The sequence below is a fragment of the Erythrolamprus reginae genome, chromosome 2 (assembly GCF_031021105.1).
Source record: "Erythrolamprus reginae isolate rEryReg1 chromosome 2, rEryReg1.hap1, whole genome shotgun sequence".
In the NCBI taxonomy this organism is placed as follows: domain Eukaryota; kingdom Metazoa; phylum Chordata; class Lepidosauria; order Squamata; family Dipsadidae; genus Erythrolamprus; species Erythrolamprus reginae.
The window spans coordinates 242,776,027-242,920,205 of NC_091951.1; the positions used below are offsets into that span (position 1 = coordinate 242,776,027).

General features: G+C 42.3%; 1 protein-coding gene and 1 long non-coding RNA gene across 3 annotated transcripts; one reads left to right on the forward strand and one right to left on the reverse strand.

Moving 5' to 3' along the window:
* Positions 1 to 15,675: 15,675 nt before the first annotated feature.
* LPL (lipoprotein lipase) lies at positions 15,676 to 61,334 on the reverse strand. 2 transcript variants are annotated; one of them, XM_070742359.1, is made up of 10 exons: positions 61,280 to 61,334; positions 45,641 to 45,816; positions 41,770 to 41,949; positions 37,107 to 37,218; positions 34,865 to 35,098; positions 32,558 to 32,800; positions 31,393 to 31,513; positions 22,358 to 22,537; positions 19,880 to 19,984; positions 15,676 to 17,692 (listed from the first exon to the last, which is right to left on the reverse strand). In XM_070742359.1, coding segments are annotated over exons 3-10 (1,167 nt in total). In that variant the 5' UTR covers positions 41,941 to 41,949; positions 45,641 to 45,816; positions 61,280 to 61,334; the 3' UTR covers positions 15,676 to 17,691. The 2 variants fall into 2 exon arrangements, with proteins under 2 accessions (XP_070598460.1, XP_070598459.1); XM_070742358.1 differs by lacking the exon at positions 61,280 to 61,334 and adding an exon at positions 60,156 to 60,931.
* On the forward strand, positions 60,586 to 66,670 carry LOC139162226 (uncharacterized). Its single transcript, XR_011558279.1, has 2 exons — positions 60,586 to 60,796; positions 65,241 to 66,670. It is a non-coding gene; the product is annotated as an uncharacterized lncRNA (long non-coding RNA).
* The last annotated feature ends 77,509 nt before the right edge of the window (positions 66,671 to 144,179 follow it).

Below are 144,179 nucleotides of genomic sequence, written 5' to 3' on the forward strand. Positions count from 1 at the left end.
CTGTCCTTAATAAAATGGTGTCAAATCTGACAAGGTAATTTTTTTACCTTAACCAAGGAGCTTACAGTCACATATGGCGAATGAGTAAAATCAGTATGGAAAGAAAGATGAACTCTCTCTTAACTGAAGTGGGCAGGATAAGGACAAAGCAACAAGCAACATTTCAGTTGATGGTTATCAATTTAACTTGCCCTACCTTTCTTCATACATTGCAACTTTTCACAGAAGGAACTCAGCTAGGGGGGAAATAACAATGGGAAAAAACCAGAAGAGATTCGTTTACGTATAAAAATCATTAACCTACCACCAATGTTGTCTATTTTGTCTATTTATTTATTTATTTATTTATTTATTTATTTATTTATTTATTAATCAGATTTGTATGCCACCCCTCTCCGCAGACTCGGGCGGCTCACAGCAGTAATAGTACAATGTAAACAAATCTAATATTTAAGTTTAAGTTAATTTAAAACCCCAATTTAAAAACCAATCATACATGCTAGCATACCATGCATACATTTTATAAGCCTAGGGGGAGGGAAAGTATCAATTCCCCCATGCCTGACGACAGAGGTGGGTTTTAAGGAGAAATAATCAGAAATAAGATAGCACCAACCCAAAACCACATTTAGGGCACATCTTTTTTAGCCATGGTAACACAGTAGTTAGAGTGCAGTACCCCAAGCTACTTCCGCTGACCACCAGCTGCCAACAGTTTGTCAGATCGAATCTCACCAGGTGGACTCAGCCTTCCATCCTTCTGAGGTAGGTAAAATGAGGACGCTCATCTCTAACCTTCACCACAGTGCCAGTCGATGATCTACTGACCACTGGCACTGCCCGTTCTCTTCCGCTGGCTTCTTGCTATACAATAGTAATACCAACTTCCCCTGCGAACATTCCCCAAGAGAGCTACGTGCCTTGTAACCTTACTCTCTGGATAACCCTCATAATTCTAACTTTCCTGTAAAGCTACATTAGCATAACTTTGCAAGTCTGAAGGAACAAATCTCCCACTGTCTCTTTTACAGGCTGATCCATTAGGCCTGGTCCTTCCCAAATGTCTTTATTCTGCCTCTGATTCAGTGGTGGGCTCCTTCTCAATCAGCATTCCTCCCTCTCAAGGTGTTTTTTTCCTTTCGTTTTTTGGGGGAAGATCCTTAAGAGTGGGGCGCAAAGCTGGCTCCCCCTCCCCAGCTCTTCTTTAAGACATAATTGGCAAACCAGTAGCTGTATTTGTTGGGGGCAGTATGCTGATACTGTAAACTGCTCAGAGAGGGCTGTAAAGCATGGTGAAGCAGTATATAAGCCTAAATGCTACTGCTATAGTCTTGTAGATAAAATGTAACACCTTTCTGCCCCCCATACAGTTGATGAGAATGAAGGAAAATCAGTGCCTTAAATATACCGTTGATCTATAGCTCTTCAAGGCTCCAATCATTTACCACTAGGACTATACAGAAAACAGAAGTTATTATTATTATACTTTGGTCTTTGCTTAACACAGTGGTTCTCAACCTGGGGCATGGGAACCCTTTGGTGGTCAAATGACCCTTGCACAGGTGTTGCCTAAGACAAATCTCCCATGGTGTTAGGAACTAAAGCTTCTTCTGGCACCTTGGAACATATTTTTACAATCTGACCAATCAGGCATGACACTGGGAACATCCCATTACAGTGGGGGTGTCCCTCTGACCTTCCTGCCAACCAGCTTAATGCTCTGTTGGGAGAATTGGCATTAGACTTATGGTTGGGGAGTCAACACAACATGAGGAACTGTATTAAGGGGTTGCGGCATTAGAAAGGTTGAGAACCACTGGCAGAACACAACCCAGGCCCATTCGGTGACATCAGAATGTTCCAAGTGCCATGCATTATGAAATAGCAAAACCTAGATTGCCTCAATTTTCATGCACCATTTTGAATACTCCATCATAAATGACAATGGAGACATGGTTTCCTTTGCTTGTTGGGCAATACCAACTGCTTACCAAGACATTTATAAAAAGATTGTTCGGTGTTATGAGTTTTATGCATGGTATGAAAATGTTAATAATTCTAACAGAAAGCAATGTAGATGAATTTAAAGATTTGGGGGTATGCAGCAGAAAAACCACAGTGCCTCTATAAAGAGATAGCCAACAGCAATTGGATTCACTTCGAAGCTACTTGAGAACAGCAGCAGCATAAAATACACTGATTATAAAATTGCAAAAGATTATTTTTAAATGTATAAAAAGTACTTGTATGTACAGTGGAACCCCGACTTACGAGTTTAATTGGTTCCGGAAGGAGGCTCGCACGTCGAACAGCTCGTATGTCGAAACATTGTTTCCCATAGGAAACAATGTAAAAGCGATTAATGCGTGCAAGCCCGAGGGCTGAGGGGAAAAGACGTCGGCTGAAGCGGGGAAGTTCGCCAGGAGGCAGCAGAAAAGCCGCGCGTGTCTTTTAAAACATCGGAGCCGGCATGGGGAGGCTCTCAATCAACCCCCGAGTCCGGGTTCGGGGCTCGGAGGCTGATTAAAAGCCTCCCCGTGCCGGCTCCGATGTTTTAAAACACACGCGCGGCTTTTCCGCTGCCTCCTAAAGCGGGGGCGTGTGTTTTAAAACATCGGAGCCGGCATGGGGAGGCTCTCAATCAACCCCCGAGTCCGGGTTCGGGGCTCGGAGGCTGATTAAAAGCCTCCCCGTGCCGGCTCTGATGTTTTAAAACACACGCGCGGCGTTTCCGCTGCCTCCTACAGCGGGGGCGTGTGTTTTAAAACATCGGAGCCGGCATGGGGAGGCTCTCAATCAACCCCCGAGTCCGGGTTTGGGGCTCGGAGGCTGATTAAAAGCCTCCCCGTGCCGGCTCTGATGTTTTAAAACACACGCGCGGCGTTTCCGCTGCCTCCTACAGCGGGGGCGTGTGTTTTAAAACATCGGAGCCGGCATGGGGAGGCTCTCAATCAACCCCCGAGTCCGGGTTTGGGGCTCGGAGGCTGATTAAAAGCCTCCCCGTGCCGGCTCTGATGTTTTAAAACACACGCGCGGCGTTTCCGCTGCCTCCTACAGCGGGGGCGTGTGTTTTAAAACATCGGAGCCGGCATGGGGAGGCTCTCAATCAACCCCCGAGTCCGGGTTCGGGGCTCGGAGGCTGATTAAAAGCCTCCCCGTGCCGGCTCTGATGTTTTAAAACACACGCCCCCGCTTTAGGAGGCAGCGGAAAAGCCGCGCGTGTGTTTTAAAACATCAGAGCCGGCACGGGGAGGCTTTTAATCAGCCTCCGAGCCCCAAACCCGGACTCGGGGGTTGATTGAGAGCCTCCCCATGCCGGCTCCGATGTTTTAAAAGACACGCGCGGCTTTTCTGCTGCCTCCTGGCGAACTTCCCCACTTTAGGAGACAGCGGAAAAGCCGCGCGTGTGTTTTAAAACATCGGAGCCGGCACGGGGAGGCTTTTAATCAGCCTCCGAGCCCCAAACCCGGACTCGGGGGTTGATTGAGAGCCTCCCCATGCCGGCTCCGATGTTTTAAAACACACGCCCCCGCTGTAGGAGGCAGCGGAAAAGCCGCGCGTGTGTTTTAAAACATCAGAGCCGGCACGGGGAGGCTTTTAATCAGCCTCCGAGCCCCGAACCCGGACTCGGGGGTTGATTGAGAGCCTCCCCATGCCGGCTCCGATGTTTTAAAAGACACGCGCGGCTTTTCTGCTGCCTCCTGGCGAACTTCCCCGCTTTAGGAGGCAGCGGAAAAGCCGCTTATTTTTTCTTGCTTATTTTTTCCCGCCACTCGCAGCGAAAGTGCCCCGGTTTTTTTGCCGCCCCCCCCCCCCGCCCGCCTCTCGCAGCAAGTTCTTGTCCGGGCGTTTTTTTTGCCCCCCCCCCCCCCGCCTCGCAGCAAGTGCTTGTCCGGGCGTTTTTTTTGCCGCCCCCCCCCCCCCGCCCGCTTCTGCACCCCCAGCAGAAGCCAAGGACTCACCAAGAGCTGGATATTGTACTGAGAAGAGCCGGCCTGGCTTGCTTTGCTTCGGAGAAATAAAGCGTCACGCCCCCCTGACGCTTTTGGCGGCAAAAGAGCCCAGCATCGCTTCGGAAGCCGCCGAAAGCGTCAGAGGGGCGTGACGCTTTATTCGGCTCTGCATCAGCTCGGAAGCAAAGCAAGCCAGGCCGGCTCTTCTCGGCTCGTATCCCGAATGGAAGCTCGTGAGTCGAACAAAAATTTCTCTACTCTCCCAGCTCGTATCTCGAGTAGCTCGTAAGTAGAGCTGCTCGTATGTCGGGGTTCCACTGTACTTGGCCTGAATCCAGCAAGAACAGCAATGATTAATTAAAACACTTTAGTGAAGTGTAATGGGGTGTGTGGGTGTATGTGTTTAGATGCACACACAGTCACATGAGAGAGATACAGTGGTACCTCTACTTACAAAATTAATTCGTTCCGTGACCAGGTTCTTAAGTAGAAAAGTTTGTAAGAAGAAATAATTTTCCCCATAGGAATCAATGTGAAAGCAAATAATGGGAGGGTGGAGGCCCTGTTTCCTCCCAGGAGATTCCTAGAGAGGGCCCATGGAGGCTTCTTCCTGCCTTTTCTGGCCCTGTTTCCTCCCAGGAGATTCCTAGAGAGGGCCCATGGAGGCTTCTCCCCGCCTTTTCCGGACCTGTTTCCTCCCAGGAGATTCCTAGAGAGGCCCCATGGAGGCTTCTCCCCGCCTTTTCCGGCCCTGTTTCCTCCCAGGAGATTCCTAGAGAGGACCCATGGAGGCTTCTCCCCGCCTTTTCCGGCCCTGTTTCCTCCCAGGAGATTCCTAGAGAGGGCCCATGGAGGCTTCTTCCTGCCTTTTCCGGCCCTGTTTCCTCCCAGGAGATTCCTAGAGAGGGCCCATGGAGGCTTCTCCCCGCCTTTTCCAGCCCTGTTTCCTCCCAGGAGATTCTTAGAGAGGCCCCATGGAGGCTTCTCCCCGCCTTTTCAGGCCCTGTTTCCTCCCAGGAGATTCCTAGAGAGGCCCCATGGAGGCTTCTCCCCGCCTTTTCCGGCCCTGTTTCCTCCCAGGAGATTCCTAGAGAGGCCCCATGGAGGCTTCTCCCCACCTTTTCCGGCCCTGTTTCCTCCCAGGAGATTCCTAGAGAGGCCCCATGGAGGCTTCTTCCTGCCTTTTCCAGTTTGTAGGAGGCTCAGGTTTGTAGGTAGAAAATGGTTCTTGAAAAGAGGCAAAAAAAATCTTGAACACCAGGTTCTTATCTAGAAAGGTTCATAAGTAGAGGCATTCTTAGGTAGAGGTAGTGTACACATTTTTCTGGCTAATTCCTAATGCATGCATACACTTTTTTGCATTATGAACCTGGCTTGACTGCAACACTACTCAGCAAACAATGAAACCCTGGTCTGGCTATGTACCGCTTCTGTTCAAAGAAAAACTGAATAGCAGGAACAACACGTTTTTGCATTTCAAAATGTCAATTTGCCAAGACCCAATGCAGAAAAGCAAGTACAGAAATTAACAATCAAAAACCTGAACCAGCGCCATTAACAACACTTGTAGTGCACATACTGCACAGATTTGTGTTTGGCTACCTGCAGGGCCGACTGTGTAGCACAACACTGATGTGGAATAAGAAAGGAACATTACATTTTCATTGCAATCTGAATATGTGAGGGTTTTTTTATTCTCTTCTGTTTTCTCTTTGCTTTATGGTTTCTGATTCATCTCATCTATCCTGACCCATAGCTGCACAGATAGAAATGGGGCTTGCTATTTTATTAGTGAGTACATCAAACTATGGAGGAATTTCAAAACAGCAGTACAATGTAGAAAATAACAAACCAGTCACAACAATGGGAGTCCTGGTGGACAACCACTTAAATAAGAGCCAGCAGTGTGCAACAGCTGCCAAAAAAGCCAACACAGTTCTAGGCTGCCCACAAGATCATATGCTGCAACGTTCTACCTGTCAATGACTACTTCAGCTTCAATCGCAACTACATAAGAGCACGCAACAGATTCAAACTTAATATTAACCGCTCCAAACTTGACTGTAAAAAATATGACTTCAGCAACCGAGTTGTCGAAGCGTGGAACTCATTACCTGACTCAGTAGTGTCAACCCCTAACCCCCAACATTTTTCCCTTAGACTATCCATGATTGACCTCTCCAGGTTCCTTAGAGGTCAGTAAGGGGCATGCATAAGTGCACCAGTGTGTCTTCCGTCCCCCGTCCAATTGTCTCTCCTTATCTCATTTATCTTTTCTTCCTTTCAAATATGTTCACCTATTCTTTTATATCTTTTCTTCTATTCTTTTCTTTATTTATATTATTACATATCTATTCTCTTCAATGTGTATTATGTATTGGACAAAATAAATAAATAAAATAAAATAAATTAACAGAGGGATAGAATCAAAATCATGTAAAATGTTAATATCACTTTATAAGGCCTTGGTAAGGTCACACTTGGAATATTGCATTCAGTTTTGGTCTCCACGATGTAAAAAGGATATTGAGACTCTAGAAAAAGTGCAGAGAAGAGCGACAAAGATGATCAGGGGACTGGAGGCTAAAACATATGAAGAACGATTGCAAGAACTGGGCATGGCTGGTTTAATGAAAAGAAGGAAGAAGGGAGACATGATAGCAGTGTTCCAATATCTCAGGGGTTGCCACAAAGAAGGAGTCAACCTATTTTCCAAAGCACCTGAGGGTAGAACAAGAAGCAATGCGTGGAAGCTGAACAAGGAAAGAAGCAACTTAGAATTAAGGACAAATGTCCTGATAGTCAGAACAGTTGATCAGTGGAACAGCTTGCCTCCAGAAGTTGTGAATACTCCAACACTGGAAATTTTTAAGAAGATGTTGTATAACCATCCGTCTGAAGTAGTGTAGGGTTTCCTGCCTAGGCAGGGGGCTGTACTAGAAGACCTCCAAGGTCCCTTCCAACTCTATTGTTATGGTTATTATCAATAATAATAATAATAATAATAATAATAATAATAATAATAATAATAATTTATTAGACTTGTATGCTGCCTCTCTCTGAAGACTGTTAATTGTTAATTGAAATACTTGGAACAATGCAATCTATGTTTTGTCCCATCCTCAATAAGAAGGCTAGCTAGCTCGTCAAAATTCACAACATAAACATTTGGTTTCACACATTCAGAATGTTTTGGGTATCTCTACTGGATGAATAACCTTGATGGAGCAGCTGCTAACAATCCCTAAAGAAGACAAAGGCCTTGCTCACATTGGCTTCTATTGCCAGCATTCAGTTTCTGTTTGAGGTATCAATTTTAATACGGTATCTTTTAAATATAGATATTAACTTGTATGCACACACACCCCAAGCCTCCCACTTCATATATAAACGTTGGGCAGAGTTCCAGATAAATTGTGCAGATCAAACGCAGCAGGCTAGCTGAAGGCTTATTTTTCAGCTCACACTAGCTAATGGATGTGTAGCCTCTAATCTCAACGTTTTCCAGAAAAATCCCCTACTCGTCCAAGGCAATTTAGGATTGGTATAGGGCAGTGATGGTGAACCTTTTTTGGTTCACATGCCAAAAGTGTGGGTGTGGGTGTGCTAGTATCTGTGCACATGGCCACACCTCTTCCTTCCCCCCCACACATGTGCACACCCCCGCACTGCACACAATCCCTCCCATCCACGTGCATGCTCATAGGCCTCACTGAAGCCTGCGATGTAAAAAAAATGGCCAAACAGGCAAATTAAAAGTTCAGAAAAATGCACTTCGAATTTGCCATTGTTCTGTTTTTTTGCATTCTGGAAGGTTCAGAGAAGCTTCCCGAAGCCCCGGAGTGCAAAAAACAACACAATGGGCAAACCGGAAGTATATTTTTCAAAGCATCCGGAGGGCAAAATGGCCTTTCCCAAGGCCAAAAATCAGCTGGCCAGTGTGCCATAGGTTATTCTATGTACTATGTACTATGTTTTCTTTTTTAATGTATTATTAGTTGGATTGCTTATTATTGTTTCTTGTATATGCTGTGGGCCACCCCAAGTCCTTGGAGGGGGGCGGCATACAAATCCAATTAAATAAATAAAAATAAATATTACAAAAGCATGTTAACTCATGCCCAATTATTTCAAAATGGCTGATGTTTCAAACCGGTTTTAGCCAAAGCCAGTTTGGCTATCTTTGGCTATCTCTATCTTTATCACTAAAGCATGATGCAGAACATTGTTCCTGAAGTGAATTGTGTGTCATTTGGATGGATTCCTCAGATTTTTGTTTAATAAAAGGATTTAAGGGGTTGCTCACCTTTGAACGGAAGTCTTAATTTTTATTTAGTTTCCCAGCAGAGGGGAGAAAACACCAGGTTCCAATCTTTGACTGTCGGCCTTTGGAGCTGAGGGGACTTAAACATTTTGATGATGATAAAGAAAAGTATTTCAGGCCAGTATCTCTTCAAAATTTCTCTACTAGTTCAATAATCCTATCTAATGAAGCCGGCTGGTGTTCAAAACTGATACTAAAACAGCTGCTGGCAATTCTTTTATGAAGTCTGCAAGAACAAGATAAAAGGGAGTGGATTCTTTGCTCAATCCATTTTTCCCTTTGCATTTAAGATCCTGTAGGAGCCTTGTTAAACACCAAGTTATTAGGCTTTGTGCAAAATGCATGGCATCATTGTCCTCTTTAATATGAAAATTCTCAGGCTGCTCAGATTTGTTTTTCTTTGAATTATTTATTCCCTGGCAGAAATGCATACATTTCCCTAAACATCGCAACTGCTTCCCAAACCTGGGTAAATTACCCAACTTAAAATATGGACAGCAGGAGAAGGAAGGGAAAAGATATCTGAGCGTTAACTGAAAATTGTCCTTCATTCCTTCTTCTCAAGGCCCAACCCACAAAATAATATGCAGGGATTTGCTGATTATGCCTGTTAAAATAAAAAAACAAAACAGGACAAATTTCTTGTTCATCAGCTTGTAAGAAAAAAAACATAATTTGAACTGAACCCAGTGACAACCAACTAATCATTAGTTCAATTCATTGATAATAGATATTGTTCTGTCGGGCTCTCTGGTAGAATCCTCCCAAAAATTCACAGGTACAAATTTCAGACACACACACATTTGAAAATTCAAAACAATGTTCTTTATAATGAAAATTCATTTAAACTAAGCCCTCTTTTTGTATAGCAAAGAGCATTCGTCTCCAAACAAACTGGTAATTTATACAAGTCCCTTATCAGTTCTGTGATACTTAGCTTGCAGCTGTGAGGCAATTCACAGTCCTTCTTTCACAAAGTGAAACACACTTTGCTCTGGTTTAGTTTCAAAGTGGGGAAAAATCAGCACACAAAAAGTCAAAGTCAGTAAAGCAGTCACGAAACACAACGATCAGATAATCCTCCACAATGGCCAAACCCACAGGCTGCTATTTATAGCAGCCTCACTAATTGCCACAGCCCCACCCAACCACAGGTGGCCTCATTTTCTTTGATAATAATTTCTCAGTTGTTGTTGCCTGTGCATCGCTCTCTGCATGCGTGGCTGTATAATTAACTCTTGTTCTGAATCCAAGGAGGAGCTAGATAATTGATCTCCTTCTGAGCTGTCTGCCACACTCTCCTCCTCCCTGTCACTCATGTCTTCTTGGTCAGAGGAGCCTTCATCATCAGATTCTACCGGGGGGGGGGCAAAACAGGCCTGCAGCATGTGGATGTCTCCCCCACATCCACAGTCCTTGGGGCAGGAGGTGGGCCAGAGCTAACCACAACAGATATTAGATATATTAGCTGCTCTGATTAGTAAATACACATCAGCCGGACTGCAACTTTCTGAATCATGTTGCACAGAGTGCATTGCACTAATCCAATGGAGACCCTCCACAATCATTGATACCATGGAAAAGAATTGGGATTTATTTTGATATAAGGAATGAGTCTTCAGTTAACTTGACATGTTTGGCTTTCGGGTCTGACAATCCAGCCAACTGCACTAGGTCTAATGTTCTCTTCTACATCTTTCTTCCAAAAATGTGTACGGAATGCATACATATTTGGAATCAGATTTTTTTTTTAATGCTAGTTCATTCCCAGGAGTCATATAATCAGATATTATATTGTGCCCAGGGCCATTGTCTGTTCTTTTTAAGTTTGCTATTTAACAAACCTGATCTTCAGACAGCTTCTTCTTCCCACTTGCCCTAGATATAATGGCATCCAACCAGAGTAAATGGTAAATTCCAAAACAGACCTTTATCTCAATTTATCACCAGGACAACTACAAGTGGTCATAAGGAACATAAGGCACTTCCTTTATTTGAAGTGTCTCACCTCATCTGCATTTCTTTTCAATACCAATAGGAATTTTGCAGCAAATTGTCAAATCATATACAGTTATTTATGCTGTAGTTTTAAAGAATGAAAATACACTTAATTTAAAGAAATCTTATTCACTTTTACTTCTGTTCCAAAGCAAGTAACAAAACAGACAGGTAGATAGAAGATGCATTTCGCATCATTCAGACTACCAGGCCCAATCCCAGAATCCTTGGAAGGACACAGCTGTATAAAATTACGTGTGTGTTTGTGTGTGTGTGTTGGTTACACAATCGGTGTGCCACAAGGGTCTGTTCTGGGTCCTATTCTTTTTAATATGTTTGTGAGTGACATAGGGTAAGGTTTGGTAGGGAAGGTTTGCCTATTTGCCGATGACTCTAAAGTGTGCAATAGGGTTGATATTCCTGGAGGGGTCTGTAATATGGTAAATGATTTAGCTTTACTAGATAAATGGTCAAAGCAATGGAAACTGCAGTTTAATGTTTCCAAAGGTAAAATAATGCACTTGGGGAAAAGGAATCCTCAATCTGAGTATTGCATTGGCAGTTCTGTGTTAGCAAAAACTTCAGAAGAGAAGGATTTAGGGGTAGTGATTTCTGACAGTGTCAAAATGGGTGAGCATTGTGGTCGGGCAGTAGGAAAAGCAAGTAGGATGCTTGGCTGCATAGCTAGAGGTATAACAAGCAGAAAGAGGGAGATTGTGATCCCCTTATATAGAGCGCTGCTGAGACCACATTTGGAATACTGTGTTCAGTTCTGGAGACCTCACCTACAAAAAGATATTGACAAAATTGAACGGGTCCAAAGACGGGCTACAAGAATGGTGGAAGGTCTTAAGCATAAAACGTATCAGGAAAGACTTAATGAACTCAATCTGTATAGTCTGGACTGGAGGACAGAAGGAAAAGGGGGGACATGATCAAAACATTTAAATATGTTAAAGGGTTAAATAAGGTTCAGGAGGGAAGTATTTTTAATAGGAAAGTGAACACAAGAACAAGGGGACACAATCTGAAGTTAGTTGGGGGAAAAATCAAAAGCAACGTGAGAAAATATTATTTCACTGAAAGAGTAGTAGATCCTTGGAACAAACTTCCAGCAGATGTGGTTGGTAAATCCACAGTAACTGAATTTAAACATGCCTGGGATAAGCATATATCCATTGTAAGATAAAATACAGGAAATAGTATAAGGGCAGACTAGATGGACCATGAGGTCTTTTTCTGCCGTCAGTCTTCTATGTTTCTATGTTTCTATCTCTTCTGCAAAGTTTACCTGGTTAGATAGTTAACAGCTCTCTCAAAGCCAGTCTTTCAGGTTGCTGGCCCTGAGGTTAGTTTGGATAGTTGATCGAAAGCTTTGGCCAAATATCTCAATGATACACCAAATCATAAACTAACCATAACATGCTAAGGTCTTCCAAACATTCCTAGGAATGGGAAGGAACCCATTAAAGGAGGATTTTATTGCTGAAGATGACCACAAACATAGTGGCAAATGGACCTATTCCAGGCACAGGGACAAAAAATATATCAGCAACAAACAAGAAACCCCAATAATTTATCACAGATTTTTTATTGGGGGAAAAATAGTTTTTTATTAGCCAGATTCCAGAAGGCCATTCCAGAAGGGGAAAGACTGTTCCTGAAATGAGGAGCTCCCACAGAAAATCATCATTTAATTTCCCAATACATGGAGCCCTTAGGAAACACCATCTGGTTGGGTAGGAAGAATATTCTAGGGGAAAGCAGTCTCTCCAAATGAATGGATTTGCAATATGAAGCTAAGCAATGTGAAGGGTGGAGAATGAGTGTTTCACAAACCATCATCGGATTAAGAGGGAAAGCTTGAAATGTATTTGTTTGTTTGTTTGTTTACCATCATAAGACATAAAAAAGCAATTTAAAAATCCCTTAATATGAGTGGTGTTTATACACTCATACGTATCTTTTTGGGGCCATATCTAGAAGATGTGTCATTCGATTAACAACCCCAAGCCTGCCAGCAGAGCCAGGTCTTGAAGGCTTTCCAGAAGGCCAGTAAGGTGGGGACAATACGCATCTCTGAAGGTAGCTGGTTCCAGAGAGCTGGTGCTACCACAGAGAAGGCCCTCCTTTGTGGCCCCGCCAGCTGGCACTGCTTAGCTGATGAGACCTGGAGAAACCAACCCTGTGGGCCTTTATTGCTCTATTCCAGGGTTATCCAGCCTTGGCAACTTTATGACTTGTGGACTTCAATGTCCAGAATTCGTCAGCCAGCGCATGGGAGTTGGGAGTCCACAAGTCATAAAGTTGCCAAGGTTGGAGATCCCTGCTCTATTCAATGTTATATTAATAGCATTTAGACTTATATACCACTTCAAAGTGCTTTACAGCCCTCTCTAAGTGATTTACAGAGAGTAAGCATATTACCCCAAACAATCCAGCTCCTCATTTTACACACCTTGGAAGGATCGAAGGCTGAGTAAACTTTGAGCCTACTGAGATTCGATCTGCCAAACAGTGATCAGCAGAAGTAATTTGCAGTACTGCACTCTAACCACTGCACCACCGAGGCTCATGTTTTCATCTCCTAGTAGATAATATTTTGACTTCTGCTCAGGTAGATGAAGCAAGCTCCTCTTCCTTTCCTACTCCCTATACAGAATTCTGCAAAAAGTCCCTTCCTCCCATTCAGCCCTTTAAAGAAAAACTAGTTTAAGTTCCCATTATACTTTGTTTCTAAGAAATTAAACTATAAGCCAGAACAGCCTCCTTGCTAGAACATTTCCCTAGGCTTGTAGGAAAACTTAGAAACGGAAGATGCTGTTCCCTGTTGCATTATTACATCACTGCAAAAGAAGAGAAGGTCTAAAACACTGAAGTGTCAAAAGAGATTATAAAGGAGGGATGTGTATAACAACATCTGGGAAACATCTGCGCACACAAAGGCCAGCCAATGAGGCTTCTCTCTCTCTCTTGCATGGATGGGAGAGGCAAGAAATAGGGAAATGACCAATGATCCCCTGTACTGGCACTAACTCAGCCCCTTTGCCAATTCATTACAATCCAGAGTGGAATCTCTGTTGTTGATTTGCAAGAAGAGTAGAATAATAACCAGACTCTTTGGGTTCCAATATGGAATTGCCCAAAGTCTAAATAACTGTAAACCCCCTTATAAAATTTAGATTCTTTTATCATATCACCCTCCCTAGTTTGTCCACCCCATTCAGTGAAGGGCTACCAAAATTTTTACTACCACACTGTGGGTGTGGCTTATGCAGGATGCCCTGCATTTTCCCCCCAATATCTTTCAGTGCAAATTGGGTGCTCTGGAGTGGAGCTCCATTTTCACTACCCCATTGCGTTCCCCCCCCCCCAAATCCGGGCAGTAGCTCACCCCTGACCCCATTCCACCTTAGGCTGGAAAAAGTTGTCTTCTTGATTTTTATTTAGTCTATCTTCCCTACAGTATCTGCAGAAGCTTATCTGAGCAGTCTAACGATTTTTAAATTTGTCCCTTCTTCCTTACCTCATGTCACTATATATTATATAACTTAATATAATCATGCTTACAACAACTAAGAGCCTTTCCTCACTGCTAAATTAAAATGCTATCCATTGATTCAATGGGTCAGTAGAAAACATTGCTGAGTTTATAGCTCCTATCTCTATTGTCTCTATTCTAAGTCACTGCCAAGTGGAGCTGTCTTGCTTATCCATGTGAAGAATTGGATAAATAAATTGGTTGATTCTTCCAACTTTGCTGCCATCTCTTCTACATCATCCCAGAAGGAAAGAGATCTGACAATCATGGCACTGTAGCAGAAGTGGACTGGCTGCAGAATTTGGCTTTCTGTGTTGCTTCCGCCTATAACCTAATTCTTTTTATTTTTGTTCAGTTCCAAAAGTAGCCAAATCACAAGCAATGCTTTTATTTTGAAACATCTACTGTATAGCAGGGGTGTCAAACTCAAGACCTGGAGGTCAGATCTGGTCCACTGGGTTGCCCTGGAAACAGCGGACTGGTCAGCGTTGCCCTCGCTAATAAAATGGAGCTTGGAGCTTGTTTTTGTTGGTAAAGGGTTACGGGAGGCCATCACAGCCAAAAACAGAGTTTAGGAGTGTATTCTCTGAAAGAAATCTCAAGCTACACAGGCACCCTCAACATGACGTCAAGTTGGCCACCCCCAGCCCAGCCCCCACAAGATCAAACACAACCCCAATACGGCCCTCAATGAAATCAAGTTTGACACGCCTGATCTATGTTCTTTATTTACACAGGTCAGAAAAGCAAGCTTCCAGATTCAATATTCCATTCAAGAGATAATTTGAAAGATTTGGTCCCATCGTTCTATTATAGTAGTCTTGATAGCCATTAGCAGCCAACCAAGCAGTCCACTGCAACTCTTCTCAAATTTTCTAAAGTTGTGGAACATTAGATTTAGAAAATGCAAAAGCCAACCAACTCCTTGTGTTTTCAGCTTAAAACAGCATACTCACAAACTCACCCAAGGCTCTTAAAACAAAATATTGAACCCCAAATTAATCAAAAATATCTATCACTTGAATCACTTTATATACTGCTATTCTTAACTGGCTGGTCATTAATGCTCTTCGGTAGAGATCTATTACTAAGGAAGATGGAAAATCTCTAGTTTAATAAAATCTGTGGCTATGGCAGACCACCATGGCAGATGTCTGAAGATCCTCAGCAGTCCATAGCCCAAAGCCCAGGGAATGACTACTACAGCGTTTGTAAAAAAACAACACCCAACTATCATGCTATACTGAATATTATAGGAACATCTCATTGGGAGGAAATAATTTACATGCAGCTAAGGCACAATCAGAAGACAAGAAGGTTGTCCTTTGTACTTAAAAAGTTGCTGAATTGCTTTTCTGAAAATCCAAAGGATCATTATTATAACACTGCTGAGGTCAGCTCTTCAAAATGTCAGCAACATAACAGCAAATAAGGCTGACTGGGGAAGCAGAGAAGTCATCTGCTCACCTGGGCTTGAAATGGCTAGTATGCATCTCTCAGATTCACCCCACTACAAAATATACCACAATTCTGTACAGCAATCCTAACGTATTCGACACACCCCACAGTTATAATTGGATGATGCCAGTTTAACAGGAAAACATTTCTCGAATATCCAGCAGAACTAAGGATGACTCAAATCTGGCACATTTTTGACCTGGGAGTCAGGTAAAAAGGATCATGGCCCCCAAAAAATGTTGCATTTTGTGCATGTGAGATGCCCAAAAGATAAAGGCCCAATGTGTGTGCACAGTTGGGATTTATGGAGATGCTAATTTCAAATAGATAATGGTTTATTCCCCTACGACCAACAACACACTCTCTTCTGGTTCGGCAAATATAGCAAATCATTCCAGAAATTATATTAACAATGGCTTCTTTCTTTTAATGTTTGCAAATGTCAGTATGTACAAAGTAGGGATGTCTTGAAACAACAAATGATCACTGCACCATTTTTTTTCATGTAACATATTCGTTTTGAGAAAACTGTGTCACCAGTCTATAAATGAATATAGCTTTAATCACTTCAGCAATATATACAAACTAACTTTTACATATGTACACAAATATATTTTACAAATAATAAATAGAAACAATTAAAGTCAAGATATATCTTCTCATATATAAAACTCCTTTTGGTGATCAAGTGCTGTTGGCGTTGTTTTTTTAATTTTGCATTAAAAATCTTCAACTTGTTAAGAAATAGTCTTTTAAATCTCATTCCTGAGAAATCGGCTTCATCCAGAAGAAATGATATACATCTTTAAGGGTATCATTCAATATTCACTTATTTTTCCTGCCTGGAGAGACCAATGTGCAGGGAAACCATCTCAATTAAAAAAAAACTTTTAAAAGTATTGCTTTTAATTTTTGCCACACTTTTGATAACCTTTTTCCTGTAGAAAGAGCTAATGTATTCGACATTCAGATGCTAAAGCGGCAGTATCCAAGGTCAGGCACATCTGTTTTTATGTATCTTCACAGAAGTAGAAATTATCTCTTTTTTTAGTGTACAACGTATTAAACCACTGTGACTATAATTGGTTCTAACTTTGAAAGTCAAAGCTTTTGATTAAAAAATTAAAATTGATGAATTATTTTGAACATGCCAATAAATATCTGCATCAAATGCCTTTTTGTGGGTCCATACTACTTCCTGAATCAACAAAATATATCTTTATCTATTCTCCAAAAGTGAAAGTGTAATACTCCATCTTCATATGCTTACATTACCTTAAGAAAAAAAATATTATTTTCCAAGTTAGAAACTGTGTCAAAAGAGGGGATTATTATTTGTTTGGAATATGGATTTATGAAAATCTTAGGTTTAGTTGTCATCACTGTCCACATTTAATAATGAAATTTTGTGTCTGGTAACAATATTGTTATATGAAGCAATATTCCTACAATGTTTATGGTAGTGCTGCTACTTTTTTAGGGATAATTTGATAAACAGGAGTATATTTACTATAAATGCACCTGATTCCTTTTTAAAGGAAAAGCATGAGACTCTACATTAGGTATTTTCTCTTGTGGTGAATGTATTGTCATATAAAGAGAATATGGATTGCTAAGTGTTTCCTAATTTTAATTATTTACCTACTGTGAAACAGCTTTCTCTGGAATCTTTCAGACTTACAAAACATCATTATTCATATATACTGTGGCTTGTAAGCATTTATTGAATAAAAAGTCTAAATATTGTTCTTAATTGCTTATAAAAGTAATTTATAGCCAGCCAAAGCTCCAAAACTGCAAATATCAGCTAAATGGACATTGCACAGCAAAATGCCCACTTGTAGAACTTAATAAAAAAACAACCAAACACCTTAATCCAAATGCATGTAAAAATAAGCAATTTTTCAATAAATAGGGTTTTTTTTTTACACAAGTGCATTATAAAACAAGAGAGTTGGTATAAGAATTATTGAAGTTTGTTCTGGATAATACAAAAATCACCATCTGTGAGAGATTTCTTCTTAATTATAAAAATAAAGTTCTTTATGTAGTTTTTGGTATATGCTGAGCTGATCCAGATAAGGAGATCTACCAGTAGAAGTAGGTTTTACATGCATGCCGCTCACTGAATCAGGAATCAAGTGTGCATTCTGATGTTGATCTGGATGAAGATACTGTCCATCTGCACTTCCGTGTTTCCAGTCGGATGTGAATTTGAATGTATGTTGCTAGTCAGGTTCAGGAGAAACTGAGTCAAGATTTCAGTCTGGGTAAATAATTCCTAGCGCAGGGTCAGATGACAGTATTATAGAAGACAGGTAATTATGTCAGTACAATCATTCCTGTTTGGTCAGTACTCTGGGGAATTTTCTTTCCAAAGTAGAATATCTTCAGTCATTCATTATCTTGGCCTGGTCTCTAAAACAAAAAATAATTTTTAAAATCTTAACACTATTTTCTAAATTAATTGTGTTGGTGACTTCAAACATCTATTTCGGTAATTTGATGGGGTAGCAACTGGCAATGTATTTAATTTAAGCTATCTGTCCAGATGTCAAAAGTGTAATTCTATCAGTATTCAACTTCCTTACTAAACTACATTTCTCAGTTTTCTTCTGGAAAAAACCTCTGAGCTTGTTTCTGAAGTGCTTAGGATGCAATTTAATGAATCATCCATATGTTCTATTCCAAGGAACACAGACCACCTTTCCTTGAGCAAGATGTAAGATTAAATATTTCTATGCATTTTATGTTTGCAAACCCTGCAGGAGTTCAACAAGTAAAGCAAAGCATATAGCAACAGTGAAATCAATTCTTAACTGCTCTGAGATATGAAGTGTAATGAATACTGATACAGAGAGACTTTTTTACCAAGGTTTTATAACCCCTTTCCACAAATCTAATGGCTGTATAAGCACAATATACAAAAACAGCAGAATTTTATACTCCTACATATGCACTCTCAAATAAATATGGTTACTAGGGAAGAGATGCAAATATCCAGTTGAGCGACTGAATGGCAGCAAAAATTTCAACTCTTTGCTGTGATCCAGAGGTCATTTGTAATTTTGCCACCCATAATATGATAGCTATACTGTACTAGCAAAAGACTTGTCACTTAGAAATAAAGCACTTGTGGGGATAAATATGAATAATGTGATTGATTTGATTGATTGATTGATTGATTGATTGATTAATAATACATTGAAAACTCTATCTCAATTCCTTCAAATCTCAAAGCTATCAAAATAATATGGAGACACAAAGTACAGAATTTTTTTTGAAAAAAAATTCATATGGTAAATGATGTACTTAAAGCCCTACTCTTTCTACCTATTCTCAACCACAAATATATCTACCACATTCCTGTACAGTGGTACCTCTACTTACGAACTTAATTCGTTCCGCGACCAGGTTCTTAAGTAGAAAAGTTTGTAAGAAAAAGCAATTTTTCCTAAGGGAATCAACGTAAAAGCAAATAATGCGTGCAATTGGGGAAACCACAGGGAGGGTAGAGGCCCTGTTTCCTCCCAGGAGATTCCTAGAGAGGCCCCACGGAGGCTTCTCCCCATCTTTTCTGGCCCTGTTTCCTTCTAGGAGATTCCTAGAGAAGTCCCACAGAAGCTTCTCCCCGCCTTTTCCGGCCCTGTTTCCTCCCAGGAGATTCCTAGAGAGGTCCCACGGAGGCTTCTTCCTGCCTTTTCCAGTTACAGTTTCGGAGGCTCGGGTTTGTAAGTGGAAAATGGCTTTTGGGAAGGGGCAAAAAAATCTTGAACACCCGGTTCTTATCTAGAAAAGTTCGTAAGTAGAGGTGTTTGTAGGTAGAGGTACCACTGTACTAGCATTATGAGAAAAAAATGTGGCTAGTTCTCTATAGAATTCTGCTTTCAGAAGCAGAAGGGCTTCATCTGCATCATCTTTGCATGAAGACTCTTTATGGCATGAACAGTGCGTTGAAGGCAAGACACAGAGATCTAGAGAAATCTATTTTCCCATCTCTCCCAATTTGCAGAAAATATCCAAGTCCTGTGTTACCTCCATAAAATATAGAACAAGAACAGACAGCATTCTGCTTAAGTTCATATGTAGCTTCAACCTGTCTATTTAGCTGCCTCTCTGTTTCTCAGGAAATTATTCAGGCTTTGCTAAGAGCAATATAGTCTGTGAAATTAGCACCTGTCAGAGACAGGGATGCCTTGTTTCTATTGCATTTTATGATTGACAATGGATTTTGTTCAAGTTTTAGAAGTACAGTTACCCATCTAACAGAACCATTCATCAGCTAAGCTTTTTCTTCCCAAATGCAGGTGGAAGACTGTCGTTTGAACAGGATATCTCCCTAAAGTTGAGAGAATATCTTTAACATAAAAAAACTAGCATGTTAGAGGAAATTGTTAATTTCCACTATAAGTATCTAATGTTCACATGGTTTATATACAGAATTCCCTTTTTCATTGCAACCCAACCTTCAGCAGAAAGAGATCAGAAACAGCAAGTATGTCACACAATTTTCTGTCCAAAGAGACTGCCTCTTACTATTTGAAAATGGCAACGATGGAATGCATTTTCAGGGGTCCACTGCATAGCAAATGAAAGAATTCTTACCATGAATCTATGTTGTTTTGTTTTTTCTTATTACATCTCATAAATTCTACAGCTTCACCCCCTTTTTGGAGAAAAGAGGATCCATTCTGTGAGCAGAACATCACCCTACACAATAAACAAAACTGTTGAATTAGCTATAAATTTATCATCTAAAAAGCCGTCTTTCATTATCTCAACTATATCTTAAATCTAAAATAGACGTTCTGATAAGGCATTGCTTAACTGATTGGTTAGTCCAAAACTTAAAAAAAACAATACCTACTATATGTTTTTATAATATTCATTTGTAATTTAGCAGATATGGATATCAGAATTGAACTGTGAAGGTGAGACATGACAAATAGGAAATCAGTGTTATCAAATCAATCATAGCCTACAAACAAAATAAGATCTAAATATGTGCAGAATCAATAACTCAATCTAATTCCATATATGAAATACAAAAAAATGCCACAAAATGCACAATGTACCACATATCTGAAAAAATTAAGCCTGTTTCAAAGGGTCTGCTCTACAACTTCTCCATCAGTTTTTGTAATTCTGGATCAATTTTACTATTCAAGAAAATTTCCCATCCTCCCATGTAGATCAAGGCAATTGCAAGGTTATTTGTGTTACCATAATATCTCTGCACCATGTCATTAATAAGGGTATCCTGTGCAAAAATATATTTCCAACATCACTTTTGTTTACTATGCACCTAGTACTCTAAGAGAACATAGCATTACTTGTGAGATACAGCTGAGAATTGGAAACTTGTCATACTGCGTCATAGTATTGAAAGGGGGAGTGAATTATTATTAGTAGCAGCAATAAATTAAAGGTCAGTGTTATTTATAGTGATTTGAAGATGCTGTGGGAGTGGAAACTAGAGCATTCTGGTTGTGGAAGACAGAATAGCCATGTCCTCTTCTTTGTTTTATCTCCTCCCATTTGCATAAGTTAGCTGTTAATGGAGAGAGGAGAAAGTGGAAAACATATTCTCCTGCATGGTGCCTGTATTTTCCTGACTATAAAACACATCAAGATTTCAAAGAGGTAAATAAGAAAAAAAAAATTATTGTACTCCTCGGCCCCCAGGAGCACTCTACAGCCCTCCCAAATATTCTGTAAGACCCATTTTTGCAAAACCAGATGCGCAGATGGTTTGGGAGGCCTGCAGAAAGCTCCTGGGAGCCAGGCAGAGCAAAAAGGGAATGCATGGCGGGGTTTGGGATGCAAAAATCGGACCCATTTTTTGCAAAAACGGGGCTTGATGAAGGTTTAGAAGGTTTAGAGTCTGCAGGCCTCCCAAACTCTCTGCACACCCAACGGACCTGTTTTGGTGAAAATGGGATGGGTGAATTTATGTATAAAATGCACCAACATTTCTATCCTCTTTTTTTGCGGGGGGTGGGTGGGTGGGTCATACTCCAAAAATTACAGTTAAGTGCCTTGGCTAAGGAAGAACACTCACTGTAATCCTCCAGTTCCAAATCACAAGCAGCTCTTCCTATGAAAATATACAGTGGTACCTCGGTACTCGAATGCTTTTGTTCTCGTACATTTCGGATAACGAACAAAATTTTTGGCAAAAATTTGCTTCGGTATCTGAACAAAAATTCGGATACCGAACAGCCACAGAAAATTTTGTTTATTATCCGAAATGTTACCGCCGGGGGCTGCTGCAATCCCAGCAGCTTCAGGGGGCTGAGGAGCTCTATAAGAGCTCCAAGCTGCAGGAAGGGTGGGGGCGGCTGCAATCCCAGCAGCTTTGGGGGGGCCCTTTCCTCATTGCTTCCTCTTATTACCTGTAAGCAGCTGCAAAAACTTTCTCCTTCCCGGCGGCGGCAACAGCGGCAGCTTCCCTTCAAGGAGCAACAGCTCCGGGAATGTCACGTGATGAAGGGAAGCTGCTGGAGCGGCGGTAACTGCTGAGATGGCTCTGGCGGCTTCCCTTCATCACGTGACGTTCCCGGCACTGTTGCTCCTCGAAGGGAAGCCACCGCCGGGAAGGAGAAAGTTTTTGCAGCTGCTTACAGGTAATAATACGGAGCATTGAGGAAAGGAGCCCCCCAAAGCTGCCGGAATTGCAGCCGCCCCCACCCTTCCTGCAGCTTGGAGTACCGAATTTATTTATCCCATAGGAAATAAAGAAAATAGATTTAATTGGTTCCCAGCGAGTTAACAGGGGCTGGGAACCAATTAAATCCATTTCCATTATTTCCTATGGGATAAATAAATTCGGTACTCGACCAAATCGGTTCTCGACCACACTTCTGGAATGAATTGTGGTCGAGAACTGAGGCACCACTGTACTAATAAATGTTCTTTTATCATTATATTAATATCAGATTATCTTTCATAAAACTCAGGATACAACTGAATCCAAGAGTGAACAGATAATCAGTAATCTTGGATGGTGACAAAATAATTGACCACAAAAAAAAAAAAGGAAAGGAAAGGAAAGGAAAAGGAAAAAAAAGGAAGTAAACTTACTTTTTCTGGGTTTCTCCAGCCTTGATTCTGACTACTCGTATGCTAAATTCAGGGGTGTCCCACCATCTCAAACTGAAAAAAGATTTTTGTTCCCACTGAAATTTTACTATAAGCAGTTCTCCAATATCAACTTCGGTACACACCAGGAAGGAACTTGTTTTGTTAGTGGAAATCTCAGGCCTGTTTTTAAAAAACAAAACAAACCCACATACAAGTTCAGTCCGTGCTTGTCTTCAACTCACCCCAGGGGCCTATTTCTTTATCAGAGAACATGAAAAAAGGTTTACAGTGTTCCCTCGATTTTCACGGGTTCGAACTTCGCGAAACGTCTACACCACGGTTTTTCAAAAATATTAATTAAAAAATACTTCGCGGTTTTTTCCCCTACACCACGGTATTTCCGGCCCGATGACGTCCTATGTCATCGCCAAACTTTCGTCTGACTTTAAAAAACATTTTTTTATAAACTTTAATAAATAAACATGGTGAGTAACAATCTAAATGATAGCTAAGGGAATGGGAAATTGTAATTTAGGGGTTTAAAGTGTTAAGGGAAGGTTTGGGATACTGTATATTTACTTGTGTATTTACTTCCACATCTCTACTTCGCGGAAATTTGACTTTCGCGGGCAGTCTCGGAATGCATCCCCCGCGAAAATCGAGGGAACACTCATAGGATCTAACAAAACCTTTAATTAGAAGAAAGAACTACATCCTTCCAACTTTCTTCCATCACCAGCTGAAAAACCCTCCAAGACTTCTCTTTTCCTCATCACTGCATGTTCTCCTTCTACTTCAAGAGGTTCCTTGCATAAGGATATGAATTATTTCATTAATTTAAATGTTAATTTGACCTGACCTTTGAATCTTTTTGACGCAAACTCACTCCTTTTCTGAGTGGTAGCCCTTGTCTGGAAAAACCTGTGACTCAAGCAAAGTTGATCTCCTATTATAAATTTCTATTTCCTTAGTGTTCTCCAGATATGACACCACTCTAACTCTAGAAAGTTGAAGAGCTGAACTCTCAATACATTTGGAGGGGATTAGGTTGGGAAAATTGGTATAGTCTTCACAGATGCAATCATATAAAGAGAGGTACTTCAAGGAGCATTGATTTTACTTATTTGTCCAATTTCTATATATGTCCATTTCACAAACATGTGACTTTATTTGGGCAGCTTGCAACATTTATTTTTGCCAGATTTGCCAGGATTTTTCAGATCCTTTCATTCAGACAAGTACCCATTAGATGCCAAGATAGTAGCTGGCAGCAGAACTATGGGTGATTGCAAACTGAGACAATTCAGATTAAAACATGCAATTGATAATCCCATTCTTTATTACTCCTGCTAGATCCCATACTATATCCAACATGAGTGATAAGTGCTGGTAAGCACAGAGACTGATCCCTTATATGCTTTTAATTTCAAATAATTATTGGGGAGCTAAACTATAGAAGGTGGACAAAAAAATGGAAACACTTGACTTTTTGGCATCATAATGTTTGAATATGTTCAAATCAATCAAAATGTGACATATTTTAACATTTTTTTAAAAATTCTGTTATTTGATATGTTTTTTTAAACTTATTTGTTTATTTATTCAATTTTTTAATGCCGCCCTTCTCCTTAGACTCAGGGCGGCTTACAACATGTTAGCAATAGCACTTTTTAACAGAGCCAGGCTATTGCCCCCACAATCCAAGTCCTCATTTTACCCACCTAAGAAGGATGGAAGAACCGTTGAACTTACCTGAACGGTCTTCTCGCTGCACTGCGAAGAGAGTCCAACGTGGGTAGTACTTCAGTCTTATTGGTAGGAACTGAGTTTAGAAATTAGCATAATTAACATGTCCCGCCCACCACTGCCCCCTCTTAGCCAGTGATAAAAACGAAGGAATAGTAAAGGAACAAAAACTTTATTTAACAACTGTAACTTCAATTAAACTGTGCACCTGGGCCCAAACAAGGCCGGGCGGGTTTGGACTCTCTTCGCAGTGCAGCGAGAAGACCGTTCAGGTAAGTTCAACGGTTCTTCTCCACTGCACTGCTCAGAGAGTCCAACGTGGGATATACCCAAGCCACACTTCAGGGAGGGATCGGCTGGCCCAGGGGCGCAGGAATACAAACTCCCTGTAGCACTCTTCTGCCGAAGGCTGCTTCCGTAGAAGCAAAGGAGTCTATACGGTAATGTCTGATAAAAGTTGTAGGGGCAGCCCAGGTCGCTGCCCTGCAAATGTCCTCTAATGGCGCTTGAGTAGTCCAAGCGGCTGAGGTCGCCGCGCTTCTGGTAGAGTGGGCTGTAATTCTACCTGGTAATGGTGTCGCTGTGGTTCGGTAAGCCTCGATGATACAAGTCCTGATCCATCTGCTGATGGTTTTAGATGAAACCTTTCCCCCCATTGAAGATGGGAGAAAGGATACGAAGAGAGCCTCCGACTTCCGAAAGGTGCTAGTGCGGCGGATATAAATCTTAACTGCTCTTCTAACGTCCACCTTATGCCACCGCAGCTCTGATGGGTGAGAGCCATGGGTGCAGAAATCTGGGAGGATAATGTCCTGGGCCCTGTGAAACCTGGTGTTAACCTTGGGAAGAAAACAGGGGTCCAGTCTTAGAGTAACTTTATCCGGATGGAACACACAAAGGTCCGGCCGAACCGATAGTGCTGCAAGCTCCGACACCCTGCGGGCGGAGGTAATGGCGACTAGAAAGGCCACCTTGGCTGAGAGAAAACGAAGCGATACTTCCCTCAGAGGTTCAAAGGGTGGTGCTGTTAGTGCCCTGAGGACCAGCGGTAAGTCCCAGGATGGAAAGTGGTGTATGACAGGAGGAGACAGGTTTGCCGCTCCTCGGAGGAAGTCCTTCACCCAAGGGTGATGAGAGATCGGGGAAAACGGGTCTGGACGAAGGATTGTCGCTATAGCTGCCACCTGTCGGCGGAGTGTGTTGGGTGCCAACCCCTGGTCTAGTCCCTTCTGGAGAAATTCCAGAAGATGCCGTACTGAAGATGACGAGGGCGTGATGTGTTGGGCCCTGCAAAAGGTGCTGTAAGCCCTCCAGGTAGCCTGATAAATACGTGTCGTTGATGGTCGCCGTGCTGCCTGAATGGTGTTAATGACACTTTCCGGAAGCTGCTTCTCCCTCAGGCGGTCCCCTTCAATCTCCACACGGCAAGCTTCCACCACTGTGGGTCTGGATGCACAATGGATCCCTGTGTTAGGACTAGGTGCTGGAGCGGGATTCTCCATGGTGGTAAGGTTGACAGTCCCATGAGGTCGGCAAACCAAGGGCGTCTGGGCCAGTGTGGGGCTACGAGGAGAATGTCCGCCTCCTCGGCCAGAATCTTGGCCACCACCTTCTGCAAGAGACTGACTGGAGGGAAGGCGTAGAGAAGCCCCCTGGGCCATGGCGATAGCAGTGCATTGACCTGCTCGGCCTCTGGTGTCGGAAAGCGGGAGAAAAATCGTGGTAACTGCCTGTTGTGCTGTGTGGCAAAGAGATCCGCTACCGGTACCCCGTACCTCTGGACTATCAGTTGGAAGGCCTCCGGGTTCAATGTCCATTCCCCGGGGTCGATAGTCGTGCGGCTCAGCCAATCCGCCTGGGTGTTTTCCACTCCCGAAATATGCTCCGCTCGGATTGATGCTAAGTGTCTCTCTGCCCATGACATTAGCTCGTGGGCCTCCTGCATCAGACGGCCTGAGCGCGTGCCACCCTGGTGGTTCACATGTGCTCTGGTTGCTACATTGTCCGTCAAGATTAGGACATGTTGGTTCCTTACCATGTCCGTGAATGCCTGTAGAGCGTTGAATACTGCTCGTAGCTCCAGTCTGTTGATATTGGGGTCCCCCAAGTCCTCTGGGGACCACCTGCCCTGGGCCACTTGTCCCCTCGAGTGTGCCCCCCAGCCAGAAAGACTTGCGTCGGTGGTTATTGTTACCTCCTGATGAGGTAAGAAGGGGGAGCCCCTGGAGATGGCTGGTGAGGTCCACCACGGGAGGGAAAGTCGCACTGTCGTGGTCAGGTGCACTTTTCGTTTTGAATTGCTGAGACGAGCCTTTTGGAAGGGAAGGAGGTACCATTGGAGGGGGCGAGCGTGAATCCGAGCCCAAGGAACGATGTTGATGCAGGAAATGAACATCCCCAGTAGTTGTGACAGCTGTGCTAGGGAGGTCCTGCTGTGATGCGAGACGGAACGAACTAACGCCCGTATCTTCTGCTTCCTCTCTGATGAGAGGAAGACGAGACCTGCTGAGGAATCTATTATGGCGCCTAGGTGAAGCAAACGCATAGTTGGCTCTAGATGACTCTTGGCTCGGTTGATAGTGAAACCTGCCCTCTCCAGCGCATCTATTGTCCTGGCCAGGTCTTGCCTGGCTTGCTGAGGGCTTCTGGAGAGAATGATAATGTTGTCTAGGTATGCTAGAAGACGGATAGATCGAGCTCTGAGACTCGCTGTTAAAGTGTCCAAAATCTTGGTGAATGTCCTCGGGGCGGAGGACAAGCCGAAGGGCATGGCCCTGTACTGAAAGTGTTGGTTGAGAAGATAAAAGCGGAGAAACTGTCGATGTTGTGGATGAACCGGGATATGGAGGTATGCCTCCTTGAGGTCGATGGAGGTCATCCAGTCCCCGTGCCGGATAGATGCCAGTATGGAGTGCAGGGAATGCATCTTGAAGCGTTGGTACCTTATGTAAAGGTTGAGTTGCTTCAGGTTCAAAATGAGACGGCAGCCGCCGGAAGACTTGGGGACCACAAACACGATGGAGTAGAACCCTAGCATCTGCTGATGCACTGGTACAGGTTCTATTGCTCCTATGTCTAGGAGGTGTTGGACCTCCTGCAGGATGATGACTCTCTTTTGTGGTTGTCGTAATGAGGTTTCTATAAATCTGTTGGGAGGGTGGTGGAGAAATCTTAGTTGCAGACCCTGGGCTATGGAGTCCAGAACCCAAACGTCTGTGGAGATGGACTCCCAAAAGTCGGTGAAGCACTGCAGGCGCCCACCTATGGGAGTGTCCCGGAAGGAGTCATCTCTGTTTGCGGTAGCCTCCCCGGTTACCTCCTCGAAATGGTCTACGGGATTGCTGGAACTGTTGGCCCCTGTTCCCATAACCTCCTCGCTCGGTACGATAGGTGGGATTATAAGTCCCCTGTCCATATGGTCTGGAGGCCGGGGATGAAACCGAGGTGGTGTCTGAACGAAAGGACTGCCTTCGGTAATAAGGAGCTCCCCTCCTGTCCTGGCGCCTCGCGGAACGTGGTAAGACCTTCTTCTTATCACGGTCCTCAACAAGAACCGAGTCCAGGGATTCCCCGAAGAGCTTGGAGCCCTGATACGGGGCCGCAGCAAGACGCCATTTTGACTTGGCGTCTGCCTGCCACAAACGGAGCCAAAGCAGGCGTCGTGCTGATAGGTTTGATGCCAAGGCGCGGGAGGAGAACCTTGCTGCTGCTAAGGTGGCATCCGCGGAGAATTCTGTAGTGGCAATCAATTTATTCACATCTTGGCGCAGCCTGGCATCCTCCGGGCCTAGTCTGGTTAGCATGTCTTTTAACCAAAGAATAGAGGCCCTGTTAAAGAACGATGCGGCCGATGCCGCTCTGAGAGACCAGGCTGTCAACAAATGCATTCTTCTGGTCATATTTTCCGCTTTCCTATCATCCGGCTTCAGCCCATCTGCCATGTCTGATGGTACAAGAGCATTAGACATCAAGGATGTCACCGGGGTATCCACTGTAGGATACTGGAGCAATTCCTCCACCTCAGGGTCGAAAGTATAAAATTTTCTGTCCCAGGCTGATGGTCCTAGGGCTGCAGTTGGCTGTTGCCAGGGCTTTTTGATGTTTTCTGCGAATATAGGAATGGCAGGGAGGTGTTCAGACTCCCTCTGGGGCTCGTTGATGAGCCTAGCTGCTGGCATGATGCCCACCTCCTGGGCTGCTGGCTTTGCTGAGTTGTCAGGAGTCAAGGTGGCCTTAGCCTTATTCAATAAAACTCTGAAAAGAGACTGCTTGAAAAGGCCTGCCAGTGGAGGTTGCTCAGGTAAGGTGGTCTCATCTCCTGAGAGTTCATCCTCCTGATCCATGGGCATCTCCCCCATGTCCTGCTCATCCTGGAAGGAGTCCTGCACAGATGTGGCTACCTCTGGCACAGTCCAAGGGTTCTGTCTGCTAGGTCTAGGCAGTGGTGAGGGCCTTTGTTGAGCGCCTACTGCAATGCCCTGCGAATATGCAGAGGCAATCATGTCTTGCAAGGATGGAGACATTGTTTGCCAATTGTCTGTGGGTCCTCTAAGGCCCGCTGCAGTAGGAGTAAATGTTGCAGCCTGAGTGGTTTGTGGCCTTGGTTGAATAGCCTGTCTAGACCACTCTGTCTCCTGCCCCCCTTGTGATGGGGGGGCGCTCAAGGGGTGATCTGGTGATAATCCCCCTGTCCCAGAGAGTAGCATGCCCTCTAATGGTGCTTCAGTGACCGAGGGACTTAGGTGCTGAGTGGGAAACATACTGGAGGGGCTAGGTCCCTGCTTGGACTTACTCATTTCCAGTTGGGCCTCTAGGGCCTTGATCTTTTTCTCAGCCTCCTTGAGGGCTGTTGCTGATTGTGATGATTTTCCCTTAGATTTGCTACTGTGAGATTTCTCCTTCCCCTTACTAATTGAGGGGGCAGCCGGCTCACCGGTATTGCTCTGGGGTAACTGCGACATTTCTGAGTCAGTAATTGCTCACAATAATTGCAGTTGGATAGCTTTTCAATGCTAACCCTCGCTGTGAATGATTCAGCTTAGTGTCGCCTACTTAAGGCGTCATAGCTGTCTGGAGCCCTGATTGGTTCAGGAGGGCGTGGTCTATGCCCTAGGCTCCTTGTCATGCCCTTCCAAAATGGCTGCCCGGGAGGATTGATTTTGCCTTCTCATCCAAGATGGCGGCCGTGACGTAGTCTGGGGGGCGAATAATGGCGGGAAAGGACTTGCAGTCCAACAATCTGCCCAGTGCTGGTTTAGGAGGTAAGAAGACTCTCCTTGCGGCTGTAAAAAAACGGGCTCTCTTTGCCTGCCGCTTCCCAGCTATTTCGCTTTTCCCCTTTCTCTCGATCGTTCCCTTAGGGCTGCCTGGTGCTAGCCGCTTGGGCGCCGCCTTCCAAAGCCGCCTCACAGCTGATAGGCACCCCGCGGCTGTCCGGGGCTTCTCCTGCCGCTGCGCCGCTTCCAAAGCCGCCCTACGGCCGTTTGGGATCCCCGCGGCAATCTGAGGCTTTTTCTTGTCGCCTCGCCGCTAGCCGCCGCTGCTAAAGCCGACTCCCAGCTGATTCAGCTCCTCGCGGCAAACCGGGGGTTTTTCGGCTCCTCTCTGATGGCCGGAGCCGATCCTGGAGGTGTCTGCCTGCGCTGGGTGTCCAGGAGGGCAATTTGGACAAGGGGGTTATGATCGCGGGCGTCAGGGACCCCATACCAGCGGACCCTGTCAGCAAGGCAATACTCCGGGGAGCAGAGGCCTCTCAGGGGTTAACAAGTTGGAGAACTATACCCCAGAGGGCAGAGGCTCTCTTTCCAGGAACTCTTCTTCTTCCTGTAGAAATGGAGAAAAAAGGAAAAAAATTATTAGTGTACAAACTTTATTTTACAAGGAGAACAAAACTCATATGTCCCTACTCTATGAACTGAGTTTTTAAAACTGGCTAAGAGGGGGCAGTGGTGGGCGGGACATGTTAATTATGCTAATTTCTAAACTCAGTTCCTACCAATAAGACTGAAGTACTACCCACGTTGGACTCTCTGAGCAGTGCAGTGGAGAAGGCTGAGTCAACCTTGAGCCGGTGATGAGATTTGAACCGCTGACCTACAGATCTACAGTCAGCTTCAGTGGCCTGCAGTACTGCACTCTACCTGCTGCGCCACCCCGGGTCATTTTTTTACAGAAATTTAAGGAAATTGGTTATAACCTTCTAGAAATGGCAGATCTCTCAGACTTTCAAAGAGGCCAAATTGTTGGTGCTCGAATGGCAGGCGCTAGTGTAACAGAAAGTGCCCGAATGTTTGGCGCTTCAAGAGGTAATGACTGCTTTTGAAAGAGAAGGGAAAACGTCCTCAGCCAAGCACAGGTCTGGTCGAAAGTCTGGTGTCTGGCGTCTCAAAAGTAATGACTGCTTTTGAAAGAGAAGGGAAAACGTTCTCAGCCAAGCACAGGTCTGGTCGAAAGTCGAAGTTGTCTGAGAGAGACCGTCGGACTCTAAAGCTAATTGGTAGAGCAGATCGCAAGACCGCAGCTCCTAAAATCACTGCAGAGCTCAATAGACACGTACAGAACCCAGTTTCCACAAAAACTGTTCGAGGGGAGCTTCACAAATCTGGATTCCACGGAAGAGCTGAAACGTGTTTCCATTCTTTTGTCCACCCCCTGTATGTCAATAGGCTTTCTTAAAAAATAGTAGATTTTCAACCAGAGAATATTTTACCAGATTGCCTTTTAACAAACGATTGGTTTACACTTGATCATTAAACTATTCACATACTTAATAGGGTTTTTTTAGGGACTACCATTACTTCCACTTAGCTCCTTGTCTTTGTATGCAAAAGGCCTAATCCCAGGTTCATGAGATGCATATTTTATTTCACCCAAGTAGAAGTGCATAATGAGAAGCCACCATTTGCTACAGCTTTCTATATACATTTCCCAAACAGAGCAACTGGACACAATCAACTCTTCCTTCTTTGTACTCATGGGGTGTGTCAAAAGCCTAAATATTATCTCTTTCGTACACTTCCTTGAAAGGCAGCGGGTAGGACAAAAGTGACACTCACTTCTCTCATGCAGCACTTTTGTATAACGTGCAAAAAGTTATCCGAGAATTTCTTCTAAAAGACACTGGAAACAATTAAATGGAACAAAATGTACCACATCCTTCAGTGAAAACACTCAAGTAGGAATCACTCTCAAATGACTCTGCAAGCAATTTCTGCAGCCAATAGGAACATGTTTTAAAATGCAACAGTATATTGATAAATGTGTAGGAAGTTGTTTCAGATGATACTCACATTACAAACGGTATGTTCTCACTTTCTTTCTTGGTGCCATAAAAAGAAACAAGAAATGGCTCGTTTCTCTTGGTAATGTTAAATTTTCCAAAAAAATGTATCTTGACCTGGAAATGAAAGACTGAGAACAAAAGATGCAAAATGTTATTAATAAATTCTGCTATTTTCAGTTTGGAAGATAACACTTTTGTGCTCAAATATGGAAATTAATTTTATAGACAACATATCTTCAGTTTTTTAAAAAGTTGCCCTCCCCCCAAAATCTGATAATCTACAAACAGGAGGCAGTAGTATCAAATGCTGATATTCTCCCATCTAATTTCCCACAAAGTCAGAAGATCAGATCAAAGTATTATTTGGGAATTGTGTACTGCAATACTAAGTATGGTTGCATGAGATAAAGGTGTTTATTCCTATTACAACAAAAAGTAATTACAAAATGAATTCTAAATTATCTAATTCTGCTATAATGTAAAAATCAGTTACAAATCCAAATGAAGATTTTGAAATATATTATTGACACACACACCCAAACATTTGTTATATGAAAATAATTTAAACATAGCTACTTTAATTAATAGCACTGCTAATAACAGCCGCATCAAATAACATCTTCCTATCGCTGCTCCTTGGTTAGGATTTCAATTAAGTTTCTACCAGTCTTAGATTATGAATCTAACTGTAGATTACTCACACATAACAACCATATAATATCAATAATGGATGGGCTCATTGAGCATTGGAGAATCCTGCCTCAGAATGCTTGTGTTCGCTTACAAAAACCAGGTTACTGGATTGATATTCAAACTTACTATGCACTTGAGAAATACAAATGTTATCATATTTGATATGAACTGCTTACTTTTCAATTTCAATAGTAGGCTTAATTAAAACAAGTGCTTAATTTGAATCTAATAAGTCTATCGTCCTTAAATTTATAATGAACTCAGACTTTAACCAAGAACATTATTGTTGTTGTTGTTGTTGTTGTTGTTGTTGTTGTTATTATTATTTATTAGATTTGTATGCCGCCCCTCAATGAGGTCTGCGAAAGAGTCCTTTCTGTTCAATTTGTTCTGAAATTAAGTTTATTTTCAAACGTTATATTCCATCAGTGGCAAACCCATGACCTAAAAATAAAAAGTTTGCAGCAGATCACAAATACCTTTATAAGGTGCGTGTGAACGGGTCTTTAGATACATTTTGCTGCTCCTCTTGCTTCCCACTCTTTTGACTTCATACCCTAAATTATTGCAACGGTTCTTTCGGCAGCTCAAGCAAAGCCCTCTTTCAAATGTTTCCTTTGAATTGCATCGGTACGCCATGATTGGTGTTTCTTCATACAAGAGGGAATCAATGAAGAGGTGGATGGAGCGTTCATGAGAGCATTTCACCAGCTGATCAGATTCTTAGGGGGTAAAAAAATGACACAAACTGTATTGTATAGGGACGCATTTCTATTGTTCAGCAATTATGATAAGCAAATCTATGCCAGACGTTCCCCAGTGTAACAAATTTGGTGAGAATTCTCTCACACTCTGAGCAATATTTCAATTGTGAAGATAATGTTCATTAATGAATGCCATTGCTTTTCTTCACTGCTTCTTCTTTAGTACTATTTTATCCTACTTGGCTGCAGTTTCCCCTTTCCTGCATTAAAACTTATCAATAGTGTCCTCCAATTAGGAATTATACAATACTGGTGATAATAACCACAATGATCTATAGCTCATTTTATTGGCTACAATAAGAAAGAAAAGGAAGATATTAAGGACAGCCTAGACCAGGGGTGGGGAGCAGTATTGGGTTGCTATCAGATCGTCCTGGAGCAGATGAACTGGTAGCAATGGGAGGCTCCGCCCAACTGCCCGGATGTCATCAAAAAAGTTCTGCGCATGCACAGAAGCGTTGCAACTGCACACTCCAATTCCCAAACTGGTAGCAAAGGTAAGTGAAACACACCATTGTTGGGGAACTATGGCTTTTTTACAATCTGTGGAGTTCAAGCTAGAGGTATAACAAGCAGGAAGAGGGAGATTATGATCCCGCTATATAGAATGCTGGTGAGACCACATTTGGAATACTGTGTTCAGTTCTGGAGACCTCACCTACAAAAAGATATTGACAAAATTGAACGGGTCCAAAGACGGGCTACAAGAATGGTGGAAGGTCTTAAGCATAAAATGTATCAGGAAAGACTTAATGAACTCAATCTGTATAGTCTGGAGGACAGAAGGAAAAGGGGGGACATGATCGAAACATTTAAATATGTTAAAGGGTTAAATAAGGTTCAGGAGGGAAGTGTTTTTAATAGGAAAGTGAACACAAGAACAAGGGGACACAATCTGAAGTTAGTTGGGGGAAAGATCAAAAGCAACATGAGAAAATATTATTTTACTGAAAGAGTAGTGGATCCTTGGAACAAACTTCCAGCAGATGTGGTAGATAAATCCACAGTAACTGAATTTAAACATGCCTGGGATAAACATATATCCATCCTAAGATAAAATACAGAAAATAGTATAAGGGCAGACTAGATGGACCATGAGGTCTTTTTCTGCCGTCAGACATCTATTTTTCTATGTTTCTAAGTGAACCATTCCATGAAGTTCACATATTGTAAAAGAGCCAGAGTTCCCCACTCCTGGTCTAGATTGAATATTTGAACATAATAGTGGGCATCTATAACTGACTACACACAGATAAGCATAATAATATAGTTTTGTCTTTTACATGCTATACTGGACCGGCTATCACTACAGCCAAAATATCACATGCACGCAATGAAAAGTGAGCAGAACACTAACATATAACACCTCCCAACTATCTCTGGAACACTATTTTACTTTTTTATCTTCTATAACTTGAGAAGGGAAGTTAATCAAGACAGAGAACAATACAGGTAGTCCTCAACTTACAACCAGTCGCTTAGTGACTGTTATAACAGACACGCACACACCCCAAAAAACCACATCATTTCAACCTCTTCCCAGAATCACATGATCACATTTCGAGTGCTCAGCAACTGGCCCACACTTATGGTTGTTTGCAGCACCCCACGGTCGCATGAATGCAATTTATTACATTTTTTAAAATTGGAAACTGGTTTTTAGTTCCTGTTTCTGGCAAAATTAAAAAAAAAACACCTATTGCAGAAAAGGGGTTACTTAACAACGGATTCCCTTAACAAAAAAAAAGGGGTCATAAAATTGGGTCCGTTGTATGATGATCTACTAATAAGATTTATAACTGTAATTCCAAGCCCTGGTTTAATGTGGAACCAATGTGAGCAAAACTCTGAACCATATGAGCAACAAAAAATACAAACTCCTTCCTTAATAGATATTTCTATAATGATTCTAAGAAAGAGTAACAATTCCAAACAGAACTAACATTAGTTGTGAATAGCAGCAGCCATAGAATCTTCATGATGCTGATTCAGGGTGGAGGGCATTCAGATTTGAAAACTTACCTTGAAAGCCTTTCTCAGCAATCAGGCGCAGGGCTTCAGCTAAATTGCAACCTGGCTGGAAGCTACCTCCATTGGGATAGATATCAATGTGGCCCACCGGCTGCTGTATACCAATGCTGCGGTCTGGGGAGCCTCTGATGTAAGTATGCAAGACATCCACAAAGACAGCATCGTCTGGAGAAAGGCGTCTAGATGCCTCAGCATATTCAAAGAGAGGTCCAGCAGGATCTAAACCTTAATGTGACAGTAAAAGAAAGAGACACGTTATTGGTCCTCTGACCTTTGGATGTCATTGGTAGCATCATGATAACATTTGCAGACATGGTCCATATTTTTATTCATTATCAGTGCCAAATTTCCTATCAATGCTACTGGGTTTTGCAAATGAGAAATGTGCTTATATTTTGCCTTTATTCTTTTTACGAATGACTTGAGTTGATAAATATGCCTAATGCTCCTTCTTATATTTCCCATAACAACCATGAAAGATAAGTGGGCCAAAAGTGTGTGACTTGTCTAAAGACAGCCAGCTGGCTTTCATGTTTAAGGACTAGAACACTTGGTCACCTAGCTGCTAGTCTGCTGCTTTAACCACTACACCAAACTGCTGTCCTGAAGAAACAAGGAAGGAAGGAAGCATTGTGTAGTTTTAGAATAAACAATAAGAACTCAATTATAACTGGACGGTGCCCAAAATAACATGCAACACTAGAAAAATCAGTCAATGTGAAGTCTAAGATACTCTGTCCAAAAAACCCCCACTTTCATAAAAATATAGCTAATCCTTGACTTGCCCCCATTTACTTAGTGACCATTCAAAATTACCGACAGCACTGGGAAAAAGTGACTTATGACCAGTTTTCATGCTTGTGATGGTTGCAGCATCCCCACAGTCACATGATCAAATTTTAGACTTTTGGCAACTGGTGGGTATTTATAGCACTTGCTGTGTTCTGGGGTCCCATGATCACCTTTTGCAAACTTTTGACAAGCAAAGTCAACGGAGAAGCCAGATTACCTTAACAACTAGGGGGTCATCTGGTCCAACCCACCTGCTTGAGCAAGAGAATCCTATTCACAGTCACATGATAGAGGTGTTCTAGTATTTGAGGGGCTACCACCAAGAAGGGGGGACGTCCTATTTTCCATAGCATTTGAATGCAGGACAAGAAGCAATGGATTGAAATTAATCAAGGAAAAAAAGTAATCTAGAACTAATGAGGAATTTTCTGACAGTGAGAATAATTAACTAGTGGAACAGCTTGCCACCAGAAGTTGTGGATGCTCCAACACTGGAAGTTTTTAAGAGGTTGGACAATCATTTGTCTGAAATGGTACAGGCCAGGTTTCCTGCCTGAACTAGAAGATCTCAAAGGTCCCTTCCAGCCCTATTCTGACTGAACTATGTTACTAACTTAACAACTGCAGTGATTCACTTAACAACTGTGGCAAGAAAGGTTGTAAAATAGGACAAAATTCACTTAACAACTGTCTTGCTGAGCAATGGAAATTTGGGGCTCAATTGTGGTTATAAGTCGATGACCAACTGTAATTATTTATTCATTTACTGTACTATACACAAAGTAAGATAAATACTTTAACATTTCAATGTTATTTTTTAAAAAATTCAAATATAAAGAAGTCAAAAGAAAAAAGAAAAACATTTCACTGATACAGAACAAAACCATGAAGGGATTGTGCAAATGTTATATAAACGCTTTAAATACTTCTGAAATGTCAAGTAGCTCTTCTAAAAAAAATTGATTTCCAGCACTTATAAATGAATTGCATGATTGTCTGCAAAGGCAGTAAATTCCAAAGTTATAATTAAGGCCTCAAATAAGCACCCATTTAAACAGAAAGCTTAAGATTGCCATCCAAATAGCTTATTTTACAGGTCATGTGTTGCTTTTATAAAGGCGGAAATCCTCAGTTCATAAATCCCACTGAAGCCAATGACTTCTCAGGGCAAAGACTGCCACTAAGGCACTTATTTTTTTTTATTTTTTTTTGTGATTTTTGAGGAGGAGGGGGATTCTTAACACACAATGGCCCTTTACACTCTTGAGGGGAAAGCAATGGTATATATGCTGGAAAACACATAGTTTTCATTAGCTCCTCATTTTATAATAGTTGCTATCAACATATGCCAGAATTGTATCTTAAAATGTTTAGTGCTTTGAAAGATTCACTGTAATTCCCTTTCTAATTATTATTCTGATTGAAATAATGATTTTCTTACCTGTAATTCTATTAATCTTTTTACTGGTCAGACTTCCAGCAATGCCAGCAACATGGGCACCAAGGCTATATCCCAGCAAATGGACTTTGTCGAGAAAATAACCGAACTGCTCCTGAGAACAATCATTTTTAAAAGATGTAGCTTTAAAATGCAAATGTTAACTTGCTTGCTAATTTAAAAAAAATCAGTTTCACTTCAAGGACAACAAAATTATAGCAACAGCAGGAAATCTGCACTTTTTTATATGAAATGCAAATACATAAAAATCCATGTAAGATGGCTAAGGGACAAAACTTGAGAGCAGCAAAAGAAAAGTGGATTTTTTTAAAAAAGGGGTTTTTTTGCTTAAAGCATTCAGAAAGACTTCTAAAGCCAGAAATACATTTTTCTAAATTATTCATAACTCAAGCCTTCTCCATCAACACGATGCCCAAAGCAGCACATTTTATTTTTTTTAAAAAATAAGTATAAATAAACCATTTAAAAGCAATATCACAACAAAAATAAACAGAACATTAGCCAGAAATATATATATATATAAAATCTACCAGTATTCAACATCCTGCCCAAAGGCTTTATTATAAGAGCATTTATTCCAAAGGTATTAAAGAAAGATAAGCATTCCTGATGAAAAAAAATGCTTTAGAAAGAAGGATATGGAAATACAAAGATTTTTTTTCCTCCTAGAGATACTGCATGTTAGCAAATGTGTATATTTATCCCCATATGTGATCTGGCTTGAGGGGAAGCGAGCTCTGTTTACAGCCTGTTATCTGCAAAATGTAAAATATCAGAACTAGCTTATCCTCATATTTACTCTTCCACTGAAAGAGGTACTCTATTTGTGACTATGTCCCACCTGCCTAGATGAGGAAAGGGGGAAAGAAAGCCACCTGCAATCATTTTAACATTTTAAGTGAACTTAGACTATCCACGGTTGACCTCTCCAGATTCCTAAGAGGTCAGTAAGGGGTGTACATAAGCGCACTAGAGTGCCTTCCGTCCCCTGTCCTATAGTCTCTCCTATATCTCATATTTCATCTCTACTATATCCTCTATAACCTTCATTGTGTATTATTGTGTATTAGACAAAATAAATAAATAAAATAAAAAATAAAAACTTCCCAAGGCCTCCAATCCTTTGTGAGCGCTCTCAACAGCCATAAAAAAAATCAGTGTCTGCCTTCCAACAATCAGCACCTCCTCATTGCTGCTAAGAAGTGGATTTCAGATGAAGATCTAAACAGAGAAATAGTTCTTCCACTCTAGATCATTTGAATTTATTAGTTTATCAAATTTATGCGGCTGTCTGTTCACAAGAGCCGATTCTGGCTGTAACTTGTTACATCCAAAATTTACTAAGAACAGCCTCGTGCATTCAGGAGGCAATTTGGAGGGACAATATTATAATGTTGGAAGTAAAGAGACTGCAAAGGGATGCATGGAATTAAGCAGCACTGTATTAAGAATACTTGCAAGGATAGTTTGTATAAAGGTAAAAGTTTCCCTGCACATGCATCCTAAGGGTTTCTGGCTCTAGGGGCGGTGCTCATCTCCGTTTCTAAGCCAAAAAGCCCAGCATTGTTCGAAAACATCTCCATGGTCATGTGGCCGGCATGACTAAACATCAAAGGCGCAAGAAGCCCTGTTACCTTCCCACCAAAGTGGTCCCTATTTCTCTACTTGCATTTTTTACATGCTTGGCATGTAGGTTGTTGCTGCTGTTGTTGTTGTTGTTGTTGTATTATTATTATTATTATTATTATTATTTATTAGACTTGCATGCTGCCCCTGGAGCAGCTCACAACAACAATATAAACAATATAAGTACGAATCTAATATTTTATTTATTTATTTATTTTTATTTTATTTTATTTATTTATTGGATTTGTATGCCGCCCCTCTCCGGAGACTCGGGGCGGCTAACAGCAATAATAAGACAGCGTACAATAATAATCCAATACTAAAAATGATTACAAACCCATTAATATAAAAAAACCAAACATACATACATACATACATACCATGCATAAAATTGTAAAGGCCCAGGGGGAAAGAGTATCTCAATTCCCCCAGGCCTGGTGGCAGAGGTGGGTTTTAAGCAGCTTTCGAAAGGCAAGGAGGGTGGGGGCAATTCTAATTTCTGGGGGGAGTTGGTTCCAGAGGGCCGGGGCCGCCACAGAGAAGGCTCTTCCCCTGGGTCCCGCCAAGCAGCATTGTTTAGTTGACGGGATAATTAATAATTAAAACTATGACTAAAAACCCATCATCATAAAAAACAATAAATATATCACAATCATATCCACACATAACTTTTTATGGTCAGAAGGCGGGGGCATGTACTAGTTGCCCCATGCCTGGCGACATAGATGGGTTGGCAGAAGCAGGGACAAATAGCGGGAGCTCACTCCGTTACGTGGCGCTAAGGATTCAAACTGCTGAATTGCCGATCTTTCTGATCGACAACTTCAGCGTCTTAGCCACTGAGCCACCGCGTCCTCTTATAGGATATTTAGCTGGGATAGTTTCCAGGAAAGCCATAAAAGCTTGAAAAAGACACAGCAGCTTTAACGATCCATATAGCAAGCTGCTTCATATATTCCTGTGTGTTTCAAGGCTATCTTTTAGAGGCTTTGAACAGCTCTAAAGCAAGAATGTGAAGAAGAACAATAATGTATATTCATCACTACCCAGCAGAAGGCACATTAGGCGCCTCAGGAATGGAAAACATTCTAGGTCAAAGAAGTCCCTAGAGTATGTAAGCAAACATTCAGATAGCTTCATCCCTTATTTACAAAACTGACACTTAAAAGGCTTGATGTCACTTGCATTCGATACAGGTAGTCCTCGATTTGCCAGAGTTTCTTTTTTTAGTTACTGTTTGTTGTGGTTAGCTCTGGCCCAGCTCCTGCCCCAAGGACTGTGGATGTGGGGGAGACATCCACATGCTGCAGGCCTGTTTCCCCCCCCCCCCCCCACGGTGGAATCTGCTGATGAAGGCTCCTCTGACCAAGAAGACATAAGTGACAGGGAGGAGGAGAGTGTGGCAGACAGCTCAGAAGGAGATCAATTATCTAGCTCCTCCTTGGATTCAGAACAAGAGTTAATGATACAGCCACGCATGCAGAGAGCGATGCATAGGCAACAACAACTGAGAGATTATTATCAAAGAAAATGAGGCCACCTGTGGTTGGGTGGGGCTGTGGTAATTAGTGAGGCTGCTATAAAGAGCAGCCTGTGGGTTTGGCCATTGTGGAGGATTATCTGATCGTTGTGTTTTGTGACTGCTTTACTGACTTTGGCCTTTTGTGTGCTGATTTTTCCCTGCTTTGAAACTAAACCAGAGCAAATTGTGTTTCACTTTGTGAAAGAAGAAGGACTGTGAATTGCCTCACAGCTGCAAGTATCACAGAACTGATAAGGAACTTGTACAAATTACCAGTTTGTTTGGAGATGAGTGTTCTTTGCTATACCAAAAGAGGGCTTAGGTTAAGTGAATTTTCATTACAAAGAACATTGTTTTGAATTTTCAAATATGTGTGTGTCTGAAATTTGTACCTGTGAATTTTTGGGAGGAGTCTACCAGAGAGCCCGACAGAACACTGAAAAAAGTGAATTATGACAATTTTTCACACTTATAACTTGCAGCATCTTCATGATCATACGATCCAAATTCAGATGCTTAGCATGTGATCACCTCTGATAACTTTCTGACAAGCCAAGTCAACGGGGAAGTCAAATTCACTTAACAACTATGTTACTAACTTAACAACTACAGTGATTCACTTAACAGCTATGGCAAGAAAGATTGTAAAATGGGACAGAATTTACTTAACAACTGTCTCACTTAAGCAAGAAATGCTTGGCTCAATTCTGGTCATAAGGACTACCTGTAATTTCCAATCATCATACAGATTCTCACTCACATAAGAAATAGTGTCAGTGCAAATATTGTTAAGATAACTTTTCAGGCAAGAGCTGGAATATGAAAGTTTGGATGTTTTCACATACTGAAAATACGAATTAACAGAAAATAACAATACAATGAAGTTATCTATGCTACATATGTTAGCATATGTTACATAAGTCGATACCCAACAGACTTTTTTTCCCCAATGAGGAAGCATTTCAACTATGAGCTAGTGTAGCAATAGCTCCATCCTAAGAACCCACAAACTGTTTGAAAATGTTCACAAATTGGAGATGTACTGATAGTAAAAATAACTGCTCCTCTCTGAGTTATTACAGGTCATGCCACAAAACCCCTTTCTCCATCCATCCATAGAAAGGAGGAAGCAAATAAATTGTTCTCACTTATTATTCCATTCAGTATGCATTTGCTGGCCAAATGATGGGAGTACCGAAAAGTCATCAAGTCAGTTTTCACCTTAAAAGCATAAGAGCAAGGTGTAATGAAGCATAAAAAGGACCACCCAGCAGCTCCATTTAACATTAATTTTAAAAAAAATTGATAACAATGGTTTCAAATTCAGTTCAGCCAGAAATAAATATAGCTAACATTATGGAATCAAAACCCCAAGGCCTGTTTTTTTACGGGACAAAAATTCCTCATTTGGAAATGTCCTTAGCTTGGATTCTAGGTATTCGAAACCTTTAACTCACAAGATATTGTGCTGTTCAGAACAGGCAAATAGATTCTTACCTCCATCCAATCAACGAATACAGCAATATCTTCTCCCACCTGCTTTGTAAAGTACGCAGATGTTGTATAATGCAAACTGGCTCGAGCTAACCAGTTAACCACAATGACATTGGAATCAGGCTCCCTGTTATACAGTGCCTTCACTAGCTTAGGAACCCAGCTCTCATACATGCCAGTCACCTAAAATACAATAAATTCTATGTCAAAGTATAATATTAACTTCAAAGGATAGATATTAGCTACACTTACAAAGACAAAAAATATAATTATGAAATATTTTTCAAAGTAAGCAACCATAAACAAGTTCATGGATTAGTTAAGGAGTGCACTGATAGTAACCTTGTCCAATCTGGTGCTCTTCTACAGATGTAAAACTTACATACATTTCCATGTTAAGAATTTATGGGGATTGTTCAAAACATGTGCAAAGCATCCATCTGGGGAAATCGCCTGGGCATATTATATTTTAATCATATAAAAATTAATCCTTTAATAAATTATTGCCTCAAATTGTGCAAAGGCCAGTATCTTTATATATTTATTGCAAAATGGAGAATTAGTAAATTATGCCTGCCTTTTCAAGTAACCCCCATGCTGTTGTGGCTATCTGAAGGCCATTAGTAAAACAGCTGTGTGAAAAGAAGCAAAATATTGTGGTTTTCTGTTGAGAATTTCTAGCAGTTTTGGGGAAATATAGGGGAGGGGGAAATGAAGAGGTCTTTAGAATGAAGTGAAAGGATTTGCACTGAATGCAAGTAAGTTGAGCAAAGCACAAGTGTTAGTTTTCTTTTATCTTGTGCAGACCTTGGTGTTGAAGAAGTAAGTTATATGGCTGCTGACTGTAGAAGATGACCAGTCTGATGCATCATCAGTTTTGAGTCCCTTTGTGCCCATAGGAGATCTAAGTCCATCTTTCCTTGAATTCCATTGACTCTTATCTACCACCAATTTTCCGTGATCATTAGTAGTTCAGATAGTTGTAGTAAACTAGCATGGATTAAACCTATACTCATTTGAACAACCTTGGTTACAGATTTCTTGTACCTGACATTTATTTAATAATAATAATTATAATTATTATATTATTATCTCATCTTTCAAATATATAACTAAAAAGTGATAAACACAGCTAATACTCCCAGTCTCCTATTTCTCCTGTTGTGAGCCATATTATTGTAACCAAGAACTTTGCTGGGATAATGCTTAAGTCTCTTTCACATAACTTTTGGACAACATAAAGTTTAAGAAATGCAAATGTGTGTGTTTAAAGTTTAAGAAATGCAAATGTGTGTGTTATGTTAGCAGGTGGAAAAAAATAAGAACAACGAACAACATGGATATCAAATGAGCTCTGAGTTTCTTTACCATTCTTACTGTAAAAGACTTCATAATACACTAGCCTCAAAAAAAATGTCCCCAAGCTGCAGGGAGTGGCTGTAATGCAACAGCAAAAGACAATCCTGGTTATATCTCTGGTTTTTCTAGATAAACCGAAAAAAAATCCAGCTTCCATATCCATTTCCCTATGTCAAGTCTGCCCTTTGGAACTTAGGCAAACTCTTAGGTGGCCCTGGCCATTTAGTTCTTCCCAGACAGGAAAGCATACAAACAGTTCCCTATTAAGGATTCATGTCTTGCTTACACCACATGGTCTTTGCAGCTCCAATAAGTTTGATTGCTCCTAAAGCAATGGCTTCTAGTTCTGTTCATGAACAGAATTGCCTGGATCACCTTTACAGCTACTAGTATGCCCCACTTAGCATGACAGCTTATTTGATTTCAGCAATATTGAAAAAAAGAATATTAGAACAGATGGCCTGATGCAGCAAAACGGTTGTTGTTGTTTTTTGTAAGAGTTATGATCAAAGTTGATGTTCTAAGGTTGGAGTTCCTTTAAAAAACACATACCGTATTTTTCGCTCTATAAGACGCACCTGCTGATAAGACGCACCTAGATTTTAGAGGAGGAAAATAGAACAAAAATATTTTGAGCCAAAAAGTAGCTATCACACATGAGCAAGTTCTTGCATCCATAATTCTATCCTTGCTCATGTGTGATAGTTACTTTTTGGCTCAAAATATTTTTGTTCTATTTTCCTCCCTCCCACTTTCCTTTCTATCTCTCCCTCCCTCTTTTCTTTCTATCTTTCCCTCCCTCTTTCCTTTCTATCTCTCCCTCCCTCTTTCCTCCCTCCCTTTTTCCTTTCTATCTCTCCCTCCCTCTTTCCTTTCTATCTTTCTTTCCCCCTGCCTTTCTCCAAGCCCTTCCTTTTCCCTCTCCCTAACTACCCCCTTCTCCCTCCTTTCTATCTCTCCCTCCCCCTTTCTCTCTCCCTTCCTTCATCTTTCATTCCCTCTCTCTCCATCCCTCTTTCTTTCTCTCTTCCTTCCTCCCTCTTTTTTGTTCTTTCTCTCTCCCTCCTTCCCTCCCTCTATGTCTTTCCCTCCCCCTTCTTCCCCCCTCTCTTTCTCTTTCTCTTGCTTTCTTTCCCTGTCTTTCTCTCTTGCTTACTTTCTCGCTTTCTTTCTCATTCTTTCTCCCCTCCTTTCTCTCTCTCTCTCTTTCTCTCTCGTTCACCACGCCGGCAACAGAGAGAAAAAGAGAGAGAGAGAGAGGGAGAGAGAGTGGAGGGCGCCGTTGTCTTCGCCTCTTCCCGACAGCTCTGCAGCGAAGAGGAAACAGTCGCGCACCGCCTCCCGGGAGCCCAGCCGATTTTTGGAGCCGTTTTGTTTTCAGCTGGGCTCCCGGGAGGCGGAGCGTGGCCGGGTACCGTGCCTTCGCCTCCGCGCGCTGCCTCCGCCCGGCCGAAAACAAAACGGCTCCAAAAGTCGGCCGGGCTCCCGGGAGGTGGTGCGCGACTGTTTCCTCTTCGCTGCAGAGCCACACGGAGGCGAAGACACGGTGCCCGGCCACGCTCCGCCTCCCGGGAGCCCAGCTGAAAACAAAACGGCTCCAAAAATCGGCTGGGCTCCCGGGAGGCGGAGCGTGGCCGGGCACCGTGTCTTCGCCTCCGTGTGGCTCTGCAGCGAAGAGGAAACAGTCGCGTACCACCTCCCGGGAGCCCGGCCGACTTTTGGAGCCGTTTTGTTTTCGGCCGGGCGGAGGCAGCGCGCGGAGGCGAAGACACGGTACCCGGCCACGCTCCGCCTCCCTTTTGGTGAGTATATCGCCCCCCCCTCTGCTCCAGCGCCTCCCCCCCCTCCCTGCCTGCAGCTTCGCTCCATAAGACGCCGCTGATTTTTCATCCTACTTTGGGAGGAAAAAAACTGCGTCTTATGGAGCGAAAAATACGGTATTATAATTTCCAAACATGATCCAGAAAGTACTTAATTTATGGCTAATTCCTTCGGGACCAGAATTATCATGGATCCCTCCTAAAATGGGACTTACAGCAAGGATTTGAACTTCTGATGTCGGGGCCCCCGAGTCTTATGAAGGAATTTTCATTGCTCAGCAACAAACCTACATTTACAGCCATTTGTAACTTATGTTCATGTGATCACGATTTATGGCATTTTTTCTGGAAAAGGCACTTACTTTCAGCTTCTGGAAAAAATGTAGTGAATTTTGGGTCGCAGGGATCACTTAATCACTGCTAAAAAAAATGTAAAATTGGTTCTGGTCCTGTGGTGAGCCACTTTATGACCATCACCACTTAATATCAAAATAATGGGCTCAATTGCAATCATTAGTTGAGGATTACCTATAGAGCTTAAAAAGCTACCCATCTCAACCAGAAATGAACTGACTATAAATAAAAATGTCTGGCAATTTGTTGGGTTTTTAAAAATCACTATTTGGCTCTCTGTTCATATCAGTCTGACTAAGAGTCTCCAGTGAATAGCTATGCAAATGTTTAGCTCCTCTTACCGTCCATCCATGTATAACCACAAAAGTTTTACTGGTATGATTGAAGTTGCAATGTGCTACACTTGTTTCCTGTCCAGGAACTAGGTGACAAATGTCTTCATCAGGCTTTTCGGGTATCCTTAAAGAAAATTTACTCTCAATACCACTGAAGTCTTTCTCGTTTTCTATGGTGTTTTCTAAAGTTAAAGAGAGAGGGAATTTTTAAGTGCTTTGAAAGAAAGGAAATGTCAGCAAATAAAATATTTAACATTCTCTGTTATAGAAATAAATAAAATAAGTAAGTTAAGTGACTCAGCACTAATAGTGATTTATTAGCATCAACAATAGCATCAAACAGGGCACAGATGGGCCAGGAGAACTATTTATCCCAGTATTTCTTTGATACAGATTTCTGCTAAAAAGACAAAGAAGCCACTCGTTTTATTGATTCAAGTTTCCATAATGAAGCTAAGCAAGAATATTATTTCCAGATTATAGAGAGAAGGAAAAATGACAATATAATATTTATCTATGATCTTCTTATCTTACAGTTAAATTCAATCTACCTGCAGAAATTCACTTTATATTGCTAATGGCCAGTTTATAAACACTTTCAGTTTATGCATAAAGTACTCCTTCTGCTAGAATTCAGAGGTGTTCAAATTTGGCAACTTTAAGACTTGTGGACTTCAACTCCCAGAATTCTCCAACCAGCATAGCTGTTTACTAATACAACTGCTTTATATATTTTTTTGCCTCAGACCATTTTTTGCCTTAGCTTTTATTGGAGAGTTAAATTGAGGCAAAAAAAAATATGCTGCAATAATTTCAGCAGAAAATATTAACATACCATATTGAAGAAGTGGCACAAAATTGTTTTTTTTACCAAATTTAATTATTTTAAGCCAATTTTGAAAGATTTTAATAAAATCTTATCAGTTTGCAATACCCAATTATTAATTGTTCCTGTGTATATATTTTATATAACAAATATATTTCCTAATTGGAGTGCATTTTGATTATGATATGGATGATGAATGTCATCAGAAGTAAAGCAAATCTGCTTGCAAGATTATATACAAATAGTTTATTAAACTCATTCTACAGTTCAGTCAAAAAAATGGTCTATAAGTTGTCCTGGCATCCTTTTAAGATATGCTTTAAAAACTTGCATTTACATTTCACGTGGCTTGTCCTTGACTTGCAAGTTCGTTTAGTGATTGTTCAAAGTTACAACGGCACTGAAAACGGTGACTTATAACCGTTTTTTAGTTATTATCTTTGTAGCATCCTCGTGAGCAAGTGATCAAAATTGAGATGCTTGGCAACTGGCTCATATTTATGATCGTTGCTATATCCCAGGGTCATGTGATCACCTTTTGCGACCTTCTGATAAGCAAAGTCAATGAGAAGCCAGGTTCACTTAACAACCAGATTACTAATTAATCAACGGCAGTCACTCATTTAACAACCGTGACAAGAAAGTTTGTAAAATGGGGCAAAACTCATTCAACAAATGTCTCACTTAACAACAGGAATTTGGGCTCAATTGTGGTTGTAAGTCAAGGACTACTTATATATAACCAGGACAATAATAATGTCATTAGGCACCAGCTACATGCAATATTTGGGTAAATTAATCTGTAAAGTGTCCAATTAAAAATGAGTTAAAGTAGCAGGATAAGGGAAAACACAACAATTTGGAAACTACTACTATTAAGAATTATTTTAATGAAAGGCAACTTTATGGTCTCCTTTGATGCAGTTAGCAATAACAGCAAGCAACCATGATAAAGTCTGTGGAGAGGGGCGGCATACAAATCTAATAAATAATAATAATAATAATAATAATTAATATTATTATTATTATTATTATTATTATTATTATTATTATTATTATTATTATTTGTTTGCACTAGTTTTATTTTACATAGGGCAACCATGAATGAGAACACAACGGCTCTTACTCTTACTCAAAGTAAAAATCAATGACATGACTGCTTTTCTATTAAACTACATGTAGAGAAGAAGGGAAGAAGTTGATTAATGCATTTCCAAGTTGGTTGGAAGCCATCTCATCTGTTCAATATTCAGTATCCAGTGACAAAACTGAAACTTTTGCTCGAGTCTATCCCATATTGATGAAAAGCTGTCCGGGAATTTTTCAGCAGGAATAAAGAAAGAGAAGTACAATGAATCATGGGTCCTTGGTACTCCCTAAACTTTGTTGTTTTCTTGCAAATGTTTCATTACCAAACTAGGTAACATCATTAGTAGAGCACTGATGATTTTACCTAGTTTGGGTAACAAAACATCTGCAAGAAAACAACCAAGCTCAGAGAACACCAAAGACCCCTCATGTCAACCCTGAGCTACAAATATTCTCCTTTATTGGTACAATGAATCAGCCCAATTTTGCCTTTTTCTTTATATATCACACCCTAAGTTTCTATTTCCTAATATACTAAAGAATCCCTTAAATTGATTTTTTTGAATCCATCGACAAAGTAATCTTTGCAGCCATCAAATAGACATGTCACACACATACACACAAACTATTATTTACCAGACTGCCCATATTGAATTCTTTACAAAAGTGAATGACAATTTCTAGGCTATTTAATAATGATAGGTCATAATAACACTCCTGGAAAGCACTAAGTTGGGAAAGACTGTGCAAAATGTTGCTCTTTTACAAAGGTTAGAAAGCATTTCAAACATAACTCATGGCCAGAGTCTGAATAGTTTTCTGAATTCAGGCAAACCACAAACTCATCCCTTAGTTTTCTAGGTAACGCATGTCCTACTTGATATCTATCTCCATCTCTCAAATATTTATTCATCTTTTTGTAACACAAATGTCAACAAACCTGCACGGCTGATTACTCAATTTTGCATTTGATGTATAATTTCCATGGCAATCTTACAACACTCCTGAAATGTATTTGTGAACTTCAAAAAGAGCAAAAACAAAATTAAAACTAAGGAAATACAATATTTGCATATAAAAATAGTAGTACTACAGTATTCTCAATTTGTTTGAGGTTTTGCTTAATAATGAAAAGGCGAATTGCTTATAAATAGTTCTGGGGATAAGATATGCCTCTCTAATTTTAAATATCTTTCTTTCTACTACAAATTCATTATAATTCCTAACACTGAGCCACTATTAAAGCAGGCTGACGTATCAACTTATTTCATGTATTACTGGTAGCAGTATTGAAGGGTATTGATTTAATATACAAGCAAGGAAATCCAGACATCAGAACAGAAGCAACTTTATCACAGCAATAGGCCTGGCAAGCCTTTTCTGCTGTATCACCTGGAATGAGGTTACAATAGCCCCAAATCTTCTGGCCTTCTGGAAATCTCTTTAAAACATTATTTTTCCAGTAGGCTTGGAGATCCCATGGAAATAGGAAGCATGAAGGATTGTTATATAAGACTGCAACTGAAACCAGAATTTTCCTTGCAAAGCAAGACAATTACTAAGCGAATCCACATTCAATTGTATCTTCTTCTTTTTAACCATGGTTAAGCAATTCACTATAGTTGTTAAGTGCATTGTTTGTTGAGTCTTCGGAGAAGGGCGGCATACAAATATAATAAATAATAATAATTGTATGGCCATTAAATGAATCTGGCATCTCACACTGACTGACTTCGTCAGAAGCCAGTTGGAAAGATTGCAAATGGTGATCATATAACCCAAGATACTGCAGCCATCATCTTGAGCTTTGATCACATGACTGTAGAGTTGGTTCAAAGGTTGTAAAGCATGAATGCCAATCATAAGTCATTTCTTTCAGTGCCTTTGTAACTATAAATGATGAATGGTCGCAGCTTGAGGCCTATGTAGGATTTGGTCCATTCTAACATGGTTTTATTTATATTCATATGCTTAACTGCCTTTAACGGATGCTTTAAACTTTTTAAGAGTTTCATTGCATGCTTACAGAGTCAAAGTTTGTGAATGGGGCACTATTGCATTGGCATCCTTCAGCCCTGAAAGACCATGGTATCATGCTCTGGATTCCCCAGAGCATGAACCCTGGGTAGGTAACAGTCTCTCCTCCATACTAACCTACCCAGGCTTTGGGGCACTATATGTAAGTTTGATAATTAAAACAGACTGTGGGGCAAAAATTAAGAAGCAACATTTGTTTCTTCTTACAAGTAAAATTTTACACTTCTTTATTTTATTTTTTGTCAGTTGAGAACATTCTCATACAGTACCTCTTCTAACAATATGTCATATGTCTAACCATTCCACTCCCACAACACACAATTGCCTACATTTTAAATCCTAATTGAAGTATACTGTTCCAAAATATTTAAGTAGGTCCGAAAGCAAAGCTTGTGGTTGGAACACATCTCTAATTCCTATCCTTATAGTCAAGCTCCTTTGGAGATTGTGAACAACTGCTAAACATCAAGTACACATGACATAAAACCTGTTATTTCTAACTGAAGGCTTTGTTTTTATCATAGGCCAACACTAGAGAGCTTTTGAGAGGAAGAAAGCTAATAGTTTTCTTCCCAACATGCTGCCAGCAAAAATCCCCCACACCTGGCCAAAAGTGTCAGCTGTGAACAGAAATGTCTACCAAAATCAAGAGTCACATAAATAATTGGATCTATGACATCATTCTCTTAACTGGGACCACCCCAGATCCAGAACTTCAATTTTTTGGAGTTCTCATCAACAGCTACAATGAATAGGGAATTCAGGGAGAGCATCCAGGTTGGAGGAGATATCTACCCTGTTTCCCCGAAAATAAGACATACCCCGAAAGTAAGGCATGTCTGAGGTTTTGCTAATATAAGGCACCCCCCGAAAATAAGGCGTAGTCAAGTTTACATACAGTAGGGTGGAAAAACATACGGTACCATTCAAAGCTGTTCATAGCAGTACCGTAATAATGTGGCATCCCCTGCTGGCCCCTTCCATAGCTTTGTACCGTCCAGTACAGCAGACACAGTCTGCTGCTGTCTCACCGCCATTACAGTCTTCACTACAGTGCATAGACTGTAGTTCCTCTGGTGGCCGGAAGCTGAAATAGCAGGAGTATACTGTTGTACCATATAAGTGCTGTCGTTTGTGTGTGTGGGTGCCATGCTGACAGGTACCGTACTGTAATCAGTGTACCGTACGGTACACTTTCTTTGGGGGTGTCAGCTTTTCTGCCTGTGAATTTGTCCTATTTGAGAAATATAAGGCACCCCCTAAAAATAAGACGTAGCACAACTTTAGAACAAAACTTAATATAAGACAGTGTCTTATTTTCGGGGAAACACGGTATGTGCTTATCAAGAACAAACTTATTTAAATTAGTGAGACGTTAAACACAACCAAGATAGGTACACTGAAATTAAAGAAATCGCCATATTTTTTAGACTATGAGACGCACTCCCCCCCCACCAAAAAAAAGTGCGTGGAATGTCTATGTGTCTTATAGACCAAATACGGCCCTGGTTTTGGCTTCCTGAAACACCACCATCACCCTCGCCCATTTTTGGCAAAAACAGGATTTGTGAAGGGTTTGGGAGGCCTGCAGAGTGCTTCTGAGGCTAGGGAGGACAAAGAGGATGGCATGAGGTAGTCAGTGGCCAAAAACGGGCTCATTTTTGGCAAAAATAGGACACACAGAGGGTTTGGGAGGCCTGCAGTGTATTCCTGGCAGTTGGGGAGGGTAAAAATGGGATGTGCAGAGCATTTGGGAGGCCTGCAGAGTGCTCCTGGAAGCTGGGGAGGGCAAAAAAAGGACACGTGGGGGGTTGGGAGCCCAAAAAAATGGACTCATTTTTGGCAAAAATGGAACACAGAGATGGTTTGGGGGTCCTGCAGAGTGCTCCTGTGAGCCAGGGAGGGCAAAAACTGGATGCACAGAGGCCAAAAATTATTATATTTTTCTTGTTTTCCTCTTCAAAATCTAGGTGCGTCTTATACTCTGTTGTCTTATGGTCCAAAAAATATGGTATAGGTGGTTGAATATTATTATATGAAATAGTCTCTGCATTCACCCTTCAAATTAGATAAGCATACCTAGAAAATTTACTAGACCTTCCTGCATATGCGGTAACTTATTTAATCTTCACTTTTAAATATTGCATTGTTGGGTATTCAAAACCTTTTACATTCAGAAAACCAATAGCTGTAGCTGTATTTTTTTTACTTAAATCAAAGTTACCTTTCCTATGTAGCAGTGTTAATTTATTGAAACTGACATGACAGGCTGAAAATAAAGACTGAATTTCCGTATTATGTTAAGTCACTTGTCTTGGATTAACACAAATCCTGTCACTTATGTAATATTTTACAAACTGTAATTAAAGCACACCTGGCTTAGATTATCTGCAAACTAAGTCTGAACGTATGTTCATTTTATAAAAATGGAAAAGTTATTGCAGCTTTCAAAATGCAACCCTTACATATATTGTACAACAAAGGACAATTAATCACAAAATCCCAAGTCATGCAGGAAGAAAAATATTGCTAGAGGAGATTGACTTTCTTGTACACTTCCCTGGAGTAAAATCAAGAATATGCTAAGAAATGACATCAAGTTTAAATCTGCTTTTGATCTAGCAAGACTAGTATGACTGACCTAGCAAGAAAGCGCAAATTGGCTGTATGGGACATTTTCTTCTATTTTCTTTGTTTCTTCTAATATCTACGTACATGTTGTTGTTGTTGTTGTTATATTATTATTGTTGTTGTTGTTATTGTTATTGTTATTATTATTGTTGTTGTTATTATTATTATTATTATTATTATTATTATTATTATTATTTATTAGACTTCTATGCCGCCCCTCTCCGGGGACCCGGGGCGGCTCACAACATACAATGCAAACAATACGTATACAAATGTAATAGTTAAAAATATAAAACTAAAAAACCATTAATTTCAAAAACAGTCAATTTATTCAATCACACCCAGACATAGCATTAATGGTCAGAACGGGGGGGGCGGGATATACTAGTTGCCCCACGCCTGGCGACCTAGATGGGTCTTAAGACTTTTGCGGAAGGCAAAGAGGGTAGGGGCAATACAAATCTTTGGAGGGAGCCTATTCCAGAGGGCCGGGGCCGCCACAGAGAAGGCTCTTCTTCCCCTAGGCCCCACCAAACGACATTGTCTGGTTGACAGGACCTGGAGAAGGCCAACTCTGTGGGACCTGATTGGTTGCTGGGATTTATGTGGTAGAAGGCGGTCCCACAAGTAATCTGGTCAGTACAATACAGTACCTGTTTGACATGAAGATGTCAGAGGACTTATCTAAAGCCCAGGTATTTTGCTGAAAATAATGTTTCCATGAGAAAAAGAAAATATAAAACAAGTTTTGCTCATTGATGCCTCCATAAAGACAAACCTCGTCTCTGATTTACAATACATTCCATAACTCTGGCAATAAAGCATTAACATTCTACATTTGTTTAGTCTTGTATGTGCTATGGCAGTGATTGTGAACCTGTGGCCTATGGAGCCATATCTGAGGGCACACGAGATGTTGCCCTATGTCAGCTGATTTTCGGCCTTCTTTTCAGCCGTTCTCACTCCCCACAGCGAAAATGGCCCAACGAGCCAACCAGAAGTTCACTTGTGTGCTCACCCTCAGCTTCATTTTCACCACCAGAAGTCTTCAGGAACTGAGAGCTCCAACATTTGAGACTTTCAAAGGGAGATTGGACTACCATTTGTCAGAAATTGTGTAATGACTCCTGTTGGAGTGGGTGGTTGGAGTAGATGACCTGCAAGGTCCCTTCGAATTCTAACAATAATCTAATATACCGTATCTTCTTCAGCTTTGGACAGTTGCAGCCAGGCCTCTCACATCTCGGCCCATTTCCTCAGCTGCAGAGGTGTTTCCTAAAGGCCTTTCCTGAAGGCCTGTGTAGCCGATAACAGAGCTTCAAATCGATTCGGAGCACTTTTATCGACTACACAGGCCTTTAGGAAAGCCTTCCCGGCTGCAGAAGAAATGGGCCAAGGTGTGCCAGGCCTGGTTGCAACTATCTGAAGGTAGGTAGTAGAGCAGCTCCACTTCCTTTTGTGTCCAAACTTTCAATTGGCTCACTGGGCCATTTTTTTGCCATCATTGGGCATCAGGCGGCTTTTCTGAACCCTGGGGAGAGCAAAAAACAGCCCAATGGGCCTACTGGAAGTTGGTAGGCCTCAGTGGGGCCTGTACGGGGGAGCAGTGGGGGGGTAGTGTGCATGTGGAGGGCATTGCATTATGGGTGTGGGCATGTGCACACACTTTTGGCATCCGAGTCAAAAAAGGTTTCCTATCACTGTACTTTGCTAGTAGATTACAAGTAAGTTTTTCTTACCTGCATTTACTCTCAACAGCCTACTTATAATGGAACAAAATACTGTTCCTTGGGGATTTTAAAATTCCTCTTCTAAAGACAAAACAGTACTCTATACATTACAAAGTTTGCAAATGGTTAATATCTCAGTTTTACTTAGTTGTCTTTTTGAGGAATAGCAACATATATAAGAGCAGTCCAGGTTTTACTAATTTAAATGTTCATAAGAAACTATAAGTGTTTAAAATATGGCATTATGCAGGTGTCTTACTAAATTCTTTATCAAACTTTTTTTACATAGCCCTCTAATTCACAGTAAAGTCAGTTTTAGAACCTACATAGTTTCTTTGTATAAAACCGAAAAATATATTGCATTTTGTCAAAGTATGAGAGTATATCACACATCACACAAACTACTGTTAACTTTCTGCAGAGTACTCTCATTAATTTGACTTACCCAATTTATTGAACATAATTTATACAACTTGCAAAATACAAGTTCCTAGTGAATCCAATTCTCCAATTAATAGTATACAGTATAATGTTGCTAGCATTTAGCTCTATTAATTAGGAACAAAAGTCCACCAAGTGAAGTATGGTGTTGAACCAACTAAAACTAATCCTTGAGGAATGGTGCTTAACTTATTTGCAGTTGATATATTTGTAAAATGGATTATGAAAACCTTTGCATATTTTCTGTGCTTAACTAAAGTACTCTCATCTCCTTATTCCCAGTTTCTGGTGTTTTAATGTATACAATCCTAGCTTAGTATGGAATGTTAAAAGTGATACTTTTCTATCCACTTCAAGCAGCTGGTGAAAGAGGCAGGACTTATAAAATAAATTAGTAAAATCTAACACCATGCGGTGATATGAAGCAGCATTCAGATGATTAGAAAGAATGTATGTTGGTGCAAATTATATGAACACAGTCTTTCAAATCCATATGAATGCGAAACCATCAATAGGCAAATTCCAGAATCAAGTTTATGTTTATGTTTGTTTATTTAGATTTGTATGCCGCCCCTCTCCGCAGACTTGGGGCGGCTCACAACAAAGTGAAAAAACAGTTTACAACAGATCTAAATTCTACTAAAAACATTTAAAAGACCCCATTTTCTAAACACACATACATACACACACATACCATTCATAAATTGTATATGCCCGGGGGAGATGTCTCAGTTCCCCCATGCCTGACGACACAGGTGGGTCTTAAGGAGCTTACGAAAGGCAAGGAGAGTAGGGGCAGTTCTAATATCCAGGGGGAGTTGGTTCCAGAGGGCTGGGGCCGCCACAGAGAAGGCTCTTCCCCTGGGGCCCGTCAACCGACATTGTTTAGTTGACGGGACCCGGAGAAGGCCCACTCTGTGGGACCTAATCGGTCGCTGGGATTCGTGCGGCAGCAGGCAGTCTCGGAGATGTTCTGGTCCAGTGCCATGAAGGGCTTTAAAGGTCATAACCAACACTTTGAATTGTGACCGGAGGTTGATCGCCAACCAATGCAGACTGCGGAGTGTTGGTGAAACATGGGCCTACCTAGGTAGGCCCATGACTGCTCTCGCAGCTGCATTCTGCACGATCTGAAGTTTCCGAACACTTTTCAAAGGTAGCCCCATGTAGAGAGCATTACAGTAGTCGAACCTCGAGGTGATGAGTGACTGTGAGTAGTGAGTCCCGGTCCAGATAGGGCCGCAACTGGTGCACCAGGCGAACCTGGGCAAACGCCCCCCTCGCCACAGCTGAAAGATGGTTCTCTAATGTGAGCTGTGGATTGAGGAGGACGCCCAAGTTGCGGACCCTCTCTGAGGGGGTTAATAGTTTCCCCCCCCCCCAGGATAATGGAAGGACAGATGGGATTGTCCTTGGGAGGCAAAACCCACAGCCACTCCGTCTTATCCGGGTTGAGTTTGGGCACAATCTTTTCATATTTCAGTTATACATAAACTGTACATTGGTTATATAAAACTCCAGTGGCAGAGAAAGCAGACACATCCCTTAATTCTAACTTGATACTATAGACAGAATTCACTGAATTGCATGAATTTAAAGACTTTATAAGCCCATTCATGTCAATCTATGATTATTAAGATTTAAGATTTATTAGATTTGTATGCAGCCCCTCTCCGAAGATAACTGATAATAAGAACAAGAGTGAAGTAAACGAAATACACGACAATACAGTGCCATTCTATAAGCAAAATGCATCCTTACTATATAAGCACAGGGGTATACTATTACTTGTAAATGCTTGGTGCCAATTACGTAATGCCTGTGGACAGCGGTGGGCTACGAGCCAGAATGCTAAATTGCGCTCGCCACCGCGGTTCATAAGTTCTTGCAGGACCAGCACGATTTTGCTGCTGTACGTGTGGAGGTAGCAAAATTGCGCTCGTGTTTCAGCAAGGTTTTACCTGCGGCTCCGTGTGTGCTCACCGCTGCCTGTGGAAAAGCAGAAAAGAAGCATCTCCAAGGTCCAAGCAGATGATACCAGAGGAGACTGATAGCACACCCACGCTCACCCCATTGAATCTGGTGGGAGGGGAAGAAACCACTGAAGATAGGCAGTCCTAAAAGTGACCTTGGACTGCACTCGGAACACAATTGGGAGTAAGCACAGTTTATAAAGCTATTCTTTTACATGGTCGTACCAGGGTGTGCAGAGAACTGCACATCTTCTAAAGCAGGAGTCTCCAACCTTAGTAACTTTAAGATTTGTGGGCTTCAACTCTCAAGAGTTTCTCAACCAGCTTTCCTGGCTGAGGAATTCTGAGAGTTGAAGTCCACAAGTCTTAAAGTTGCCAAAGTTGGAGACCCCTGTTCTAGAAAAAGCTCTAACATAGGCAAAGGTGGAAGGAAAAAGAAGAGGCTGACCAGCAGAAAGGTAGATAGATTCAGTTATATTGGTGGTAGCTACACTGTTGGAGAATCTAAAAGAACATGTTAAGGACCTATCATCATGGATGGTATATTGTGCCTAAATATGCTTCTTAAAAATTGAATGCTAATGATTCATACCGATATAACCAAGGTGATGATGGTAATTCCAGCCAATAGAAGAATTATTTCTTTCTATTAGTACTAGCAACATTCAATGATGATGGATCCATCCCTGATTCCATCTCCATACACAAGGATGTATATATCATATCCTCACCCCATTGATAATAGCCCTCAGCTTCTCCAAAACTTTTGAAAAACCTAATAAAACTTAACAGATTTCTTTCAACTTCTATAAAGCAGAGAATGGAAACCTGTGTTAAACAAATAATCATCGGTAACAAATAATTCCCTCAACACTGTCAAACTATTTACATAGTCTGCATTAATCTTCTCATGTTCTTATCTCCCATCTCCTCCCACTATGGCTGTAACTTTGTTGCTTGTATCCTTACAATTCAAATTGACTGGTTCCTAATATGATTGGATTGCTTATATGTATCTGGACTATCATTAAGTTTTGTACCTTATGATTCTTCACAAACGTATCTTTTCTTTTATGTACACTGAATGCCTATGCACCAAGACAAATTCCTTGTGGGTCACACTTGGCCAATAAAAATTCTGTTCTGTTTTGTTCTATTCTATTCTCAATATTTCACAAAACTGTTTCATAAGCATTTTTTCCCCAGGCACCATTGCAAAAAGTTCCCAAATCCTGATAATCTGACAAAATACATCTCTTTTGATAAGACTGAGACTTTTCAGGCTGCTGCATTCAGAGGGTATCAGCTGCTTTTGTTAAAAAAAAAATAACAACAGCTGTAATGTGCACACTTTTTCAGAATATTTGTTGGAGACAGGTGAGGTGAAGAAGCAATAGTCAGCTCACACATATTACATTGGCATTGCAAGTTAAGGTTAAAAATTGCAATAAACCTGTAACATAGGGGATCAAGTAGCAAAAACTTGTGTAGATTCTTATTTGTGATAAGTTGTACTAGTGCTTCGGCATCCAATTCCTGTCCAATTAGAACAAGTCACCTATATCCCATTGCTATATACTGTTTTTCCCCTTCATGGATTACTGCCTTGCCAAATTATATAAATTTGTTTTGCAGTTATATTTTATGATTCATTAAATGGGTACCACTTTTTCCACTAGTTTTAGCTGAAGAGCAATCATCCTATCTTATTTTAGGAATCATGTGTGTAGCATATACTGTATACACTTCACTTTAACCTTGAACTAAGTTAAAACATCTGCACCTCCTCCCCAGTATATTTCTATTCTGCTCAAAATAATCAGTTTTACTACCAAGAAAGAGAGAAAACTAAACTTTTAAAAAAGGAGGGAGAGCCACAAAATTATTTCGAAAGGGCAAATAAGGAGAAAGGACTGGAACGTATCAGTACAGCATGCATTCGAACAAAAATTCCTTTGGCTGCTAAACAGGGACAACTGGAAAAACCATGTGATCAAATATTTTGTTTTCTTATAACCCCCCGCAGAATATTTGCTTGGGGAAACTGCGAGCTATGACCTTGGAATGATTTGAGAATCTCCAGGTGTTTTTGCTCCTGCAAAAGTTTATGCGTTTTTCGCACGACAATGTGGGGGACGGGGGACGACGTCTGAAAAAGTCTCGCTTCCTTTAATGTCTTATTTTTGCTCGCCGGCAGGAAAAAGTCCCTTTCGGGGGACTGGGGGGGAGGGTGCGGTGGAAACCGCTTCTTGCTGCTCTCTTCCTTCCTTCCCGCCGCCTTGCCTCGGAGGCAGCTCTTTCCTGAAAAGCCTCCCTTCCGTGCCAGGCGCTTTCATCCTCCCAGGCCGACACGTGCCCAACCCAGTCTTTTCTGGTCCTGGAGGAACCGGACCGCTCTCGACTGGCTCCGGCTTCACCTCCCCTCCCCACCCCTCCTTCCCCCCGGCTCGTAGCAGCCCCCTGAACCAGGGTGACCTTGGCCCACGTTCCAGGCATTCCTGCGCCGGCTGGCTCCTCAGCGGAGGAGTTACTAGCGGTCACCCAAGCACCAGCCCCTTCCCCGCCCTCTTCCATTCCAGTGAGCGCACTGGCGGAGCCGCTTCGGGCCTCTCCTGACGCCGCGCGGGAGGAGTAAACATGCCGAGAGGCTTTTGGAAGTACCGGCGGAAGGAAGCGCCTTTTCGCCTCCTTAAGAACACGCCGCGGGATACGCCTAGGCTGCGCCTCACCTTCCCCGTCGCTGCTCAAAAACTAAACGCGCGCCAAACCGGACCGCCCGCCCAAACGGTCCACAAACACCCCTCGGCCAGGCTTTCCCGCTTTTTATTTGTTTTGTCAAGTACACGTATTGGCAGTACAGGTATATATAACGCTGTTTATATAGATGAGATGGATACTAATAAGAGGCAAACATTAGGACAGCGGCGGTGGCCGCCGGGCTTAGAGCTTTTCGCGAGCGGCTCCTCATGGGCAACGTGGAAGGCCGGCAACTTTTTTGTTTTAAAGCAACGGAACGACCGAATCTAAAGATGCCGTGTGGTGAACGCAAAATGCGTAACTGTCGCTCAAAGTTTCTCCAAGGCAAAGGCATTTCCTTGCAAGCTCCGGGAGACACCACTTGGGGGGGGGGTCACGCTGAGGAAAACACGCCCCTCTCTCCCACCCTCTTGAATGTTGGGCCGACCCCCTCCGCTCTTCTGGTGGTCCCACTCGGCCACGCCCCCTTGGAAGAGAATACAGTAACCCGATGCAACCCACCTGAACCTGTTTTGCGCGCACCTGTCCTCCTCCGTCTCCCCCCTCCCATGCCAGTTTAAGCCCTCTCGGTAGGACAGGCGGACCGCTTGCTGCTGCTGCAGCAGCTCTAGGCAGAGGCAGCCCTTCGGTCCCTACCACTGAGGCGGACACAAATTACACCTGGCTGGTAGTTCATTCAGGGACGTGACTAGCCGGGCTACCTTTTTCCACAGCCCCGCGTTAGCCACGAATGTCCCGAAACAAGCCCTCTCTGCAGCCCGCGCAAGCTTTGCAAATCTTGGGTCTCGCTTGTCAGGCCCTCCCAATTTAACCCAGTTTGCCCATTAAACTCTCCCGTTTGTCTTTAAGCCTCGCTCGGTTTTCCCTCCTTCCTTTCTGTCGGGACCTGCTGTTCCCCGGGCGGCCGCTTGTACTCCAGGCTCTGTCGCTCGGTTACTTTTCTTCCTTCCACAGCATCGCCTCACCTCCGGCTGGGAAAAAGAGGCCGAGGCGATGCCTCTTTCGGGCGGCGGCGAGCAGAAACGGCTGGGACTTACTTGACGAGGCCGCGACGTCCCGGCTCTCCGACTTCCCGCAAAGCGCGACCAGGCAGCAGCTCCACATCCACAGGGCTGCTAGGAGCGCCGGTCTTCTTCTACACATGGCTCGGGGGAGAAAAGGCGGCCGAAACAAGGGAAGGCAGCGGGCGGGGGCAGCGAGAAGGGAAAAGCGTGCGTTGAGAAAAAGAAAAAAGAAACAACGGGGCGAGGGGAAAAAAAACTTTCCCCAAGTTTGACCGGGCGAGAAAGCCTCCGCGGCAAGAAGCGAGGGAGCCACCACTAACTCCGCGCTCGGCTCCTCTTCCCGGCGCCCTTAAGTGCCTGAGTAGGAATATGCAAATGAGACTCCCCACCTATTGGCTCTGATCTTACGCGTGCTTTGTGGAGGGAGGAGGGAGGGGCCCTCGTAGCCCCTTTTGCTGGAGCCGGGCTGACGGACGGCTGCCCGTTTTCTTCTTTCTCGTTCTTTCTTCTTTCGCGTTAAAGCCAGAGCGGGTTTCCACGAGAAAGTTCTTTCTCCTTTGTAACGCCGCGGAGTTTGCCACACGACGAATCCCGGCGCGGGTCGTGGCGGGAGGGAGCAGAATGTTTCGTTTCGAACCGGACCCGCCGGCGTCGATTAATGTCCTCGTGATCCCGTAATTTATGGGAGGGGGAGGGAGGTATCCAAGGCTGAAGAGGAGCGCAAGGCGGGAAAAAGCGCACGCTCTACCTTCATCCGCTCCTCTTTAAAAGAAAAGCTGCGTTTGGTTTTTGGGTCGCCCCCCCCCCCCGAGTTCTCTCACAGAAAACGCGTTAAAAGAAACTCTGTCGCCCGTTAGCGCCTTCCCGCCTGCTCCGAATGGCTTTTCCAGTTTCGTACCCGAAATGCCTCAGGCCTTTCTTTTTTCCTTCGTGGGTTTAAGGTTTTAGGTTTTACCGTACGAAAGGAACCCCCCCACGGTTACGGGGTTTAGGAAGGGATAATGATTCGGGTGAATAGTCAGGCACGAATTGCAGGTGGATTAGCAATAGCATTTAGACTTATATACCGTTTCATAGTGCTTTTACAGCCCTCTAAGCAGTTTACAAAGTCAGCCTATGCCCCCCCCCCCCCCAATCTTGGTCCTCATTTTACCCACCTTGGAAGGATGGAAAGCTGAATCAACCTTGAGCGGGTGGTGAGATTTGAACTGCAGCTAGCAGGAATAGAGTGCTGCTCTTATTTATTTTGGTCTCTGGGGCTAATGTTCAAACAGTAATCAGCAGTTCATAGAATGGGAAAGATTCATTTGTTTTGCATTTACTAATCAGTAACAACTCTTCAAAGACAGGAGTGTCCGACCTTGGCCCCTTTGGACGTCAACTCCCAGTATTCCCCAGCTAGCATGAGCAGGTGTCATGGCTGGGCTGGGGAATTCTGGGAATTGAAGTCCATGAAGTAGTCAAGGTTGGACAACCCTGGTCTACGAGTTTATCATCCACTCCCTGCCCAACTCTGGAAAAAATCATTTCCTACTAGGGTTGAGTAGACTTAAAATTGCATTTAGTACTGGATTGCAAAAAAATTGCTCTGATGTAAAATACTATTCCTATTTTATGTTTAATTCACTGGTTTCTAAACTTAAAACAAAAATTGGATCATTTAGAGTCCTTTGCAATCAGTGCAACTGTTTCTTATTGGTGCTTGAGAAATATAAAGGTGAATCCCCAAGGAAAATATTCTGTGTAAGCCCAATTCCATAAGGAGAGGATGTGCAAGAGCCTAGAAAGATCTGCCAGATCAAAGTTCACAGAAGTTGTTTCATCACATCATTTGCCCAATGCTTCTGTAACAGTTCCCTCCTGTGTGCTACAATTTGGAATAAGCCTTCTCCTGCCCACCCCCATCTTCTTCACTTGAGAAATCGCATTCCTTTTTCTTCCTTCCTTTCTTTCTTTTTGCAGAACCCTTTGGTATCCCTCCCAATATTTACTTCTCTGATGCACACAGTTTAAATTTGCTCCTAAAATTTTGTAGTGGGCAATTCACTCTACAATCTCTATCCCGGGTTGTAGTAACTTTGTTGTCCATGTGGAATGCTTTATTTTTATTTTAAAAAAGCAATTTCCGCAGTCCCAAATGAAACACGTACAGTTTCATCAGAATGAGAATGCAATCACTCTTTCCGTTTGGGAAAAATGAATTTAATCAGAGTCGATCCAAGACCTTTGTTGCACCTGGGGCAGAGGACAAGATGATGCCCTCTTATTATACGTTTGGAAAATTAATTTAGAATGTCAATTAGGGTTGTTGTTGTTTTTTCAACACAGATAATTTGCCAACATTCCAGTTGAAGATGGGACATTGCGGGATGCAGCGAGGAAGTTTGGCCTCAGGCTTCTCAGGGCACCTCTTTAGCATCTGCTGCCTCAAGCAGTTCCCTTGTTTTGCCTAAAAGCCTGACTAGTGTTGGAAAGAAATATTTTCCCTCCAGTATTTTGTCAATTTTTTTCAAAAAACTTATTTTTTAAAAAATCCCTCTGATGTTATGTTGCTTAGCAACTCAAACTAACTTTAAGTGAGATTAGGGGGTTCTGTTTTTATTTAATGATAATGTAAATACAACTTTTTTCCAGTGGATAATGAGGATGGCAAGGATATGTTGCAATATTCTCAAAGGGGAACTTTAATTGTAGAACTCTGTTAAAACAAGAATTATCCAGCAGTAAAATATTGTGTAGTGTGTTCAACATTCAAATCTCTTTCTTTCTCTCCCTCCCTCACTGTCTGTTTCTCTCCCTCCCTCTCTCTCTCTCTCTCCCTCCATCTCTCTCTCTCACACACACACATTATAGATTATTGGTTTCATTGCCTTTCCCTTTGTACCTGGAATAAAACAGATTAGTTTTACCCTCCTCGCCTTTCGCAAACTCCTTAAAACCCACCTTTGTCGTCAGGCATGGGGGAACTGAGATATCTCCCTCGGGCCTATACAATTTATGTATGGTATGCTTGTGTGTATGTCTGCTTAATGGTTTTTTTTAATATTTTAAATTGTAAATTATTAGATTTGTTATAAACTGTTTTTATTGTGTTGTGAGCCGCCCCGAGTCTACGGAAAGGGGCGGCATACAAATCTAATAAATAATAATAATAATAATAATAATAATAATAATAATAATAATAATAGTTTATTAAGTATGGCATCAGCATCTGTAAGGGGCTGGGGAAAGCAAGAAAACTTACCTGTAGCAGAAGAAGAAAGCATCTGTAGCTCAGGATTGAACTGTGTGGTCCTTGATACTCTCAGAGCTTGGTAGTTTTCTTGCAGAAGTTTCATTATCAAAGTAATCCACATCAACAATGCTAGCATCGATGATGTTGCATAGTTTGGTAATGAAACGTCCACAAGAAAACCACTAAGCTCAGAAAGCAGCCAGAGAAGCCCAAAGACTCGCTTGTTTTCTAAATGCATCCCTGCCTTACACATGGACAAAAGGGTGGTTGCTTTGATGCAGCCATTTTTGGCCCCACCCCACCCCAGGAAATCTTTGGTGGGATTCTTATCAAAAAGTTAGGAAGAGTCATGTGATAGTGCCCAAAATCTGGGAAGTGTAGGACAGGGTTTGTGAGCATCTATAGCAGTGATGGCAAACCTGTTCCATCTCAAGTACACCCAAAAGAGTGTACGTGTGCTCAACAGCACACACGTGCATGCACACACCTATAATGCAAACACACACACCCCGCAAGCACATTTGCACAGGCCTCCGGACTTCCGCAGGCCCATTGGGCTATTTTCTCGCTCCTCCCAGGATTCAGGAAAGCCTCCTGAAGCCTGGGAATGGCAAAAAACAGCCTAGCAGCCCAACCGGAAATATGGAAACAAACTTCCGGTTGGGGCATTGGGCCATTTTTCACCATCCCCAGGTTTCAGGAGGCTTTCCTGAACCCTGGGAAGAGCGAAAATGGCTTAAAAGAAGGCTGAAAATCAGCTGCCCGGTGAGTGCATGCACGCTGGAGCTGACAAGTCAATGCCGCACGTGCCCTCATACGGCTCTGTGTGCCACCTATGCCGTAGGTTCGCCATCACTGGTCCATAATAAGGACTAAAGGGATATAGGATGAAAGGTTCATTGCAATATACACAAAATACAAAGTTCCCTGATCACTTTCTTAGCCTCCCCAACATTCTCAGTCACGCACTTGCAGTTGGAAGGCTTCCCACAAGGAAAAACAAAACCCCAGTGATTTAAACAGGGTCACTAGGAGGGTGGGAAGCCTGTATTCCCTTTCCCTTTGAACAATTCAGTCAGAGATAACTGATTTCCCTGCAAATAGTTACTAGGAGATAATGAAGCTTGCTTCTTCCCCCTAGCATTTCATTGTTTCCTATTACAACTATAAACTGGTAACCAGATATCTCTTCCCCACTGACTAATTATCAGGCTGATCTGGTGGGAAAAGCTAGTGAAGGTCATGATAGTTTATGAGGGCAATCATTCATCCAGTCATAGTTAAACCTATTTGTCTATCAAAGGAAAAATAATACATTGAGGCCCAGTATCAAAATTAACTAGAGCTACTGCTTGCTTCCTTTCTTACTTCCTTCCCTCTCCAGTTGGCTATTCCTGTGTGTCCTTCCTGGTTCTAGTTGGTGTGTTGTTTTCTCCAATAATCTGTTTGTTTGTTTGTTTGTTTGTTTGTTTGTTTGTTTGTTTGTTTTGTCCAATACACAATGAGGGTTTTAGTGGGTATATATCTATATACACATAGTAAAATACATGATGAAGGTTATAGAGGAGATACTCATAGTAAAATATATCTAAGAAATAATAGAAAAGAAGATAAAGTAATAGAACATATCAATGAAAGAGTAGAAGAAGAGATATAGGAATAGAAGAATAGGAGATATAGGAGAGCAATAGACTGAAATCTAGGTTCGATTCTCCAGTTCTACATACCTATGGTTTGCCAATTTTTATAATGTTGCTTAATTATTGCAATAATATAGGAGCCTAGTGAGCTTGAAAATGAAACAATATCAATCTATAAAGTCCTTAATCTGACAGTATGTCTTTGGATCAGATACAAACTCTTCTCTCTCTTTCTCCCACCAGACAACTCGCCCCTAACTATTGCCTGGCCATGCAGAAAGGTGCAGCTCCTGTTCCACAGATCAAGACAGCCCCTGTTCATAGTGGACCCTTGTATTCAGCTTCACATTCAAAGGCAACTGATGCACCTCCATCCTAGGACCCAGGTCAGACAAGCCTGGCCACTCACAGATATTGTGAAATGAGGAGCGGCCAACCCCAGGGCGGCGTAAACTATGTCCATGTTCTCCTATTTGGGGTTCTATAGGCCGCTACAAACACCTCCTCCACTAAGAGCCTAAAATCCAATTGGGTCAAACATCTCTCGAATGACATCTAATGTTTGGCTCTCTGCTGCTGTTGAATAACTCCATTCATCATTGGAAATCCTTTGTTCCTGCCACAGAGTGAAATAGCTTTTGGTTGGCGTCAGTATGGGAGGGGGGGCTCTCATAGGTGCCAAGCCCTACCAAGCCAGACCACCAGCCATCAACTGCCCCCTTTTGTCTTTCACCCCCTGACCAGTGTCACCAGCTTCACCTGGCTCCTTAGCAACGGTCTTCTGGAGAAGTGTTCCTTTGGCCACGCATCTGGTCCAGGAGACAACGATGGTAGGATTTTAGGGATCGCCTCAGCCGTTTCCATGGGCTCCTCAGCTAACTCACCAGTCTCCAAGCCCCCCTGTACATACACCCTTCGCCATACCTCCTGATCTCTTGTAGAAAATGCAAAGGTTGCTGCTGACAACCTGTCAGGTTCTGTGTAGCGGCTAGAAAGAAAAGTTCGATTACAACGAAATGCAGAAGAAGCCTCCGGCACTAACCAACAATCATTCAAAGTTGTTGTGAATGAGTATAATGTCAGCAGCGAACACCCAGTGCGCCCCTCCCCGTAATTCAATCCATCCACCAACATCACGTAGCACAAGCATAAGCCATGATACATTAACCCCCAGTGCGTTGTGTGTATGCTCCGGTATTCTGGAGGCCATAGAACAACAAACCCTTAATCATGATTTCCCTACAGCTAATTCAAACCCACGGAACACTTACTTGTAGAGCCGGAGTCACCACTGCATGACATCCTCAAACCAGTTCCGGTTAAATCCTAGGTCCTACCCAGGCCTTTCCAGGAGGTTCCACAGGCAGAGCCAGAAATTACAAAGCCATCCTCACTGCCCAAAGCAATTCCCCTACTGATCTGTGCAGGTCCACTAGGGTCCCTCAATGCCTCACCTATCTACGGGACTACGTATGCTAATGATGGACTGTACCAAAAGTGTAGGGGTGTTGTGTATTGAGATATACTGTTTACTCCAAGTTCCATTTTCCAAGTGGGAAAAAGGAGACTGTTGATTGGTTGAGCCATCTGACAGTTCTGTATAAAAGGAAGAGCTCTCAGCCTGGCTCTTTTGCTGGGTCCTACTATTGTATAATAAAGAGCTGTTGTTACTAGTCCTGTCTCCAGCCTCTTCAGCACCAGAACTTTACACTGGTCACACCACAGGAGTGATGGAACTAAGGTAGGATTACAAGTATTGCAATTCTGTTCTTCATAAGATATCTTAAGTGTGAGAGACCTTGAGGAAAACATAAGAACAAGTGACCTTTTATCTTGTTACCAGGTGTTGTGGTTAGCTCTGGCCCACCTCCTGCCCCAAGGAATGTGGAGGTGGAGGTGGGGGAGACATTCACATGCAGCAGGCCTGTTTTGCTCCTAGTAGAATCTGCCGATGATGTCTCCTCTGACCAAGGAAGCGTAAGGGGAGTTTGGCAGACAGCCCAGGAGGAGATCAGTCATTTGTATCATCCCTAATTCTGAACAAGAATTAATGACACATCCACGCCTGCATAGAGTGATGCATAGGAGACAACAACTGAAGGATTATTACAAGAGAAAATGAGGCCACCTGTGGTTGGGTGCAGCTGTTGTAATTAGTGCTACAGATAAAAGTGCAGCCTGGTGTTTTAGCCTCATGGCAGTTTATCTGATTCATTGTTTCGTCAAGATCGTGGTTTTTGCTCTTCAGGATTGTGTCTATGGACTCTGGACTTTAGAATTGGACTCAATTTCCCAGTTATTGGGTGAGCAATTGGACTGCATTTAACCTGTGCCTTGTGTGTACCAGAAAATCCCTTTGACATTTAAAAAGGGAGCTGTTTCTGTTTTTCTGTTTATAAAAACTTTTGGGTTTTCCTTTTATCGTGTGGTGTGTGTCTTCCTGGACTAATTACCCTGTAATTACGGGTGGTTGAGACACGCCGGCAGAACACCTGGTAGCATTATTCATTCTCAACTAACTTGGTTTGAGACAAATTACAACAGGGATGTCAAACTGCAGATTGGATCTGGTGCTTAGACCTGGCCCATGGGGCTGCCCTGGAAACAGTGAAGGGCCAGCCTGTGGTGCCTGTGGCAGTAAAAATGGAGTTTGGGAAAGTATCTGCAGGTGGCCCTCCTGAGCTCCATTTTTGCTGTCAGAGGGTTGCAGGAGGCCGTCACAACTGAAAATGTAGCTCAGGAGCCCATTTTCACTGGAAGAGCACTCTGGCCACCAAAGACACCCCTGACACAAGTGACTTCAAGTTGGCCACATCTGCCCCCCCCCCCCCCCCACTACCCCAAAGTCAAGCAAAACCCTCATGGAGTCCTCAGTGAAATCGAGTTTGACACCCCTGAATTAGAAGAAAGAGAAAGTAAATATACTAGCTTTCCTGGATCAGCCAGCAAAGATTTTTCGCACATTTTTTGTTTTAATTTCCTATCCCACCCCCTTACATACCCATTCATCACTTGTGACTGTTGAAACCCCTTGGAAACAGAGTGCTCACCTCTGGTTGTTCACCTCTGTCTGGACACTTTCAAGATTCTGATACTTAAATTCAGCACCAGCATGAAATGTTTAAATAGTATGATTTTTTTTGTTTGCATTAAGAGTGAAATTGTTTATGGTTAATGTATTTTAAATAACTTTCCTAGCTTCCTCTCCCCACCCCCATTATACCTGTATTCTTTGAGTAAAATTAATCAAATCTAAGCACTTTGTAGTTTTTTTAGTTTGAAATGGAAAAGCTAAGATTCAAGAATTGATAGTTTTGCACAAAGGCTATTTACTTCATTTAGGTTCCAAGGTTCAATGCAATCTAACATTGAACTGAGCGTATTTAGGTCATCTCATAAAACTATTTGCAATCTGATTGCAATTATAAGCAACTAATTTTTTAAAAAAATGCAGATTCTTAGAAATACTGGAAGAGTTGCAGTGCCAGAACAAACCTCTTGAACTAATGTGGTATGTATTGTGTACTTTTCCTATAAACTAAGAAAAAGAGATTGATTTATGGAGCTTATTTCCTCTAAGGATTTGCATGTTTCCCTTTGGTTTATCCAAGGAATGCATTATTTTGCCTGCCTTGGAATTGCCTATGTATGCAAATCCAGTCACAATAAAGGAAAGTATTGAACATATCAGTGGTTGGGATAAATAATCTCTGCTCAACCAAATATACCCCAGAAGATTTCTCTGAAGATGGAGCAGAAATTCACTAGACCCTCTTAAAATCCTTGAGAGATTGACAGCCTCGTCTTATATTTGCAGAGTTTAATCAGCCTTAGGCTCTGGTGTGGGTTTTTGTCCTGATGCAAATAATGGGAGTGGGAGAGATGCTGAATTGGTTTGAGATTAGTGTGTGTGTGTGTGTCACAGAGATGCTTAGTGCTTATACACAATTGAGAGTCGTCTAGTATCACTTTTCCTGATTAATACATTTTATTAAAAGACATGGAGTTTTATTACATGCATGTAATCAAATGTATATAATACACACTTAAAGTCACTTGTTTAATAAAAATGTATGTTTTTAATAACATTCGGTAATTGGAAAATACGCTCCCAGATTCCTTCTGATTTGGAGCTACTATAGATTAACACAGTGCTCCTTTTGCCTGACCCCTATTAGGTAATGGATCATAGATCATGGATTTCTTACCAGCTCACCATTGTTTAAAAGCATTGATACAGATACTACTTGAAGGATCGTGCCATTTTTTATCTATCCCTTAATCCCGCACAATCTGCCAAGTCACAATATAGAAACATAGAAGATTGACGGCAGAAAAAGATCTCATGGTCCATCTAGTCTGCCCTTATACTATTTCCTGTATTTTATCTTAGGATGGATATATGTTTATCCCAGCCATGTTTAAATTCAGTTACTGTGGATTTACCAACCAAGTCTGTCTACTACTCTTTCAGTAAAATAATATTTTCTCATGTTTCTTCTGATCTTTCCTCCAACTAACCTCAGATTGTGCCCCCTTGTTCTGGTGTTCGTTTTCCTATTAAAAACACTTCCCTCCTGAACCTTATTTAACCCTTTAACATATTTAAATGTTTTGATCATGTCTCCCCTTTTCCTTCTGTCCTCCAATTATATGTCTACACTCATAATTATTTGAACACAAGTAAACAGGCACACAACTGTAACCTGGGGAAGTAATAGGCACCAAGTCCCTTGGATAAATTGGGACCAACTAAGAAATAGACACAAGATTCCATTGCACATTTACTAAACCTATTGTGTCGTGCCTAGTAGTTTCCTGTGTTGAAAACATACAGTAAGACATATAATTAGAAGGAGATATTATAGACTTCATGAACTCTTCAAGGGCAACTCAAACTGTCAATTTGAATGAATGCCTGTATCATGCTTGACAACTCTTTTGTGAAAGGTATCTATCAGCAGGTAATCATCACCCATGGCATCTCTTGTATTTCATTTCTCACTAAACGTATAAACTGCCTCCAACCATCATAATCTTCCATATATCTGACAGGATGGAATACTAGAATAAAGGCTTAATATTAGTCTCTTAGATCCACAAGACTCTCTGTTGCTTTTAGTGTGACAGATTCGCTCCTCTGGCAACTGGTTTGTATTGCGATCCATAGCATGGGATTGTTGAAATGTATATTTCCACCCAGTACACAGGACTGCAGGAAATGAAGTAATGGGATTTAAATTACAGGAAGGAATTGTTAGATATAACGTAGAGGAGAACATCCTTAGCTATCACATCTGTTCTGTAATAAACAGCCATTCTTGGAAAAATATGCTTTGCTTTCTCTGAGATTGTCCTAGGTAGTTTGGGCATGAAACAACCAACAATGCTTGAAACATTTAATAATTCAGGTCCTTCCAAAGAGTGGAGATTCTATCATGTCCATGTATGGATACACATGTCATGAACTAATTTATAGTATTTTTTAGGGGTTTTATGTAGCGAGAAAGCAAGCACATTGCAATTTTTTCCAGACTTAATGAGAGAAACATCAACCAAGTTACTGTTTTTCCTCTTGATCTTCACAGGAAAACAGAGAATACCTGCAGAACCAAGCCATAATCACATGGCCAATAGCTGAACATTTTGAGGATCATGATTAGATGAAGAATAACTAAAGGTTTGTATTTGCCAACCTATCTCTTAATTAACTTGCAAAAGATTGATGACAAACAAAGCCACATCACATGAATAAGACCTTCCCGTGACAAGTTTACACCAGGGACTGTGACAGCTAAAGGGGGAAATATTGGTTATTTAATTAAATTAAATTAAATTAATGTAGACACAACCCAACTCCAATCAATACTTGCATTGGCTGTGATCAGTTTCCGGTCACAATTCAAAGTGTTGGTCATGACCTTTAAAGCCCTTCATGGCTTTGGACCAGACTACCTCTGGAACCGTCTGCTACCGCATGAATCCCAGCGACTGATAAGGTCCCACAGAGTTGGCCTTCTCCGGGTCCCGTCGACTAAACAATGTCGTTTGGCGGGGCCCAGGGGAAGAGCCTTCTCTGCGGTGGCCCTGGCCCTCTGGAACCAACTCCCCCCGGAGATTAGAATTGCCCCCATCTTCCCTGTTTTTCGTAAACTACTCAAGACTCATTTATACCACCAGGCATGGGGGAGTTGAGATATTCCTTCCCCCTAGGCCATTACAAGTTATGCATGGTATGTTTGTGTGTATGTTTGGTTTTATAATAAGGGTTTTTAGTTTTTTTATTATTGGATTGTCACATGCTGTTTTTATCATTGTTGTTAGCCACCCTGAGTCTACGGAGAGGGGCGGCATACAAATCCAATAAATTATTATTATTATTATTATTATTATTATTATTATTATTATTAACTCTACAACATACAGCTAACATAATTAAACAGAATTCAATCATTATACCAAAAAAAGAGAGAGAATATGACAGAATACGAAGAGCAATAAGAGCACTGCCATTACAAACTGATGCAAGATTTATCATAATTAGTTGTTGGCAAAAAAAAAATATCAGATTTAAATTGGGAATATTTGTATTGATTTCAAGCAACTGATTTGTATAAAAGGGCAGTTTCAGAAGTGTTTTGAGCATTTCAGTCTGAGTATAGATAGATTTGTTTGTTTGTTTTTGTTTGTTTGTTTATTTATTTATTTATTTATTTATTTAAATTTTCATGCCGCCCTTCTCCTTAGACTCAGGGCGGCTTACAACATGTTAGCAATAGCACTTTTTAACAGAGCTAGGCTATTGCCCCCACAATCCGGGACCTCATTTCTTATTTACCCATGTTCCTTAAATGTTAACCCAACACTCATAATCATCGCTGTAATAAATGGCAGCGCTATGTCACAATCCCTCTCTATTTTTCTTGAACATTTAATATTGTGGCATCACAAATCGGTCCTTTGTATCCACGATGTTGCTTTTTCTTTTCTTTTTTAAATCCTTGATAAAAGATAAAAATAAAACAACATGTTACGCACCCACAACTCAAGATGTGCAGGGAAAGCATAGCAGCATTAAGACCAAATAGAGCAGGAAATGGGAGAGAATTTGTCTTACACAAGAAACACGGAACAATGAGCAACATGGGCGATCTTTCCTTGTGTTGGTGTGGCCATTGTTTCTTTCTGAGTGTTGTCCATATTACTCAGGATATGGGAAAGTACCTGTTATTTTTCTCTTCGAAAATCCTTGGTTGATACCTTTCATTTTCCTGTTGCCCAGGTCAGCTTCACCTCAAAACATTAATTTGAGCATGTCAAGTTCTCTTTGTCTTTCGCCTGCTAGACTCAGGAGTTTTCGGCTTTATTTGTGCAATACACAGTAAAAGCCTTGCATCCAGGAAAAACCTGGCATTGGATTTTAAATAATCTAGGCTCATTGTTCTTATCCAGACTGGTTAAAAACTCCATAGATACCACCTGCTAAGAGCATCTGATTATCTTGCCAGCCCTCCCCCCCATTTTTTAAATTTTTTTGGGGGGAAAAACATGCAATGTAAAGTGGCAGATAGGGTGAGAGGTGGCTATGGAAGCCAAGACTTCCTTCTTTAGTCGCTTCTCTCCCCCGTTGACCAAGCATGTTCAGCAATTTCTTTGGCTCCTTCTTCTTCAGCTCTGCCCTGGTTCTTGCCCATGTGCAATAATGAAGACAAAGTTGGCTGATGGAAGGAGGGAGGCAATGTTTTGTTTTACTTCTTGGCCCAAAAGCAAATGTTTCATTCCTACAGAGCTTTGGCGTCCTCACAGACAAAGTTATTGTGCTCGCCAAGAAGTTTTGAACCAGCCAACTCCTTCTCACTTTTGTCTTTGGATACGAATTTAACACATCACTTGAGCCATGAGGACAGGCGATTCTTGTTTTGTCTCCCTAAGACCTTCCTTCCAAGGAAAATAAAGTGGGGAGATGGAGAGAAACATCCCCCATGCAAAGAAGAACACCTGGTGTTTTCTGCATCTCAACAGCATAATATCCTCTCAGTCATCTTTTTACTTATCCCTGATCTTAAATGCACTTACTCCATTCATATAAAGACTCAGTAGTAAACTCTCATGCAAATACTAAGAGTTATGGCAGCAGCCCCATCTCCACTTAAGCAATTGTCATGCTCTCTCTGGCAACATATTTCTGTTTAAACTTGCTTAAGATGGCTCTGTACCTGAGATATCCAAGACTCTGACAGGCTCAAATATACCCTCAACGTTATTTTGTTTTTATTCTATTTGTCAGATTTATAAGGTTACCAATCTCTCACGAAGTGACATGACAATGCATAATTAAAAACAATAAAAGTTGCTGCTGCATTTTAAATGTGAAATAAGAACAGCGTCATAAATTACACAGGGAGCAATTGCATTACTTGCATTTAGTTCTTATCCTAGTTCATTTTGTCCTTGTTCTATATAAGTGATTCTGGAATACTCACAATAAGAGATGGAGTTATGTTCCTCTTTATGTGTTGTTCTTCTGCAACTAGTCTTTGAAGGCAGAGGCATAAGATGGGAAGAGGGATATTCCTCTTCTCCCCTTGCGAGCACTCCAGAGCCATCTGGATGGGAGTTACAGTAGGATCCAGAATTTTCCAAGGCAGAAATATTTAGTTCTTTTCAACAGCCATCAATTGCTGAGGTTCACATCTCAAAAAATTCAAGGCTAAACATCCAGAGGTAGGTTCAGACTGGTTCACTCTGGTAACATCATGATGACGTCACAAAACTAGTTCAGTCGGTACCAGTTTGTTTAAAATAATTTATTTATTTTTTCTCCTGAGCATGTGCAGAAGCCGAGTCTCCGGCATTGTGCATGCAGCCGCCATCTTGTTTTTGGCTTTCTTTCTTTCTCTTTGAATTTTTTTAAAAAATTATGGGGGGGTTTATTTTTCTTCTGAGCATGTGCAGAAGCAGGGTTTCCGGCACCATCTTGAAGAAGCAAACCAGCAGTGAGGTAAGTTAAAACCCACCCCTGGTTACAGGAAAAATAAGCAGAAGTAGCACCATAATTAAACACTGAAGATATCAGAAAAAATATCATTTGATCGTGGCTTCATCCTGGCCTGCAGTTTTTTCTAGATATGCCATGACAAAGATCTGGCAAACGTCTGCTGAGTTTAAGCTCAAGAACTGAACATATTTCCAGCCACTGTGAAACAAAAAGCTGGAATAAATAATACTTGTCCCAACGAAGTTTGAATTATAGATTATATATAAATAAGGGTCAACTAGGCGGTCTTCTTTGTCCAAACCCAATATTGGCTCATATACAGAAGGTTTGGATTAATGACCTTGTGATGGTATCCCTACTGATCAGTAAGAAGAGACTTAAGTATGTGGATAGGAAAGAAGCTTTACCAATATTACATCTTGGCAACAGCTTCCTGCCTCCTTTATTATAACTCTATGACCGAACATAGGGCCTGCGGTATTTCTGAGTCAGGCATCATTTCAAAGAATTAAGGCATTTGAGAATCAAGGTTTCTATCATCTATTTCACCAGAAAATATTTTATTGTTTTCTTACACTCTCTACTTGCTGTTTAAAAAACTGATAGCATAGCCTTATCATAATAATAATTAGATGGACTTATTCTTTCTGAATATAAAAATCAAATTATATTGATGGCCCTAATTTATTTGCAATTTTCCAGGAAGAATTAAAACACCAGTGCAATAGTTCGTTATAGTTGCCATTCCTTATATTAGTTCTTTCTGGTTGTTTTCCTACAGCATCACACATGTTTCAAATTTCAAGGCTTAATTGTAACAAAAACAGTCTGTGTTCTTGTGTACTAAATATTTAGTTTAGGAATAAGTTACATTTTCAGAATAAGAAACATGGCAAACAAACACTGCAACTTTCATGTCATCAAAATATGAACACAAATTTTCATAGATGGCTAGGAAAATGTATCTTTCAAAAAGGCATTGCTGTGTTGTGCTATTCTATTACAGTTTACTTGCCATAGTTTACTGACAATTATGGAGCTATTGCACAATCCTATCGAAATAGTTTTGAGTTGTCACAAAGAATCTGGCTTAGCAAAGGAACTGGCAAATTAATATTTTGTGAAATAGTGCTTTTTAAAAAAAATACATGTATATACAGTGTTCCCTCGATTTTCGCGGGTTCGAACTTCGCGAAAAGTCTATACCACGGTTTTTCAAAAATATTAATTAAAAAATACCTTGCGGTTTTCCCCCCTATACCACGGTTTTTCCTGCCTGATGACATCATATATCATCACCAAACTTTCATCCACCTTTAATAAATATTTTTTTAATAAACTTTAATAAAGAAACATGGTGAGTAATAATCTAAACGGTTGCTAAGGGAATGGGAAATTGCAATTTAGGGGTTTAAAGTGTTAGGGATGTCTTGTGATACTGTTCATAGCCAAAAATAGTGTATTTACTTCCGCATCTCTACTTCGCGGAAATTCAACTTTCGCGGGCGGTCTCGGAACGCATCCCCCGTGAAAATCGAGGGAACACTGTATTCTCTTTTTTCATGCCTTGAACATGGAACTTAAAACTTGGCTCCCTGCTTATTTTAAAAGAGGCAAATGAGGTATTAGTTCCCTAAGAAATTTGAGGTCCTTTAAATACTGTATACAGTGATCCCTCGAGTTTCGCGATCTCGATCTTCGCGAAACGCTATATCGCGATTTTTCCACCTGATGACGTCACTCTCTTCCTTCCTTTCTCATCTTTCTTTCTCTCTCTCTTTCTCTATCTTGCTTCTTCCTCTCTCACACTCTCTTCCTCCCTCTCTCATCTCTTTCTTTCCTTCTCTCTCTTTCTCTATCTCTCCCCCTCTTGCTGGCGGGCGGCGGGCGGGTGGGAGCATCAGCGAGGAGCCGGGGTTTCCCCTTTGCGTGGGTGGCGGGGAAACCCCGATCTTCGTCTGCTCGCTGCTGCTGCAGGCAGGCAGGCGGCGGACAAGCGGCGGGTGGACAAGCGAGGCGGCGGACAAGCGAGGCGGCGGACAAGCGAGGCGGCGGACAGGCGAGGCGGCGGACAGGCGGCGGGCGGACAGGCGGCGGGCAGGCAGGCGGCGGACAAGTGGCGGGCGGACAAGCGAGGCGGCGGACAAGCGGCGGGCGGACAAGCGGCGGGCAGGCAAGCGGCGGGCAGGCAAGCGGCGGACAAGCGGCGGGCGGACAAGCGGTGGGCAGGCGGGCAGGCAGGCGGCGGACAAGCAGCGGGTGGACAAGCGGCGGACAAGCGGCGGGCGCGGCAGCAGCGAGGAGCCGAAGATCGGGGTTTCCCCTTTGCGTGGGCGGCGGGGAAACCCGGATCTTCGGCTCCTCGCTGCTGCGGCGCTGCCGAGCAGATCAGCTGCTGGGCGGCGGAAGGAACCTTCCCTGGGTCTTCCCAGGTGCGGAAGTAAAAACACCATCTGCGCATGCGCGGCCATGGAAAAAAGGGCGCACATGCGCAGATGGTGTTTTTACTTCCGCACCACTATATTGCGAAAAATCGAGTATCGCGAGGGGTCTTGGAACGTAACCCTCGCGATACTCAAGGGATCACTGTACTGGAGTTATACTGTATACTGAAGTACTCATATACTATAATGGCTGTGGAATTATGGTGTTGAAGAGCAACATATCTGAAAGGCACCATGTTGACAAAGCTTGTTTTAAAAACGCACCCTAAATATTCTGTAGGAAATCTTATTAAATGGCCATGACATGGGAATAGACCACAATTCCATCTCAATCTGATAACTATAAAGTCGTCAAATACCTCCCCTTAATGCTTCCACTGTGGAAAATATTTCTGACCATTTGCCTTTTGGGATCCTTCCTGTGTACCTGAATAGAAAAATCATGCTTCCCCTCAATCTTTTTTCTCCAAATTGGACGTCTCAAACTCCTTCATTTGAACTTCATACGGCATGTCCAGAAGTCCCTCCATCATTTTGTCATTCTTCTCTGAACATATCCAAAACAGCCAATATCATGTAGAAATGTGGAGCCCAGAATTGTATATGGTATTCTAGAGATGATCCTCCATTGCAGAATAAAGAGATATGATGCGGAGCCATGGGGAGGAGTGAAATGGGCCATTAGTTTAGAATCTTTATGTAGCCACAAAAGAATAAACTCCCACCCCATTTGATTGCCATTGACCCTTATCTAATTCTATATAGATGGGAAATTCTTAGTCAGAGAAGAATCCTTTGCATAGGCTTTAGCAATAAATCAGTAATTTATAATCTTCATGTGTGGGCTTGGTTTTTCCACACCCAGCAATAAGGACTTCGGGTGTCTTTGATACAATGCTTCTTCTTCTATTGCATTAATTCTTCTAGAGCTGGACTACATTCAGCTTGTCCTCAGTGACCATACCCTCACCCCAAATTAGCCACAAATATCCTATCTTATATGTTTGCCTTATATATATTTTTCTTACCCAAAAGGAATGTCTTGCTTCTCTCACTGTTGAACTTGCTATTCTGATTCAAATTTTAATCTGACGATCCTGTCCAGATTAGACTGTAGCTGTTTTTCCTGAAAAATCAGCTATTTCACATACACACACACCCCAATGGGTTGTTCTGTGTGGCTTTGTGCTAACCGATGAATGACGGGTAATAACGTTCCTGATTGTTTCAAGACTGTCACACACACCCCTTTAATTTTTGGCGTCTCATTGGTCACTAATGCCAATGGCACAAAGCATGTCCTCGTTACTGTTATTTTGGCACAACCATGATTTTATGGCTCTGGAAGAGGCCATAAATCACTTATTGGGAAAATGACTCTATATTGCAGAAGAAAGCAATAGCTTTCTCCTATTTTGCAGCCATGCACCATTTTGGGGACAGCAAAGTTGAGGGGACCCAAGCAGGGGTGCATTCTAAGGTAGCTCTCTGCCGGTTTGCTTCCTCAAGATGGCGACCGCATGCACAGTGCCAGAAACACGGCTTCTGCACATGCTCAGAAGAAAAATAAAACTAAAAATAAAGTTTAAAAGGAATTAAATTCCAAAAAAAAAAAAAAGAAAGCTGTAAACAAGATGGAACAGTGCTGGGAACTCGGCTTCTGCTCATGCTCAGAAGAAAAAAAGATTTAAAAAAAATCCCCCAAAAGATGGCAGTCCCGATGGACCAGCACCAAGCGATTTGGTTCAGTGATGTCATTGTGATGTTACCAGTGGGTTGCTACCAGTTCAGGGGAACCAGTCCGAATCAGAAGGAATCCACCCCTGTTTATGACACGGTCCTGAAATTATGAATGTTGGAACACCATAGCACAGGGGTCCCCAAACTTTTTACATAGGGGCCCAGTTCACTGTCCCTCAAGACTGTTGGAGGGCCGGACTATAAAAAAAATCTATGAACAAATCCCTATGCACAGTGCACAAATCTTATTTAAAGTAAAAAACAAAATGGGAACAAATACAATATTTAAAATAAAGAAGTAATTAAATAATTAAGTAATAAAGTAATTTATACTTCTTTATTAACAAGTAAATTTAAACTTAAATCAACAAACCCCCTCCATTTCTCCTTCCTTCCCTCCCTCCCTCCTTCTTCTCCACTTCTCTCTTCCCTCTCTTTTCTTCCTTCTCTCTCATTTGTTTCATTTTCCTCTCCCTCGTTTTCTCTCCATCATTTTCTCATTTTTTCTCTCTCACTCTTTCCATCTATCCCCTTTTCTCTCTTCCTCTCTATGTCTCCCTCTTTCTCTCTCTCTTTCTTTCTCTGTCCCTCTCTCTCTGTTTCTTTCTCTCACTCATTCTCTTTCTCCCTCTTTGTATCTCTCACTCTTTCTCTCCCTCTCCTTCTATCTCCCTCTTTCTTTCGCTCCCTTTCTATCTCTCCCTCTTCCTTTCTCTCTCCGCTCTCTCTCTCTTTCTCTCTCAGCACAACTTAGAGGTAATAGTGCCCGGGGACAGCAGCGGAGCTCGGAGGCTGCAGCAATGCAGCACCGAGAAGGACCGGCTGTTGGTCCCTTGAAGCAGCCGCCGCCTCCATTCGGGCAAATTCAGGGGGGTTCCTGAATCTCCTGTCCATTCACCGTGGAGGAGGAGGTGGGGAGGAGGCGGTGCAGAGGCAAGGGGCAGGGAGGCAATTGGCCCCTTGCTTTCTCGTCATTAGGGAGAGGAATTGTTGCTGCTCTGCCATAGGGCAGCAACAGTTTCTCTCTCTAAAGGCGGCAAAGAAAGGGGCCAATTGCAGACCCACTTTTCTCCCTGCCCCTTGCCTCTGTACCGCCTCCTCACTCAGCAGCAGACTGCGGTGAGTTGACAGGAGATTCGGGAGCTTATTATATCTATTGATAAAATCTCATGGGCTGCTGCAGGCCGGATAAATTGCCTCAGTGGGCTGCATCCGGCCCCTGGGCCATAGTTTGGGGACCACTGCCATAGCAGTTGTTCAACCTTATGAAGGCTCCGTTACATTCATAATTCAAAGTCTACCTGTATTTATTTCTTATAGTGTTCTTTTATTGTAATCCATTTATTCTACATTCCATTGTACCTCTTCAAAAGAACCACCTCCTTGCTCATAATTGATGTTGGATGGTAGAGTGATGGTAGAGTCTAGTTGGTAGAGTGTCTGGATGGTAGAGTGATACTGAACATTTAGGAAACTTGAACTTAGCTCAGTTATGGCTCTGATTGATGGCATTTCTGCCCAGTACTATCAGGCACCCAAGAATATGACAAAACTCCTATGACAGGAGTTCCAATTGTAGGCTTCCATTCCAGACTACAAAGACATAAAATGGATGAAACATCGCAACTTTATAATTCAAGTTCTGCCCATCTGTATATGCCTTAATATGTGTGACCAATCTTTAGGTATTAGGACAACTATAGGGCAAATACCAGAAAAATGTGTTTCCTGCTCTAGGAACAGTCTTCTATTTTTCCTTCAATAAGACAATTGTCTCTCTACAAAAATAATTGTCTGCAGGTTTTCCTGAATGTATACCCTAAGAAACTTGCCATTTTTCTTCCATTTCAAGGTCTTTACCCCAGATTTTCAGGAGGGGCTGTATTATTTTGCAAGCACAAGATGAAATCCAAGTCAGCAATGGGGCTTTGTGATACATTCCACAGCTCACAGTTTCTGTCTCTGTCACAATCCTCCTGAGAAAAGAGTATGTCTGAGATGGAGCAGCAGGACGGGGCTTGCTTGCAAAATAGCCTGAACTGAATTATTGCAAAAAATTGAAGGAGACATGAGCAATGTTCCCTCTAATTTTTTTTCGGGGTGGGCGGAAAAGTATAGTGTCTGAGCGGCAGTCCCCTTGGGACTGGGCGGCATAGAAGTATAAATAAATTAATTAATAAATTAATAAACAAACAAACAAATAATACCTTCTTTTTTATTAAAAGAAATTAATAATAAAACAAAACAAAACTCTATTACTATTAAAACTAAAACAACCAGCAAATCCAAAAACATAACTATTAATAAAAACAGGTGAGGGCTGGGGGTTTTTTTCTCTGTTATTATTTAAGTGCTTTTACCATATGCTTTAAATCAAGAGTCACTTCTCTCTCTGTTTCTCTCTCTTTCTTGCCATTCTCTGCCTCAATCATTTTCTCATTTCTCTTTTTTTCTCTCCTTTATTCTATCATTTCTCTCTCTCTCTTCCTTCCATTCTTCTCTCTCTCTCTTGCTTTCTTCCTCTCTCTCACTATCTCTCACTCTCTTCCTTCCTCTCTCCTCTCTCTCACTCTTTCTTTCTTGCTCTCTCACACTCTCTCTCTTCCTTCCTATCCTCTCTCCCTCCCTTCCTTTCTTTCCTTCTCTCTTCCTTCCACCTTTTTCTCTTTCTCTCTCTCTTCCTTCCCCTCTTCCCCTCCCTCTCCCTCTCTTTCTCCATCCCTCCCTTTATATTTATCTCTTCCCTCCTCTCTTCCTCCCTTTCTCTCTCCCTCTCGTTCACTTTTCTCTCCCTTCCTTCCCTCCCTCCCTCCTTCCTTCCTCTCCACTTCTCTTTCCCTCCCTCTCTTTCCCTTCTTTCTCTCCATGTCTCCTGTGGGCAGCCGGCTTTGCTGACCGGCACCAGGCTCAAGCCAGCTGCCCGGGAAAGCCCTGTGCCAGCCAGGAAAGCCGGCTTTCCAGGAAAGCAGCGTGCTTTTCAAATGCACTGTTTTCCTGCAACTCTTTCCTGGGCAGGAGGGGGGAGGCGGCCACTTCTCCCCCCCTGCCCAGGAAAGATGTGCAGGAAAGCAGCGCGGTTGAAAAGCGTGCTGCTTTCCCGGAAAGCCAGCTTTCCTGGCCGGCACAGGGCTTTCCCGCCGCTACTCCCTGAAAACACAACGGAGGTCCAGGATGACAGGCAGGGTGAAGCAGTGTGGAGCAATGGGAGGCTCAAGCTGGTGGCGGCAGACCTCCATTGTGTTTTCAGCTGGGGGTGGTCAGGAGGACCTTCCTGACTCCCTCACCCAGCGCTTCGCCCAGGATGACAGGCATGGCGAAGCTGCGTGGAGCAACGGGAGGCTCAAGCAGGCAGCCTTCGCGCTTTTCTTTCGGTGGAGGAGAGCCCACCGGCACTTTTACATTGATTCCTTTGTTTTAAGGTCTCTGGCCGCTTAGCTCCTCCGCCGAAAGAAAAGTGCGGAGGCTGCCTGTCATCCTGGGTTGAAGCGCTGGGGGAAGGGAGTCAGGAAGGTCCTCCTGCCCACCCACCCCCAGCTGAAAACACAACAGAGGTCTACCGCCACCAGCTTGAGCCTCCCTGGCTGTGTAAAACAGGAGGAGGAAGGGGAAACGGAGGCGTTTGCACCTTCCGCCCAGGGAAGCCCTTGCCCTGACCCACGCAGGAAGCTTTCTCCTCACCACACCTCTTGCTGGGGGGATCGGGCGGCGTCCTTCTGGCTGGCGCATCTTGGGCGGTCGACCCCAAAGCCAGCCCGGCGGCCGCCTTAAATCCCGGATGTTTTCCTGTGTTTCCTTGTTGTCGTGGCGGCGCAGGAAAGCAGCAGTGCATTTGAAAAGGGCACCGCTTCCATGGCTGGCGTAGGGCTTGATGTCAGGAGACGTCAGCTGCCCCAACAGCAACCTCGGCTGCCCTGACGGCAACATGCCCACCTGGTTCTGCAGGGGGCGGAGGCAGCCACCTCCCCCCCATGCGCACCTAGCCATGGTGCACGTAGCTGCGGCTTTCAGTTTTTGAACCCTGCCCATGAGCCAATCGCCAAAGGTAGGCTTTTGCAAAAGGTAGGCGATTGGCTCCTGGGCAGGGTTCAAAAAACATGTGCTGACAGCTGCAGCTAAGCGCGCTATGGCGCATAACTCAGCTTAGAGGGAACTATGGACATGAGGAATAGAGCAGGGGAATAGAAATAAAATCTCATAGGAGAATTTGAACTGATTGTTTTAATCACCTTTGAATGCTGAAACTTTTGGTTAGGGTGAATTACGGTAAAGGATGGTGAGACTTCTTTATTTACTTTCTGTATCAGCTTTTCCTAATAAGCTGGACCACTAGTTTAGTAATGGTTACACTGCTGATAGCCTTTTTAAAATATTTTTTTTCATTCCGCCTTTATTATTTTTATAATTAACTCATGATGTCAAACCTACCTAATGACCCTTCCACCCAGAGATGGGCTGCTTAGGTGGAATAGTGACATGTACTCGCCCCCATGGCTCTGAGTGCTAGCGGAGTCCAGTGCAATTATGCTATTTCACCTGGGCAGGTAGCAAAATCATGCGTGGACATGCAGGCATGCCCATGTTTTAGTGTGGTTTTTTGTTTCCATGCTGGCTCAGAAGCAAAAAACCACACCAAAACACAGGTGCGCCTGCATGTCTATGCACGATTTTGTTACCTGCCCAGGTGCAATAGCATAAATGCGCTGGACTCCGCTAGCACTCAGAGCCATGGGAGAGAGAACACATCACTGTTCCACCTTAGCATCCCACCTCTGCTTTCACCTCCTATTTTCCCCACAACAACAATTCTGAGAGTAACTGACTCAAAGTCACCCAGTCGGCTTCATGCCTAAGGTAGCACTAGATCTCACAGTCTCCCGGTTTCTAGCCTGGTGCCTTAATCCTTATATGAAACTGATGGATGGGAACTGTAGCTTAAGTCATGAGGAGTGTTCCACATGCATAAAAATAGTATTTCTGTCAAACAACACTTTAGGGCCTAAATCCATGGTATGACTTACCCAGTAGCATGCAAGATTGATAGTGATGGTAAATCTGCAAGATGATGAGTCCTGCATATGATTAAAGTTTGGTGCCTTTTGTAAATGCAGTGACATTCCAGATAGGACAGGACCTCAATTGAGGTGCCGCAACATCCAACATGCCGAATTTGAATTCTTGTGCAGCCCCCCGGTAACTTTAAAAGAAGAATGAATGAAAGACCAATGAAATGGCAAGAGCAAGAAGGCTGATCCACCCTATTTTAAAAATCAGAAAAACATATTATATTGCCATCTAAAGAGGATGATAGAAATCCTTTACATGTGTTCCAAAATGCTCTAATTGCACCAGTGTGTAAAAAGATATTTCTCAAATTCTGTCAAACTGCGGTGTGACCAAAACAAAACCCGTGATCATCAATAGGACCATGAGGAACTGGCTTGATTTGGGGATCTGAAAGGACAAAGTTTAAACTCCACTCCAGTATTGGCCATTACCAACATTAAATTATTATAAATAATTATAAGTCTATTGTTGATTTAATGGATTAGTAAAGAAGTACAGTGATACCTTGTCTTACAAACCCCTCATCATACAAACTTTTCGAGATACAAACCAGGTTTAAATTTTTTTTGCCTCTTCTTTCAAACTATTTTCACCTTACAAACCCAAGCCAGTGCCACTGGGATGCCCCGCCTCTGGACTTCTGTTGCCAGCAAAGCACCCTTTTTTGCGCTGCTGGGATTCCTCTGAGGCTCCCCTCCATGGGAAACACCACCTCCGGACTTTTTTTTTTTTTTTGCGATGCTGCAGGGGAATCCCAGCAGAGCAAAAATGGGCACTTCGCTGGCAACAGAAGTCCAGAGGTGGGGTTTCCCAGCGAGGAGAGCCTCAGCAAAATCACAGCATCATAAAAACACGGAAGTCTGGAGGTGGGGTTTCAAGGACTTCCGTGTTTTTCTGATGGTGCAATTTCGCTGAGGCTCCCCTCACTGGGAAACCCCACCTCCGGACTTCCGTTGCCAGTGAAGCACCCGTTTTTGCACTGCTGGGATTCCCCTGCAGCATCACAAAAACACGGAAGTCCGGAGGTGGTGTTTCCCATGGAGGGGAGCCTGAGGGGAATCCCAGCAGCGCAAAAATGGGCACTTCGGCTGGAAAAAGGGGTGAGTTTTGGGCTTGCATGCATTAATCACTTTTCCATTGATTCCTATGGGAAACATTGTTTAGTCTTACAAACTTTTCACCTTACAAACCTCGTCCCAGAACCAATTAAGTTTATAAGATGAGGTATCATTGTATATGTATTATTTTTGTGTTTAGGTTTCTCAGTCATAAGCAGAGTTCCTCAAACTTGGCAACTTGAAGACTTGTGGACTTCAACTCCCAGAATTCTCCAGCCAGCATAGAAGTTGAAGTCCACAAGTCTTAAAGTTGCCAAGTTTGAAGACCTCTGCTCTGGAGGGAGGCCTGGGCAAGTCACTGCAATCCATATGCAAGCATAACTGGATTCCTTTGCAATACATTCTATAACTGTACATTTTATTTTACATCTTTAAACACATTTTCTTGAGGCCATAGGTTTTGCCAAACTCACAAAGAGGTCCTTGGCACGATAGCCCTTGCTTAAAAAAAAACACCAGTGTGTTTTATCTTTTTCATCAAAATGCTCTGGCAACAAGACAGAAAGTGGAGCAGAGTAACACCCATCCATTCATTTGTGTATGGTTGTATACAGTACATAAAGATATCTTACATTCTCAACCAAATCCATTCAGTTTGTGTTGGGTAAACCCGATTTGCATTATTGACATATTGTAAATTCAAACCAGCTTTTAAGTTTGCTTGAAAACCCATCATTTGCAAACAGTGTAGAATTTGCCTTCGGAGCTGTGATGACCCTCCAGTGTCTGCAACAGTATTTTTCAACCTTGGAAACTTTTAAGATGTGTGGACTTCAACTCTCAAAAAACCTTGGGAGTTGAATTCTGCACACCGTATTTTTCGGAGTATAAGGCACACCTCCCCCACCACACCCACCAAAAAAAGATGCTGAAAATTTGAGTGTGTCTTATACTCCAAATGTAGCTTTTATTAAGCTTTTTTTTTCAGCCCTAACAAGGTGCCAATGAGGGAAGCGATCTTCTGTGCTTTGCTACATAAGCGACCCTTTGCCTGCTTTTTTCACAGCTGCTCCCTGGGACAATCAGCTGTGCTTCTGGGCTTTTAGAAGCCTTTTTTCAGCCCTAACACCAGTGAAGTGATCTTCCCTGCTTTGCTAGTAAGTGATCTCCCCCCCCCTTTTTTCCAGTCCTAATGAGGTATGGTACTAACGAGTGAAGCAATCTTCCATGCTTTGCTAGCAAAGCGATCTTCCCTTTGCCTGCTTTTCCCATTGTTTCTCTCTGTGAAGATAGATGTAAAGTGTTTTAGAAACTGGTTTTTTGGCCCCAACCAGGGGATAAAAAGCAAGCACTCATGCTCAAAACCAGCAAACTAATGTGTTGAAGCTGACCAGACTAAGGACTAGCCAGGTGAATACCTGGTAGGTAAATTATTTTTTCCCTATTTTCTTCCCCCAAAACTAAGGTGCATCTTATACAGTTGTACTTCTACTCACGAACTTAATTCGTTCCATGACCAGGTTCTTAAGTAGAAAAGTTTGTAAGAAGAAGCAATTTTTCCCATAGGAATCAATGTAAAAGCAAATAATATGTGCGACTGGGAGGGTGGAGGCCCTGTTTCCTCCCAGGAGATTCCTAGAGAAGCCCCATGGAGGCTTCTCCCCACCTTTTCCGGCCCTATTTCCTCCAAGGAGATTCCTAGAGAGGCCCCACGGAGGCTTCTTCCCCGCCTTTTCCGGCCCTGTTTCCTCCCAGGAGATTCCTAGAGAGGCCCCATGGAGTCCTCTCCCCACCTTTTCCGGCCCTGTTTCCTCCCAGGAGATTCCTAGAGGCCCCACAGAGGCTTCTTCCCACCTTTTCCGGTTAGAGTTTCAGAGGTTCGGGTTTGTAAGTGGAGAATGGTTCTTGAGAAGAGGCAAAAAAAATGGTTTTTATATAGAAAAGTTTGTAAGTAGAGGCGTCCTTAGGTAGAGGTACCACTGTACTGGTATCTTCAAGTTATTAAGGCTGAGAAAGACTGATCAATAACAATGAATTGGTGGTGGTATTTCTCTTCCTTTTTTGGAAGGGTAAGAACTCTGAGAGCTGACTGTATCTCAAGAATTTGATGATTTGTTAAACTTTTTTATAGGTGACAAAGAGGCCATTCTGACCGGGAGAGTTGTAGATAGTTGCCATTATGGATTCCAAAATGCTGCTCTAAACTGTGCAGTTGTGCCTGTAGTATGGTCTTGCTTCCCTACATGAAAGGTTTATCTCTACAGACAGGGATATTTTAATGTCAATCTTAAATGTTTAAAAAGGTTGTCCTTAAAGGCTGTCCCAGCTTGACCCTTAGATTAAGTGACCCATAAGACAAGTTTTCTTGGCAGCAATTCAGAAGTCACTACCTAATGTATTATCTTCTTCTCGGGGTTATTGTTGACTTAGTTTATTAATCCTGGAGTTTCCAGATGATCTCCCATCTTTGTTAGTATGAAAGTAGGATTCAAGGCCAAATCAGCTTTGATATGGCATGGGAGGGTATTGGGGGTTTAGCCTCATCCTGCCTTCTGCTGTGCTTGGCAGCCAGCCTTGTGCCTTCTGACTTCTTGCAAAGAAAAGCAAACCCTAACGTATTGCAAAAGAAAAGCTGTTCTCCTTCTTCCCCTTCCCCATCCAGTTCACGAAGGAGGGACAGTTAGAGTGGCGCCTTCCCCCGTGGCCATCTCTAAATTATGCAAGGGCAAGCCCAAGAGGGAGTGGGTCTGAACAGGCAACGGGTGCTTGCCAAAGTGGTTTTCAGCTCTTTCTACAGGACGCCCACGCACATCAGACATTCTAAGCATGTGCTGGCACGGTTGACCTCGTCTCCAAAGTGGCTCCCAGGGGTGCAGTTTGCAATCGGATCCAAGCTCCAATCGCCTTCCGTTTCATGCCGCTGGAAGCTTTCCAGAAGAGAACCAAAAGAATCTGACGAATCTGAGCAAGAAAGGATTGTTCCGTATTAATCTTTGTAATATAAAGTCCCCAACGTGGACTTTTTGGGAGGTGGGGATTATGGAGTCCTTGTCAGCATTATATTGTTGGAAAATCACTTGATTCTGTGGGAAGAAATATCCATCCGTTCAGTTCCAAGCTGGGAGAAAGATCCTGCAAACACGGAGCTTGATTGGAAAGATGGTTTATTGATGAAGCAGAACCACATGTGGTTCTGGGCAGCTGAACAAAATGGACTTGAGAGTGGGTGGGTTATTATACCTTCTTTGGGGCTTTGTATTTAAGCTTCCTGTTCCTGTGCAATGTCCTTTAATATTCTATTGACTGTGGTCAGATTCCTATGGGGTCGTGGCTGGCTCTACAGGCAAAAGGGGAAATGCAAGCCCTACATGCTTGTCTGAGCTAATTTTGTCAACCTTTTGTTTGTTGCTAATCTGAGGCTCCCAGGTTTCTGTGACTTTGGACTGCAGTGGAGGGCTTTGTGTTCTGAAAGGATGTTGGGCAATTCCTACGGTGGCTAATGGCTTTCATCCTGCGTTGGATCTTGGGTGAGGGGCTGCTTTCTAGTCTTATCATTCTGCCTTTGTTAGTTGTGATGCAAGGAGTTTCAAAATATCCTACCTTGAATGGATTTCTGCCTGCAGTATTTGCTTTGCTTATGAATAGAGCCATCTAGATAGTTGGCTTCTTCTTTCAATAAGCTCCTTAAGTGCTGGCATATTAAGAAAAACTTAAGTGCTGGTTATTAAGAAAAACTTGGGGACTGCTGCCTGCCTCTAAAAAAACATGTTTCTCCCTTTGGAAAATAATAATATTCTGCGTTTTTAATATTTCCCAAAATATTTCGTTCTTCTAGGAGACGGGGTTTCCCACAATTCAATTCCCCATTAATGTGTGGGATCACATTTCTCAGGAGCATCGTAGGTTGGGGTGGGTGAGAAACATTTCTGACTCCCTGTGAGTCATTCCAGATGAGGATACAGTTCAGCATCTTCAAGAGGGACATATATCACCCATGTTTCCTTCCCACAATTGTTCTTCAGAAACATTTACTCCTGCTTTGTCCTCTGACAGATCCACCTTCTAAACTGACAAATCTGATTGATGATGATGATGATATCATCCATTCAGTCGTATCCAACTCTTGACAATTCTGTGGGCCAGGTCTCTCCAAGTCTTCTGATCTTGCACCACTTCTTTGAGTTGTTTTGGGCCATGGCTGGTATCAGTTTTGGCTTCGTATTCATGTAGGAAGGTATCCACAATTTCTTTTCAGTCTCCCTTCAATTATCCTGCTTCTAAAACTGCCTTTTAACCCATAATGCAAAATACAATCAGTTTAAAGAAAGCTCTTCAGATGAAGCATAGCAGATCCTAAGAACAGGTCTTACAAAATGATAAACTCCCCTCCCCCACATGCCCCCCCCATCCTCCCCCCCAAAAAACCAGAAAGCACCAAAAGTCTTGAGACAGGAAAGATTTTCCAAGCTCTTCAAAGCGTTCACATGGGTATCTTACTGACGAAAGATTTTCAAACTCAAGTAGTCTACCAGAAAAGACTTTTCCCCAGCAGCTGCCTTTATCCCAAGAGTGAAGGGATCTGAAAAACAAGACTGAAATAATAACAATAACAATAATACAATGTTTATTTATAGTGCCCTTTTAACAAAGGGCATAACAGCATGTTAGCAATAGTACTTTTTTTTATTCAGAGCCAGTATATTGCCCCCACAATCCGTGGCTTCATTTTACCCATTTCAGAAGGATCGAAGACCTCATCACCTCGAGATTCGACTACTGTAAAGCTCTTTACAATCTGGCTACCTTTGAAAAGTGTTTGGAAACTTCAGATCGTGCAGAATGCAGCTGCGAGAGCAATCATGGGCTTCCCCAGATATGCCCATGTCACACCAACACTCCACAGTCTACCCAAGAGCTGGGATGGTGCAGCAGGTAGACTGCTTTACTGCAGGCCCCTGAAGCTGACTGTAGATCTGTAGGTCAGAGGTTCAAATCTCATCATCGGCTCAAGGTTTACTCAGCCTTCCATCCGAGGTGGGTAAAATGAGGACCCAGATTGTGGGGGCAATTAGCTGGCTCTGTAAAAAGTGCTATTGCTAACATGTTGTAAGCCGCCCTGAGTCTAAGGAGAAGGGCGGCATAAAAATTGAATGAATGAATGAATGAATGAATGAATGAATGAATGAATGAATGAATGAATGAATGAATAAATAAATAAATAAATTGGTTGCCGATCAATTTCCGGTCACAATTCAAAGTGTTGGTTATGGCCTATAAAGCCCTTCATGGCATCGGACCAGAATATCTCCGAGACCGCCTTTTGCCGCACGAATCCCAGCGACCGATTAGGTCCCACAGAGTTGGCCTTCTCCGGGTCCCGTCGACTAAACAATGTCGTTTGGCGGGTCCCAGGGGAAGAGCCTTCTCTGTGGCGGCCCCGGCTCTCTGGAACCAGCTCCCCCCGGAGATTAGAACTGCCCCCACCCTCCTTGCCTTCCGTAAACTCCTTAAAACCCACCTTTGCCGCCAGGCATGGGGGAAATGAGATATCTCCCCCAGGCCTATACAATTTATGTATGGTATGTTTGTATGTATGTTTGATTAATAATGGGTTTTTTTAAATGTTTTTTAAATTATTAGATTTGTTATGAATTGTTCTATTGCTGTTGTGAGCCGCCCCAAGTCTACAGAGAGGGGCGGCATACAAATCTAATAAACAAACAAACAAACAAAGAAACAAATAAATAAATAAATAAATAAATAAGACTGAGTCAACCTTGAGCCGGTGCTGAGATTTGAACCGCTGACCTACAGATCTACAGTCAGCTTTAGTAGCCTGCAGTACTGCACTCTACCCAATGTGCCACCCCGGCTCAAGAGTTATGTGGTAGGTGTTCCTTCAACTGAGTTTTTCTCAATCCATCTATGTCCAAAAGAACATTGTGCTTATTTGACTCAAAATGGAGCTTAGCCGGTTCATTAGAAAAGAAGAAGAGGAGGGGTTGGTTTCTGTAATTCACTGTTGGATCTAGAGCAGATTTCTAAATTTAATTAAGCAGTGAAGTTGTTTTCTCTCATCGCACCATGTTAGTCACCTAATATCTTCCTCTTCTTTACCATACATGCACATTGCATGTGCATGCGCAATAATAAAAAATAAAAATTCAAAAAACAAAGCCAAAAATAATGATGGCGACTGCATGCACAGTGCTGGAACTTGGCTTCTGCGCATGCTCAGAAGGAATTTTTTTTAAAAAAATCAACAAAATTCAAAAAAGGGATGTTGGCCATGGACCAGCACTGACAGATCCGGTTTAGTGATATCATCGTGATCTCACCAGCGGGTCGCTACCGGTTCAGGTGAACTGGTCCAAACTGGGAGGAACCCACCCCTGAACTAAGAGAAACTTTCAGGAGGATCTGTTCTCCTTCAAGGGCATTGCAAGTGAAGGTTGTTTGTATTTATACAGGTGAAGGGAACAATTATGAATAGAGCCTTTTCATAACACCCTTAAGATGAGTAATAGCTACACAAGAATGCCACCAGGCTATTTTTAAAGTTGTTTCTAAGAATTGCTCGACATGAACACATTGCATGAAAACTTTGAAGTGTACAACGTGTAGCTCTTCAACATTTGAAGGCAAATCCATTCAGTCAGGCCTTTCGAGTTGGTTTGAAGTAGAACATTTTTATGTTATCCTAAATTTGGATTGCATTTTTATTTCATTTTGTTCTGGTTCTTCTTTTGAGGTCCTTGCTCCTGGCTGCTGCAAAAAAGGAGAAGTATATATTGAATCAATAACATACTTTCCCCTTCCACTAACTCCAGAATCCATCAAAACCCAATAACTACTGTATAAGCCCTGTTTTTAAACTCCCTCCCTCCCTCCCTCACCACTCTTTTTTTTGGGGGGGGGGGGTTACTTCAGCAAACTTCAGGCATCTCCCAAGCTTGTTCAGGGATTGTGCCAACCGATTGCACAAACAATAGTACTTTGATCAGCAGAAATACTGGGGAAAGATAGGAACCCTGCATTTATTAAGAGTTATAATTTAACTCTGAATTGGAATAATTGAGTCACAATGGGGTTGGCTTGTGCCAGATCCCATCTATTAAATCTGGCACGATCCAGGCATCAGGTCTTCTCCATCTCTGACCTAAGGAAAGCCATCTTCACCCCATTCCAAGATCCAGATGGATTTGATGGCCTTAAGAAAGGCTCTGAAGACGGTTCAGAGCTTTAGGCCAAAATTTGTGTGGTACCATCAGTGTGTTAATATTTATGTGAAGCGATTTGACCCCAGCACCAAAGTGTGTGTGACATAATTGATTCCCCTGGACCGTTTTTGTTTTATGCATGGTTTGTGTGAGATGTGTGATTGCTTTTTATATGAAGGGGTTTAAATTCTTTTAAATATTGGATTTGTACTGTTTTTATTGTTGTGAGCCGCCCCAAGTCTTCGGAGAGGGGCGGCATACAAATCTAATTAATAATAATAATAATAATAATAATAATAATAATAATAATAATAATAATGCTTTCTTTTCCTTTTTCTTTTTTCTATCTCTCTCCCAGGATTGTTATTATTTGTAATTATTGCTGTTGTTTAAATTGTCGGCCATCCAGACCTGCTTGCTAGGAGGCAGACATATGCTTCGAATGAAGCGAACCAACAAAAAGACTTGTTTTTATCAAACTGCAAATATTTTCACCAACAACACACACATACCCTCAACAAAAAAAACCTTATAAGTCCAAATTCTTACAGCCAAAATTTCATTGAAAGAGAAGTGTATGCACAATACATGTACCGATGTCAAACTTGAAAACACTGAATACTGAACAATTAATGAAAACAGATCACTCTCAAGCAACATGTCATCCAATATATCTGTACTTATTTCAGATTGTATGATTTTTATTACCATGTATATTTGAAATTAGCTGAGAATTTCAGGTACCAAAATACATCCCCCAAAATGGGTTCACTTTACTTGTGGATTGGCTTATGCACAAGTATTTGTGGGGTATATGGGTATTTTTTTTTAAAGTATCACCATATATATCACTTAGACTTATATACATCTTCACAGTGCTTTACAGCCCTCACTAAGTGATTTATAGAATCAGCATATTGCCCCCAACAATCCTCATTTTACCAACTTCAAAAGGATGGAATGCTGAGTCAACCTTAAGCTCTGTCAGGATCGAACCCCTAGAGTGAGCAGTGAGTTAACCCTGCAATACTGCAGTTGTATATGTGCTTGCGGATAGGCCCATCCACAGAAAAGCTGACCCTAAAACCTTTAACCAAAATACTATGGAAAATAGATAATCTCTCGATTACTCATAGATAAGGCAATTGTGAAAATTAAACTGCATGAAAATGTTACGGTCAGCTGGTTTAAGTTTCATGCAACAAATGTTCTTGTATTTGCCGGGGAGTAGACAGCTATTGATCTAAACAAACATGATTTCCCAACAAACGTTGATTGGGTTGCCTTATCAGTCAATGATAAACAATATTCCACTGGAAGGTACACTGAGAACTTCCTGTGAAAAGAAACTGTCAAGGATTCAGAGAAAACACCCAAAACTGAAATGTTGTTCCAGTTCAAGTATCCCCTCTTCTGTTTCTATAGTGCCCAAACCGAGTAACTCTATGTGAGGTTCCCTTCTAACCAGGGGTGGGCAGCAGGCAGGACAGGGTGGAACACAGTTCCACCGGCAGAAATAAAACTGCATGCACAACTCCAGCTGACCGGTGGCAGTAACTTCCTGGATTACTGGTCTCAGCTCGGCTCTCCTTTTTCTCCCTGCTGCTGCTGCTGTGTGCTCCTCGCTTTTTTCCTCTTTCCTCCTTCCTGGCCTCAGGCGAGCATCCCTCTCTCCTGCCCGGCTCCCCTCCAGCCTGACACGGCCACCTCCCAAGGCCAGGAGAGCTGCGCCACACCGAAGCAGTCTGTGCTGCGGTCTTTTTCCCCTTGCGAAGCCCTCACTCTGCCCACAGCTGAGATGAAACGACATCGAGCGGCAATAACAGTTCACTTGAACGATGATGATCGTTCAAGCCACTCCCACCTGGTCACATGGCCAGCAAGCCACTCCTACCCAGTCACATGACCATCAAGCCACACCCACAAAATAAGCCACACCCACAGTGGGGCAGTAAAAAATGTGGCTGCCCATTACTGCTTCTAACTATGCTGATGGACAGATGTAGTGCAACCCATTTAGAGATTCTCGGATTTGGGGAAATTATTCTGGGGCTCTTTGCCTGTTTTCTAGTGGAGCACAGGGAAATAATCTGGACACAAAGTAAGTTAAATAATAATGCCCTCCTTTGTTTATAGAAGAGAGGAACTCTGATCATTGTAAATTCATACAGGAGAGGGGAGGCATTCATACAATCCTGGAAAGAAACATTCAGTGGTGGAAATCTTTCAGTGTTCCAAATATTGTTGAACCAGAAATCCCATTACAGTTGATCTTTGATTTACAACAGTTCATAGAGTGACCACAAGTTACAACGGCACTGAAATAAAAGGCAACTTATGACTGTTTTTCAACTTATGACCATGGTCACATGATCCAAATTCAGATGCTGGGCAGCAGTTTCATATTTATGACCTTTGGTGCATCCCAGGATCAAGTGATCCACTTTTGCAACCCACTGATGAGCAAAGTTCAAAGGGGAAGTCAGATTCACTTAACAACAAGGTTATTAACAACAGCAATAGAGAACAGATTAACAGAGTTCGAAGGGGCCTTGCAGGTCGCCTAATCCAATGTCCCCAAGCAGGAGACTCTACATCTGCCTCTACCTAGGATTGAACTCACAACCACCTGATTGTGAGGCAAGAGCTCCACCTCTAGGCCACAGCAACTAACGATTCATTTCACAACTCTGGCAATAAATGTTGCGAAATGCAAATCTCACTTAACCAATATCTCACTTAGCAACATGAATGTTGGGCTCAATTAAGAACCGCGATGGCACAGTGGTTAGAGTGCAGCACTGCAGGCTACTTCAACTAATTGCTAGATGTAGTTCAAATCTCACTACCGGCTCAAGATTGACTCATCCTTCCGAGGTGGGTAAAATGAGCACCCGGATTGTTGGGGACAATATGCTGATTCTGTAAACCGCTTAGAGAGGGCTGTAAAAGCACTATGAAGTGGTATATAAGCAGGGGTGGGCTACTATCCGGACGTGGGGGACGGAGTGGGGTAGTGAAAATGGAGCTCCACCCCAGAGCACCCAATTTGCACTGAAAGATGTCAAAAGAAAATGCAGGGCGTTCTGCATAAGCCATGCCCACAGTGTGGTAGTAAAGATTTTGGTAGCCCTTCACTGTATATATGTCTAAATGCTATTGCTAAATGCTAATTGTGCTAGTAAATTGAGGACTGCCTTTAATGCTGACTGTTCACAATACTACCTAACTTCTCTGTGGTGGCCCCGACCCTCTGGAACCAGCTCCCCCCAGATATCAGAGTTGCCCCCACCCTCCTTGCCTTTCGCAAGCTCCTTAAAACCCACCTCTGTCGTTAGGCATGGGGGAATTGAAATTTTTTCCCCTTCCCCCTAGGCTTATAGAATTTATACATGGTATGCTTGTTTGTATGATTGGTCTCTTAAATTGGGTTTTTTTAGATTATTTTTTAATATTAGATTTGTTACATTGTTTTCTTTATTGTTGTTAGCCGCCCCGAGTCTTCGGAGAGGGGCGGCATACAAATCAAGTCAAGTCAAGTCAAGTCAAGTCAAGAAATAAATAAATAAATAAATAAATAAATATAAATAAATAAATAAATATAAATAAATAAATAAATATAAATAAATAAATAAATATAAATAAGTAAGTAAGTAAGTAAGTAAGTAAGTAAGTAAGTAAGTAAGTAAATAAATAAAGTTTCAGAATCCAACAGGTGAAGGGCCATAGGCTATTCATTTGTTCGTTCTACCCTTAGTAGCAAAGGTTGCGGTCCATGAATATAGATTGGATCCAGTAATCTTTCATCAATGAAAAGCTGCCTGGAGATGCTACAGATGGAAGCCATGCAGCACGTAACGGGGTGGGAACAGATCATGCTCCTACAGTCCCTTGTTTCCCTATTCAAATCTTTTCCCTCGGAATGGCTTTTCCCTACAGACCTGTCACAGGTCAAGAGAGCATCTGAAAAGCTTGCACAGGCATAGAAGGGGATTTCCCTCCACCCTCCTTCAAAGGACATGTTGCACATGTGTGCATGTGGACATTTCCTCATTGTATGCATGCCACAGGAAGTTAGGGGAACGACAGTGAGGTCATCACAAACATCCCGATTGTCAGCCTTCGATCATACAATAAAAGATGCAAAATTCCTACTATTATGTCTTGCATTGTTAACCAATTCCTGTTTCTTCCTGATTTCAGGCTGCATTCATTTCGGCATTCCAGCCAGCATAACTACTGATGAGGGATTTAGGGGTAGTAATCCAAGCATCTGCAGAGCATTGTTATAATGCTACATCTGCAGTAAAAGGGCTTTGCTTACGCATGTCCCTGACTTCTTCCATAACTTCCTGACGTGAGAGCTCTAGGACATGTTCACTTAACAACCGAGTCTGTGGAGAGGGGCGGCATACAAATCTAAATAATAAATAAATAAACCTTGTTCCAAGAATACTGTTAGTCCTCAGGTTATGGCCATTCACTCAGCAACTACAGTGCTGAATCAAGGAACTTATAACCAGTTCCCAAAGCTATGGCCATTGCAGAACCCCTTGGTGGTGCAGTGGTTAGACTGCAGCACAGTGATCCCTCGCCACTTCGTAGTTCACCTTTTGAGGATTCGGTGCATCATGCGTCTTTATAAAATATTAATGGAAAAAAATGACGCAGATTTTTGCTACTTCGCGGGTTTTCTGCAGAACTTGATCTGAGACGCTACTTGCCTAGATTAGATTGTAAACAACACATGATTGATGGAGAAGTGACCAACCAGAGAGTGCTGCTTTGTATCCCAGAGCCTGATTGGTTCAGTACAGTAGCTCATTGTTTACTTTTCGTCTGTGCGCAGCTTCCTCATCTCTGAGTCTGCTCCTAAACTAGGCCATTTCATATGGAGCATCGTTTCATCGTGTTGGTTTAGGAATTCAAAACATTTTACAGTAAGTGTAAAGGTACAATACATGCACAGAACAGTGTGCGGATGGTTATTAAGGTAATGGGAAAGGTTTATGTAGCATAAACGTGTGGGGGAGGGTTTATAAAGCCTTAAAATGACCTATAAAGCCCTTCATGGCATCGGACCAGAATATCTCCGGGACCGCCTCCTGCCGCACGAATCTAAGCGACCAGTTAGGTCCCACAGAGTTGGCCTTCTCCGGGTCCCGTCGACTAAACAATGTCGTCTGGTGGGACCCAGGGGAAGAGCCTTCTCTGTGGCGGCCCCGACCCTCTGGAACAAGCTCCCACCAGAGATCAGAATTGCCCCCACCCTCCTCGCCTTTTGTAAGCTCCTTAAAACCCACCTCTGTCGTCAGGCATGGGGGAACTGAGATATTCCTTTCTCCCCAGGCCTATACAATTTATGCATGGTATGTTTTTGTGTATGTTTGGTTTTTTAATAAGGTTTATAGTTATTTTAAATATTAGGTTTGTCATATGCTGTTTTATTATTGTTGTTAGCCGCCCCGAGTCTACGGAGAGGGGCGGCATACAAATCTAATAAATAAAATAAATAAATAAATAAATAAAATAGTGTATAAATATTTAAATATAGTGTCCCTACTTTGTGGATTTTCCTTTATCATGGGTAGTCCTGGAATGTAACACTCGCGATAAATGAGGGATCACTGTACTGCAAGCTACTTCTGCTCATTACCGGCCGCCAGCAATTTGTCAGATCGAATCTCAGTAGGCTCAAGGTTGACTCAGCCTTCCAGCCTTCCAAGGTGGGTAAAATGAGGACCCAGATTGTTGGCAGCAATATGCTTATTGTCTGTAAACCGCATAGAGAGGGTTGTAAAGCACTGTGAAGCGGTATATAAGCAGGGAAGGGCTACCGAAATTTTTGCTACCACACTGTGGGCGTGGCTTATGCAGGACGCCCTGCATTTTCTTTCAACATCTTCCAGTGCAAATTGGGTGCTCTGGGGGGGGAGATCCATTTTCGCTACCCCACTGCGTTCCTCCCCCGTCCAGGCAATAGCCAACCCCTGTATATATGGGCAGTACTGCAGGCCACTAAAGCTGACTGCTAGATCTGCAGGTCAGCAGTTCAAATCTCATCACCGGCTCAAGGTGATCCTTCCATCCTTCCGAGGTGGGTAAAATGAGGACCCGGATTGTGGGGGCAATAGGCTGGCTCTGTTAAAAAGTGCTATTGCTAACATGTTGTAAGCCGCCCTGAGTCTAAGGAGAAGGGCGGCATAAAAATCGAATAAATAAAATAAATAAATATGAGTCTAAATAAATGCTAAATAAATAAATAAATAAACATTATTGCATGATCAAAATCTGGGTGCTTGGCAGCCTGCCCACACTTGCAACTACAGGACCATTTCAACTGCCTTCGCCTGCCTCCTGCCCCATCTATGCCCCTTTGCCCCCCTCTCCACTTTATGGTCCCTGACACACACCCCTCCAACTGACCTTTGTCGTTTCCTTGATCCCAATGAGGCTATAGCTGGGACTGGACTGGGGTGTCTGGGGCTTCCTGGGGCACGGTGGCTTTATGCAATGCTGCTAGAATGGGGTAGACCTGGGGTGGGCTTAATGCAATGCAAAGGAACTTCCTTACACTTCATGGCTCTTGAGATGGGTCTGGCCTTCGTGCTGCGCAGCACAAAGGGGATTCCGGTATGCTGCAGCTCTGCATTTGCGAAAAGCCTCAGAGCTGTGGTGTACCACAAAGCCCCTGAATCACAGCGTATTCATTCCTTGGCCTTTCTGAATTGACTGCAGTACTCGCTCCACACACCACATTCTCCATTCATGTGCATTCTATACCAATTATAGCCGCCCTGAGTCTACGGAGAGGGGCGGCATACAAATCTAATAAATACAAATAAATGCAAAGTACAACCCTCTCTAGTCTCTGCCACCCCCACATGACACCCCGTGCACTTTACATAGGACTCCCACCACTTCCTGATTAACAAGCCAAGTGTGTTGAAGACACAACAGCAATTGGGGACTGCAGGAATTGGCATCACTAAGGGATCACATGACATTGCATAGAAGCATAGAAGTTTGACGGCAGAAAAATACCTCCTGGTCCATCTAGTCTGCCCTTATACTATTTCCTGTATTTTATCTTAGGATGGATCTATGTTTATCCCAGGCATGTTTAAATTGAGTTAATGTGGATTCACCAAGTTTGTTCCATGCATCTACTACTCTTTCAGTAAAATAACATCTTCTCATGTTGCTTCTGATCTTTCCCCCAACTAACCTCAGATTGTGCCCCCTTGTTCTTGTGTTCACTTTCCTATTAAAAACACTTCCCTCCTGAACCTTATTTAACCCTTTAACATATTTGAATGTTTCAATCATGTTCCCCCTTTTCCTTCTGTCCTCCAGACTACACAGATTGGGTTCATTAAGTCTTTCCTGATACGTTTTATGCTTAAGACCTTCCACCATTCTTGTAGCCCGTCTTTGGACCTGTTCAATTTTATCAATATCTTTTTGTAGTTCTGGAGACCTCACCTACAAAAAGATATTGATAAAATTGAACGGGTCCAATTGCACACTCAATTGGTTGCACACTCCAACTACATCACTTTGGGCTAGGAATTCCACTCTCAATTCTGGTCCTAACCTGAGGATTATCTGTAATCTGACATCAACACCCGAGTGAATTCCTTGAAGGACGAAGGATATAAAATGTAGATATCAGTCATTTGAAGAAACAACTTTAATACCTTCCCACACTGGAAGGAGGCTGACATTGATTGAGTTGTGCGAAGCAAGAGCAAGTGTGACCATCACAACACACCATGTTGCTCTACAGGATCTAGTATTGCTATCTGCTGGGCTTGTGACAAATCTTGCCATAAAACAGCCTGCATCCTCAGATCACCCTTGGATAATCGTGTCTACCATTTGGGACCAAGGCCAAGTTACACTGCCAGTTTCCACCTCTGATTGATTTTGATTCAACGGGGTCATTGCCAATTCTGGTTGTCCCTTCACCTTGCTATTCAGTTGTTTACACTGTTTGTTTCTGTTTTCCTACCCGCTGAATGATAAAACACTGTTTGCTCACTTTTAAGCTTGAGCTGTTGAGCAGATTAAAGGCAAACAAAGTGACAGTGATGACAACAGCAAAAAAAAGGGGGGGAGTACATTTGGAGTAAACAAATATGGGGCCTGTATCACAGAGGGGAGCCGAAAAGCAAAAGAGGCCCAAGCAAGAAATTAAGCTGTTGAAAATGATATGTATCATAGTCCCCTATGCATTTTGCTATTATTAAGGTAGGGTTTAAGTCCTAAGCTAAATCAGCTTGTGTACGGCATGAGGGAAGTAGCCTCACCCTGTCTTTTGCTGGTCTTGGTCCAGCCCACTTGTCTTAAAGTTGCCAAAGTTGGAGACCTCTGCTCTATCCTAAATAAACCACGTACATCATTTATAGTTTTCTATAGTTTCTTTTATTGCTAAAGCAATAACCAGAATTTTTAGCTTTAATAGAATAACAGAGTTGGAAGAGATCTTTGAGGTCTTCCAAGTCAACCCCCTGTTCAAGCAGCAGACCCTATACCAGTGCTGGCGACCCTATGGCACGGGCTCTTATCAACTCTAAAAGATGGCATGTGTTTATGTTTATGTTTACTAGATTTGTATGCCGCCTCTCCCCAAAGACTCGGGGCGGCTCACAGCATAACAGTAATACAATACATTACAAATCCAATAATAAAAATTAAATCAATTTAAGAAAGCATTAATAACATAATAAAATCCCTAACTATGCAATCATACACATTCAACCTAATCTATCATACAGTAAGGCCGAAAACATAATAAAAAGGGGGGGGGGGAAGGTGGTAATTATCCCCACGCCTGGCAACAAAAGTGGGTCTTCAGCATTTTACGGGAGCCGAGGAGGATGGGGACTGTTCAAATCTCTGGAGGGAGTTGATTCCAGAGGGCTGGGGCCGCCACAGAGAAAGCTCTTCCCCTGGGTCCCGCCAGCTGACATTGTTTGGTCAACGGGACCCGGAGAAGGCCAACTCTGTGGGACCTAATCGGCCACTGGGATTCGTGCGGCAGGAGGCGGTCTCGGAGATATTCTGGTCCGATGCCATCTAGGGCTTTATAGGTCATAACCAACACTTTGAATTGTGACTGGAAATTGATCGGCAGCCAGTGTAGGTCGCGGAGTGTTCGCGAAACACATGTGGAGCCATATCTGCTGGCACGTGAGCCATTGCCCTACTCAGCTCCCGCACTCATGTATGTGCCAGACAGCTGATTTTTGGCTCGCACAGAGGCTCTGGGAGGGTGTTTTTGGCTTCCAGAGAGCCTCTGAGGGGATAGGGAGGGTGTTTTTACCCTCCTCCAGCTCCAGGGAAGCTTTGGAACCTGGGGAGGGCAAAACACAAGCCTACTGGGCCACCTGAAGTTGAGAAACAGGCTGTTTCCTGCCTCCAGAGGGCCTCAAGTGGATGGGGGAAGTTGTTTTCGTCCTCCCCAGGCACGATAGCATACGCGCACACTTTCGGCACTCGAGGAAAAAAAGGTTAGTCGTCATTGCCCTATACCGTTATATCTTTTTAAAAACCTCCAATGTTGGAACACCTACAACCTCTGGAGACAAGTCATTCAATCGATTAATTGTTTTAAGACATTCTTGTAGGCTAAGGGTGTCAAACCCATGTTGTCATGTCTTCACGTGACATATTGTGACTTTTTTCCACTTCGCTAAAATGGGGGTGGGGGTGGCCAGCACGTGAAGCATCCAGTTCACTGGCTGTGAGTTTTACACTGGCTTTTTAGATATTTTGATCTGCTGGGGTTGTGCAGTGCTTCTGATTCAGTTAGGAAGACATCTTCTGGGACAAACAAAAGCATGAAAACAGCAGCTGTTTGCAACCCATTAAAGCAACTGCATCCCCCCCCCCCCCCATTATCATGTGATGGGAGGAAAAGTCATTCTACAACAACTGCTGTCCTGGATATAGACATGGCTGCTTTGAAGAGTCAGAAATTCCATAGCACCACTTCTCAACCATGTCTAAAGCACTGCAAAACCATAGTCAGGATAACCTCCAGGTGCCTTCCGTCCCCTGTCCTATTGCTCTCCTATATCTCCTATACCTTTCTTCTATTCCTATATCTCTTCTTCTGTTCTTTCATTGATATGTTCTATTACTATGGGCTATGTTCCTTCCTGCTTCAAACGCTCGACTATCATCCCAGTGCCGAAGAAGCCCTCCATCAAGGAACTGAATGACTACAGACCAGTTGCTCTAACATCTGTAGTTATGAAAACCTTTGAAAGGCTAGTGATGTTCCATTTGAAAGCCATCGCAGATCCACTGTTAGACCCCCTGCAATTTGCATACCGAGCAAATAGATCAACAGATGATGCTGTTAATATGGCTCTACACTACATCCTTCAACATCTTGAATCTCCAATGACCTACGCCAGGGTCCTCTTTGTGGACTTCAGTTCAGCATTCAATACCATCGTACCGGACATTCTCTTAACCAAACTAAATCAGCTAGCGGTACCTGAACACACTTGTAAGTGGATCATAAGCTTCCTAACAGACAGGAAGCAGCAGGTGAAGATAGGAAAAATCACATCAGATATATGTACAATTAGCACAGGTGCCCCCCAAGGCTGTGTACTCTCACCACTTCTCTTCTCTCTATACACTAATGACTGCATCTCATACGATCCATCTATTAAACTACTGAAGTTTGCAGATGATACAACAGTGATCGGACTCATTCGAGACAATGATGAATCCGCATACAGACGGGAAGTTGAACAACTATCCTTGTGGTGTGACCAGAACAATCTAGAACTGAACACACTCAAAACCGTAGAAATGGTGGTAGACTTTAAGAGAAACCCTTCCACCCTTCCACCTCTCACAATACTAGACAACACAGTATCAACAGTAGAGACCTTCAAATTTCTAGGTTCTATCATATCTCAAGACCTAAAATGGTCACCTAACATCAAAAACATCATCAAAAAAGCACAACAAAGAATGTTCTTTCTGCGCCAGCTCAGGAAGCTCAAACTGCCCAAGGAGCTGCTGATTCAGTTCTACAGAGGAATCATTGAGTCTGTCATCTGCACCTCTATAACTGTCTGGTTTGGTGCTGCAACCCAACAGGACCGACACAGACTTCAGAGGATAATCAGAATTGCAGAAAAAACAATTGCTGCCAATCTGCCTTCCATTGAGGACCTGTATACTGCACGAGTCAAAAATAGGGCGGGTAAAATATTTACTGACCCCTCACATCCTGGACACAAACTGTTTCAACTCCTACCCTCAAAACGTCGCTACAGAGCACTGCACACCAAGACAATTAGACACAAGAACAGTTTTTTCCTGAACGCCATCACTCTACTAAACAAATAATTCCCTCAACACTGTCAGACTTTCTACTAAATCTGCACTTCTATTCTACTAGTTTTTCTCATCATTCCTATCACCCATTTCCTCCCATGTTGACTGTATGACTGTAACTCATTGCGTATATCCTAAGATTTTTATTAATATTGCTTCTTCATTGCTTATTTGACCCCTATGACAATCATTAAGTGTTGTACCACATGATTCTTGACAAATGTATATTTTATTTTATGTACGTTGAAAGCATATGCACCAAGACAAATTCCTTGTGTGTCCAATCACACTTGGCCAATAAAAATTCTATTCTATTCTATTCTACTATATCTTCTTTTCTATTATTTCTTAAATATATTTTACTATGAGTATCTCCTCTATAACCTTCATCATGTATTTTACTATGTGTATATAGATATATACCCACTAAAACCCTCATTATGTATTGGACAAAATAAATAAATAAAATAAAATAAAATAAAATAATAAATAAAATAGTATGTTCAGGACTGGGCAATGTGCTTCAGAAATTCAGCTTTCCTTGTCAGGATTAGTACCTGAGATAATGTTCTAGTTACAGTGAAAAGGTTGTAACTTGTGTAAAGTAAAAGGAATGCTGAGTTATGGTAGACCAGCAGAACGTGCTACAACCTGATTGGTCAAGATCTGTATATACTGTAATGCACCTTTTCATAGGTGTGCCTTGTGGTCAATGGTGGTTTGTTGTAGTTTATGGTTAGGAGTGATAGAGTCATCTAGTAAGATAGTTTGCTGTTATGTAATATAGAATAGAGAGTATAGCTTTGATACTAAGAAGAAGTAAAAGTCTTCCGAAGAATTTCTGCTGTAGTGTCTTCATTCCAAAACCTCCCCAGTTTCTGATATCCTTTCTACTTCGTGTTGTGGTTAGCTCTGGCCCAGCTCCTGACCCAAGGACTGTGGATGTGGGGGAGACATCCACATGCTGCAGGCCTGTTTTGCTCCCGGTGGAATCTGCTGATGAAGGCTTCTCTGACCAAGAAGGCATGAGTGACAGGGAGGAGGAGAGTGTGGCAGACAGCTCAGAAGGAGATCAATTATCTAGCTCCTCCTTGGATTCAGAACAAGAGTTAATGATACAGCCACGCATGCGGAGAGCGATGCATAGGCAACAACAACTGAGAGATTATTATCAAAGAAAATGAGGCCACCTGTGGTTGGGTGGGGCTGTGGTGATTAGTGAGGCTGTTATTTATAGCAGCCTCACTAATCACCACAGACTTTTACTGTGGGTTTGGCCATTGTGGAGGAGTATCTGATCGTTGTGTTTCGTGACTGCTTTACTGACTTTGACCTTTTGTGTGCTGATTATTCCCCCCTTTGAAACTAAACCAGAGCAAAGTGTGTTTCACTTTGTGAAAGAAGAAGGACTGTGAGTTACCTCACAGCTGCAAGCTAAGTATCACAGAACTGATAAGGGACTTGTACAAATTACCAGTTTGTTTGAAGACGAGTGCTCTTTGCTGTACCAAAAGAGGGCTTAGGTTAAGTGAATTTTCATTATAAAGAACATTGTTTTGAATTTTCAAATGTGTGTGTGTCTGAAATTTGTACCTGTGAATTTTTGGGAGGAGTCTACCAGAGAGCCCGACAGAACACTTCGGGGCGGGTAGCTTCTAAATGCAACTCTGACACTCCTGTCTCATTGTAAAGGCACAGAGCCATTGGTTTCTGTACCCTCAATTCAACCCTTAATATTTATTTTGCCTTTCCACAATAAGACTACTTTCAATGAAGAGACAAACGGAATTGACATTTAATTATGTGCAGTGGTGGTGGGAGGGCTAGTTAACTGAGCTCTGAGATAACCCACAGTCAAGACAACAAAGCACCTACTTACACACTCACTTTTGTAGGATTACACAAGATCTAGGTGCCTATCCCGGCAAAAGCTTTTCATGTGCTGGGCGAGATGCCCAAGGGCAACTGTGATGCATTGCTAAGGCTTGAGTAAATATCAAAAGAGGGAAAGATTTGTGGTACACGGTAAACAGCGGAGGTTACAAATGGGTACAAACAAAATTGTAAGCTGTTATCACGGAGAGATGGGGAAAAGTTGCATTGCATAGACATTAATCTCTTTGAAAGAGGAACCATGTTATTGAGGCCTTTAAAAGGGGTTTAAAAGCAGCCAAAGAGGCAATAAATATATGTTCAGAGGATGGGGCAATTTACCACATTAAATAAACTCTCCCAATCATTGCAACACTAATTGCATGGTTTAGTTGCGACATACATAGTTAACGGAGGCATATTGTACAGTTTAAATTGTAAGCATTTGGGGCAGATGTCTGTTTGAAGCATCTTGGTTTCTTTTGGCACGTGACCCTTTAAAGCTCAAAGCACAGTTTCTAAACTTACATATCTGAATCAATAATTCAGGGAAATCTTCTCTTGTCAACTCTAAAGGATGGTCTTTTCTGTTAGTCATTTCTAAATCTCTTAGTCTCTTTTGCTGTTTATTTCTAAATACGGAAGGCTGCTGGTGCAGTTAAGTTTTTGTTGTACTACTAAACAAAGGCTTTTCTTCTTTCTTTTTATATCCATTTATATGCATTCTAATTGGCAGTGTGTGCATACCCCCACACACATATGACAAAGAAATATAAATGACAAAGAAATTACTGCACATTACACTTGAATCTTGTGTTCCTGCCTTGATACAATGTGTTAGGAAGTTAGAACACCTAATTCGTAATTAAAGGCATCTTCTATATCTTCCTACTATATACAGACCCCTTTAATTACAAATTAGGTGCACTGATATCCTAATATAGTGTATTAAGGCAAGAAGCAAGATCCAAGTGTCATATGCAGCATTTTGCCTGCTGAAGAAAGGCACTTGGGCCTGTTATTGAATGCACAATTGTGCATATAGTTTAGTTTAATTGGATTTGTATGCCACCCCTCTCCGAGGACTCGGGCAGCTCACAGCATATATAAAGGACATAACAATACTATTGATCCAATTAATATAATTAAAAATCTTTAAAAATTCTAACTTGAAAACATTCGTTAACATTCACTCAATAAATCACACTAAAAACATTTGTTGATCAGGGGGAAAGAGCTAATGACCTCAGGCCTGGAGACAAAGATGAGTTTTTAAACTCTTTCAGAAGGCAAGGAGGGCGGGGGCAGCGCGAATCTCCGGGGGGGGGGGTGTTATAATACTTTTATATAATACATTTAATGTATTTTTGCACCGAAAAACATACAGGAAATTATTTGCAATTCAAGTAAATGGATTAGGGATTCAAATAGCTTGTAACTGGGCCAAATAAACAAGGGAAATATAGCCAGAAACAGCAATAGCTCAGCAAATAAAGATGACATGAGTTGGGAGGAGATGTGAAAACAATAATGAAGTAGGATAAAAATAGTGAAGAAGAAAGACGTGCTCTGAGGAGAATGGGATTATCTTATCCGTTTTTAGCATTAGCTTTTCTTGCCTTTCTTTCTTTCTTTCTCTCTCTCTCTCTCTTTCTTTCCTTCCTCTCCTCTCCTCTCTTTCTTTCCACTGCTATTCTTATCTTCTCCCCCTTCCCTTTGTTTTGTAACAACTTGCCACAAATTATAGCATAGTGATGAGGAAAGAGGAAATGCCCTCTATAACTGCTTGCTTGGAGCTTTTATATCTTTCTGTCCTTATAAGAATGGTTGACACATAATCAGAATGAGAATCAGGCTGGGTTTATTGCATGCTCTTTCAGGGCAATTCTGCACAGCAACCAGAACAATTTGTCTGCTGGGCTGCTCCTGCTTGTTTCACCAAGTGACTTCAGGAATTCTTGTCTGGAACGCAGTGGGTTGCCAATGGTGCTAGTTGCGGCTCAGCCTTAACTCTGTCTGATCCTTCTTCTGTTTCCTGCCCTTCCAACCCATGCAGATGGCCTCAGTGAGGGTGAGTCTTCCCTGCCCTTTCTTTTTAGGGGCAGTTGCCTCCTCATTAATCCCAATTCTTTTCCTCTGCTTTCCTGGATGGATCACCCCGATGTCTGTCTCTGTGTGTTTTTCTGCTCATTTTGTGCACCAAGACAAATTCCTTGTGTGTCCAATCACACTTGGCCAATAAAATTCTATTCTATTCTATTCTGCTCATTCATTGTGACTGCTGTAGTAAGAACTGTGTGTTCGATGATAGTTTATGTATTTGTAAACTGTACAAGTAAGGCTTGTATTATTGTTAATGTATTGAGAATTATTGACTGATTTGACTGTGTATGACTGGACTGTTTTACTTGACTGCTATATTTGCTAAAGTAAATACTATTGTATACATTTAATGTATCTGCTGGGTATCTGCTAGACTTCCACGTTTTCTTTGTATATGTGTATCGTTGATAACTCAGGGGGTCACTCTGCATACTCCTTAACAGTGAACAACAGCCAGAAGATCACATTTTCTTTGTTTCCAATATAACAAATTGTGGGAAATTAAAAGGTATGGAATTCTGCCGTAATAATCAGCAAACGGGGGACATGATAGCAATACTCCAGTATTTGAGAGGTTGCTACGAAGAGGAGGGGGTCGGTTTATTTTCTAAAGCGCCAAAGGGCAGGACAAGAAAAAAATGGATGGATGCTAAATCAAAGAGAGAACCTTGAACTTGAGGAGAAGCTTCCTAACAGAACAATTAACCAGTGGAGCAGCTTGCCTTTAGAAGTTGTGGCTGCTTCATCGCTGGAGGTTCTTAAGAAGAGACTGGACAGTCACTTGTCTGAAATAATAAGGGTCCCCTGCTTGAGTAGGGCTTCGACTAGAAGACTCCAAGGTCCCTTCCAGCTCGATCTTAAATTTGGTAAAGTTGAAAAACACTGGGGGAAATGCATTCTCTTGCTTTTATTTTGGGGATCTATTAAGACCTAGAAAAAGAATGAATTTTTCAAGAAAGTTGGGGGGAACCCCAGCATGTAGCATTTTGTACATTTAATAAATGAGTCACTAAGCTTTCAAACTCCTTATCAATTTATCCCAGCTAGAAGCTAAATTAATCACTACATACTTTGCTCTTCCTCCTTGACTTGCAATCACTCTTAATAGGTCTCTGTTTGGAGCATTGTGTTTGTTTTTTATTTAAGGGAAAGAATGTTAATTTTTGAAATTAATTATTGTTCCAATCTATTCTTCATTTGTATCTGTTTTTCCAACAGCTTTCAACTGTTAATACGGAACTTTATATTCATTTTTGTCCCCCTTTCTCATTATGTACAATTCTGTGTGTAATTTTGCTCAGTATAATGTGTATACAAATAAATGACCCATGATTAAATTGTTATGGATGAAGAACTGTCTCCCAACCCTTCAATAAAATATAATTGTGCATGAAGTGAGAGTTAGAATCCCACAATTGAATCCAGCTGTGAAAAATAGAAAGTAGTTTCTATCCTATTCTTTGCTGTTTTATTTTGTTTTTATTTCTTTTAGGAGAAAACTGGAGGAAAATAAACAGTTATTTGAAGATGTGGCCATCTCCTCGGGTCTAAAGGCCTCTAGAGTCCAATTATTTAGCAGGAGAGGGAAGCTTCTTATCTCTAAGGTCCTCCGTGCAAATCACCCTCATGTTCCCAGGTTGTTGGGTTTTTTTAAAAAATGTATTCCTTATCATCTACATTCAGCAAAGTAAATAGATAAAGAGGAGTTTCAGGAGAATATATGTGTTCACCAAGATGGGAAATGCAGAAGACCAAACTATGATTTATGGAATATGGGCCCATTTTTTATTTACTTCATTATAGATAGCAGCACTCAGTTTTTATGTGGATCATATGAGATGGGAGTAAGTATCTCTTCCACATTTCGTTGCAAACTCCTCAAAATAATTTCACTGACTTGAAGTCCTTTCTTTCTTTCTTTCTTTCTTTCTTTCTTTCTTTCTTTCTTTCTTTCTCTTTCTTTCTTTCTTTCTTTCTTTTCTTTTTTCTTTCTATATCTTTCTTTCTTTCTATATCTGTCGCTTGGCGGGACCCAGGGGAAGAGCTTTCTCTGTGGCAGCCCCGACCCTCTGGAACCAACTCCCCCCAGATACTAGAATTGCTCCCACCCTCCTTGCCTTTCGTAAGCTCCTTAAAACCCACCTCTGCCGCCAGGCATGGGGGAATTGAGATACTCTTTCCCCCTAGGCCTTTACAATTTTATGCATGGTATGTCTGTATGTACGTTTGGTTTTACAATAGGGGTTTTTAACTGTTTATATTGGATTGTCATATGCTGTTTACTACTGTTGTTAGCCGCCCCGAGTCTCCGGAGAGGGGCGGCATACAAATCCAATAAAGTCAAATCAAATCAAATCTTTCTTTTTCTTCCTTTCTTCTTCCTTGTCCACCTCCTTCTTCTCCTCCTCCACCTCTTTGGGACAACATATTAGGACAATCTTGATTATACCAATATATTTTTAATGAAAAACTTAATTTTTGGCTTTTATAACAGTACAGGAGATAAATAATGTCAGCGTATAGCAGATGGAGTGCCAGCTTTCATCAATACATAAGAGGGGGACAGGTGGGAATTTTCAAATACTCGTCCTAAGAATGATATGAGACTTGTACCAAAATACTGTAGCACATCATTCATTCATTCATTCATTCATTCATTCATTCATTCATTCATTCATTCATTCATTTATTGGATTTGTATGCCACCCCTCTCCGTGGACTCGGGGCAGCTAACAACAGTGATAAAAACAGAATGTAAAAATCCAATACTAAAACAGCTAAAAACCCTTGTTATAAAACCAATCATACATACAAACATACCGTGCATAAATTGTAGAAGCCTAGGGGGAAAGATTATCTTAGTTCCCCCATGCTTGACGGCAGAGGTGGGTTTTGAGGAGCTTACGAAAGGCAAGGAGGGTGGGGGCTATTCTAATCTCTGGGGGGAGTTGGTTCCAGAGGGCCAGGGCCGCCACAGAGAAGGCTCTTCCCCTGGGCCCCGCCAAACCGACATTGTTTAGTTGACGGGACCCGGAGAAGGCCCACTCTGTGGGACCTAACTGGTCGCTGGGATTCATGCGGCAGAAGGCGGTCCCGGAGATAATCTGGCCCAGTGCCATGAAGGGCTTTATAGGTCATAACCAATACTTTGAATTGTGACCGGAAACTGATCAGCAACCAATGCAGATTGCGGAGTGTTGGTGTGACATGGGCATATTCATGTTCTGGTTTAGAATTCCAGGAGACTCCTTCTGACCTTCCCACTCCAATTTTCTTGTTTATTTTCAACTGAGAGTCACCATTACACATCTGCGAAGTCTCTACGCTCCCACTGAGTTGTTGCAGGAGTTCATTCATACAGGTAGTTCACTTCCATGCAGCTGCTTTGTTGTGCTCCTCTCTCAGAGCTAGGAGAAAAACATGCTTCCTTAAATCTTGCCTTCTTCCCCAGTACAGTCTTAGCTTGCGCCCAAAATGAATTCAGGCTATACTTCTGTCCATGCAGCATTAATGCGCCACATGCCCAAGGAACATGAATTGGTAGTTGTTCCCTTCACTGAAATTCCAGCTCTGGCCAACATCCTCCATCGCATTAAAAACCTTCTCCGACTGACGTGCCAAGTTCTCTGATTAACACAGGCTCTGCAACTTGTGCTCTTTGCTTCGTTTTACTCATGCCAATGGAACATTTTTATATTCCTTACAACTGTGAGTTGGCTGGTCATTTATTTGGCCACTAGATGGGAGCAAAGGAAATGCTTTACATCTTTTGGCTGATGCCATTTAGGGATCCATTCAGATTTGTCTGACTGATTTGCCACCAATGGATAAATACCCAGGAGGAATTGGAATTTGACAAAGTGGTTTTGCTGTGGGGATTAATGGGGGAATTGTAAACTACCTATGAATATTTCATGGGGAAAAGAAGGGAAAGCCTCATCAAACAGGTTGCAGAAGTGAGCATTCAATTGTATGTATTAAATCTGATTTTAATACATTGGGATTTTAGTTTGTCATTTTTTAATTGATTAAAATTGTTGTTGTATTGTTTGTATTGTATCTTGTGAGCCGCTCTGAGTCTTCAGAGAAGGGTGGCATACAAATTTAATAAACAATAACAATAACAAAAAATCAGGGACAGGCTATTCAATTTTAGAGCTTTGCCAGAGTTTTTCAAATTGTCTTCCAATTCAATTCAATTCAATTTATTGGATTTATATGCCGCCCCTCTACGAAAACTCGGGGCGGCTAACAACAGTCATGAACACTATACATGAACAATATACAGTAAAAATCCAATACTAAAAACTAACTTAAAACCCCTTAATGTATAAAACCAGCATACGTACAAACATACCATACATACCGTTGTATCAGCCTAGGGGGAGAAGAAGTCTTAATTCCCCCATGCCTGGCGGCAGAGGTGGGTTCCTGGCGGCAGAGGTGGCTTCCAAAGACCTCTACAGCTCCATGAGATCATGAGATGAAAGACCAAAGTCACCTAGATCTTTTATTTTTAGAAGATATAGAATAGAATAGAATTTTATTGGCCAAGTGTGATTGGACACACAAGGAATTTGTCTTGGTGCATATGCTCTCAGCGTACATAAAACAAAATATACATTTGTCAAGAATCATGTGGTACGACACTTAATGATTGTCATAGGGGTCAAATAAGCAATGAAGAAGCAATATTAATAAAAAATCTTAGGATATAAGCAACAAGTTACAGTCATACAGTCAACATGGGAGGAAATGGGTGAAAGGAATGATGAGAAAAACTAGTAGAATGGAAGCGCAGATTTAGTAGAGTCTGACAGTGTTGAGAGAATTATTTGTTTAGTAGAGTAATGGCGTTCAGAAAAAAACTGTTCTTGTGTCTAGTTGTCTTGGTGTGCAGTGCTCTGTAGCGACGTTTTGAGGGTAGGAGTTGAAACAATTTGTGTCCAGGATGTGAGGGGTCAGTAAATATTTTCCCCACCCTCTTTTTTACTGGTGCAGTATACAGGTCCTCAATGGAAGGCAGGTTGGCAGCAATTGTTTTTTCTGCAGTTCTGGTTATCCTCTGAAGTCTGTGTCGGTCCTGTTGGGTTGCAGCACCAAACCAGACAGTTATAGAGGTGCAGATGACAGATTCAATGATTCCTCTGTAGAACTGTATCAGCAGCTCCTTCGGCAGTTTGAGCTTCCTGAGCTGGCGCAGAAAAAAACATTCTTTGTTGTGCTTTTTTGATGATGTTTTTGATGTGAGGTGACCATTTTAGGTCTTATAACTCAAAAGGCAGGGGACGTTTCTACTATTGGGGGAGAATATCCACGACTGACATTTCACAGATCCAGGGTTCCAAATTTTTTTGTTGTTTAATTTTTTAAAAGGTCCCATTCAGTGATTAAATCCATTTTTTAAAAAAACTACCTGTTCTGTGGGCCTGGGTTGTTGGGCAGGGCATGACTTGGTAGGTGTGGCTTGGTGGGCGTGGCAGGGGAAGGATATTGCAAAATCTCCATTCCCACCCCACTGTGAGGCCAGCCAGAGGTGGTATATGCCAGTTCTCCAAACTACTAAAATTTAACATACCGGTTCCCCAGAATTTCATCCCTTGTCCCATTATATGAAACTGTCTGAAAACTCCTGCTTCGGATTGACTTATCAATTGATTGACCAACTCATTTAAAAAAAGAGAAACAGAAATGGCTGCAGAACTTTGCAATATTTGCAATTTTTCCTGTAATTTCTCGATAAGGGAATTGGGGAGAGATTATTTTTAAGCTGTTAAATGCTGTTAAATCGGTATTTCTTTCTTGTTCTTATCTGCATCTAAAAACACTAATGATTGCTCTGGACCTTTCTGCAGTTCTCCCATAATGCTCCCTCCCATCAACTATTGACATTTCCTGTAGATGTGGGCAGTCAATTTGGCCTTTTGTCAACTGATGTCTTATGCTTTAATGTCTATTTTTAGTTTTGGAGTATCAGACTCCTTAAGAACATTGTGGTCTTGGTTCTGTTTATAATAATTCAAGGCAATTGCATTAATTTAGATGATTAAATCTTATTGAAATTATTTCACAGCCTCTGTCCATATTATAGGAAAATAGCAGTGGCAAATCACTTCAATATTCCTATGAAGAAAATTGTATAGTTGTTTTCTATGGTCACCAGGTATCAAGCTCAAATCTTTATTTTATTCTTAACATTGTCTAAACCAAACATTTATAATAACCAAGTTGTACACATAGTCTTATATATTATGGAATTACTGGTTTCTACTTGGAAACCACTTCTGGACTTTTGTGCTTGAAATGATTTGGTTTTAGGTTTTACCAATTTGATAGATTCGTTGATATAGAAATGGCTAGTTCGTACTACTATGTAAAACAAAAAAGTTAAAGTTGGAGGTTACTATCTTACTTTACTACATGATAGGAAGTTGGAAGTCAATTACTTTTCTTTCTTTTCCCCTTCTTTTCTGCACTCTTCCCTTCCTCTTTCCCTCCCGTATTTTTCCTACTATTTATTTTGGTATTTTTTGTATATTATTAACAAATAAAAAATGATTATGAAATTACTGGTACGTATGGACAAAGAAGAGCGCTTATCCATGAACTTCAAATAAACCAGTCACATACAAGCAATCAAGATAATAAATTACCGTATTTTTCGCTCTATAAGACGCACCTGCTGATAAGACGCACCTAGATTTTAGAGGAGGAAAATAGAAAATAGAAAAAAAATATTGGCGGGGCTTGGCGGCGGGCGGGACGCGCGAGGGAGCGAGCGATCCGGCGTGTGATGGCGTTGGGGTGCGGAAAAATTGTTCTCGTGTCTAGTACTCTTGTTGTGCTGAGCTCTATCGCCGTCCCACAGTCCTCCAACCCAACCAGCCGGCAGCTGAGTCGGGCTGCCCGGGAAGGCGAGCGGTGCGCGGTAGGCGCGGGGACAGGGACGGGGGGGGGGGAATCGTCTGAACGTGCTGGAAAGCCCCCCAGGCCGGCTGCGATCTTTTAAAACAGCCGCGCCGCTTTCCAGCTGACTCCTGAAGCCAAAAGCCAAAGGCGAACTTCCGCGCTTCAGGAGTCAGCTGGGAAGCGGCGCGGCTGTTTTAAAAGATCGCAGCCGGCCTGGGGGGCTTTCCAGCACGGTCAGACGATTTCCCCCCCCCGTCCCCGTCCCCATGCCTACCGCGCACCGCTTGCCTTCCCGGGCAGCCCGACTCAGCTGCCGGCTGGTTGGGTTGGAGGACTGTGGGACGTTTGACAGCATTCGGATCCCCCCAGCAGAAGCCAAGGACCCCCAGAGTGGGGCGGCAGGGGAGGCGACCACCTCTCTGTGTGCCGGGATACCCCCCCCTCTGCTCCAGCGCCTCCCCCCCCTCCCTGCCTGCATCTTCGCTCCATAAGACGGGGCTGATTTTTCATCCTACTTTGGGAGGAAAAAAACTGCGTCTTATGGAGCGAAAAATACAGTAGTAAGTATGTCAGAATATTGTAGGAGAGAGAAGTGGCCAATCAGCCTTTTAACTGACCTCATAGAGGAATCTTCATATATACAAAAAAATGTAAAATTTAATCATATAATGACAGAAAACCAATGAAAAATGGACACATCATATATATGCATGTTTATAAGCAGTACAGATGGTCCTCAACTTACAATCACAATTGGGATCCAGAATTACCACGGCTAAAGCAAGATGGATGTTATCCATGTGGTTCAGTTCCAAGCTGGTAGAAAGACACTGCAAACATGGAGACTGATTAAAAAGGGGTGTTGGTCTTACCTGATATGCCTCTTCTCATAGGGTGGAGCTAACCTCCAAGAATGAGATGACACTGTCCCTTCAGCCAATGAGGACTGAGTCTGTCAAATTGTATATCTTCGTCCTCCTGCCCTCTTTGAAGAAGGATGATGGACAGACTCTACGTGTAGCTTCCAAAGTCAAACAAGATAGAGGATAACAATTTGATGCCCCAAAGTCCAGACCAGACAAACTTTGGGTGGTATTGGAGGTTAGCTCCACTCTGTGAGAAAAGGCGTATCGGGTAAGACCAACTCCCCTTCTCCATTATGAGTGGAGCTACCCTCCAAGAATGGGACATACCAAAGCAGTCTGTCCATTTGTAGGGATAAGTTTGGCTGGATTCCCCAGTCTGTGACACCATGCATTGGAGAACTCTGAGCTGAAGCAACAACACCTGAGCTGAAGCAACAACGTCAATCTTGCAGTGGCAGATAAAGGAGTTGGTGAAACCCAACAGGCCACTTGGCAGATCTCCTCGATGGAAGCTTGAGTGGACCACGAAGCCTTCATTGCAGCACTATGGGATGAGTACACTGTTACTCTGGTCAGTCGTGGCAAAGATTGCAGGCCATAGGCCTTTGCGATTGCACTATTCAGCCAGCAGCCAATGGTGGAGGAGGACGCCTTTGGTCCCCAAGAAGTGGATTGGAAAGAGATGAAAAGCGCCTTTGTTCTGCACAAAACTGGCCTCGCCTCACAATGTGACGAATAAAAAAATATCTGCCAAATCTTAGTGCGATCACTAGGCAGACCAGCTTAATTCCAGAGCATTACTCCACTCATGGAACTGATGAATGAGTAGATTAGATTAGATTAGATTAGATTTATTGGATTTACATGCCGCCCCTCTCCGCAAACTCGGGGCGGCTCACAACAATTATAAAAACAGTACATAGTAACAAATCCAATGCCCACCAATCTAATTTCAATTTTAAGTTAAAAAATTCATAAAACAATCCCAATATATATATATATACATTAAAAAAACAGGCACACAGTCAATCAATCAAACGGCAAAACAATATGGGCAAGGGGGAGATGTTTTAGTTCCTCCATGCCTGATGACAGAGGTGGGTTTTAAGGAGTTTACGAAAAGCAGGGAGGGTGGGGGCAATCCTAATCTCAGGGGGGGAGCTGGTTCCAGAGGGTCAGAGTAAGCCTGGTGGCAAAATATACTGCTCAAAAAATAAAAATAAAGGGAACACTCAAATAACACATCCTAGATCTGAATGAATGAAATATTCTCATTGAATATTTCCTTTGCACAACTATTCCATTTGCACAACAGCATGTGAAATGGATTGTCAATCGGTGTTGCTTCCTAAGTGGACAGTTTGATTTCACAGAAGTTTGATTTACTTGAAGTTATATTCTGTTTTTTAAGTGTCCCCTTTATTTTTTTGAGCAGTGTAGTTGAGAGAGGAGGCAGTGAATGCTGGCCTGTGGGACAATAGCCTTTATTCTTTATTCCATAGCCTTTAGTCTACAAGAATGGTGGAAGGTCTTAAGCATAAAACGTATCAGGAAAGACTTAATGAACTCAATCTGTATAGTCTGGAGGACAGAAGGAAAAGGGGGGGACATGATCGAAAGATTTAAATATGTTAAAGGGTTAAATAAGGTCCAGGAGGAAAGTGTTTTTAATAGGAAAGTGAACACAAGAACAAGGGGACACAATCTGAAGTTAGTTGGGGGAAAGATCAAAAGCAACATGAGAAAATATTATTTTACTGAAAGAGTAGTAGATCCTTGGAACAAACTTCCAGCAGACGTGGTAGATAAATCCACAGTAACTGAATTTAAACATGCCTAGGATAAACATATATCCATCCTAAGATAAAATACAGAGAATAGTATAAGGGCAGACTAGATGGACCATGAGGTCTTTTTCTGCCGTCAGACTTCTATGTTTCTATGTTTCTATTCTGGAGGGTAGATGACAGCGAACCCCTCAAGCACGATAGCTTGTGCGGCAATAGCCCAAGTCCATGCTATCACTCCCAAGCCAAGTGGTGATGGAGCACAAGACTCCCCTGGCCATTGGTCACATGAACATACCTGCTCCAGTGACAGTTGATCACTAGCAGGGATAGTAAGCATTAAAAATACTGCCTAGGCCATGCAGTGATGGGCTATCAAAATGTTTACTACCACACTGCGGGCTTATGAATTTTGTTTCAACATCTTTCAGTGCAAATTGGGTGCTCAGTGGTGGAGCTCCAAATTTTACTACCGGAACTGCGTTTCTGACCATACCCGTAGGAGCCCATCACTGAGACCATGCCACTGCACCTCACACCAAACCGGAAGAAGGCAGCAGAGCAAGCTCCAGATGTTGAATTCGGAAGGGAAATCCCCTCCTGATAGGAATGGCCCTTGGCTCAAGGCATGGGAAGTGGGAAGAGCCAAAGCCCTCGCCACACTCAACCCAGCGACTTTAATAAGATCAGGTCAGCTGGGGCGAATTCACTGAGCAGAACTCGATGACAATGTGGTGGAAATATTCCTGCAAAGAATGGGAGTGGGAAAACATGCATCCTATTCAGGTCAAGGAACGGCGTCATCCCATTCTTGGAGGTTAGCTCCACCCACTATGAAGAAGATGGTTTATTGATGAACAGAACCACCAACCACATCATGGTTCTGGTGCAGCTAACAAAATGTAGCTGAGAGTGAGGGGTTTTTATCCCTTCTTTGGGGCTTTACGCTTGAGTTTCCTGCTCCTGTGCAAGACCATGTATTCTATTGGCTATTGTCAGACTCCCACGGGGCCATGCAGGGGTCATACCTGGCTCTATAGGCAAAAGAGGAAATGCAAATCCTAGGTGCTTGTCTGAGCTCCCAATTTGGGCTGCTCTGAGATGATGTCACGACTGAAATACACTTAGGAGAGTATGCAATATAGTGAGCTCTGTGTCTTCTACTAAATGGTAGTGGGTTAATCCTATTATGTCCTGAAGGGCCTTATTGTGTGTTGTTGTTGTTGTTGTTATTATTATTAATATTATTATTATTATTATTATTATTTATTAGATTTGTATGCCTCCCCTCTCCGTAGACTCAGGACGATTCTTAATCCCATCACCATGAAGCTGAAGGTCTTTTGATTTTTTAGATAGGCCTAATCTTTTTTTATGGGGCACAAACTATCTGCTTTGGGGTGGGGGCTAGATTGAGTATGCTTTCTGTCTTTAAAAAAACCCCCATATTTCTTCATTTCTCATTCAGGGGAATATAATATCTTGCCTTTTAAACATTCCTCAAAATATCTCATTCTTCTAGGAGGGAGGGGGACTTCCCTCACCAGGGAATCGTGACTGATTTTATGACCTTTTCCGCCCAAGGTTGTGAAAAAATAACTGCCGTTGTTAAGCAAATCACATGGTTAAGTGAGTCTAGCTTCCCCCCTTTGATTTTGCTGATTGGAAGCTGGTTAAAAAAGATTGCAAATAGTGATCACGTGACACCCCCCCCCCCCCCCCCCCCAAAAAGAGACTGCAACTGTTGTAAATGCATGCCGGTTGCCAGGAGCTTGACCTCTGATCACATGACTGTGAGGATGCTGTAATGGTCATAGGTGCATAGATGGGAACAGTTACTAAACTAGTTGTTGTAAATACAATGCTACCTCCAGTAGTGGGTTGCTACCAATACAGTAGAGGACGGCGCACTGGTTCTCTTGTGTGTGTGTGTGTCTGTGTGTGTGTGTGTGTGTGTGTGCATGCCCTAAAGCAGTGTTTCCCAACCTTGGCAACTTGAAAAGTTTTGGACTTCAACTCCCAGAATTCCTCAGCCAGCGAATGCTGGCTGGGGAATTCTGGGAGTTGAAGTCCAGATATCTTCAAATTGCCAAGGTTGGGAAACACTGCCCTAGAGTATCTCTGCTTTGTGCACATGCGCAGAAGCAAAATCTCATAGGGGGATGTGCACGAGAGAGATTTTCACACAAGAATTTAGAGCAATTTTGCTTCCTGCGCATGTGCAGAAGCAAAAACATGCTGGGACGTGCATGTGCCCACACAATAGCACTGAAGTTGCGTGTGCAGCATACAGGTTGTGGTGGTAGTAGCAATCGGCCCCTGACTACCTCTATGGCTTTGCCAGAGCTACTGTCTGCTACATTTATTTAGCAACAAAGGCGGATCTAGCCTTTCTTGCTAAATTAATGTGTCTCTTTACCAGTTGGCTTCCTCTGCTTATTGGACTTGACATTGAAATTGAACAATAATACCGTAGAGAAAAAGCTAATTTAGCCAAGGAGCAAAAGCAGCCTTTTAATCTATTTTTAATTAGTTTGGGTAGCAAATGTAACAGTAAACTAAAGGGCCTCCCATGCCAACTAGATTGGAAGCAGAAGAGGTTCAATGAGCAACAGGAGGGAGGGATGCCATGCTGGGTGACCACAAAGTTTACATGGCTCCTTCAACAATGTACAAGTTACTTGAAAAGCAGATGAGATGGGATGAGATGAGATGAGATGGGACGGGACTGGACTGGACTGGACTAGACTAGACTAGACTAGACTAGACTAGACTAGACTAGACTAGACTAGACTAGACTAGACTAGACTAGACTAGACTAGACTAGACTAGACTAGATTAGATTAGATTAGATTAGATTAGAAGAGTTGGAAGGGACCTTGTGGGTTATCTAGTCCAACCCCACCCACCACCCACTCAAGCAGGAATCCCTACATCATTTCAGACAAATGGCAGTCCAATTTTCTCTTGAAAGTCTCAATGAGGATGGGGTGGGAGGATCAGCCACCCTTAACCCAATGAAGAACAAACATGGTATGTGCAGCCCAGTAAATCCAGAATGTTGTTTGGAAAAGAAAACTCACAAAACTGGGGGACAGAATTGACTTGGTAGGGTGTCTCAGTACTGAGAAAATGAAATATCTGATTGACTGACACCCTGCAGAAAGCAAACCTGTCAAGGAGGGTGGAATTTATTGCAGATCCAGCTTGGCTTTTTTGATTCACATATTTCATAATGACCTTGGGCTTCTGTCCACCAGGGTTGGGCAGCAGGCAGGATGAGCTGGAATGCAATTCCACCAGTGGAAATGAAGATGTGTGCGCAGTTCCAGCTGATTGGTGGCTGTCACTTCCTGAATTACTGGTCTTGGCTCAGCTCTCCTTTTTTTTCCTGCTGCTGCATCTGCGCTCCTTGCATTTTTCCTCCTTCCCCCTTCCTGGCCTCAGACGAGCTTCCCTTTCTCCTGCCCGACTCCCCTCCAGCCTCATGCAACCACCTCCCGCCTGAGGTGCAAGCAAAAGGTGTGGGTGGAAGCAGCACTGGCAGCATTTATGCTTCTGGCAGCACCCGTTCGCCTAGCTACCCAGCCTGAGGCGGGGGGGCAACCCAGGAAGGAGAGCGCGGGAAACGTGAAGCAAATTGTCACCCCAGCAAGCGACACTGGTAAGGTTGCAAGTTAAGGATTTAACAGTTCACTTGAACAATGATGGACTGGTCACATGGCTGGCAAGCCACTCCTACCCAGTCACATGACCATTAAGCCACACCCACAAAATAAGCCACACCCACAGTGTGGCAGTAAGAATTTTGGCTGCCCATTACTGACACACACACACGAAAGGAGAGGCGAGGAAACAAGAAGAGAGGAAAGGAAACGAGAGGAAAGAGGAAGGGGAGGTGGCGCAGCAGGTAGAGTGCTGTACTGCAAGCCACTAAAGCTGAGTGTTAGATCTGCAGGTCAGCGGTTGGAATCTCATCACCGGCTCAGGGTTGACTTAGCCTTCCATCCTTCCCAGGTGGGTAAAATGAGGACCCGGATTATGGGGGCAATATGCTGGCTCTGTTAAAACACTGCTATTGCTAACATGTTGTAAGCTGTCCTGAGTCTAAGGAGAAGGGTGGCAATAAAAAGAAATAATCAAATAGGAAAGAAGGAAAGGAAGGGAAAGGAAAGGAAAGGAAGGAAAGGAAAGGAAAGGAAAGGAAAGGAAGGGAAGGGAAGGGAAGGGAGGGGAGGGGAGGGAAAGGAAAGGAGGGGGAGGGAAGGGAAAGGAAAGGTGTAAGGAGCCACAATTCATTTCACTCTTTAACTTTCTAAAGAAGGTGTGAATTTTATAGTGGCAACAAATGTAAACATCGCCCACTGGTGGTAACAGAGGGGGGCAAAAAATAACAACACAACAAAGCTGGACATGCCATCAGCTTGAATGCATTGGGTCCTTTCTTTGTCTACTTTGTCTCATTTCCCTTCTAAAAATTCTGACCAGCCTTCACTTCAGAAATAAAGTATGCAGAGTTTCTGGAAGATTGCAAGGAGATAATTTCCTGTGCAATTCCTTTCTTTCATGAAAATCTTCCTCCGCTTGAAAAACTGGATAAAACTCGAAGAGCATCGCTTGACCATCCCTTCCCTACCGACAGTAAACACAGAAGGTTTCTAACCAGCAACTCAGCCCATTACCATTACATTCAGCTATGGTATCATTTCTGAGTTTATGTCGAGAGCATATTTGGATCTGCTTGTGCAGATGAAAGAAATTAAATCAGCCTAGTTGAAGATTGCCTCTCACACTGTATTTGCATAAATCCGACCATTACGGGCAAAGATGCAGGATGTGAGCTGAATGCTGCCCTACTCTGAGCCGCAGACTAATCTAGAAAACATGCAATAAGCTGTACAGAAACTGAAATATGAGGATTTGCATCTTTCTCCTCCAGTGCCAAGGGTGACAACTTCATGCATCCCCCTTGAGGTCCAAAATCTAAAATGCTACTTTTTAGAAGCATATGTACCTCTCCAGCACAGAGAGGAAGTCTACCCCATTCAGGATGGTGAAGAAGGGATTCTGATTTATTTAATAATTTAATTTAATTTAATTTAATTTAATTTAATTTAATTTAATTTAATTTAATTTAATTTAATTTAATTTAATTTAATTTAATTTAATTTAATTTAATTTAATTTAATTTAATTTAATTTAATTTAATTTAATTTAATTTAATTTAATTTAATTTAATTTAATTTAATTTAATTTAATTTAATTTAATTTAATTTAATTTAATTTAATTTAATTTAATTTAATTTAATTTAATTTAATTTAATTTAATTTAATTTAATTTAATTTAATTTAATTTAATTTAATTTAATTTAATTTAATTTAATTTAATTTAATTTGGAAGAGAAGATGGCAGGGGTGTCCACTGGGTATAGTCAAAAAAGTCAGGATGGTAGCCATAATTGGTGTGATCATGCCAAAGCATCAGGGGTGGGTTCCACTTACCTTTGCCCCCGGTTCGCATCGTGCCATTTCGCTCATGTGTGTGTTTGCGCCCTTGTGTGCGCGCATCCACACATGTGATTTCACTGCATTGCAATAATCAAGATGGGTGGGCCTGAGTGACTGTGAGCAAAGCTTCCTGGTGATTGCTGTGGATCACTATGTGCAGTGTGTTATTGCTGCTGTGCAGTGTGTCATTGCTGCACACATGTGACTATCCCACCTGCTTGGTTCTCTTGCTGTCCTTCACCTCTTCACAAGATGGAACCAGATCAATGACCTTTGCAATTACATCACAAGCAACTGTGTCCTCTTCGCCAACGATGTAAAACTCTTCAACACCACCGATAACACAACTACTCTCCAAAAAGACCTTGACGTGTTTATGAGTGGTCTAACACATGGCAACTCCAAATCTCAACTAGCAAATGCTCTGTCCTACACATTGGGAAGAAGAACCTGAACTCCAAATACGAACTGAATAATCAAATTATCACAGATAATCCCCACTCGGTTAAAGACCTTGGTATACTAATAACAAAAGATTTAAGTGCCAAAGCCCACTGCAACAATATATCCTACGCAGCTTCTGCTCTGGCAATCTCACACTACTTACCAGAGCTTACAAAACCTTTGCCAGACCCATCCTGGAATACAGCTCATCTGTTTGGAACCCATATCGCATCTCAGACATTAACATCCTTGAAAATGTCCAAAGATACTTCACCAGAAGAGCCCTTCACTCCTCCACTCGAAATAGAATACCCTACGAGACTTTCAATCCTGGGCCTAGAAAGTTTAGAACTACGACGCCTTAAACAAGATCTAAGTATTGCCCACAAGATCATATGCTGCAACGTCCTGCCTGTCGGCGACTACTTCAGCTTCAACCACAACAACACAAGAGCACACAACAGATTTAAACTTAATATTAACCGCTCCAAACTTGACTGTAAAAAATATGACTTCAGTAACCGAGCTGTCGAAATGTGGAACATTACTGGACTCCATAGTGTCATCCCCAAACCCCCAACACTTTACCCTTAGATTATCTATGGTTGACCTATCCAGATTCCTAAGAGGTCAGTAAGGGGCGAGTACAAGTGCACTAGAGTGCCTTCTGTCCCCTGTCCTATTGCTCTCCTGTATCTCCTATACCTTTCTTCTATTCCTATATCTCTTCTTCTATTCTTTCATTGATACGTTCTATTACTATACCTTCTTTTCTATTATTTCTTAGATATATTTTACTATGAATATCTCCTCTATAACCTTCATCATGTATTTTAGTATGTGTATATAGATATATACCCACTAAAACCCTCTTTGTTTATTGGACAAAATAAATAAATAAATAAATAAAATAAACATTAGCACAGTGCGTCATCTAAAAATATGTTGAGCAGAGCCCAGAATGCAACGCGAACCTGAGCAATGCAAGGAAATCACCGAAAGAAGCATGTCCTCTGCCCCTCCTGCTTCCAGGAGAATTCCAGTAGGGACCTTTGTTCTTCTCAAAAACTAAACGCTTCCCATTATCAAATCGGCTTAAGGAAGCAGATTTGATAATGAGAACAGAAAGGAGATGTATTTAAAGAAACACATGATAGGGATATGAGAAACCTGGCACCTACCAGGAGGATAGTCAAAACGTGCATGTGTTTATGTACATGAATGCATAAGCCAGGGAAGTGAGACAAAAGAAAATCATTTGGGATCTTTTGAGCTAAGATAAAAACCACAGTAGACAAAGAAAGGACCCAATGCAAATCTCTAACTCTTAATACCTGATGAAATATTGATGAGTCATTGCAACTTGGTTCATACCTCAGTGGGCCTCCTCTTCAACTACTTGGCTTAAGCCCTAAAATTCAAAATGCTTCTTGGCTGAAGATGTGGTCTTTGTGGAGCAGGTTTGATCCCATTCAAACTGACTTGTATGGTTGCTTCAGAAAGGCAAAATGATTTCTTAAAGAAAAATTGAACATAATAAAATTGAATCATCCTATTAAAATCATATTGATTTGGAAGCTAAACTGTTTTTTGGGTCAAATCATCAGGTGGATTGCATGGGTGTGAAAGAGCTTGCACAGAGATCGGACTGTCAGTTCCAAAAGTCAATTTGATTTGGAGATTTCAATCCAATTCTCTTTGAACGGGCTCTCTCAATCAAACCGTCACACAGACACAGCACTAGAGATGGAAAATGTGTTTTACTTCATGCCAATGCAAACTAAGACTATTAAACATAAGGAGTTCATCTAAGTCACAGCCTGTGGCTGGGCTAGGTCTGGTCAAGAAAGAAACCTGCAAAAGCAATTGCTTCTCTGAAAAAGACTTCTCAGGATACATTTCATTTTCATGGGATGCTTTTTAATAAGGCATTTCAGGTTGGCCTCACAAAGCGATTGGAACAAATGATTAATAAACCGAAAGGGCAAACAAACATGTCTCTGTTTTGGAGAAATGGTGTATCTGCCACTCATCTTTTTCCTTCAAAACAAAGTGATTCTTTAGAACAGAACCAGATCTTCATAGAGATTTTAAAAAGGGGGCTTCCTCGGGTATCATATGTGGAAAATCAAGCAACTTTTTGGACAATAGAGGTAGCTATTGTATTTTTCTTGAAGAATAGAGATAGGTATTTCTGGGATGTTCTTCATCGACCAAATTGACCTGGATTATCTTGATGGGAAGAGTCTAGGATAGCAAGAATCTAGGATGTTTTGAGTCATCCTTGCTTGGCAACAAGGACAACACTTATGAAACTGTACTGCATGGTTGTAGCAACTCTAACCAGCTAGTAATTGGGCTACCACATTCTGTAACAATTGTAGTTTGCCAATAGTGATTGTATTTTTTTCTTGAAGAATAGAGAGAAGTACTTCCGGGATGTCTTTTATAGACCAAATCGGATGGTCTTCCTGGGAAGAGTCTAGGATAGCAAAATGTTTTGAGTTGTCCTTGTTTCAAATGTCACTCTGATGGCTATCTATCTACCTAACTATTGATCTTCCTATCTACCTATCAATCTACCTATCTACCTTCCAATGAAGGAATCATTGGAGGATCACTCCTGGGCAGCTGGGAGTTGGCACTCCATCAGTGGACCAGTTTCAGTCAAAAGCCTTTGGAACCCCTCACCTCCGAGGCAATCATCTGCGTTATTGTGAACTTTCATATGGAGCAATTCCCTTGACCTTGACACTGTGATTAGTCAGGACCTACTGCCCAATTTGATGAAATTCAGGCAAGACTACATAGCCATCTTCACTCAACCAGGGTTCTCTTATATAGGCAGAAAGGCCATTGCCGGAAGCCAGATGCTGACAATGACAACTGACTGAACTTTAGCAACACATTTGTTTGGAATTGAATTTCTGAAATAATCACTGCGCTGAATATCTTCTGATATTTATCTTTGTCAAACTGAAAAACAGTGCACTCAACCATTTTCAATTTCAAAGATGTTTGGGTGCCTTTCTTCGTCTTCAGAAGAAGCAACCCCATCTAATGTATCCAATGCATCTGCAGATTCTTCTACTGATGTGTATGGTCCTTTAGCCTTTAGGCCACAATTTTAATTGACTTGGTATCCAAATGAAAAACTGCAAGTCTCACTCAAATTTCTTCTAGTGGCATTCCTTGAAATAATAACAAAGGATTTTTCAAATGCTTAATTCATCTGTTAGTTTGCTGGATAAAGTATGTATCTATGACAGGGTGTTGTAGCTATGACCCCATAGGTTCAAACAGCACAGTGCATTCTTATTATGGTGGTGGTGTCAGCCCTGCCAGACAAATGAGGCAGGAAACATAACTAGCAATAGCAATAGCACTTAGACTTATCTACCGCTTCACCATGGCCTTACAGCCCTCTCTAAGCAGTTTACAGAGTCAGCATATTGCCCCCAACAATCTGGCTTCTCATTTTACTGACCTTGGAAGGATGGAAGGCTGAGTAAACCTTCAGCCTGGTGGAATTCAAAGTGTCAAATTGCAGTCAGCTGGCAATCAGCAGAGGTAGCCTGCAGTACTGCACTCTAACCACTGCGCCACCGCATTTCAACTAATTGAATTACTTCTACCTTATTGTAAAGTTATATCAATAGAACCCTGTAAGTTTGAAGGTACACATTTCCAGTATATTTTCAACTTCTTTATACATCCTGGCAGGTCCTTTCTTACCTGTCTCCTACACCAGACAGATACGCCTGTCTCCTGAGCCATTGTGGGCTCCTGACTCTTGTCTGATTGTTTCCCAGGCTCTGACTCTTCCCCTCTTTCTCCAAGAACTGGATGATTCCATTACATCATATCAGACTGAAATTCACTAGTGTTTTCAGCATAAGTGAAAATATACAGTATTACCGTATGCTGGATTCTTTTGTAAGTTTCCTTAATGTGTGTTTCATGCACAACACAGGTATAAAAGAGGTGGGACTTCAATTGCTTAATTGTGGCCATCTTTTTTACTTTTTAAAAAAATCTGCAGATACCACTATATATACAAATACTGTTCAAAAAAATAAAAGGAATACTTAAAAAACAGAATATAACTTCAAGTAAATCAAACTTCTGTGAAATCAAACTGTCCACTTTGGAAGCAACACCGATTGACAGTCAATTTCACATGCTATTGTGCAAATGGAATAGTTGTGCAAATGAAATATTCAATGACACCACTGGATTTTACTTTTTCCTTTAGTAGTGTCTAGAAACCTTTTGGTACAAATGCAGATGGATTAATAGTTGGCTGACCAACCACAGCCAACGAGTTGTCCTCAACGATTCCAAATCCACATGGAAGAACATAGGCAGTGGGGTACCACAGGGTTCTATCCTGGGCCCTGTGCTCTTCAACATTTTCATCAATGACTTGGACGAGGGAATAGAAGGGCAACTGATCAAATTTGCAGACAACACCAAGCTGGCGGGGGTAGCCAATACCCTAGAAGACAGGCTCAAATTACAGAAACACCTAGACAGACTAACACAGTGGGCCCATACCAACGAAATGATGTTTAACATCGACAAGAGCAAAGTCCTTCACCTAGGCAGAAAAAACCCTGGACACACATACAACCTGGGAGAAACCCCTCTTAGCAGTAGCAACTGCGAAAGAGATCTCGGACTCTTGATGGGTAATCAACTAAACATGAGGCAACAATGTGCAGCAGCAGCTAAAAAAGCCAACACAATCCTAAGCTGCATCAACAGGGGAATACACTCCAAGACCAGGGAAGTCTTAATACCACTCTACTACACCCTGGTCTGACCACACCTGGAGTACTGTATTCAGTTCTGGTCACCACACTTCAAAAGAGACATTGAAACTCTGGAGAAGGTGCAAAAAAGAGCAACCAAGATGATTAAGGGACTGGAAACCAAGACTTACAAAGAGAGACTGAGGGAACTGGGCATGGATAGCCTAGTGAAAAGGAGGGCCAGAGCGGACATGATAGCAGTCTACAAGTATACGAGGGGATGTCACAGAGAGGAGGGGATCACTTTATTCTCCAGGACACCAGAGGGCCGGATGAGGAACAACGGCTGGAAGCTGACCAAGGAGAGATTCAACATGGAGATAAGGAGGAACTTCTTGATGGTCAGAGCGATCAACAAATGGAACAACCTACCAGCGGACCTTGTGAACTCCAACACTCTGGACATTTTTAAGAGAAGATTGAACTGCCACTTGACTGGTGTGCTATAGGGTTCCTGCTAGGACAGGGGGTTGAACTTGATGGCCTTCATGGTCCCTTTCAACTCTAACAATAAACAATACACTACTAAACTATTTCCCATTGAAACTATGTATTTTTTTTCTCCCTGAAATTAGAGTTATTGTTTGCTCCTTTTATGCCACTGTTGTTTTTAATCATGTATTTAGATACTATTTTTAACTCCTTATACATTTCCTTGGCCATTGTGATAATGATGAAATGGAAAGATTTTCATGTTTTAAATATGTATTTAAAGAATGGTAAGGATATTCATTAGTTTAGACACATTAAGTGCTTATACTTCTCCTTGTTCTGCAATTCTTCAATCTTATTATGCGATAGAACAATTCATCATCTGTACCAGAAATAATCCCGGGAAAAAAGTAATAAGATTATTTCAGAAAGATAGAGGGGAAAAAACCAAGATGATATGAGTCGGTTTGGTAAATGTAATAATGTGCATTTTTTTAAAAAAACAATAAGTAGGATGTTTACAGATTGATCTGAAAAGACAACAGCCTCTGAGCTCCATCACATGAACTTTTGGCATTCAAAATCCCAAATCTGCTAATCTCTGTCATTTCTTATCCCATGTCCAATGCTTCTTGTGATTGCTGCTGCCTACTTTACAACAATCCTCTTATTCTAAAAATGCAATGTTTGGGATGATTGCAGTTCAATCGCATCACCCATTTCTTTGGCTGACAACCAGAAGGATGTATTAATTCTGGTCTTGTTAAGGGTCCCTGTGGGATGAAGGCCTTATGACCTCGGCATTAAAAGAGTGAGCCTTTGCAATAAGAATGGGGGGAATTTAATGCATTCCTAGGAGCTAAGAAAGAAGCCAAGGGACCATCTTTTTCTCACTCATGTTCTCGTCATTTTCTGTTCTTAAAACCTCTCTGGAGAGCCCTTTTGCAGCTCCGTTGAGAGGGTTTGCAACACTGAAGAAAATATTGGGGAATATCAAAAGGCTTTGAAGGAAAAAGAGCATGTTGTAGCATGTTTTTTGAATGTTTGATTTTTAAATGTTTAGCTTTTAAAAAATATTTTAAACTAATTGTTTCTATTAATTGGATTTAGAAGTGTTTCATATATTGTATTTTTATTGAAATGTATTTATTTATTCGATTTTTATGCTGCCCTTCTCCTTAGACTCAGGGCGGCTTACAATATTTTAGTAATAGCACTTTTTTAACAGAGCCAGCATATTGTCCCCACAATCTGGGTCCTCATTTTACCCACCTCGGAAGGATGGAAGGCTGAGTCAACCTTGAGCCGGTGATGAGATTTGAACCGCTGACTTACAGATATAGTCAGCTTCAGTGGCCTACAATACAGCACTCTACCTGCTGCGCCACCCCGGCTCTTAATGTTGTGAGCCGCCCCGAGTCCACGGAGAGGGGCAGCATATAAGTCCGATAACTAACTAACTAACTAACTAACTAACTAACTAACTAACTAACTAACTAAATAAATAAATAAATACATAAATAAATAAATAAATAATAAACAAATAAACAAACTGTTGTGGTTGGCTCTGGCCCAGCTCCTGCCCCAAGGAATGTGGAGGTGGAGGTGGGGGATACATCCACATGCCACAGGCCTGTTTTGTTCCCGATAGAATCTCCCGACGAAGGCTCCTCTGACGAAGGAAGCGTGAGTAGCAGGGAAGAGGGGAGTTTGGCAGACAGCCCAGGAGGAGATCAATCATCCTTATCATCCCTGGATTCTGAACAAGAACGTATGACAGACCCACGCATGCATAGAGTGATGCATAGGAGAGAACAACTGAAGGATTATTATAGGAGATAAGTGAGGCTACCTGTGGTTGGGTGGGGCTGCTGTAATTAATGCTACAGATAAAAAGAGCAGCGTGCTGATTTAGCCTCATGGAAGTTTATCTGATTCATAGTTTCATCAAGATCGTGGTTTTGCTGTTTCCCTGTTCAAGATTGTGGGTGGACTTGCTGGGCTTTGGAATTGGACTCAATTTCCCAGTTACTGGGTGAGAAATTGGATTGCATTTAACCTGTGCCTTGTGTGTACCAGAAAATCCCTTTGACATTTAAAAAGGGAGTTTTTTCTGCTTTTCTGTTGATAAAGACTTTTGGTTTTCCTTCTATCGTGTGGTGTGTGTCTTTTTGGACCAATTACCCTGTAATTATGGGCGGTTGGGACACCCTGGCAGAACACAAACAAACAAACTGTTGTGGTTGGCTCTGGTCCAGCTCCTGCCCCAAGGAATGTGGAGGTGGAGGTGGGGAAAATGCTGGCTGGGGAATTCTGGGAGTTGAAGTCCAGATATCTTCAAATTGCCAAGGTTGGGAAACACTGGTCTAAAGGATATTTGATATAATGTCTTTCCAATGAGAAAAGGTATTTTGAATTAATGGTATATACCATAAGCAGGAAAAGGGAGAGAAAGAGAACATGTACACACATACACACACTTTTTTTTTCTGATAATGGAATGGTTATGGCAAGTGCATGCTTTTGTCAGCAAAATAATAACTCATATTTCACAAAATGCATAATTTCATCTGTGTCAGCATATATATATATATTGGTCAATTTTCACATGAAATAAAGTAGTGCTCTCCCTTTTGACTCCCCCCTTTCTCTTGTTCTTTTTATTATGTTTCCTTGAGGCTCCTGGGGCTAATATAGAACAGAATAGAAATCAAGATAAGTGAGAAAATAAATAAAATTACTCTTGACTATTCTGGGAAGAAATCGGAGGCTGTAGCAAGCCACACGGGGGATGCAGAAGGCCTCCCTTATCGAGTCTATTCCTTAGAATACAAGAAACAATGGTGAAACAGCATACATGATGAAAGACTCTTGGCTGAAAAGGAACTCTCCATGCTATTCCCAAGTACCAAAGAGACTTTATTGCAGAGTGGTTCCATTAAATCAGGAGAAATAAAAAGCCTCAAGAGCAAATTCAAACTCAAACTCAACCCAGACAAGACTGAGTGGCTGTGGGTCTTGCCTCCCAAGGACAATTCCATCTGTAGTAAAGGAACTGAGCAGTCACAGCTGGTATAACTCAACTTTATTTTAACACAGAACTGAGGTAACAAAACACAACGACAGGGTTTTATACTTCCCAATTAACCAATCAGAACACAAGACTACTCCCGCCAAAAGTCTCCCCCTGCTGGTAGCCTAGAACATGACACTCCTTTCCCCTAGGGGGGGGAGCATACAAAATCATCCAGGTATGCCGGCCTACGTCTGGTGCGCCCCGAACAACGAGGCATGCTCTGGTGCCCTTTGATTTCTCTAGATAACACTTGTGGGCCCTTTAACTCCACTGTTCCTTCGGCCAAACCCTCGGCTTCGACTGTTGGGACCTTTGGGGGTTTCCCATCGTTCCCCGTAAACATCTGGGGAGGACCCATGTGTAACTCATCCCTCTCTAGGACGGAATACTCCAAACAAGGAATGCCCTCCCCATGGCCAGGACCTTCTTCCTCTATCCCTGGGTCAAGTACATCAGCTGACCTGGCTCTTAATTGGTCCACATGACGATGCCACTCTCGCCCATCAGACAACAACACTGTATATGCTCGAGGCCCCCGGGTACCGCTAACAGTGCCGGCAACCCATCTAGGCGAACCCATGAAGTTTTGGGCAAAAACCAAGTCCCCGGCTCTAAAACATCGAGCAGCTGTAATTTCTCGTTCAGGTTCAGTGTACAAAGGATGAAGTCTGTCTAACACAATTCGCAATTTCCGTCCCATTAAAAGTTCAGAGGGGGCCTTTGATGTTGAAGTGCAAGGGGTGGTGTGTTGAGCCAATAACATCTCATCTACTCTCTCCTGCAGCGTACCTCGGGTGATTTTAGACAGCATCTCTTTAGTGCTGCGCACCATTCTCTCCGCCATGCCGTTGCTGGCCGGATGCCACGGGGCAGTCCTAGCGTGACGAATACCTAACCCCGCGAGGTAAGGCCTCAAAACCCCCAGAAACAAATTGTGGACCGTTATCGGAAACGATAACGTCAGGGTACCCGTGAGTTGCAAATAGAGCTGATAGCCCCCTGATAATGTCTCTTGTTGTTGTAGATGACATAATCTTGACCTCTACCCACTTCGAGTACGCATCAACCACTATCAAAAGCATCCTTCCTTCCATCGGACCCGCAAGGTCGATGTGAATCCTGGACCAAGGCATATTGGGATTTTCCCACTGAAGGGGGGCGGCTGCAGGAGGGGCTGTATGATTTTGTTGACAAGGTTGACAACTGGCAACCTTATTTTCCACTGCCTTGTCTAACCCTGGCCACCAGATGTAGCCTCTCGCTAACGCTTTCATCCGGACTATTCCGGGGTGGCCAATGTGTACTAACTCCAACACTCTAGACTGTAAATAAGGGGGAATAACTACCCTTGAACCCCATAACACACATCCCCGTAACACAGACAGTTCCTTTCGGCGGACCCAGTACGGTACAAAAGAAGGCTCACTGCAAGAAGAGGGCCAACCGCGTAAAATCCATGACGTCACCACAGAGAGAACAGGGTCTTTTGCTGATTCGGAAGCAATTGTGGCAGCAGATACTTTGATAGGGCACGACTCTATGGCTAATACGGTGGAAATGGGAGCAGGGTCTGTAACAGGAATAGATAACGGGCATCGGCTCAACGCATCCGCGTGAGGAATGGTGCGACCTGGTCGGTACATCAGATCATATGAATAGTTAGCTAAAAACAGGGCCCAACGATTTAAACGAGGAGAAAGAATTTCGGGCGTTTGTCTATTTCCCGCCAGTATTCCCAGGAGGGGTTGATGGTCCGTAACTAACTTAAATTTGCGGCCATATAAATAATGATGGAAACGCTTGACTCCCGCCACCAGAGCCAAGGCTTCTTTATCCAATTGCCCATAATTACGTTCAGGGCGGCCTAATGTTCTTGAATAATATGCTATAGGAGCTTCCTTTCCTGAAGGTAGAATGTGACCCAGAACTGCGCCCACCCCATAAGGGGATGCATCACACGTTAATATCAATGGCAAGTGTGAGCTATATTGTACTAAAATATCATGAGATACCAACACCTCTTTAATGGCCGTGAATGCGTTGGCCTCCGCTCTACCCCAATGCCATGGAATCCCTTTAGCCAATAATTTATGCAGTGGTTCTACAATTGAAGCCTTGTGAGGGAGGAACATTGCATAAAAATTCAATAAACCCAAAAAAGATTGTAGTTCGGTTTTGGATCTTGGTTCCGGAGCCTCTGTGATAGCTCTTATTTTAGCAGGGGTAGGATGAATTCCTTTGCTATCTATGAGGAAACCTAAAAACTCAACACTTTGAGAAGCAAAAATACATTTTTCCGATTTAACTCGCAACCCCACGTCTTGGAACTTCTGAAGTACGGCTCTGACTCGCTCTAATAACTCTTGGCGGGATGAGGCGGCTATGATCACATCATCGAAATATGGCAAGGTGCCAGGGATTCCATATAGTAGGCGCTCCATAAGCCCCTGGAATATTCCAGGGGCAGAGCTTATTCCAAATTGTAACCTAGTACAACGGAACGCCCCCCGATGGGTAATGATTGTTTGTATATCAGCTGTCTCAGTGTCCACTGCTAACTGTTGGTATGCACGAGACAGGTCAATTTTCGCGAATACCTTTCCTCCCTCCAATGAATGTAATAGATGGGCAACCATGGGTACAGGGTAGGAATGGTGTGCTAATGCTCGGTTAACCGTGCACTTATAGTCCCCACATAAACGCACAGATCCATCTTGTTTAATTGCTACCACTAAAGGGGTTTCCCATTTGGCTTGGTCAACCGGCTCTAAAATTCCCAGGCTAATCAAACGATCTAATTCTGAATCCACGTTACCCTTAATAGCTAAAGGCACTCGCCGGGGCTTCAGGCGAACTGGAGGAACTAATGGATCGAGGGTCAAAGAAACTGGTGTGCCCAAATATTTCCCTAGAGTACCATCAAAAACTGTAGGAAACTCTTTTGCTAACTGTTGAGACATGGTTAAATCATTAACAACATTTATACCCTCTATAGTGAACCCCAATGCTGAAAACCAATCCAATCCCAGTAAACTTATAAAAGGGCCATTTACAATAACAATGGGTAACCGCCCCTTAAAACCTTTGTACTGCACAGGAAAATGACCTTGTCCCACAGTGGGAATGACGTTGCCTTGATAGTCCTTTAAGAAAACAGTGCACGGGCCCAAACGACTTTTAGACAAGCGGGGAAACAATCGCTTGATAGTGCTCCAAGACATCAACGAGACAGAGGACCCTGTGTCGAGTTCCATAGGACACAAAGATCCACCAATTCGCACGTACACAGAGATTTTCGAAGACTTCGCTGCTTTTCCTTGCTGAGATGACAGCTGCGGAGCTTGGAGAGTGTTGATTGGAGTCGCAATTTGAATGACGTTGCAGGAGTCACGGCGGCCGAACGGTTCCCTCTGCCACGCCCTCTGCTGTTGAAAAAATGGCTCTCTGACAGGAAAAGGCTGCGTGCTGGCATTCCTTCGCATACGACAGACCCTTGCTATATGACCTTGCTTTCCACAACGGCGGCAGTAAGCCTCGCGGAATCCACAGAGTGCTCGGGGGTGATCTCCGCCACAACCCCCACACGAGGAACGCGATGCCCCCAGGGAACGGGGATCTCCCGAAGGTGCTTGCCTTTGCCTGGATGAGGTGGCTAATTTATTAATTTCTTCTTCCTCTTCTTGCCTCAAATTTTTTTCTATTTCTGGTGGCAAAATTGCAGCAGCTGCAGTGCTATGCGTAGTGGCTGTGTCTGCAGGCAGATCCATCTCTGCCAATGACTGTGTAGACATCTCTACAGCCCTAGCCTCTTTTAACGCAGCCGCTAGTGTCACTTCAGACATTGTTAAAAGCCTGCGCCGAAGTCTGGCATCCCTCACCCCATAAATTAAACGATCCAAAAGATAATCATCCAAATCTTGAAACTCACAGGATTTTGCTGCGCGCCGGAGGGCTGCCATGTATTGGTTAATTGTCTCCCCCTCTGCTTGATTTCTGTGATAAAATAAATATCTACGAGCGCTGCGAGACGGTGGGGGGGCATAATGGTTTTGTAGAGTTGTAAGGAATTCCCCCCATGGCACATCATGAATAGATCGAGGGGCAAATAATGACAGGGAAGTCTCTAACATGTCTGTCCCACAAAAACTCAAGAAATAAGCCCTTTTTCTGTCTCCAGAAAGATCTTTGTAATCATTTGAAATCAAGAAGCACTCAAATCGGGCAAATTAAGCTTCCCAAGATTCCCCTTGAGGATTAAACGGAGGAAAAACTATTTGTGTTGACATTCTGATTTACCGGTTCTTTTTTCCTCACGACGGCAGCTAGAAATGTGGATTCTGATCCAACTTTCCTTCGTCGCCAGTGTAGTAAAGGAACTGAGCAGTCACAGCTGGTATAACTCAACTTTATTTTAACACAGAACTGAGGTAACAAAACACAACGACAGGGTTTTATACTTCCCAATTAACCAATCAGAACACAAGACTACTCCCGCCAAAAGTCTCCCCCTGCTGGTAGCCTAGAACATGACACCATCTGTTCGTCCATTACCCTGGGGGGGGACTACTGACCCCCTCAAAGAGGGTTCGCAACTTGGGCGTCCTCCTCGATCCACAGCTGACATTGAAACATCATCTTTCGGCTGTGGCGAGGAGGGCGTTTGCCCAGGTTTGCCTGGTGCACCAGTTGTGGCCCTATCTGGACAGGGAGTCATTGCTCACAGTCGCTCATGCCCTCATCACCTCGATGTTCGATTACTGCAATGCTCTCTACATGGGGCTACCTTTGAAAAGTGTTTGGAAACTTCAGATCGTGCAGAACGCAGCCGCGAGAGCCGTCGTGCGGCTTCCAAGATTCGCCCACGTTTCTTCAACACTCCGTGGCTTGCATTGGCTGCCAATCAGTTTCCGGTCACAATTCAAAGTGTTGGTCATGACCTTTAAAGCCCTACATGGCATGGGACCAGATTACCTCCGGAACCGCCTGCTACCGCATGAATCCCAGCGACTGATAAGGTCCCACAGAGTTGGCCTTCTCCAGGTCCCGTCGACTAAACAATGTCATTTGGCAGTCCCCAGGGAAAGAGCCTTCTCTGTGGCGGCCCCAGCCATCTGGAACCAACTCCCCCCAGAGATTAGAACTTCCACCACCCTCCCTGTCTTTCGTAAACTACTCAAGACTCATTTATGCCGCCAGGCATGGGGGAGTTAAGATATTCCTTCCCCCTAGGCCATTACAAGTTATGCATGGTATGTTTGTGTGTATGTTTGGTTTTATTATAAGGGTTTTTAGTTGTTTTATTAATTGGATTTCCACATGCTGTTTTTATCATTGTTGTTATTCCACAGAGCAGGGGTAGAAACTGCTTACACTGCAGATATCCCTCACAGGAGTGAGTTCCTCCCAGTTTGGACCGGATCGCCCAAATTGGTAGTGACCCCCTGGTGAGGCCACTGAACTGGATTGGCCTCCACACATTGGCACCACCATATTACTGTTTTGAAGTATTTTCCTTTTCTGCTGCTTGTAAAAGGGTCCTGCCACCTGCCTCCCCCATCTATACCGACCTTTATTCCTTCACCCAAAGCATAGCTAATGAGCTCCTCAGCTGTGTTTTGAGTTGATTCCTGCTACGGACCATGTGTGGGTGCAGAATTGCACACCAGAACTGCTGGTGAAGGTAAGTGGAACCCAGCCCTGATTCCTCGCCATTGGAGTTGTACTGCAATCTATAGATGTTCTGTCGAGCTCTCTGGTAGAATCCTCCCAAAAAATGCACAAATACAATTTCAGACACACACACATTTGAAAATTCAAAACAATGTTCTTTATACCGAAAATGCAAATAAACGGAGCACTCTTTTTGTATAGCAAAGAGCACTTGTCTCCAAACAAACTGGTAATTTGTCCAAGTCCCTTATCAGTTCTGTGATACTTAGCTTGCAGATGTGAGGCAATTCACAGTCCTTTTTTCTTTCACAAAGTGAAACACACTTTGCTCTGGTTTAGTTTCAAAGCAGGGGAAAATCAGCACACAAAGATCAAAGTCAGCAAAGCAGACATGAAACACAAGGATCAGATAATCCTCCAGTCATGAAAAACAACGATCAGATAATCCTCCACAATGGCCAAACCCACAGGCTGCTCTTTATAGCAGCCTCACTAATTACCACAGCCCCACCCAACCACAGGTGGCCTCATTTTCCTTGATAATAATCTCTCAGTTGTTGTTGCCTATGCATCGCTCTCCGCATGCGTGGATGTATCATTAACTCTTGTTATGAATCCAAGGAGGAGCTAGATAATTGATCTCCTTCTGAGCTGTCTGCCACACTCTCCTCCTACCTGTCACTCGTGTCTTCTTGGTCAGAGGAGCCTTCATCAGCAGATTCCACCGGGGGCAAAACAGGCCTGCAGCATGTGGATGTCTCCCCCACATCCACAGTCCTTGGGGCAGGAGCAGGGCCAGAGCTAACCACAACAATGGAGAAGTTCATAGATTCCTCCATTCTTCACCATATAATTTAGTTTCTATAGGCGAAGGTCAAGAAGGCAAGTGAAGTGTGGGACACTTGTTCCAGCATCTTATAGACCCCTCCCCTCAAAATGTAACCAGGATTGCAGAGAGAAATATGGGGATGATGCTACTGCGATTATTATCTTCTCCCTAACATTTGATAGACATTGCTTGAAGGTTCAGTCACTGAATTGTCCACATTACAAGGGCAAGTGACTCATTCAGACACCAGCAAAGTCACCCTTGGGTCTATATATGGAATTATCTCTATGACTTTCGTGAAGAATGTTATTCAGGCCTAGAGATGACTCCCCCGAGTTGGCAACAGATATGAGGTGGTGCATTTCGAATATATTGGATTAAAATTCCCATGTTAAAATGATAGGAATCATTGCCCAACACACTTTAAAGAGAGCAAGTTACAGAATGCAGCTATTGGAACCAACAGCTACTCAGTTACATATCGTGGACAATGAATTGATTGTTGAAAGTTTGGAAATGCCAATGGAGAAAACTGGAGATGTGAAAAAACAATAAGTTTGCTTCTTGTTTCTTGTTTTTCTCTATTTATTCTCCCTGCTTTTCTGTGTCATAATCCATATAGGCAACTTGCTTGAAAAATGAAATAAGCGAAGATAAGCAACCTATGAAGAAAACCAATCAATGTCTATCTTAACATGCAGGGAAAACGAACTAATGTCTGCCTCAACATTGTCACATAGCATATAGGCAAATGATCCCTACACATATCTTTGAGGCTGTGTTGAATATTCCCTGATCTAATATTGGTTTAAAACAGAGGAAACGCACCCAACGATAGAATTCCAATGAAATTTCTGTATTTCTCGGAGTATAAGACACAGTTTAGTTTTTGGGGAGGAAAATAAAGGGAAAAAATCTTCCAGACCAGATATTCATCTAGCTAGCATCATTAGTCTGGTCAGCTTCAGCATATTATTTTATCCTCTGGTTGGGGCTTTAAAAAAAACCTTATTTGGAGGGAGTAACAATGAAAGAATTTGCAAGCCAGTAAGAGCTGGGAACATTGTTAGCACCTGGCTAGGGCTGGAAGGAAACATTCAGAGAAAGTAGAGCAATGAAAAAAACCCTGCAAAAACTTAGGGCTTGGAAAACATTCTTCGCAGAGCATGAACAATGAAAGAGACTGCAAATTAAGAGCTGGGAAGATCATTAGCACCTAGTTAGAGTGGGGAAAAAAGCTTCAAAAAAAAGCTACATTCAGAGTATAAGATGTATCCAAATATTCAACCTCTTTTAAGGAGGAAAAAGGTGTGTCTTATACTCCGAAAAATACAGTAGTATTTTTCCCTACCTGGCACTCTTCAGATAGAAACATAGAAACATAGAAGACTGACGGCAGAAAAAGACCTCATGGTCCATCTAGTCTGCCCTTATACTATTTTCTGTATTTTATCTTAGGATGGATATATGTTTATCCCAGGCATGTTTAAATTTAGTTACTGTGGATTTATCTACCACGTCTACTGGAAGTTTGTTCCAAGGATCTACTACTCTTTCAGTAAAATAATATTTTCTCATGTTGCTTTTGATCTTTCCCCCAACTAACTTCAGATTGTGTCCCCGTGTTCTTGTGTTCACTTTCCTATTAAAAACACTTCCCTCCTGGACCTTATTTAACCCTTTAATATATTTAAATGTTTCGATCATGTCCCCCCTTTTCCTTCTGTCCTCCAGACTATACAGATTGAGTCTTTCCTGATACGTTTTATGCTTAAGACCTTCCACCATTCTTGTAGCCCGTCTTTGGACCCGTTCAATTTTGTCAATATCTTTTTGTAGGTGAGGTCTCCAGAACTGAACACAGTATTCCAAATGTGGTCTCACCAGCATTCTATATAGCGGGATCATAATATCCCTCTTCCTGCTTGTTATACCTCTAGCTATGTAGCCAAGCATCCTACTTGCTTTCCCTACCGCCTGACTGCACTGTTCACCCATTTTGAGACTGTCAGAAATCAGATGCATTAGACTTCATACTTCCCAATGAGTAAACTGACAAAACATAAAATTTGGGGGGGCAGGTTGTCACAGAGAAATGGGAGTCAACCTACCTCCAAAGCATCTAAAGGCAGGTTAAGAAATAACAGGTAGAGGATCACTAAAGAGAGAATCAACCTAAAAATAAGGAGAAATTTCCTGACAGAACAATTAATCAATGAAACAATTTGCCTCCAGAAGCTGTGGTGTTGCAATACTGGAGGTTTTTAAAGAAGTGATTGGATAACCACTTGTCTGAAATGATATAAGGGTTTCCTTCTTGAACAAGGGTTGGGGTAGAACAGGGGTAGGCAAAGTTGGCTCTTCTATGACACTCAACTCCCAGAATTCCTGAGCTAGCATGATAGGCTCAGGAATTCTGGGAGTTGAAGTCCTCCAATCATACAAAGCCAACTTTGCCTACCCCTGGACTAGAGCATCCCTGTTGTAGGGATGGGGAACTATAGGCCTTTTATGACTTCTGGACCAACTCCCAGAATTCTTGAGCCAGCTGTGCTTTCTCAGGAATTCTGGGAGTTGAAGTCCAGAAGTCATAAGGGGCCATAGTTCCCCATCTCTGGACAACAAGATAACCAAAGTCCCTTCCTACTCCGTTATTCTGTTGAGTTATGGGAGATTGAATCAGAAACAGTATTCACAATATAACTGTCCTGGAAGCCTTTAAAAACTGGGCCCTATGGATGTATGGGTACCTAAGAATTTTGTAATAAAGGTTCTTTGTCTTACTCCATCTTTCTACAACACAGCCAGGACACTGCCCTTTGATTTGCTCCACTTCTTTTTAGTGGAGTTGCTGACACTGGAGAATTAATGGCCTGCCAAGTTTTCTTGATTAGTGAGTCTGAAAAACTAAGAGGATCAAAACCCAGGACTAGAAGTCAGCCAAGTACAATATTTGAATGCCTTTGGTAAAAGATAAGAAGATATCCCTTCTCCTATTTCATTGAAATAAACTGGCTCTCCTCCTGCCAGTTGTACTCTTAATGGTCTACTCTAGAGCATTTCTCTGCACTTGCCTCATTTGTCATTCTAGGAGCCATTTCACCTTGGTCCATTGACCTACAATTTGTCTCTCAATTAGATCTCTATTGATTATCTGACTATCTGGCTGGAAGAAGTGAATCGATGCGGATCCAGGTTCTTAGATTTTCCCTATAAAAGAATAAATAAGACTATCGATGGCTGTGTACAGAATCGATGCATAACAGAATTCTCAATGATAAAAACCAATTCTGAGATCAATACTCTGTGTTGGGTTATCTATCACTTGATTGGATTCAGATTCCTCAGTAAACAACCTCAAGAAGAAATCTTCACTTCAGAACAAATGGCTGTTGACTTTCCTTTCTCTATTTTTTATTTTATTCAAAGGGAAGTTAAAATAGAAAACTCAAAAAGAAATTTAAAAAACACACAAAACAACCAAGACATTAAAGAAGTGCATTGAAAAGTAAAAGAAAACCAACACATATACATTTTATCCCCCTTAATTGAATACTGATTAATATATTACTGCAATATTGCTTCTTACCCCTTTGAAGCCCTCCAAAAATTTTAAACTACAGTGGTACCTCATCTTACAAACGCCTCTTCTAACTAAATTTTCAAGATACGAACCTGGTGTTTAAGATTTTTTTGCCTCTTCTTCCGAACTATTTTCACCTTACGAACCCAAGCTGCTGCTGCTGGGATGAAGGGGTTTCTTTTTTTCCCTTTTTTGAAGAAAGAAAAGGAAGGGGCGGCTTGGAGGGGGAAAGAGTTTGCGGAGAACAGCATGCTTGCAGAGGCACTGAAAGGGTGTCTTTTGAAGAAAGAAAAGGGAGGGGCAGCTTGGAGGGGGAAAGACTTTGCATTAACAAAAGTAGGAGAACAGCGTGCTTGCAGAGGCACTGAAAGGGTGTCTTTTGAAGAAAGAAAAGGGAGGGGCGGCTTGGAGGGGGAAAGACTTTGCAGAGAACAGCGTGCTTGCAGAGGCACTGAAAGGGTGTCTTTTGAAGAAAGAAAAGGGAGGGGCTCTCCCCTTGCCTTTCTTCCTTCCCACTCACTCTTTAGCCTAGCCTTGCTTCTTCTACCCTCCCCCTTTAGCTGCTCCTCCCTGCCCTCTGTTCACCTCCCTTCTAAAGTTTGGGATTTTCCTGAAGGATTTGCATGCATTATTTGCTTTTACATTGATTCCTATGGGAAACATTGTTTCGTCTTACTAACTTTTCACCTTACGAACCTCCTCCTGGAACCAATTAAGTTTGTATCATGAGGTACCACTGTATATCTATATTCTGCATTGATGACAAAATAGTTACCAGGAATAATAATAATCACAACAATAATAATAGACAGGGTTAAAATTTCAAAAGCCTGCTTTAACCAACTGTTTATTGCAATCAACTCATAGAAAATTTGCCTTGGCATGTCACCTAGCCCAAATGTCCTAAATGTTAAGTATAATTCATTCTGGATCAAATATCCACATTGGTTTTTAATGGCATCTCTTATCAATCGTTACCTAATTAGATATAATAAATTCAGTCTCCACAGTAGGTCTTTCTTCTCCACAAATTGCAAATAGAAGTGATTTCCAGTTAATTATAATAAATCCATTTTTAAAATCTCCCTCAATTCTCCTAGGGAAAAAAATGGTACTTCTCAATATTTTCTAGTCTCACTTTTGAAATCTTTTGATTCAGAAATTGTCAGAGTTGGGCTGCTGGAAGTTCCATGATCACCTGATCCAGCAATGGTCGTAAGTATGAAAAATGGTCATAAGTCACATTTTTTCAGTGCTGTTGTAATTTTGAACAGCTGCTAAATAAACTGTTGTGAGTCAGAGACTTCCTATATTTTGTTGCATGGAGAAACTCTGGCTATGAAACTATTTTATTGCAAAGAAAAACTTTTTAGAACCTCTTTCTTCTTAATCCATCATGCCCCTTCCTTTCTTAATATAAAGATAATATAACATGGCTATTTACTAGGTGAGGGTGAAGGTTCGGTCTCTGAGTTTCCAAATGTTTCATTACCAAGCTAGGTAATGTTCTGCCGGGCTCTCTGGTAGGAGCCTCCCGAAAATTCAAGGGTACAAATTTCAGACACACACACGTTGGAAAATTCAAAACAATGTTCTTTATCCCAAAATTCAAAATAAACTAAGCACTCTTTTTGTATTGCAAAGAGCACTCGTCCCAAAACAGTCTGTAGTCTGTACATTTAACCTTAAACAGTCATTAAGTACTTAGCTAGCAGCTGTGAAGAAACTTCACACCCCTTCTTCTTCCAATGAAGTGAGACACACACACAAGTTGCTCTGCTTTGGTTTCAAAGGCGTGAAAAAGCAACATAGTCCAGAAAACAGCAACACAGGATTCCTGAAGAACTGCGATTAGATATTCTTCCACAATGGCCAAACCCACATGCTGCTATTTATAGCAGCAAGCCCTAATTACTGGAGCCCCACCCAAACACAAGTGGCCGCTCTTATCTCCTGTAATATGTCCTTACTTGGTCACTTCTACGCATAATTCTGTGCTTGCGTGGATCCAAAACGTCTTCATCCAAATCAATGGAAAATAAGGGAGATTGACTGCCTGGGCTGTGTGCCAATCCCCCCTCTGCCGAGTCACTCCGACCTTCTTCTTCGTCTGAGGAAACTAAACTCTGAACTGACTCTGTAGGCAATAACACAGGCCTGTGACATGTTGAAGTTTCCCCTGCATCCACCTCCACATTCCCTGGGGCAGGAGCTGGGCCAGAGCCAACCACAACAGGTAACATCTTCAGTGATCTATTTATAAGGGCTTCCTGTAGTCGGGTGGCCCTGTGATGGGTCAGGTGTGGGTGTGTCAAGTCTTGTGATGGGTCATCAGCAGGGATGGATTCCTATTACTGGCCGCTATCGGTCTGCTGCATGCACAGCTTAGGTCGTCATGTGTGCACGGGCACACCCAGCATGTTTTTGCTTCTCACAAGGAGACACGTGCATGAGATTTTGAGCATGAATGCGCAGAAGCAAAAAATCACTGAAATCTCATAAGCACTTCCCATCACAAGATTTTGTTTTTTGTGCATGCACACGAAACAAAAATACAAAAAAAGATAGTGGCGCCCATAGGACTGGCATTGGTAGTGGTCGGGCACAAATTGTGAAATCTGGCGACCACTACTATGGTGTCCCATTTCCTACTCCACCAGTAACAACCCACTACTGGTCATCAGTGAAAGCCTTGTGATGGGTCTTGTGATAAGGAGGTTACAACAGGTGAGGGTCATTGGGAGGTGAAGTGCTGGTTGAGGGGATCTTGCATGGGTTGGTTAAAGTTCAGTGCTGTCTTTGTTTGGCTGTGAGGATGCTTTGGATTCTAAGGGGTTCATAGGTCAATCTGTCTGCTGGTGGGATTGCTTGTGGAGTGCCATTCTCCAATGAACTCACAAGTGTGGCAGTTGGTAACATGGCTGATGATTTTTGTGTTGCTCCAATCCAACTGGTGCTGTTTGGTGTCGATAGGGACATTCACCACTATTGCATGCTTACTAGGTGTCACTGTCCCTAGTTATTTTCAAGGTGGGCTCAGGAGCTCCCTTTTTCCTATTCTTGCTGGAAAAAGCAGCACATCTCTGGATCTATGTCTTTCATGAACTTTTCCCCCTAGACTAAGAATTCCCTACAAATCGGAGGAGATTCCATTAGAATTTATTGATAGAACGACACGGTTTTGTTACCCCCAGGGGTGAAATGCTCCTGGTTCACTCGAGCCTGTTTGTTGTCGCAGAGCCGGTCATGAAGGTAATTTAAGGCTCCATCCACCCACCCAGACACCGCCATTTGGGTTCTTTTGCCCTCTGTGCATGCACAAAGCGTTCTGTGCATGCGCAGAGGGTAAAAGAACCCAAATGGCGGTGTCCAGGTGAGTGGCGGAGCCTCGTGCTGCC

What these genes read in the sequence shown, in the direction of transcription:
- LPL (XM_070742358.1), bottom strand. Translation starts at nt 60,261, where the DNA reads ATGTGTAGAAGAAGACCGGCGCTCCTAGCAGCCCTGTGGATGTGGAGC. An exon ending in TGGTTATACATGGATGGACG is followed by an intron (nt 41,950 to 45,640) that starts GTAAGAGGAGCT and finishes ATTGTATTTTAG; the next exon opens with GTGACTGGCATGTATGAGAG. An exon ending in GAGAACATACCGTTTGTAAT is followed by an intron (nt 22,538 to 31,392) that starts GTGAGTATCATC and finishes TTTTAAAAACAG; the next exon opens with GCCTGAGATTTCCACTAACA.